The 144179-nt window shown below is 42.2% G+C and overlaps 2 protein-coding genes and 1 long non-coding RNA gene across 5 annotated transcripts; 2 read left to right on the top strand and 1 right to left on the bottom strand.

Moving 5' to 3' along the window:
- The first annotated feature begins 36035 nt into the window (after nt 1-36035).
- SOD1 (superoxide dismutase 1) lies at nt 36036-44711 on the top strand. The gene is given in 5 exon segments (NM_001145185.2): nt 36036-36194; nt 39992-40082; nt 41831-41900; nt 42731-42848; nt 44291-44711. Coding segments are annotated over 5 exon segments (459 nt in total). The 5' UTR covers nt 36036-36122; the 3' UTR covers nt 44399-44711.
- Nucleotides 44712-45658: 947 nt separating this feature from the next.
- Nucleotides 45659-106597, bottom strand: SCAF4 (SR-related CTD associated factor 4). 3 transcript variants are annotated; one of them, XM_015092376.3, is made up of 20 exons: nt 106132-106597; nt 85022-85105; nt 84094-84138; nt 82745-82906; nt 80929-81064; nt 80463-80602; nt 79701-79877; nt 75126-75325; nt 74657-74765; nt 70310-70474; nt 69691-69776; nt 68799-68989; nt 67694-67794; nt 67150-67263; nt 66268-66424; nt 65044-65201; nt 63531-63696; nt 63355-63441; nt 63006-63197; nt 45659-48659 (listed from the first exon to the last, which is right to left on the bottom strand). In XM_015092376.3, exons 1-20 carry the CDS (start codon nt 106159-106161, stop codon nt 47722-47724), a joined length of 3438 nt encoding a protein of 1145 aa, XP_014947862.1. In that variant the 5' UTR covers nt 106162-106597; the 3' UTR covers nt 45659-47721. The 3 variants fall into 3 exon arrangements, with proteins under 3 accessions (XP_014947862.1, XP_012041864.2, XP_060259785.1); XM_012186474.4 differs by having other exon boundaries at nt 63006-63131; XM_060403802.1 differs by lacking the exon at nt 79701-79877.
- A 224-nt stretch (nt 106598-106821) lies between these two features.
- LOC121816167 (uncharacterized) lies at nt 106822-110020 on the top strand. Its single transcript, XR_006055612.2, has 2 exons — nt 106822-106909; nt 107028-110020. It is a non-coding gene; the product is annotated as an uncharacterized LOC121816167 (long non-coding RNA).
- The last annotated feature ends 34159 nt before the right edge of the window (nt 110021-144179 follow it).

Raw genomic sequence — 144179 nt, 5'->3', positions numbered from 1 at the left:
CATGAACTGCAGCACGCCAGGCTTCCCTGTCCTTCACTATCTCCCTGAGTTTGCTCAGACGCATATCCACTGAGTCAGTGATGCCATTCAACCATCTCATCCTTGGCTACCTGCTTCTCCTCTTGCCCTCAATCTTTTCCAGCATCAGGGTCTTCTCTAATGAATCGGCTCTTCGCATCAGCAGGCTAAAGTGTTGGAGATTCAGCTTCAGCATCAGTCTTTCCAATGAACACTCAGCGCTGATTTCCTTTAGGAGGGACTGGTTGGATCTCCTTGCAGTCCAAGGGGCTCTCAAGAGGCTTCTCCAACACCACAGTTCAAAAGCATCAATCCTTTGCCATTTAGCCTTCTTTATGGTCCAACTCTCACATCCATACATGACGACTGGAAAAACCATAGCTTTGACTAGACAGACCTTTGTTGGCAAAGTGAAGTCTCTCCTTTTTAATACGCAGTCTTGGTTTGTCATGCTTTTCTTCCAAGGAGCAAGCGTCTTTTAATTTCATGCCTGGATACATTTCTTGATATTGAAGACTACGTACAATTATAAAAACGTTTTTCAGTCCAAGATTTGAATTTAGGAATTACTAACATCTGTATATGTTAATTCCTAATATATTACTGATAGCATAATACTGATAATAATAAGTTACTAACATCTGTAGTCTTACTAGATGACTGGTTTATTACGAAAGGATGTATAACTCGGGAACAGCCAGATGGAAGAGCTGCAGAGGGCAAGGCACGTAGGAAGGGCTGTAGACTCCATCCTTCCCCCGGGCGCATCACTTTTCTGGCTTCTCCACGTGTTCGCTGATTCAGAAGCTCTTCAAACACCATCCTTCTGGGGTTTTATGGAGGTTTCATTATACAGGTGTGACTGATTAAACCACTGGCCATTGGTGATTGATGTGACCTTTAACCTCTCTCCCCTCCCAAGAGGTCAGGGAGGTAGAACTTGACAGTTAACAACCTCCCAACACGTGGTTGGTTCCCCTGGCATCCAGCCCACATCCTTGGGGGCTTTCCAAACGTCACCTCATTAACTCGGTCAGGGTTGAAATGGGTTTGTTATTAATAGCAAGACACCTTTATCTCTCTTGGTGCTCCCCTGCTGGCTTAGACGGTAAAGTGTCTGCCTGCAATGCAGGAGACCCAGGTTTGATCCCTGGGTCAGGAAGATCCCCTGGAGCAGGAGACAGCAATCCACTCCAGTATTCTTGCCTGGAGAATCCCATGGACGGAGGAGCCTGGTGGGCTACAGTCCACAGCGTCGCAGAGAGTCAGACACGACTGAGCGACTTCACTTTCTTTTTTTCCTTTCTTTTATCACTCTTATCACCTAGGAAATTCCAAGGGTTTTAGGAGGCTTGTCCCAGGGATGAGGACAAAGACCAAACATATATTTCTTATTATAAACCGCAATATTGCAGAAACATTCGAGGGGCAGTTGTGGAGTGAGCCCACAGCAAACAGCAAAGGGAAAGGGCTTGAGGTGGGAGGGAGATGGTGAGGCTCAGGAGCAGCAGAAAGCCCACTGATTGGAAGCAGGAGAGAATGGTGGGAGGGTAAGAGGTGGGTGGGGCAGAGAGCAGACCCGTGGGAAGGTGAGGGTGGGACACGTGGACTCCTGTGGCCTCTCTGCTGAGTGAGGCAGGAAGCCACTAAAGCCACGGGGCAGAGAAGGGGCGCTGTAAATTTAAAACCCGAAAATAAAGTGTCAGGATGTGTAGAATCACAGACTAGTGCTCCAAGTTCAGCCAGTCTAGAAGAGAGCGCCTCTGAACACTGGGAAGTTCAGTGTGCAGGTAGCCGATTGCGTATCAAGTTCACTTTGGAGAGAGGCACAACATATTATGTGTGAGAAGGTACATCCTGGTTAGCAAAGAGAATCAGAGTTCTCCAGAGAAGCGGAACCAAAGCGCCTGCAGGAGACTGGTTTCAGGACCTCCCACGGATATGAAAATCCAAGGATGCTCAAATCAGTTATACAGAATGGGGTAGTAGTTGCATATAAACTCCCCACATCCTCCTATATACTTTAATTCATCTTTAGATCGGGCTTCCCTGGTGGCTTAGATGGTAAAGAACCTGTCAGCAATGCGAGAGACCCAAGTTCGATCCCTGGGGTGGGAAGATCCCCTGGAGAAGGCAATGGCAGCCCACTCCAGTACTCTTGCTTGGAAAACCCCCTGGTAGGCTACAGTTCATGGGGTCACAAAGAGTCAGACGCAACTGAGAGACTTCACTTTTACTTTAGATAAAAACTTAATATAATGTAAACACTGTGTAAATAGTTGCAAGTACAAGGTAAATGTTAGTTGCTGTTGCACAGTAAATGCAAGTTTTGATTTTTGGAACTTTCTGGAATTTTCTTTCCTTTGGAATATTTTTGATCCATGGTTATTTGAATCCACAAATACAGAACCCAAGGATACAGAGGCCAACTGTCATCCTATTTTTATTTGAGACCCTATAATGAGACCTAAAATAATTGCCTTCCCAAACCATGAACTCACTATGATATTCAATCAAAAGAGGAAGTCCTCCTCCCTGCCCTCCAGAATAATGTGTCTGTCACCATTGGAGGTAGCTACGGGTCCAGCTCCATACTCTGAAAATTGATCATTGAAGGAAAATAATGGAACATTTATCTTGCCTTTACTTTAGAAACTATATTTCAGAGTGACCAAATAGGCCTGAATGATGAGACAAGGCCAGTTAATAAATGTAGAAAAATCACAGTATTAAAATTACCATTTTGCAAACTCTAATAAAATAATTGGTTCAGGCAACATTCATCATTAGATGAGAAAAACTTTGGGTGAAAGACCAATGGGGAACAGAGTGTCAAGCGCCATGCCAGAGATTACCTGCTGGTTGAAAGAGGGAAAGAGTTCTTCCATGAGGAATTGGGCTTTCATTACCGGAACTCATCAGATCTTAGCATCATATTAGTAATGGGGCAGCCAGATATTTTGAGCATCCTGGTATGTTGAAACACAAAGCAGAAGACATCATCTTTCAAGTATTCTTACCAAAAATGCTTAATTTTCTATTAAGCCTGAGCAGGATTTTAGGTCTACATTACAGGTTACAAGAGGTAGAACTGTGTCTGTGCTAAGTCTCTTCAGTTGTGTCTGCAACGCTATGGATTGTAGCTTGCCAGGCAGGCTCCTCTGTCCATGGGATTCTCCAGGCAAGAATACTGGAGTGGGCTTCCATATTCTCCTCCAGGGGATCTTCCGGACCCAGGAATGGAACTTGTGTCTTTTATGTCTCTTGCCTTGGCAGGCAGGTTCTCTACCATTAGCACCACCTGGGAAGCCCAAGGACAGGTTAAATGACTCCATGAGGGAGCAACCAACCAAATCCAGAATGTGGGACATTTTGCAGGAAGACTGATTTGGCTGTCTCAATAAAACACTGGCATTTAACAAAGAGAAAGCATGGAATTGTTCTACATGAACTCAAATCAACTGTAATAAAGTGGTTTTTTAAGGACAATTGGGAAAATTCAAATAGAGGCTGTGTGTAAAATGGTATTAGGGAATTAATTTTCGTATGTGTGACAAAAGAATTATGGTTCTGAAGGATGCTGTCCTTTTTATTTAGGTTTGAGATGCTATGATGTTTGTAATTTACTTTAAAATGTTTCAGGGAATTATGTAAAACAAAATGAGAAACAAAAAGAGGGCAAACGATCCTTGCTGAATCTAAGTGATGGGTACATTAAGTAATTCTTTGTACTTTTCTGAATATTTAAAAATCTTCTTATACAAAAGTTAAAAGGGTTCCGTGGGGCTCCTAGGAAGAATAAATTCAGAGGTTTCAGGAATCATTTAACATTTGAGAAGTCACATTCAAACAGAAATTGATGGATATAATAGTTACTAATAGTTACTAATACACTTAACTTTGCAATAAGCCTGTCTCCAAAAGACTGTTTATCCAATCAAAAAAAAAAAAAATCCACTACTAACAACAAAAACTTAACAGCTGCTTGAGAGAAATTCAGGGTCATGATAGCAAACTGGTCAGGCCCTTGGTGCTCAAGAGTGGATCAGACCAGGGACCAGAAGCCTTGAGTTCTGGCCCTGGGGCTGCCACCTGTTATTTCTTCTAACCTGAGCCTGACTGTTCTTGTTCCAAAGCGGAGAATCTGCATCTATTCAACTCCAGGAGCATTTCTTAGCCATGAACAGTGTTCCAGCACTGGGTTAGGTGCTTCTGAGATGAAGAATGATCCTATGAGGCTTCCCATTTGTAGAAAAAACAGAAAAGGCAGTAGGAAAGACAGACAGGAAAGGCAAACTAGGGAATTCCTTGGTGGGCTAGCGGTTCAGTTCAGTTCAGTCTCTCAGTCGTGTCCGACTCTCTGCGACCCCATGGACTGCAGCACGCCAGGCCTCCCTGTCCATCACCAACTCCCAGAGCTGACTCAAACTCATGTCCATTGAGTTGGTGCTGCCATCCAACCATCTCATCCTCTGTCGTTCCCCTTCTTCTCCCGCCTTCAATCTTTCCCACCATCAGGGTCTAGTGGTTAGGATTCAGCATTTTTACTGCCATGGCCCAAGTTCAATCTCTGGCTGGAGAGCTGAGATCCCACAACCTGTGAGGTATGGCCAAAATTTAAAAAAAAAAAAAAAAAGCCAAGCCAGCCAGACACTGATCAGGACTATGAAGGTGGACAGTCAAAGCACACTGAAGATTACTCAGAATTGAAGCAGATACTACAGGCACTTTGTTACAGCAGCCCAAACAAAGGCAGGTGCATAAAGTGAAATACATAGGATTACAAAGGGAAGATTGTTGAACTCTACTACCCAAATGCACTTAAAATTTGTGATATATATTTGTTTTTCTAATTAATGCATTACAAGCTCTAGTGATGAATCTACTAACTGCTATGATTTCAAGGGAGCGATAAGTATAAACAGTATTCGGCATCAGACGCGATGTGACATAAAACACCTGGAATTTCCAGGAATAACAGGGCCATTGGTGCGGCTATGGTCTGTGGTCTCATAATCAAAGAGGTTGCTCAATTTCAGTTGAAAGTTGGTGAAAATAATGACCAACTAACCAGCTAAGTTACCAGCTAAGTTTCAGTTCAGTTCAGTCACTCAGTCATGTCTGACTCTTTGCGACCCCATGGACTGCAGTACACCAGGCCTCCCTGTCCATCACCAACTCCCAGAGCTCACTCAAATTCATGTCCATCGAATTTGAGATGCCATCCAACCATCTCATCCTCTGTCATCCCCTTCTCCTCCTGCCTTCAATCTTTCCCAGCATCAGGGTCTTTTCCACTGAGTCAGCTCTTCATACCAGGTGGCCAAAGTATTGGAGTTTCAGCTTCGGCATCAGTCCTTCCAATGAACACCCAGGACTGATCTCCTTTAAATGTAAATCTAGATTACATTCAGATAAAGGTGAAAATCAGCCAAGAGAAGAGACACACAGGGTGGAGTCAGGAGAGGTCCCTACTTGGCGTCCAGGGAAGCAAATGTAACTGAGCAGGACTCAGTGGGGCTTTCCGGGGACAGACCCCCTCCCTCCGTGTCCTCTGCTTCAGCTCCTCTCTGAAGCACTAAGATAACATTATTTGATACACATTCCTGGAGTTGTTTTTACAGATGTGAAAACCCCCCACCAAACGGAATATGTTAACTCCTTGATGACCATGAGCACTCAGCCCCCAGACCTACTTATACCTCACAGCCGGTGATGTCGGCACCACCACCCGCCGCGGCACGCTGCCCGGTTACCAATCGGCCAATCAGAGAATTGCACGTGAGCTAACTACAGGCCTGTAACTCCCCTCCCTCACACGGCCTTTAAAAATGCTTCCCTGAAAACCAGAATTGACAAGAGACACGTGTACCCCAATGTTCATCGCAACACTGCTTATAATAGCCAGGACATGAATGCAACCTAGATGTCCATCAGCAGACGAATGGATAAGAAAGCTGTGGTACATATACACAATGGGGTATTACTCAGCCATTAAAAAGAATGCATTTGAATCAGTTCTAATGAGGTGGATGAAACTGGAGCCTATTGTACAGAGTGAAGTAAGCCAGAAAGAAAAACACAATACAGTATACTAACGCATATATATGGAATTTAGAAAGATGGCAATGATGACCCTGTATGCGAGACAGCAAAAGAGACACAGATGTAAAGAAGAGACTTTTGGACTCTGTGGGAGGAGGTGAGGGTGGGATGATTTGAGAGATAGCATTGAAACATGTATATTACCATATGTGAAATAGATGACCAGTCCAGGTTCGAGGCATGAGACAGGAAGCTCAGGGCTGGTGCACTGGGATAACCCAGAGGGATGGGATGGGGAGGGAGGTGGGAAGGAGGTTCAGGATGGGGAACACATGAACACCCATGGCTGATTCATGTCAGTGTATGGCAAAACCACTACTGTATTGTAAAGTAATTAGCCTCCAATTAAAATAAATAATTTTTTTAAAATGCCTCCCTGAGTTGGAGTATTTTGCGTATTCGCTGCCCTGGAGTCCCTGTTTGGCAGCTTACAATAAATACTGAACTCCCTCATGGCAAGCGGGGTCGGTAGATTGGCTTTACTGCCTGTGGGTTAATGGACCTACGTTTGCTGTTATCACGCACAAGAGTCTAACAGCGTAGAGACCACCTCTGGGGAGCTGAAGGCAAAGACCAGATCTCTCTCTGGGCAAGGGTAAATTGTTTATTATATAGGGCCCTTTTCTTGTGATACATTCATACCTGCTCATGACCTTGGAGGAAGAGCCAGCCTCTGTGCTCACATAATCGGCATGAAGAGGAATGCCCCTTGGCCAGACTGCAGGATTGGGAAACGGACACGGACAGCCAGTCTGCAACAGAATGTGCAACAGGCTCTGGTTGTTGAGAAATCACCCCCAGCGTTTTTCTCTATTCATCCAGTATGGAAGAGAAATGTCAGTCTGACCCCATGCGGCTCTTGCGTCAGGCCCGGTTGGCCTCATTTCTGATTTGGTTGCATTCAGAACCCATAGTCGGCATCGATTTTCAGTTGGAGCAGCAAATCATTTTTTCTTAAAAAGGAGGCAGGGGTGGAATTCCGAAGATTACAAGCTTCTTGCCTCTATCAGGTTGCCTTTCCCAGTGAGGTAATGTTACCGTGAAGACTGCCTTGCAATCTGTACAAGAGGGGAAGTTCCCATCTTTATTCATTCTGGGACCTTGTTGACACTTGAAAAAGTCTTCCGCCTGCACCACAGACAAAGGTCAACAGATGGCGGGCCGCTGGCCTTACTCGTTATGGATGGGGGTGGGGAGAGAAAAGGAAGAGAACTTCGGGCCTGAGGATGCAGGGGATGGGGAAGGGGTGAGAAGGGGACTAGAAGGAAGGAGAAAACCTTTTCACTTGACCTCACATGCTTTCTCTACACCCTGGGCTATCCCAAAGGAGGAGGGGAGAGGTCTCTTTTCTCCGAGGTCTTCCAGCCCCCCAGGGTCCCTCTCAGGATTTCCATTCTCCTCCAGCTTTCCTCCAGTAGGAAGCCAGGACCACAGACAGATGCTGTATTCCTTTATAACATGGACAAGCAGCAAAAAAATCCCACCCAACCCCAAGGCCTGGACGACCAAAGCCTCCGTGGGGGTCTATTATAAGGATAAGGGTGGATTTTTGCTCATCCCCCCCGCCCCCCACTTTCCTTCCTGTGCCTCATTCCTAGAGGACCCAGAGGCTTCCTCCTGGGGATATTTTAATTATTTATGAGAAACGCTCGGCTGGAAGAAGCACAAGCTGGAATTAAGATTGCCGGGAGAAATATCAATAACCTCAGATATGCAGATGACACCACCCTTATGATAGAAAGTGAAGAACTAAAAAGCCTCTTGATGAAAGTGAAAGAGGAGAGTGAAAAAGTTGGCTTAAAGCTCAACATTCAGAAAATGAAGATCATGGCATCTGGTCCCATCACTTCACGGGAAATAGATGGAGAACAGAACGGAACACAATGGAAACAGTTTCAGACTTTATTTTGGGGGGCTCCAAAATCACTGCAGATGGTGATTGCAGCCATGAAGTTAAAAGACGCTTACTCCTTGGAAGGAAAGTTATGACCAACATAGATAGCATATTAAAAAGCAGAGATGTTACTTTGTCAGCAAAGTTCTGCCTAGTCAAGGCTATGGTTTTCCAGTAGTCATGTATGGATGTGAGAGTTGGACTGTGAAGAAAGCTGAGCGCTGAAGAATTGATGCTTTTGAACTGTGGTGTTGGAGAAGATTCTTGAGAGTTCCTTGGACTGCAAGGAGATCCAACCAGTCCATTCTAAAGGAGATCAGTCCTGGGTGTTCTTTGGAAGGACTGATGTTGAAGCTGAAACTCTAATACTTTGGCCACCTGATGAGAAGAGCTGACTCATTTGAAAAGACCCTGATGCTGGGAGGGATTGGGGGCAGGAGGAGAAGGGGACGACAGAGGATGAGATGGCTGGATGGCATCACCAATTTGATGTACATGAGTTTGGGTGAACTCCAGGTGTCGGTGATGGACAGGGAGGCCTGGCATGCTGCAATTTATGGGGTCACAAAGAGTCAGACACGACTGAGCGACTGAACTGAACTGAACATGTACTTATTAATACTGAGCATCCATTACTGCCAAGCATCAGTGGGAGTGATGACAGAGAGACACAGCTAATAAAAATAAACACTGAGTAAAAGAGTGTTGGAATGACTGGATGAATGTTTTCCAAGTGCACAGGAACCGTGTCTTTAAGAAAGTGACGTTGAAAAAAAAGAAAAAGAAAAAGAAGGTGATGTTGAGGGACTTCCCTGGTGGTCCAGTGGCTAAGACTCTGCGCTCCCAATGCAGGGGGCCAGGGTTTGATCCCTGGTCAGGGAACTAGATCCCACGTGTCACAGCTAAAGATCCTGCATGCCACAGTAAAGCCCCAGTGCAGCCAAATAAATTAATTAAACACACACACACACACACACACACACACACACACACACCCCAGGGGACTTCCCTGGCAGTGGTTAAGACCTCGCCTTCCAATGAAAGGGTTGCAGGTTTGATCCCTGCTCAGGGAAACTAAGATCCCACATGCCTTGGGGCGAAAAAACCAAAACATAAAACAGAAGCAGTATTGTAACAAATTTAATAAAGACTTTAAACACACACACACACCAAAAAAAGGAGAAGGAGCAAGCAAAGCTAAGAAGGAAGAGGGGAACAAAACCTTGATTGGACTACGTAAGCCTTGAACTGAACTGGCTGAGATGTTGCTTCTACACCCTGTGGTGTAAGTGTTCAAAGCAGAAATTAAGTTCAGCCACAGAGAAATTAATAAAGCTACAATCTTCACTGTGCTTCCCAGGTGGCACAGTGGTCAAGAATCCACCTGCCAACGCAAGAGATACAGGAGATGCCAGCTTGATCCCTGGGTGGAAATGGAGTAAGGGAAATGGCAACTCGCTCCAGTATTTTTTTTTCTTTAAGGAGGAATTAAAAGCATGTTATCTGTGTATTCAGAATCACACATAAGTTACCTTTACATTTCAATTTACTATATAGAAATCATTTGGGTTTTATATTTTCAGTTAAATTCTGAGCTTACAGTATTGAGTTTGTTTTTTTTTTAAAGGCTGTTACACTAATTCAGTACTTTTTCTTAGCATACCAAATTGAAATACATTAAGTTCAAACTTCAGATTTATGGCAAACAGTCTTCAAATACAACACAAACATTTTTTAAAGTTACCATATTGTTCACATGTGGTACTTGCAACTGTGAGCTGTTAATACACAGAATAGCTCTCCTTTAAATATCGCAAAACTGACATGCCATGAAGCTCAAAGTTATATAGTCAAGCCAAGGACTCAAAGTTGTACCATCTCTTGAAAAATTCGGCATTTGTGAACCAAAAAGCACAACATGTAAAGAAGGTTAGGAACAATTCCTCCTCCTCATTAGAGTTAAAATACGTTGCATGGTAGCTTGGAATTTTGCATCAGACCCCACTTTATACCTTGGAAAATTCCAAGGGTAATTAGATGACGTCTGACTGGGGTCCTTTCTCCCGCTCCAGTATTCTTGCCTGGAGAATCGCATGGACAGAGGAGCCTGGCGGGGTACAGTCCACGGGGTCGCAAAGAGGCAGGCACGACTGAACATGTATGCAGAATCCTTATCACGGAAGGGGAAGGCTGGGGAAAGAACCAGGCCTTGGGTTGACTGCTCCAGGGTTTCCTCCAAGGCTAACTAACCCTCGTGGTGACCCACATCAGGTTGAGCATGGTGGGCTGGTGACAATGGGGACTCCAGAGTCAGAGGGACAAAGCTTTGAATCCTAGGTGTGTGATTTCAGGCAAATACTTGATGCATTGAAGCCTCGGTTTCCTCATCTGTAAAAGGGGTCTAACGAACCCTCCCACTGAGGTCAGGAGGGCCAGATGTGATGGCCTGTGGGGACTGTTGTCACAGAGTCAGGCACCAAGGACCTCAGAGGATGGGGAAACACACACAGCAAAGTCCTTGGTGGCCCAGGGGACCGACAGCTCAGTGGGATAAACAGGGCTCCCTCGGGTGTTCCCAGGCCTCAGAGAAGAGGAAATGCCTTTACTACCTTAAGGGCTCTTTTCTAGCACACTCTTTCTGGCAAAAGAAAAACATCACGTTCTCGGACTACGGTTACACAACTGCTTATGTAACTGCTTAAGGGAAGCATAGCTCTACTGAAGTCTGAGATTTAACAGGATCATCTGTGATTGATCTAAAATAAACCATTTCCAGACTTCCCTGGAGATCCAGTGGCTAAGACTCTACACTGCAGGGGGCCTGGGTTCGATCCACAGTCAGGGAACTCAGATCCCACATGCTGCATGGTGTAACCAAAATAATAACAATAATAGTTAAAAAATAATAAACCATTTCCCCACACCAACACAGAAAGAGCAAGCCTAACAGTCAGTGCAGGTGCCTCCCCACCACCTATGAAGTTCTGATTAATGGTGGCAGTTAATATAAACTGAAAGTAAATGGCAAGAGTAAGCCCATCTTCTCTGGGAAGGCAGGTAATCAGAATTCTAGTCCTGGTTGGGGAGGCTTGCACAAGTCACTTACCCCTTGCTACTCAAAGTGTGGTCCACACATCAGCAGTCTGGGCACTGGGGAGCTTGTTGGAAACACAGAGTTCCAGCCACACCCCAGATCTACTGTATCAGAGCCTACACCATTAACCAGATCTCCAGGGGATTTGATGCATTTTGAACCTTGAGAAGCATTGACTTAATATTCTGAGACTTTCTCTCCTAAATGAGGGGCCAGAGTGGCATTTTTAATGCCAAGTTGAATGTAAGTACAACTGGCTTTTTAGAAGATAAGAAACATATAATCATAAAGAAACACATTAAGCAAGACAGTGAAAGTGAAAAGCAAAGTCCTTTTTCAGCCCAGAACTCCCCTTCAATCCACAACACCCCTCAGCTCCTGCCTTCCAAAAACCATTCTCTAAACGTCTCCAAGCTCAACCTCATGTTCAGCCTTTCTTTCTTCCTGGCAGCCCATCCATACTCCAGTCAGGCCTCTCTCTCTTTTTTTCATGGAAAGGCATTTAATTTTAAATATAGCAACGTGTCAGAGAAGGCAATGGCACCCCACTGTAGTACTCTTGCCTGGAGAATCCCATGGATGGAGGAGCCTGGTAGGCTGCAGTCCATGGGGTCGCTAAGAGGCAGACACAACTGAGCAACTTCACTTTCACTTTTCATTTTCATGCATTGGAGAAGGAAATGGCAACCCACTCCAGTGTTCTTGCCTGGAGAATCCCAGGGACAGGGGAGCCTGGTGGGCTGCCGTCTATGGGGTGGCACAGAGTCGGACACGACTGAAGCGACTTAGCAGCAGCACAGCAGTGTGTACACGTCAGGCTCAAACTCCCAATCTAACCCTCCCCTCTCTCCCTTTCCCTATAACCATAAATTCGTTCTCTAACTCTGTGAGTCTGTTTCTGTTTTATAAATATGTTCATTTGTATCATTTTTTAAAAATTCTGCATATAAGTGATACAATAATATGATTCATCTTTCTCTGTCTGACTTATTTCATCTAGTATGATCATCTCCAGGTCCATCCATGCTGCTGCAAAGGGCGTGATTTCATTCTTTTTAATGGCTGAATAATATTCCATTGCTTATAGTACCATATCTTCTTTATCCAGTCATCTGTTAATGGATATTTAGGTTGCTTCCATGTCTGAGCTATTGTCAACAGTGCTGCAATGGATATTGGGGTACATATATCCTTTCAAAGTTAGTCAGGCTTCTCTTGAAGCTCTGTTATTTGCCTTGAGTTTGGGGGGCGTGGGAGTAGAAAACACCCTTTCTCCCCAAGCCAACCATGCTCTTCAAAGAAATGCTCACTCTGATCTGGCTGATAGATTCTTCACTTTCTCTCATGTCATTTACAGGAGCACTCCAGGTCAAAAGATTGGTCCAGCATCCTCTTAGCAAAGTATGAGGCTATGTACTTACATCTCTCTTTAGAATGTCAGGGACCTGTCATCTATCATTCACATCCGTGGCTTGGGGCTTCAGCTAATGTTCCCAGATGGAGGTCTGCTACAGTCCTCCAAATCTGAATTTCTGCAGATTGATCGCAGACACCTGATATGTTCACCCATCATTTCATGGCTCTCTTTCTCCATTTCTTCAGTGTGATTGTGACTCAGTCAATGATTTCCTTCCACGTGGGCCATTCTGGCCTCCCTAAAGGGGATCTCCAAGCACCGTGAGCTTCCATGACTCCAGTTAGATACCTCCCATCTTTCTCCAGATTTAAGCGTCAGCACATCTTGCGTGCATCCGTGCTGTGACATCCAACTCTTTTGCGATCCCATGGACTGTAGCCCACCAGGCTCCTCTATCCATGGAATTTTCCAGGCGAGAATACTGGAGTGGCTTGCCGTTTCCTCCTCCAGGGCCTCTTCCTGAGCCAGGGATCGAAACTGAGTCTCCTGTGTCTCCTGCATTGGCAGGCTGGTTCCTTACTGGCTGACCCATCAGGGAAGTCAATCTTAAGGCCAGTTTATCAGCTGCAGATTGATTCCAACAACCCTCTTCCTTGGGTTTAATTAATTTACTAGGGTGGCTAAGCCTAGTGGCTTAGGGTGGGCTTCCCTTGTGGCGCAGCTGCTAAAGAATCTACCTGCAATGTGGGTGACCTGGGTTCGATCTCTGGGTTGGGAAGATCCCCTGGAGAAGGGAAAGGCTACCCACTCCAGTATTCTGGCCTGGAGAATTCTATGGACTGTATAGTCCATGTGGTCACAAAGAGTCAGACAAGACTTGAGCGACTTTCACTTTCAGGGTGGCTCATAGAACTCAGAGAAATACTGAACTCACTAGATCATCAGTGTATTATAAAGGAAAGGCTTCCCAGGAGGCGCTCGTGGTAAAGAACCCGCCTGCCAGTGCAGGAGACATGAGAGACAAGGGCTTGATCCCTGGGTTGGGAAGACCCCCTGCAGGAGGGCACGGCAATCCACTCCAATATTTTTGCCTGGAGAATCCCATGGACAGAGGAGCCTGGCAGGCTACAGCCCACAGGGTGTCCACCCAGAGCCAGACACGCCTGAAGCAACTTAGTACGCATGCCTAAAAGGATATGAGCAGCCAGATGGACGCGACGTGTAAGCAAAGGCATGGGGAAGGGACGTGGAGCTTCCTTTCTAAGCATCCTTCTCTCCCCCACCTTCACGTGTTCACCAGTTTGGAAGCTCTCCAGATTCTATCTCTTGGAGGTTTTCTGGAGGCTTTGTTACTGAGCAGGGTTCTTGGTCTTCCCTAGTCAATAGAAACTGACTAGAGGCCAGACAAGAAATTTCGGCAAGGTGTATTAGGGCTGTTTCTGTGGCAGTGAAAACAGCACAGGCTCCCTTGCTTGCTGGCTCCCAGACCGGGAGCAGCTGGGGTTGGGTTGGGGAGCAGGCTTGTTCCTTATATGGGGTGAGGGTAGGGGTATGTCTACGGGTCATGTGGGTCATAGGGTCTTCAGGGTATCAGCCCATTGTGGCCCCCTTTGCCTGGCAAAGCAAGTAAAGCTACTCTTTTCTACTTTACCCAAAACTCTGTCTCTGAGTTTCTATTTGGCACCAGAGAACATAGGCCAAGCTGCGCCAACGCTACCACGTCACAAACATGCTTTCTTTAGGGAAATGCAGAATTGGGGAACATAAGCAGCCTGCATTTTGTTTTGACACCAATTGATTTACTCATCAAATATTCAAGGGCTTATTTGTGTCTGGGCTTAAAGCTCAACATTCAGAAAACTCAGATCATGGCATCTGGTCCCATCACTTCATGGCAAATAGATGGGGAAACAGTGGAAACAATGGCTGACTTTACTTTTCTGGGCTCCAAAATCACTGCAGATGGTGATTGCAGCCATGAAATTAAAAGACGCTTGCTCCTTGGAAGGAAAGTTATGACCAATCTAGACAGCATATTAAAAAGCAGAGACATTACTTTGCCAACAAAGGTCCATCTGATCAAGGCTATGGTTTTCCAGTGGTCATGTATGGATGTGAGAGTTGGACTATAAAGAAAGCTGAGCACCAAAGAATTGATGCTTTTGAACTGTGGTGTTGGAGAAGACTCTTTAGAGTCCCTTGGACTACGAGGAGATCCAACCAGTCCATCCTAAAGGAGATCAGTTCTGGGTGTTCACTGGGAGGACTGATGTTGAAGCTGAAATTCCAATACTTGGCCACCTCATGCGAAGAGCTGACTCATTGGAAAAGACCCTGATGCTGGGAGGGATTGGGGGCAGGAGGAGAAGGGGACGACAGAGGATGAGATGGTTGGATGGCATCACTGACTCAATGGACATGGGTTTGGGTGGACTTCGGGAGTTGGTGATGGACAAGGAGGCCTGGTGTGCTGCGGTTCATGGGGTCGCAAAGAGTCGGACACGACTGAGCTGAACTGAACTGAACCTGTGTCCGGGCACTAGACTGGCACCAGAGGCTTGCTGATGAGCAAAGGAGGCAAGGTGAAAGTTGAAGAAAGGCATCACTCAGAGATGGCTTCCCATTATTTTCAATTCTGGGAGGAAAAATCTTTCTGAGCACTGAAAGCCTTACCTCAGTCTTGTCAAAAGATAAACTGAGGTATATTAAATGTTTTAAGAGTTTATTTGAGCAAAGAGTAATTTGAGTCGGTCATCGTCCAGTCTAGGAAACAGAAAGCATCTCTGAGGAGCCGTACAAAATGAGAGTCCTAAAGGCAGAAGGGAGCAGAAGCAAGGAGGCAGCGAGACAGGCTAGGACCTGGGGCCCTTTGTGGCAGTGCTTATACCTGGACACACCTCTCCTCTAGCAACAAAATACAAAGAAGCTGTATGGGACTAAAAATAAAAATAACTGCCTGCATGAGCAGTTGGGGCAAATTTTGGAGAAAAGATACAGAGACAAAAAAAACAAAACCCACAACTGCCACTTTTAAAGTTGTTGTTGCTGCTGCTGCTGCTGCTGCTAAGTTGCCTCAGTCGTGTCCGACTCTGTGCAACCCCAGACGGCAGCACACCAGGCTCCTCCGTCCTTGGGATTCTCCAGGCAAGAACACTGCAGTGGGTTGCCATTTCCTTCTCCAATGCATGAAAGTGAAAAGTGAAAGTGAAGTCACTCAGTCGAGTCCGACTCTTAGCGACCCTATGGTCTGCAGCCTACCAGGCTCCTCCATCCATGGGATTCTCCAGGCAAGAGTACTGGAGTGGGGTGCCATGTTCAGTTGCTAAGTCAAATTGATAATTTGGGTCTGACCCTTTGTGACCCCATGGACTTCAGCACACCAGGCTCCTCTCTCCTGGACTATCTATCCTGGAGTCAGCTCAAATCCATGTCTCTCGAGTCAGTGATGCTATCTGTCTCATCCTCTGCCATCCCCCCTCCTGCCTTCAGTCTTTCCCAGGATCAGGGTCATTTCCAATGAGTTGGCTCTTTGCACCATGTGGCCAAAGTATTGAAACTTCAGCTTCAGCATCAGTCCTTCTAGTGAATATTCAGGACTGATTTCCTTTATGATTGACTGGTTTGATCTCCTGGCAGTCCAAGGGACTCTCAAGAGTCTTCTACAACACCACAGTTCAAAAGCATCAGTTCTTCAACACTCAGCCTTCTTTACGGTCCAACTCACATCTGCACATGACTACTGGAAAAAGCATAGCGTTGGCTGGAGCAAAAGCAGGGTATTGCACAGGCCCTCTGCACACAACACTAGTGCTACCCTAACCAGTGTAGGAATCTGACAATTCCTGATTGACTAGTTAAAGATTCCATTTCTGGGAGAGCGGAAACTGTAATTAAATTACAGCTTGGTAACACGGGGCTTAGCACAAGCGATTCCACTGGGGCCCTGTTGTCTTGTTTTTAACAGCCTCGGCCAGGGGTGTAAAATTTATCTTAGTGGTATTTTTAATAGATAAGCATTTAAAGACATATGTAATAAAGTATTTTTGGAAAATACACGAGCATGGTAAATTCAAATGGCCCAAAATGGTGAGCAGGTAAGTCAGCACCTCCCTTCCCCAGAGCTGATAGGGGAAGTTTTGGTTTAGGGCCTGGGTGAGGGGGAGGGGTCTCCTGGTAAGCTCTCCTTTCTTCTCAGGCCTGTTCTAGATCCTTGGACCAGAGGGCTTGGGCGTGCTGGCCAGAGAGAGTGGTGGTGGGGATGAGATGAGTCCCCAGGCCCCAAGAAAGGCCTTGGATTCACATATCTAACCAGCTGTTTAGGTGAGGCTGGAAGTCACTCATTGCCAAACGCTCCTGAGTGCGACACTGATCCAGACATTTGGGGCACAGCATCGCGGAGGCGAAAAGCTAGGAAGGGGTGGGGGCATGAGCACCTGATGTGAGAAACGGGGTGAAAATCTACCCGCTTCCCCACCACTCTTAGCTGCAAATCAAACATTCCTAGAACGTTTTAAAAAAAAAAATGACTTGCTCTTTGAAAAATCCAGCTGGTTAACATTGCTGGAACATTTTATCTCAAAAACAAAAGTAAACAATAAGGACATTCCCCAGTCACTCTCAACCCAACTTATTAAGAACCACTTTTTCAGAACTTGCCTATGGTTCGCCATAGCGTGCTTGTCCTAAATTGAATTGTTAATTTCTCTGCTATTACCCAAACAAACTCGTCTTCCTGCTAAAATACCTAGTTCCCAACAAAACCAGACTGAAGCACTCTCCCACCAGCTGAACCGGGGTGACTTGTCTTCCTGGTAAAATTGGACTGAATTTCTCACTTCAAACCAGTTCAGAGTTCTTATTCCCATGCAAATGAAGAGCTTTACGAGAAAAAAAAATCTATATACCATGTTGGTTCACGCACAACTAATTGCATATGTAGCAGGGCTACTATTAATTTAAATACCTGATCATCTCTGGAATTATTGTGATTCTGAGTCCTGTTATATGGCACTAAAAGTAAACTCAAAACACGCTTGTAAGACCCACAGAGATGTTATGGGGAGGGAGGTGGGAGGGGGGTTCATGTTTGGGAACGCCTGTAAGAATGAAAGATTTTAAAATTAAAAAAATAAATAACCAAAAAAAATATCAAAAAAAAAAAAAAGAAAGAAAAAAGAAAACTGTAAGGGGGGAAAAACCATCCTGATCAAGTGGCATTTGAAGGAAAATTACTGTTTTGAGTAATAGGAAGCCAAACAGACCTGAGAGACCTTAGGTACTTAGTATGTGTTTTGTTTGAATCAAGACATGTCAGAGTCTTACAGCGATTAGTCACTTTAATCAGGCTTAACCTGCAAAATTAGAATAACCAAGTGAGGACAACGATAAGACGTCATTTTAGACTTTAAAACAAATTTCACAGTGTGCTTCCAAGACTGCTGGCCTGGAATGGACCCTGGTGCTTGTCCGGGTTTTGCCATTTCTAGGCTGTGATCACCTCCGAGTATTAATTCTCAGTCTGCAGTTTGGGGATGATACTTGCCTGGCCTCCTAGCATGTGCTTGTGAGTGCAAAGCGGAACAGGAAGTGTGAGGGCAATTCATGGACTTGACTCTCCGTGCCAAGGACATTTTGGCACTGTCCAGTGGGAGGGAGGAGCTCCTGGTAGACAGGAGATGATAAGGCTGTTGGCATGGATACCCTCACAGTGTGAAATGCCAGCCCTCTCTACCAAAGAAAGTACAGACCTATCACAAAACAAGCAGCTGCAAGCTCACGTTCACAACCAAGTCAGTTCCTTGCACTGGAGATGGTCTGGCTTGATGTTGCTAGTGACCACCCGGGCATCTTCATTACTGCCCTGAAGGTTCTGAGGTGTTCTCCTCGGGCTGACTTTCTCTCCTGGCTTTGTGTGCCAGTTAGGATGCTTTCGCAGGCAAGTGAAGTAAACACTTCTCAGAATGGCTTATCTGGTCACAGAGTGCATTATCTTACAGAAGAGATCCAGAGAAGGGGTGGGCTCCAGTTAGTTAACCAATGGGCTAGAAAATGCTAGCTTTCAGCTTGACCATCTTTAGCTTGTTTTTACCCACATTATGTTTGCAGGATGGTTGCCCTAGGACATTCAGGAGGAAAAGCCAAATTCTTTTCATATATCTTTTTTTTTTTTAAATAAAGTCATTTCTTTTTTTAAAAAATATTTATTTATTTGGCTGTGTTGGGTCTTAGTTGTGTTATGTGGGATCTTTCGTTGCAGTGCACGTACTTTCTAGGTGTAGCATACAGACTTGGGAGTGTGTAGGTTCTGTGACTGTGGCAATTGGGTTAGTCGCCCTGCAGCATGACACTGTTAGATCCATGTTCTATCTTAGTTCCCCGACCAGGAATTGAACCTGTGTCCCCTGCATTGCGAGGCAGATTCTTAACCACTGGACCACCAGGGCAGTCCTGGTCACAGCTAAGTTCTTGATGTCTCGTGGATATCTAAGATAAGAAAGGTAACAATGGACTTTCCCTTTCAACTTCAACTTCACATTCACAGCAGTTCACACTGTGAGGGGTCTCTGTGCCAATAGCCTTATCATCTCCTATCAGTGAATCTTTTTTAAAGAAAGCAAACATTCCCCAGAGTCCCTAAATGACTGCCCCCCACCCACCATGTCTCACTGACCAGAGCTGAGCGTCAGACTTATGCCTCTACTTCTCAGTGACATGCAGAATCGGGTGGCCTGGCTGGTTTAGACAGTGTTTCCTCCAGTCACACAGCTGACATCAGACACTGGAGCAAAATCTACACTCTGCCAGTCTGCATGGAGAAAAGAAAGCAGGGCAGGCAGGCAGGCAGGCAGGCAACAGTGCCTGCTAGAACCGAAAAATAACCTTTATAGTTCGGTTCGACACTGTAGAAGTTGAAAGGGAAGGTCCATTGTTCCCTTTCTTATCTTAGATATCCAAGTGACATCACAGACTTTACTGTGACCAAAATGAAACTACTGATCTTTCCTTTTCCTCACAAAAAAACCCTACTCCACCCATAGTCCTCCAGTCTTCCCAACCATCCTAAATAACCACAATCTCATGCATCGAATTGAAACCATGGAATCATCCTCAACTTCTCTCCTCTTGCACATAGTATTCCAACCGTCAAGCAACTCCTACTGGCACTGCCTTCAAAACACATCCACCTTGGGGCCCGGGAAACAAAGAGTGGCAGGCAGTTGAGAGGCCACACTCTGGTACCAGAGACGAGGGAGCATCTGGAGGCAGCATCCTGGCGTGGAACTGGGGGCACTTGTGACGGGAAGCTGCAGAAGCGAAACTGCTCCAGGTGGCTCTGGGGACCACGGAGGGGAACAAGAAGCCAGAGCAGAAGAGGAAGGACCAGGCCTTGTGGGGGGCTGCAACTGACATTCTGGTTTGTGGGCACCTGTGAGCTGCTACTTGGGGCATGCTCAGAAATAGCTAAGGACACTGGCTGATGGAGAAGAGCCCACCAGAGCTGATGGCCCTTGTGCCTGGAAGGAAGTGCAAACGGCCTTTATTTTGTGGCTGAAGGATAGTCAGGCTCTTTGGTGCTATAGGTGCGTGCTTTGTAGCTCAGTCATGTTTGACTCTTTTCGACCCCCAGGGACGGTATTGCCCGCCAAGGCTTTTCTGTCCGTGGGATTCTCCATGGCAAGAATATCAGAGTGCATAGCCATTCCCTTCTCCAGGGGCTCTTCCCGATCCAGGGATCGAACCTGAGTTTTGTGTCTCTTGCACTGCAGGTGTTTTCTTTACCACTGGGTCACCTTGGTGCTATAGGTGGGAAACTCAAATGAATGCAATCGGGATGATGTTTTGAAGATATTAAACCTTTATACTTTTGTTTCCCTCTTGAATCACATTCCCTGGCAGCCTTCCAACTCCAAGTTTGAGCCACCAGCCTCTTTGTCCCAGGAGAGTCCATTTACTCCTAGAACAAGGAAGTCATGGCTTTGCATTCCAAAGATGATTTTCTTGAGCTGTTCGGTTCAGTTTAGTCGCTCAGTCATGTCCGACTCTTTGCGACCCCATGAATCGCAGCACGCCAGGCCTCCCTGTCCATCACCAAGTCCTGGAGTTCACTCAGACTCACGTCCATCGAGTCCGTGATGCCATCCAGCCATCTCATCCTCTGTCGTCCCCTTCTCCTTCTGCCCTCAATCCCTCCCAGCATCAGAGTCTTTTCCAATGAGTCAGCTCTTCGCATGAGGTGGCCAAAGTACTGGAGTTTCAGCTTTAGCATCATTCCTTCCAAAGAAATCCCAGGGCTGATCTCCTTCAGAATGGACTTGTTGGATCTCCTTGCAGTCCAAGGGACTCTCAAGAGTCTTCTCCAGCACCACATTTCAGAAGCATCAATTCTTCGGTGCTCAGCCTTCTTCACAGTCCAACTCTCACATCCATACATGACCACAGGAAAAACCATAGCCTTGACTAGACGGACCTTAGTCGGCAAAGTAATGTCTCTGCTTTTGAATATGCTATCTAGGTTCTTGAGCTGTAGCATGGGGTAAACAGGCATCCTGGTTTGCCTAGGGCAGTCCCAAAGACTCTTGTGATCTTAGCATTAATCTTATTAATATTAATGCACCTAACCATTAAAAGTATCCTCATTTGGACAAATAAATTATAGTCACCCCCACCTTACAGGACAATAGTTTGAAAGATTTTTGTTGAGAAAAAGGATTTTCTAAGTTCCTTTATCATCCATTAACAGCTCACGTATCAGGTCTTCTGAAAAGATTCTAGAATTTCACTTTAAATTGAGGGGAACAAGAAATCAGGGTAGAAGGTAGAACCGTGGTTCTTGCAGGGTGGTTAGAAGACCAGCAGCAACAGCATCACCAGGAAGCCTGTAACAAATGCACCTTCTTGGGCTTCCCTGGTGGCTCAGTGGTAGAGAATCCACCTGCTAATGCAGGAGACACGGGTTCGATCCCTGCTCTGGGAAGATCCCACGTGCCTGGGAGCAACTAAGCCCGTGCGCCACAACTACTGGGCCCTCGATCTAGAGCCCAGGAGCTGCAGCCACTGAGCTCACAGCTGCTGATGCCTGCGCTCCACAACGAGAGCAGCCGCTGCAAGGAGAAGCCTGTGCACCACAGTGAAGAGCAGCCGCCTCACCACAACTAGAGAAACGCCCCTGCAGCAACACAGACCCAGGACAGCCAAAAAGTAATACGTACAATAAACACACGACATTTAAGGGAAAAACGCACATCTTCGCGACTTCCCTGGATGCCCAGTGGTTGAGACCCCGTGCTCCCAATGCAGGAGGCCCGGGTTCAATCCCCGGTAGGGGAATTAGATCCTACATGCCGTGATCTGGTGCAGCCAAATAAATAAATAAGAAATATTAAAAGATAAAAGACGTGCACCTTCTCAGGCCCCATCTCAGAGCTGCTGAATCAGAAGCGCTGGGGATGGGGTTGAGTCATCTGTACTTTCACAAGCCCTTCAAGGGATTTTGATGTAGCTCAAGTCAGAGATCCTCTGAAGCGGAGAAAGTAAAACATGCTGTCCTTCACATGATGGGAAGAGACGGAAAGGAGGGCCGTAGGCGAAGCAAGCGGCGTGAGCCCCTCGGGTCCTCACTCTCTCTCTCCCTGTGAGTGCTGAGGTAGGAACGCCTAGACGAAATGGGAGATCCTGAGAACTTTACGAATGCTGCTGCTGCTGCTAAGTCACTTCAGTCGTGTCCGACTCTGTGCGACCCCATGGACGGCAGCCCATGAATGCTAGCGGCATTCATATCACAGCGGGTGGAGGAGGAAAAAGCTTTAGGAGAGGGTCTATTTGGAGACATTCCAACGCGGCGCCAGGGCGGGCAGTGGGCGCAGAGGGCCTGTGTGGAGGCATCCCAGCACGGCACCAGGGCAGGCAGTGGGCGCAGAGTGTCCGCATAGACACATTCTATCATGGCCAGGGTGGGCAGTGGGCGCAGAGGGTCCATGGGGAGACATTCCAACATGGACAGGGTGGGCAGTGGGGTGCGGAGGGTCCACATGGAGACATTCCACCATGGTGCCAGGGCAGGCAGTGGGCACAGAGGGTCCGTGTGGAGACATTCCAACATGGACAGGGTGGGCAGTGGGGCACAGAGGGTCCACGGGGAGACATTCCAACATGGTGCCAGGGTGGGCAGTGGGCGCAGAGGGTCCGTGTGGAGACATTCCAACATGGACAGGGTGGGCAGTGGGGTGCAGAGGGTCCACGTGGAGACATTCCAACATGGACAGGGCGGGCAGTGGGGTGCAGAGGGTCCGCATGGAGGCATCCCAACAGGGCGCCAGGGCGGGCAGTTGGTGCAGAGGGAGCTGTCAGGAAAGAGAAGTCAGAACAGTAAAATGTAACCTCTGTTTGGTACCTAGAGCCCCTGATGTTCCTGTGGGCCCCACTGCTGGGATATGAAAAGGCTGAGTTGACCGGGGACCAGCAGAAGACTGGGGCAAATGCAAAGAAGTAGGGGTTTGGTGACAAGTTGGCAACAGTCAGAACCACAGATGACAGTGGAGGACCAGTCATGCTATAGCTGTCACCAGTCCAGAACCAGACTGGACCAGCTGCTGTGCGGCAGAAACCAATGAGGACCCTGACGACACCACGTGGACAGAAAGTGCCCGCCTCTACTGCTGCCTGACCTCTGCCAACTAGATGCCCAGCGTGCCTCCTAGGGCACAACAGCAGGGAAGCGGGGCAACTGGATTTACTCAGGTGAGAGAGCACTGCCACTGTCTGAGCAAGGCGGCCTGGAGAAGACTGGAGGGGCTTGGGATAATCAACAGCCTCCCGGGGAGAGTGTCTGGCATTCATGATAAAATAATTGAGCAGTTTTCTTACAGACTTTGATGAGATTAAGAGCCCTCATGGGCTGTTAGATTTACTTGAACGGTCTTGTTATGAATCACCCAAATTGCTGACCAGACCAGCAGGCTTGTGCTGAACAGACAAGCCTTTCTTGAACCCAATGTTAACAGCATTATCTAGTCACCTTTACTGCGATTGAAAGTTTCTATAAAACAGAAATATCTGAACTGGTTTTATTGGCTGCCTTGTTCTCCTGCAGCAAGTTTAAAATAAAATTTGGTGTGTGCTCATAATGAATTCATACTTGAGAAACTTGTTTTCACATCAAAAAGAGATTGATTTAACCTAAAGCAGTAGGTTTCAAAGTGTGGGCCCTGGGCCTACAGCATTAGTATTACCTGAGAACTCATTAGAATTTAAAATTCCCAGCTACATCTCAGGGTTAATGAATCAGAAACATAGCGGGGAGGAAACAGACCTCTGGGTAGGGCCAAGTGAAATGGTTAGCAAATCCTTTCCCCAAAAAGCAACTATAAAGCTAGATAAAATTGACATGAACAACATTAAGGGCTCTAGAAGGTGAACAAAGAGGTACAATAGTCTGAGGCGTGTTTATGTTTGAAAACTGCTGAACTTTGGGTAAGGCTAGTGGACACCTGAGGCATGCCTGCGAGGACTGCTTCCATTTCCTCCAGCCCACTGGGTGTGGAGGCCCTGCCAGTGCTGGCCAGGCCATGAGGACTGGCACCGTGCTGTTACTGAAGGGGACTTGGTTGATTTGGTGTAGTGGGTAATGCCCACGTCCAGAGGCACTGTTAATAGAAGGGATGACAGCCTTTCCTTTCAAGAAATACTACAGAAACCCCTTCAGATTGAAAGTTAGTGATATCAGATCACAATTTGAACACACAGGAAGAAATGAAAAGTCCTGAAAATGGCAAATGTGTGGGTAAATATAAAAGACTCTATATATTTTCCTCATTTCTTCTCCTGATGTCTTTAAAAGACATAAAATTGTATAAAGCAATAATTGTCACACTATATTGCTGGGTTTATACCACATACAAATGTATGTTATATATAACTGCAATAACACAAAGGTGAGGGGAGAGAACGGAGCTACCCTGGAGCAAGGTTTCTGTATTTTACCAGAATTCGGTTTGGTTCAGTCGCTCAGTCGTGTCTGACTCTCTGTGACCCCATGAATCGCAGCACGCCAGGCCTCCCTGTCCATCACCAGCTCCCGGAGTTCACTCAGACTCACGTCCATCAAGTCAGTGATGCCATCCAGCCATCTCATCCTCTGTCATCCCCTTCTCCTCCTGTCCCCAATCCCTCCCAGCATCAGAGTCTTTTCCAATGAGTCAGCTCTTCGCATGAGGTGGCCAAAGTACTGGAGTTTCAGCTTTAGCATCATTCCTTCCAAAGAAATCCCAGGACTGATCTCCTTCAGAATGGACTTGTTGGATCTCCTTGCAGTCCAAGGGACTCTCAAGAGTCTTCCCCAACACCACAGTTCAAAAGCATCAATTCTTTGGTGCTCAGCTTTCTTCACAGTCCAACTCTCACATCCATACATGACCACTGGAAAAACCATAGCCTTGACTAGATGGACCTTTGTTGGCAAAGTAATGTCTCTGCTTTTGAATATGCCATCTAGGTTGGTCATAACTTTCCTTCCAAGGAGCAAGCGTCTTTTAATTTCATGGCTGCAATCACCATCTACAGTGATTCTGGAACAGTAATAATCAGAACTGGATTTTGCTAAGTTAAGATGTTGCAGTCTACAGAGTAAATTTTAAAATGGTAAAAAAAAATTAACAGAGGAATTTAAATGCTATACTAAAATTTTTTTGACACAAAAGAAAGCAGTAAAAGAAGGACAGAGAAACAAAGAAAATAGGAGACATAGAGGAAACAAATGGCAAATGTAAACCCAAACAGATATTCATTACATTAAATGTGAATGGTCTACAATCCAATCGAAGAGCAGGGATATACAAAAAGACAAGAAAAAAGCAAGAGTCTGCAAGAGAACACCTTAGATTCTGAGACATAAACACACTGACACTAAAAAGACCGAGAAAGATATGCCATGAAAACAGTACCGTGAGAGAGCTGAAGTAGCTCTGTGGATAGCAGCTAAAATAGATGGTAAGGCAAAAAAATTCCCATAGACAAAGAGAGATGCTCTAAAATGATAGCAGAGTCACTCGAACAGGAAAGCATAACAGTTATAAATGTATATGCATTTACTACCAGAGCCTCAGAAACATGAAACAAAAGGGACAGAATTAAAAGGAAATGTAGACACAAATAATAAATGTGGTGGGGGTATGAAGAAAAGGGAGCCCTCCTGCACTGTTGGTGGGAATGCGAAATGCTGCAGCCACTACAGAGAAAAGCATGGAGGCTCCTTAAGAAACTAAAAACAGAGTTACTATATGATCCACTCCTGGCCTACATCCAGAGAAAACTTCAATTTGAGAAAGATAAATGCACCTCAATGTTCATGGCAGTGCTATTTGTAATACCTAAGACATGGAAGCAACCTAAATGCTCATTGACAGATGAACGGTAAAGAAGATGTGGTGTGTGTGTGTGTGTGTGTGTGTGTGTGTGTGTGTGTGTGTATCAGTTCAGTTCAGTTTAGTCGCTCAGTCGTGTCCAACTCTCTGTGACACCATGAATTGCAGCACGCCAGGCCTCCCTGTCCATCACCAACTCCCAGAGTTCACCCAAACCCATGTCCATTGAGTCAGTGATGCCACCCCATCATCTCATCCTCTGTCATCCCATTTTCCTCCCACCTTCAATTTTCCCCAGTATCAGGGTCTTTTCAAATGAATCAGCTCTTCGCATGAGGTAGCCAAAGTATTGGGGTTTCAACTTCAACATCAGTCCTTCCAATGAACACCCAGGACTGATCTCCTTTAGGATGGACTGGCTGGATCTCCTTGCAGTCCAAGGGACTCACAAGAGTCTTCTCCAACACCACAGTTCAAAAGCATCAATTCTTTGGCGCTCAGCTTTCTTTACAGTCTAACTCTCACATCCATACATGACCACTGGAAAAACCATAGCCTTGACTAGACGGACCTTATACACACAATGAAATATTACTCAGCCATAAAAAACTGAAATAATGCCATTTGCAGCAACATGGGTGGACCTAGAGATGATCATACTAAGTGAAGTAAGTCAGACAAAGACAAATATCATATGATACAGCTTATATATGGAATCTAAAAAATGACACAAATGAACCTATTTATAAAACAGACACAGATTCACAGGAAAAAAACTGACAGCTACCAAAGAGGAAAGGGCAAAGGGCAAGGGTTCACGGGCAGGGATAAAATAGGACTTTGGGATTAGCAGATATGAAGTGCTATGTATAAAATAGATAAAACAACAAGGTCCTACTGTACAGCACAAGGAACTGCATTTAATATCTTGTAATAAACTATAAAAGAAATGAATCTGAATCACTTTGCCATATATCAGAAACTAACAGAACACTGTAAATCAACTGTACTTCAATGAGTTATAAAAGGAAATGTAGACAAGACAGCAATAGCCGTTGGAGATTTCAATATCCCACTCTCAGTTACTCATAGAAAAGCCAGACAGAAAATTAGCAAAGGTACAGAGAACTTAAGAAACACTATCAACCAATGCAAGTTAGGGATATATGTAGACTGTTTCGCCAAACAACTGCAGAATACACATTCATTTCAATAGCAGATAGAATATTCCCCAGAATAGATTGTATCAGATCATAAAACAAATCTCGATATATTTAAAAGGAATGAAATCACACAAAGTATATTCTTTCAATTTACTGTGGAATTCAACTAGGATGCAATAACAGAAGGAAATTTGGGGAACCCTAATATTTGGAAGGCAAGCACTATAAAGTAATGCATGCGTGAAAAAAGAAGTCATGAGAGCAACTAGAGAATATATCAAACTAAATGAAAACAAAAATGCAACATACAAGGCTTAGAGGGAAATTTATAGTTTTACATATCCACACTAGAAAAGAACAAAGATCTCAAATAATACACAATGAACAATGCTTTCACCTTAAGAAACTAGACAAAAGAAAAGCAAAATAAACCCAAGGTAAGCAGAAGGACAGACATAATAAAGATTAGATTGGAAATCACTGAGACAGAAAACAGACAGTGGAAAAAATCAATGAAACCAAAAGGCAGTACTTTGGGGGAATTCCCTGGCAGTTCAGTGGTTAGGACCCCACCTGGGGTTTGATCCCGATGGAGGGGGGAGACTGGTAGGCTGCAGTCCATGGGTCGCTAAGAGTTGGACACGACTGAGCAACTTCACTTTCACTTTTCACTTTCACGCATTGGAGAAGGCAAGGCGACCCACTCCAGTGTTCTTGCCTGGAGAATCCCAGGGACGGGGAAGCCTGGTGGGCTGCTGTCTTTGGGGTCGCACAGAGTTGCACACGACTGAAGGGATTTAGCAGCAGTGGCAGCAGCAGGGGGAACTAAGATCCCCTAAGCCCTGTGACACAGCCAAGAAACAAAACAAAGACAGAAGCTGCTTCTTTCAAAATGAGTTAACAAAACTGACAACTGCTTAGTTAGGCTGAAAAAGAAAATTAGAGTGACAAATAAATAGACAGAATCAGTAATGAAAGAGGGGACACTATTACTGCTGTTAAGTCACTTCAGTCGTGTCGGACTCTATGTGACCCCATAGACGGCAGCCCACCAGGCTCCCCTGTCCCTGGGATTCTCCAGGCAAGAACACTGGAGTGGGGTGCCATTGCCTTCTCCAATGCATGAAAGTGAAAAGTGAAAGTGAAGCCACTCAGTCGTGTCCGACCCTCAGCGACCCCATGGACTGCAGCCTTCCAGGCTCCTCTGTCCATAGGATTTTCCAGGGAAGAGTACTAAAGTGGGGTGCCATTGCCTTCTCCAGGACACTATTACTAACCCTATAGAAATTTAAAATTTATAAGAAAATATCATGAACAACTCTGTATTAACAAACTACACAACTTAGATGAAGTGGACAAATTCCTTAGAAGACAGAAATGACCAAAACAGAATCAAGAAGAAATAGGAAATCTGATGTGAATTCTAATAAGAACCTGAATTAGAAATTAACAATCTTCCCACAAAGAAAAGCCTAAATCTAGATGATTTATCAATTCATTCAATGACACCAGTATTATCCTGATAGCAAATAAAGACAGCACAAGAAAATAACATTATAGATATTAACAAATCAAATTCAGCAACATATACAAAGGATTATACACTCCGTTCAAATGGAATTTATTACTGGAATACACAGTCAATTAAACATCTGAAATTCAACGTAATACACTAGGTATATAGAACAAAGGACAAAGACCACATGATCGTGTTAACAGATGCAGAAACACCATCTGACAAAAGCTAACACCCTTCATGTCAACTAACTAGAAACAGATGGGAACTTCCTCAACCTGGATAAAGGGCATCTATGAAAAACCTACAGCTAAGATCACACCTAAGAGGAAGAGACTGAATTCTTCCCCCCGGCTACTGAGAACAACCCAAAGATCTCCATCCCTTACCACTTCTACAACATTGTCCTGGAGGTTCCAAACAGTGTTGCTGCTGCTGCTGCTAAGTCACTTCAGTCCTGTCCGACTCTGTGCGACCCCATAGACAGCAGCCCACCAGGCTCCCCCGTCCCTGGGATTCTCCAGGCAAGAACACAGGAGTGGGTTGCCATTTCCTTCTCCAATGCATGAAAGTGAAAAGCGAAAGTGAAGTCGCTCAGTCGGGTCCGACTCTTAGCGACCCCATGGACTGCAGCCTACCAGGCTCCTCCATCCATGGGATTTCCCAGGCAAGAGTACTGGAGTGGGGTGCCATTGCCTTCTCCCCCAAACAGTGTTATAAGGCCAAAAATGGGAAAAGACTCATAGAGACAATTCATCAAAGAAGATAAACAGCTAATAAGCACATGAAAAGATGCTCAACATTATTAGCTGTTAGGGAAATGCAGGTTAAAACCACAATAAGATACTACATACTCACTGGAATGGCCATAATTAAAAAAAAAAAAAACAAACAGCAAGAGTTGGCAAGGATGTGGAGAAAGTGAAATCTTTGCGTTGTTGACGTAGCCCATTGAAATATTGCCTAGCACGTTTTTTGAGCCAAAGTTAAAAAGCAAATCAAAGAGAAACGAAATTGTAAGTCCACACAGATGTGTATACTTAGCAGCATGTGTATTCTTAGCAGCACTATTTATAACGTTCAAAACTCAGAAATAATCTTGTATTGGTTTGCTAGGGCTTCTGTAACAAAGTACCTTAAATAACAGAAATTGATTGGCTCACAGTTCTGGAGACCTGAAGTCTGAGATGGAGGGGTCAGCAGGATTGGTTCCTTCTGGGCTTTGAGAGAGAATTTGTCTCATGCCCCTCCCCTAGCTTCTGGCAACGTTGGGTTTCCCTTGGCTTTGTAGAAGCATCATCCTACCTCGGCCTTCATCTTCACGTGGTGTTCTCTCTGCCTGTGTCCAAATTTCCTTTTTATAAGGTCACTAATCGTACTGGATAAGGGGTCCACCCTATTCCAGCATGATCTTATAGTAACCAATTTCAAAAATCCAATTTCCAAACTAGGTGACATTTCATGGGGGTTAGCGACTTAGCAGCAGCAGCAGGACTTCAACATACGTATTTTGGAGGTTCACAATTCAACAACATGTAACAAATCCAAATGTCCACCAATGTGTGACTGGAAAACAATTTATGGTGTTTCCATGCCACGGAATACTCTTTAGACATAAAAAGGAACAAACTACCAACAGATGCTACAACCAAGATTAAGCTCTGAACATTATGCTGATAAGCCAGATGCAAAAGACTACATACTATTTCCATTTATAAGAAATGTTCAGAAAAAGTAAATTTACAGGGTAAAAAGCAGATTAGTAGTTGCCTAGGGCTTGGAGTGGGAGAAGGGCTTAAGCGAAAACCAGCATGAGGAAACTTGCTGGGCTGAAGGAAATGTTCTAAAACTGCATTTTGGAAAGGGTTGCTAACTACAAAAATTTACTAAAAATACTGCTGAAGTGTATACTTACAATGGGTGGATTTTTTTATAGTACATGAATTATATAGTAATAAGGCTACTTTTTTTTTTAAGTTAAAAAAAAAAAAAACCAACAAACCTCTGCAGGTAGACCAGCAATCTGAATTTTAACAAGCCTTCTAGCCAGCTCTAAAGTATACTAACATCTGAGGGACTTTCTGGCAGTATAGTTGTTAAGACACCATGCTTCCAGTGCAGGGGCACAAGTTCATCTCTGGTTGTGGAACTAAGATCCCACATGCCATGTGGCACAGCCAAAACAAAAACAAAAACAAAACAGGATATTAACATTTGAGAATCACTGCTCTAAGGAATTTAACCAGATGAACTTGAGAAAATGGCAGTGGTTCCTGTGTGTGTACATGTGTGTGTGCTCGCTTCTGTCCGACTCTTTGTGACCCCGTGGACTGTAGCTGAACAGGCTCCTCCGTCCATGGGATTCTCCAGGCAAGAGTACTGGCGTGGGGTGCCATTGCCTTCTCCGAGCAGACAGACTGAAAACCACAATCACAGAAAACTAACCAATCTGATCACATGGACCACAGCCTTGTCTAACTCAATGAAACTCTGAGCCATGCCGTGTAGGGCCACCCTGAGGTTCATATCTGTGTTCAAAAGGATGCATCCACCTCAGCACTTCCAGCTTCCTCAGGCACCCAGATGTACCCTTGTCCTGAATGAAGGTCTTAATCTGGTATCAGTAAGTGGCAGCTCTATCCTGCACTCTGGCACCTGAGCCCCACATCTGGGAGCTACCCTTTGCCCTGCCTCTCCCTCCCCCTGCAGGTTTGGTCAGGCTCTGAGGCTGAAGGTTCCTTTTTCATTCTCTCTCCCCTATTTTCTAGCAGTGGCCTCCGACCAGGACCTTATATCGCTACTCCCAAATAGCCTTTCTGCCCTGTTTCACTTCACTGTCTTCTGATCTACCCACTTGAGTATCCCAGGACCCATCTTACTTATGCACATAACCAAGTCCCTTCCTGATAAAACTCCCCCAGTGGCTCTTTCAGTTGGAACTTACTTTGAACTGCATGTAACAGAAGCCTGGTTATGCTTGTTTAACCAAATATAAGTTTATTTTCCTCGTAGGATAGAACGTGCCAAGGTAAGCAGCCCATTTCCAATGACCGCCATCGACAGTTTCTTATGTAACTTACAGCAATGTCAGGTGCATCTACCGTTTAAATAAACACAATTTGAAGATGTGAAGGTAATCGGGCCCAAGCACACTGTTTTCAAAAATCTCCCAGGTAGTTAGTTCTAAGGTGCAGCAAGGGTCAACAAGCACTGTACCTAACCTAGGGGCCTCTGGCTTACCATTGGGCATTCCTCGTAGCTCAGCTGGTAAAGAATCCACCCGCAATGCAGGAGGTCCCGGTTCAATTCCTGGGTTGGGAAGATCCCCTGGAGAATGGATAGGCTACCCACTCCAGTATTCATGGGCTTCCCTGGTGGCTCAGACAGTAAAAGATTTTGCCTGCAATGCAGGAGACTTGGGTTCGATCCCTGGGTTAGGAGGGCATGGCAACCCACTCCAGTATTCTTGGCTGGAGAATCCCCATGGACAGAGGAGGCTGGCAGGCTGCAGTCCATGGGGTCACAAAGAGTCAGATACAAATGAGCAACTAAGCACATATATAAAGACATATTTTTCATCAGCAAAAACTTTGGTGATAATCCCTTTGTGATGTGTGATGTGAAGCAGATGAAAAGAAAACTACTTATTTACTGAGCACCATGAAGGTGCAAAGGAGGAACTGCCTTAGGATTTCAGGAGAAAAAGAATGATTTGGGGAAAAAGGGAGATGAAATAAAGGAGTGCTGTGCTGTGCTTAGTGGCTCGGTTGTGTCTGACTCTTTGTGACCCTGTGGACTGCAGCCCGCCAGGCTCCTTTGTCCACGGGGATTCTCCAGGCAAGAATACTGGAGTGGGTTGCCATGCCCTCCTCCAGGGGATCTTCCCAATCCAGGGACTGAACCCAGGTCTCCCGAATTGCAGGCAGATTCTTTACTGTTGGAGCCAGGAGGGAAGCCCAAACTAAGTGAGAAAAGGGAGGAATGAATCCTAAAAAAGGAAAAGAGGAAAGGGGTGGAAATGCAAGACTGAACAGCTGGTCTACCTTCTCACTTCTTAACCAAACACTGATTTTCATGCTCAGGAATGCCAGAAGGACACACAGTAAACTGCTGAGTCATCTGGACATGAGGCAATCTGGTCCGAGGCACCCAGTCCTCACCATTCCCTACAAAATTCAAGTCTCTCTGCGTCAGCATGCCTCATCCTGACTGTCAGATGCCAGCCACATTCCCGGGCTCAAGACAACCCAACCTCCTTTTGGATTCCCTTGACTTCTTGGAGATAATGACTCTCAATGGGATTTGAACTTTTCAAAACCACCTGAGTTCTCTGATCACACACATGACCTTTGGGACTAGATTAGCGGGCAGGAGCACCCCAAAGCCATAGAATCATGGAATCTCCAGGTCGAAATGAATAGGCCTGCCCTAACACAGGACAGGGGCAAGGGCATAAAGGGAGGCCTTTGTACCACATGGATCTCCTTCCTACAAAATAAGTTAGGAACGTGTGTCAGACCTTCATCCTTCAGGGACCTGGGAGCTGGGTGACACTGCTTTGTGGCTGCCTTATAGTCTAAATTGCTAGCAGCTCCTCGGTTCAATGGCTAGTCTTTGTTTCTCCATCTTCATGTTTCCTGATCATTAACTCTTTGAAGTCAGTCCAACGTACTGGGTGGGTTTCCCTGGTGGCTCAGTGGTAAAGAATTCATCTGCTAATGCAGGAGATGGGTTCCATCCCTGGGTCGGGAAGATTCCCCAGGAGGAGGGCATGGCAACCCACTCCAGTATTCTTGCCTGGAGAATCCCATGCACAGAGGAACCTGGTGGGCTACAGTCCATGGGGTTGCAGAGTTGGACACGACTGAGTAACTAACACACACACACAACCTTGTTCTAGAAGGAGGGGTAAGACTCTTGTGGGAGCATCTTCTCAGTTCCACACCTCTCCCCAGGGGAAATATGGCCTAAGGAGGAACAGAACAGGGCCCTCTGAAGTGTGGGACTCCGTGCGTGAGGGTAGTTCTAGGAATGAACCTCAGGGGCCCTCGAATCCTGCATGACACAGCCCTAGCACTACCCCAGGCTTTGCCTGCCTATCTCGAAAGAGGAGGAACCCGGATCCCAGCACCATTGCACGTGGGGTAGCTTGTTGGCATGTGAACTGAAATCTGATTCCAACTTCCTGGAAGCCAAAGAAACTTTGGCCTTGGGCAAAGGCCTTTTGGCTGTGATCTGCACATTTATGCAACTTACAGGCTAACTAGAAAATGCTAGTTGAGTACAACAAGCAAAATTACAAATATGTATACTTTCAAGAGGATGATAAAAAAAAAAAGTGAACTGTGTATCTGTGACAGATGACGATTTGAGCCCAAAGGTAGAATTAAATAAGTCACGTGCAGCCAACACGTGGCTGAAGTAGTTTCTGCCTTGTTTCACTCTGACCTTGAACTAGGTCTCACTCAGCATTTCATCATCCCCACAACTGTGTGTGTATGTTAAGTCACTTCAGTGTGTCTGACTCTTTGCTGCCCCATGGACTGTAGCAAGCTTGTACCCCACCAAGCTCCTCGGTCCATGGGATTCTCCAGGCAAGAATACTAGAGTGGGTTGCCATGTCCTTCTCCAGGGGAATCTTCACCACCAAGGGGTCTGACCCGGGTCTCTTACATCTCCTGCACTGGCAGGCTTTACCACTAGCGCCACAGCTAAATCCTGCCTACATTAGAAGAAAAGGCAGATTGTGTTGGGAGTTCACTGGGAGACCGGAGGATTTCAACAGAAATCCCTAGCAGCCAGAGCTCTCCTCTCTTAGGTGTGTCCCTCATCGGCCCCTGTCTGGGTCTCCTTGACTCCCTGTTTCTTTTCAGTATACTTTTCCCATCTCCTCTTTTGAGTCAAGTAGGTCCAGCTCTTGCCCTCAACTTGCCAAGTTCACTGGGCATGAAAAACACCTGCAGGTCAGAATTTCTCAAATTGCCAACATCAGAGCTCCCTGGGAACAAGGGAGGAAGGTAAATTCCAGGTTTCCACCACAGACCCACTGGGTCAGAAACACAGTAATCTGTGGTTTAACGAGCCTTCTAGATGAGTCAAAAGCGTGCTTCCAGATTAAATTAAACTCAGCTCTGAAAACAGTTCACTCATCTTTGTTACTCAGGCAGCCCGCTGAGGAGGGAAGAGGAAGATTCTTCTCTTGATGCCCCCTGGCAATCCCATGGTTATCAAACTATTTTGCCAAGAAAAGCATGTTTGTGGGGGTGGGGCCAGATGGTGGTGGTGGGGATTCTCCTTCTGAGCCAAACTGTTGCAGACAAATGCACAGTAAAAAGTGAAAGTGTTAGTCACTCAGTCCTGTCCTACTCTTTGCAGACCCCACTGGACTGCAGTTGGCCAGGCTCCTCTCTCCATGGAATTCTCCAGACACGAATATTGGAGTGGGTAGCCCTTCCCTTCTCCAAGGGATCCTTCTCACCCAGGGAGTGAACCCAGGTCTCCTGCATTGCAGACAGATTTTTTACCATCTGAGCCAGGAGAGAAGCAAATGCATAGTCATTGTAAAAAAAAAATATATTTTTTTGAGAGAACATTAGTGAAGTTAAATTTGCATTTCCCAAAGGTATCCACCCACAGTCTCCCGTACATCTTTCTAGAGATTTCTGAGCACACAAGTAAACGTTTATACTTTTAAATAAAAACCCTCAGAAGTGGATTGTGCTGTTAGCTAGTTTCATGAAACGTCTTCCTTGAAGGTTAAGAAATGTATGGAGGTATCATTCACCCATTCTCCCCCTCTCCTTGACTGTTGGGGGCAGCAGACAAAACACAGAGGGATATAGAAATCAATCAGTTGGCTTTTTTTTTTTTTTTTTTTTTTGCATTTTCGGGTTTGTGGCCTTGCCACACAGGAAATATTCGAAAAGACGTAATTCTGACAACCAAATACGTAAGTCTTATGTGTTTAGGACGAAGAAAACTGCAGAGAAGAAAAGGTGAGACCCGGGACTGAGATCCACCGTCTTTACAGACCCTCGGAAAGCCACAACGCAATTAAAAAAAATGGAAATTATCACAAACACCCAGCATGAGAGTCTCAACTTGTGAAACACAAAGGCGACAACGTCAGGACCAAAGTCAGTTATCACTCACTAACATTTGCGGACAAAGGGACTTCATATCTTCAAGGCGTGCCACGTCCCTGTCCCACTTTCGTGTACTGCAATCCGCAGATCACACCCGTTCGAGGAGAAAGGCTGGGGGGAGTTTTTTTTTTTTTTTTTCCCCACGCATCCAGGTTTTACTGCGTGTTTTCACACAGCAACAGGCTAGAGGGGGCCAACAGCTCTTGAGTGACGGGCTCCTCACGCCGCCCCTTGGCTCCGCCCCCCGGTCCGTCAGGGACCCCGAGGCCTCCCCGTTGCAGGGGAGCGCGCTGAGAGCGCGGTCGGCGATTGGTTGAGGGCCAGGGTGGGCGGGGCGCGGCGGTCCAGCCCTATAAAAGTGCGGCGGCGCGCTCGCCTCGGTTTTGCGTCGGCGTGTGTTCTGCGGCGTTTCCTTGTCTGCTTGGTGGGGGTGTCTCTAGCGGTCCGGGCCAGAGAGCCTTTCCCCCGAGTCATGGCGACGAAGGCCGTCTGCGTGCTGAAGGGTGACGGCCCGGTGCAAGGCACCATCCGCTTCGAGGCAAAGGCAAGGGCTGGCGGGGTTGAGGGGGGAGACCAGCGGCGAGGCCGTGCGCGCCAACCTGTGCCCTGGAGCGGCAGGGCGGCCCTGCCGGGCCTTGTGCCGCCCTCGCCACGCCTCCCTCCCCCGGCGCGCGGTTCGGCGGGTCCGCGGTCCACTCCCCCTCCCGGGCCGCCCCCCGCGCCCCTGCTGCCGCAAAGTGCTGAGTCACCGGGCGAGCCCGGCGGCGGTGCGAGGCGAGGCCTGGGCGGGGGTGCAGGAAGGGAACACCCGGTCGGCCCCTTTGTGTGTGGGGGGGCGGGGAGGCCGACAACCGCGGGCCCGAGAGGGCGGAGAGAAAGCGAGGGAGGAGGAGAACCGGCTGCCGCGGCGCCCCTTCGACGTCCGCAGGCCCCGACGGAGACCTGCCTTGCTTTGAGGAGGCCGTGAGGCTATGCCCCCCCGCCTCCGCACCCCCCGCCCTTCTCGGCGGGGTCAGTGTCAGGGTCCTGGCATCCTGCGGATTCTTGAGTTGCGCGCCGATTCTTGAGTTGCGCAGTCCAGAGGCCTGACCCGTCCTTGAGATCTCGGGAGTGGCGGGGTGCGGCCGGGCCTTCAGGATTCTCGTGGCATCCGTTATCCCTTTGGGGCTTCCCTTGAAGGTTCGAGTGCTCCAGCTCAGGGCTCTGCAAACCACGCGCACAGTCCGTGCCGGGGTTGGTGTTTGTACAGCCCTCGAGCTGAGTGGTTTTATCTGTTCAGGTCTTTGTAGTTTTGTTTTGTTTTAATGTTTGTGTTTAAAGGAAAACACGAGTATGCAACAGTGACCCTTTACAGAAAAGTTTGCTGACACACCCTGCCCTAGGTCATGGTCAGGCTCTGTGAGGACAGAGAAAACGGCCCTGGTCAGAGCTCCAAAAAAACCAGAGCTCTAACAGACTCCGTTGTTTGAGGGGTTTTCTAGAGAGCGATAGTAATCCTGGGTGCACGGCAGACTCAGATTCACTGCGTGGGTGCAAAGTCGCTTTAGTCGTGTCCGACTCTTTGCGACCCCATGGACTGTACTCCGTTAGGATCCTCTGTCCATGGGACTCTCCAGGCAAAAGGAACTGGAATGGGTTGACGTTTCCTCTTCCAGGGGATCTTCCCAGTCCAGGGATCAATCCAGCTCTCCTGAATTGCAGGCAGATTCTTTACCCGCTGAGCCCTCAGGGAAGCCCCAGAGTCACTGGCTGAGCTTTTTAAAATAGACATTCCAGGGCTCAACTCAGGATCGATTACGTCAGAACCTGGTGCGGTGCAGTCTGAGATTTGCAGTTTTTAAAGCCTCCAAAGTGGTTCTTAACAGTGCATGGAGGATTGAGAATTCGAGGAGGCCTAGAGTATTTCCTTTGCACCGAATTGTCATTTCTGTGCTTGGAGCATTCCTGTAAACAAATTTTCAGTCAGGTGACTTTGAAATTTCTTTACCGGTAGGCCTGTTACTGAGAGGGTATTGGACAAACCTCTGCACAAATCATGTAAAATAAAGTGTACAGAAACACTCAGTGATCATACTGAAGCACAGATGTTGTGAGGAGTGTGAAACATCTTTTCACAGATGTTGTGAAAAGACTGTCCCAGATCTTAGGTTGCCAGTGGGTGGAAGATTGTGTTGGCTTGTTAATATTGAGGGAATATTTAAGGTACCAGTGAGATTTACAGTGGTTTATGGAAACATGAAAGGATATGCAAAGTGTTATATGTGAGATTTATACAAGGAAAACAAATATTTGAGCTTAATTTTTTTCCTTTTGGTGGTTTCCAAATTTTCCGAAAAGGCTTTTTGACATTAGACTAAGTTTTGCTCTTTTCTTTTGCCAGACTCTGTTTTGTCTCTCCTCTTGCCTCCATTGCTCTGCTGCTGCTGAGTCGCTTCAGTCGTGTTCGACTCTGTGCGACCCCATAGACGGCAGCCCACCAGGCTCCCCTGTCCCTGGGAGTCTCCAGGCAAGAACACTGGAGTGGGTTGCCATTTCCTTCTCCAGTGCATGAGAGTGAAACGTGAATGTGAAGTCGCTCAGTCGTGTCCGACTCCTAGCGACCCCATGGACTGCAGCCTACCAGGCTCCTCCATCCATGGGATTTTCCAGGCAAGAGGACTGGAGTGGGGTGCCATTGCCTTCTCCTGCCTCTTCGCTAGAGAACCTCAGAAGCCTCTGAGGAGTTCTTTCCCTCCGGCCACTGAGAGCCAGCTCCTGGTGTTACTTAGATTCAGCAGCCAGACTGTGAAACCTGCCGCAGCCCGGGCCCCCTTAGTTTCTGCAGCTTCCCTGAGCAGCTTGTATGGCACCCTCTTCTGGGTTCTGAACCTCCGTTTTGGTGGTGCTCTCTGAACCTGGTAAAAGACCCTTGGGTATGCGGATGTATTAAACTGTCAATAAACCATCAACTGTATTTTTTGGCTTTTTGAGTGTTTAAAATTTTTGGATTAGTTTCCAGTTTTCAAAAATCGGAAATTTTCACCTCTTAAGTCCTAAGTCCTAGCTCATCTTGAAAATCATCTATCTGGAGAAGGCCCCTACTGAGCCTTCGTTAGCCTAGGGTGACACTGCAGCCTGTTTCCCTTCCTCCTGCTTCCCTGACCTGTTTCACCCATTTGAGATAATAGCCCGGGTCCCGCAGGGTGTACCAGGCCGCTTACCCTTGAACTTCTGTTCTGTGTATTACTGGTTGAGTGGGAGCGTGGAAGAGCCTGTGTGTTTGCCTCTCTGTGCTCTTGATAACATGGCATGTTTGGGGGATAACAGTCACATTTGGTTCTTTCCAGAATTTTCCATTAAATTTTGGGTTTTTCTTTATCTAGAGAAATCATAATGTATCTGTCTTCAAAAAGAAATACAAAGGCAGCAGTCGCCACACTACTTTCCAGGAGCGGTGATACCTAGCCAGTGGAAAATCAGATCTTCAAGGCCTGACACCTCTTGTAATTGTCGGCCCTGGCTTTTTAAAAAAACAGAAACACTATCTCATATTCCTGTATGGTGTGGTTGCTGTGTTATGTTTTATTTTAGTTGCTAAGATCTCTCTCTAGCTGTGGAAGGAACTTCTTTGATTTGTCCATGTAGCGTGCAGTACCATTGCCCATTGCCTTTGCCGGGATTGCAGTGCGGTTTTCTTTTTTTTCTTCACCTGTTTGGGTGTTTTATTGTCCCTTCTTTTTGATCTCAGGAGTGGAAAGGTTATCTAGGTTCCAGTGCCTGAAAAGCCTCCAGAAAGCAGTACTTCTGGTTAGATTAGGATCAGCTTCCCAGTGGCAGTGAGGAGGATATTTTTTTGGGTACAAACCAAAAATATCCGTGTGGGAAACTGATAAATGTTCCTCTCCTGGGGAGTGGAGAAGAGGGACCATGGGATAGCACGTTGAGTATTTCCAGCGAACCTTTTTTTTTTTTCTCTTTTTAAGACAAATCTGTGTGTTTAATAATACAGCAGAGTGTCTGCATGAAGAAAGGACTATGCTGAAAAGTGTATGACGTGCAAACAGTTGGGTTCACAAGTTTGATAAGTGCACATATACTTAGCCACGCACAAGCACAACCTATTTGAAGTATTTACATAATAAGCAAGAACTTCCTTGCATTACACATGAATGGTTAAGCAGCTACCTGGGGGTTCATTGCTAGAATGTGGTGGGCCTTTCTAGCCAAAAACCTTGGACACAGGTTTTTTGACTCCTGAGTTGATGTTCTTTTCACTTTTCCGGTGAGTGGTAAAGGTAATTCAGTCGTTTTCTTTGCTCAGAAGCATTCGCCCTCTCAAACTTCTCTTTTCTTTGGCTGAAGGGAGATAAAGTCGTCGTAACTGGATCCATTACAGGGCTGACTGAAGGTGATCATGGATTCCACGTCCATCAGTTTGGAGACAATACACAAGGTGGGTGTGGTCCTGGTGATGATCGGTTCTCAGTCACCTCGCCTAGTGGGATAAACCTAGTGGGGTGTGGGTGTGTGTTTAGGTGCTCGGTCATGTCTGACTCTGCACTGTAGCCCTCCAGGCTCCTCTGTCCATGGGATTTTTCAGGCAAGAGTACTAGAGCGGTTGCCATTTCCTCCAGGGGATTTTCCCTACCCAGGGATCGAACCCGTGTCTTCTGTGCCTCCTGCACTGCAGGTGGATTGTCTGCCTGCTGAGCCATCCAGGAAGCCACCTCCACACATTAAAAGTTGGCAACAATTTCTTAGAAAGTCGATAGCACTACTCACGTCAGCCTCAGGGATAAAAGTGACTGACTCAATGGAATGGAAGGGGAATTGATGTTTTTATTTTATGTTATTATGGGTTGATTATGTAAGAGTCTCAGATGTTTTTAACAATAGAAAACAGTACTGCTGCTTTCTGACCTTCGTGGCCTTTGGTCCTGGTGAGCTGGGGGTTGAGGGTGGTTGTGACAGGCAGGGCGTACATTTATCATTACCCTGGAAGAACAGCTCCACAGCTCCAACACAAGAGCCTTAGTTGGGACGGGGTGGCAGGGGTGGGGGCCAGTGAGAGACAGACTGATGATAGCCTGTGAACTGTTGGTCCTGTGGATTGAGTTTGATTTTCTCAATTTGGGATCAGAAGCAAGTTAACAAAATTTATGGGTTAAGTTGCTATATTTGAGTAAACTTAGTGTTTCGACCTTCTGTGATGAGAACTTAATTCATTTTGCTGGAACCTGTTTTTAATGACCCATAATTTGGTTCCTTTAAATAGTGATTTAAGGGTCAGATGTGATCCACTTCAACAATATAAAAATTGCTGGGACTAAGAGGTGGTCCAGTGGGTAGGTCTCCCCCTAGTTCCCAACGCAGGGGACCTGGGTTGGATGCCTGGTCAGGGAGAGGAGTCCCCACGTGCAGGCCGCCATCCAGCGGCCACATGCTGCCGCCTAAGGACCCTGCGTGCCTCAACTAGAGATCAGGTGTGCAGCAGCTGAGACCTGGCGCAGCCAAAGGAAAAACATTCCCGCCTCTGTGGTGGGAGGTGACTGCTCTTTGGCTTCGATTTACTCTGCCACACCTTGTAACCTGCGTGTCGTCTCCCTGAGTGGGGAGGGTGGGGGCTGTTCACAGCCTTTATCCATCCCCGACCCCACCTGACAGCCAGCGAGTGAAGGCCCGTGTAAGAGAGCCGCCTCCACAGTTGTGTTCTATGGGAATGCTCTTCTCCAGTGCTCAGGAGTGCCGTTTTTACAGAGTACAGCCTGAAGGCCCAGAGTCGCGCAGGGCAGCAGCCCTTGGATTAGGATGCTGCTTTATATTCCACAAGCACCAAGACCCAGACAGTAGCTGTCTGGCAGTGTGTTGCTGGGGAGACACGTGTTTTGTCGTGGAGGTATCCTGTCGTCTTAGGAAGTAGGATCATAATCATGGGATTTTAATAGAAGGACCATTGAAGTGCAAGTCGGGGCAGAAGCAGCCAAGCCGAGAATGGTGTTACCTTGACCAGTGTCGCAGTGGTTAGAATTTGTCCCTACTCCCTGCCCTTCGCTGCTGTTGTTACTAGCCCAGAAGTCACTTTGGGGGTCACTACTTTTCTCCAGTTGAGGCTTTTAGCAATGACCAGTTTCTCTTTTAGAATTTATTTTGGAATTTTGATTCATAATTTAGCTGCCTTTTTTTTTTTTTTTTTGTAAATAGGCTGTACCAGTGCAGGCCCTCACTTTAATCCTCTGTCCAAAAAACACGGTGGGCCAAAGGATGAAGAGAGGTAAGTGACTTTAATTCTTTTTTGAAATATTAGCGCTGGCTTTGGGCAGGGGTGGTCAGTATGGTTTACTACTTGCAGATTGTATGCTAAGATAATTGCACTTCTGTTCTTGAATTTGTTGCTCCACGTAACCCCTTGCCCCTGAGTTCTGGAATGGCATTACTCCCTGGGCTAAGGAATTGACAAATGGGGACACTGCAAACGATTTGGGTTTTGTAGCGTTTATTGAATAAAGAACTAATACAAGAGTCAAAGGGAACTAATACAGGAAATGTCATGAATAACAGTACTGTCAACTACTAGCAAAATTAAAACATGATTGTGGAACACTGGAAACTTTGTAGATAAAAATTTGATGTTGAAAATTCAGTGAGACTCCCCTTGTATGTGTTCGTTTTCTGAAAGCCTTTCAGGAAAATATTAAATCTCAAGGACAAGGATTAATTTACGTTTATATTAAAGGGCAAGGGGCATAACTCTCTTAGCCATGCCAGGTAATAATAGGCATAACTCAGTAACTTAGAGTTTATCCTCTAAGTTTATTTTACCTCTGAAGTTAGGGGTGCACCCCAAGTCTTTCCAGAGCGTTGCTTTATAGACTTGAAGCCTTGCTTGAAGAGCTGTCTGTCTGAAACATCTTGTTACTTGTTTTTAAATTTGTATGTTTTCAAAGTTTTGTCAGTATGGAAAAGTAGATTCTATTTGATACAGACTGTATCACTCTCTCAAGCTACCCTTATATATCTGACACATCCATTTTGAATTTAGCTTATGAACTAAAGTTAGATAGATAGAAATCAGTCCTGATCCCTCTGCTTTTTAAATGTTAGGCATGTTGGAGACCTGGGCAATGTGAAGGCTGACAAAAATGGTGTTGCCATTGTGGATATCGTAGATCCCTTGATCTCACTCTCAGGAGAATATTCCATCATTGGCCGCACGATGGTGGTAAGTTTTCATATGATAAGGATATGCGTGAAATTTCTTCTAACACATGATCATGTATGTTTTCATGACTTCACGATTGTTAATCCTGGCTTCTAAGCTTCCATATAAATTGTACTTTTTGTTCAGATTAGGAAAAGCAGTTATTTTGTTGGACAGTTACAGTGAAGGTGATTTAATGATCAAGGTCAGTTAAGACCAGTTTTGCTAAGATGCGGTAATAAAGCAGATTACCTTTGATCATGTTAATTAGATCTGTGTTATGGAAACAGAAGCTGTCTTTATTTGGTTTTCAAATGGCCAGGGTTTCTGTCACTACTGGGTTTCCCCCTCACAGTTAACCACAGCATTTGAAATCTAAAATCTGGGGTGGACCTCGGTACCAATATTCATTCATGTCTGCAGGTTGTTTTCACTTGTTCAACGTGTGGGAGGCCGTTGTCCCATACTGCATCTGGTTCCTACGGAATGCCTCCTGAAGGCTCCCTTTTGCCTGCCCCCAGAGGACAGTTAACTTTCAGTAGACACTTCCTATCAGTTCACCTTTTTATCCTTAGAATTTCCTTTGTAGTTATGAAGCAGAAAAGTCACTTACCAGTGTTTGATGTGCTATGCTTAGTCGCTCAGCCGTGTCCGACTCTGTGCTACCATTGGACTTGTAGCCTGCCAGGCTATGTCCATGGGATTCTCTGGGCAAGAATACTGGAGTGGATTGCCATGCCCTCCTCCAGGGGATCCTCCCAACCCAGGGATTGCACCGAAGTGTCCTGCATTGCAGGCAGATTCTTTACCATCTGAGCCACCAAGTGGTGGCTTAATGTTTTATGAGCAAAATTTAAAAGGCTACTGCTTGAATATTAAAGATATTTTTAGGGCCTCCCTCATGGCTTAGTTGGTAAAGAATCTGCCTGCAATGCAGGAGACCTGGGTTTGATTCCAGAATCTAGAAGATCCTTTGGAGAAGGGCATGGCAACCCACTCCAGTATTCTCATCTGAATATTCAAGATATTTTTAGGATTCTTACTTATGGGTCTGTAGCTAATTAGGCACAGTTTTTATAAGTTCATATATATTTTTTGGTTCACCTTTCCCCCCAAACCAGTTTGTACTGTGAAAGAATGTCTACCCTGATATTACTAAAATTTCTCATGGTAGATTTATTTAGCATGTGGATGCTTTGTAACCTAATTCTATGGGTTTCTCGTGTTTTTTTGAGATAGTACTGCTAACCTCGTGTTTTATTATGTCTGCATCATCAAGAAAAAGCTCAGAATAGTAGCTTCTACTTTTTACTACTAGATTAAATATTTGTGTGCTTTCCTACTAGTAGGATTATTTTAACATGGTATTTTCTAGTATTCAGTGGTTCTTAAGTCTTTTGGGTATTGTTGAGATGGTAATTGCTTGATAGCCTGAGTTAATTTGTTCTTAAAATTTTTTAAAGGTCCATGAAAAACCAGATGACTTGGGCAGAGGTGGAAATGAAGAAAGTACAAAGACTGGAAACGCTGGAGGTCGTTTGGCCTGTGGTGTAATTGGAATTGCCCCGTAAACATTCCCTGGGACATGGTCTGAGTCCTAGTAACTCGTGTTATCTTGCTAGTTGTAGAAATTTAACTTGATAAGCATTTAACACTGTAAACTTAAAAAGTGTAATTTGTGTGACTTTTTAAAAATTGCTTTAAGTACCTGTAATGAGAACTGACTTATGATCACTTGAAAGATTTGTATTATTTTATAAAACTCATACGCAATTAAAATGTCTGTTTCATTGATCTCTATATTTTGCCAGACTTAATCACATGTATATTATTTGTCTGAATTTCGATTCTCTCAAGCCTGCAATAAACATTCTCTGTGGCACTGTATTTTGAGCCTGTTGAAGTATTTAAATTGAAATTCTAAATTAACTTGATATTCATACATAGAGCGTGAATGGAAGAGATTTAGTGATACGTTGATGGGTATTAACTATCTTAGAACTTTTTTTGAAAGTGTTTTTAAATGCGATCATTAAAATGTTAAAATTTTAGCAACTGGTATATTTAGCTAAGACTAAGCTGAATTTTAATCTCAAATAGGCCATTCTTTGTTAGCTTTAGGGAAGTTAAGGTGGTAACTTTATTTTAAAAAGTAGCTGTTAACAATTTGAGAGAGCCCTTTTGATAACTTAGTGAAATTGTAAATGGCAAGTTACAGCCTTAGCGAAGAGTAAGATTAATTTACCTACCTGTCAAAATGGCACATACTCCATTTTTATAGACCCATGACCATGAAATTAAAAGACGCTTACTCCTTGGAAGAAAAGTTATGACCAACCTAGATAGCATATTCAAAAGCAGAGACATTACTTTGCCGACTAAGGTCCGTCTAATCAAGGCTATGGTTTTTCCAGTAGTCGTGTATGAATGTGAGAGTTGGACTGTGAAGAAGGCTGAGCACCTAAGAATTGATGCTTTTTAAGTGTGGTGTTGGAGAAGACTCTTTAGAGTCCCTTGGACTGCAGGGAGATCCAACCAGTCCATTCTAAAGGAGATCAGCCCTGGGATTTCTTTGGAAGGAATGATGCTGAAGCTGAAACTCCAGTACTTTGGCCACCTCATGCGAAGAGTTGACTCATTGGAAAAGACTCTGATGCTGGGAGGGATTGGGGGCAGGAGGAGAAGGGGATGACACAGGGTGAGATGGCTGGATGGCATCACCAACTCAATGGACATGAGTTTGAGTGAACTCTGGGAGATGGTGATGGACGGGGAGGCCTGGCCTGCTGCGATTGATTCATGGGGTCGCAAAGAGTCGGACGCGACTGAACTGAACTGACCACTTAGTTTTATTTTTAGTAACAGTAGAGTTTGGCACAACCTGCTTTCACATATGCCCTTTAAAGAAATACATTATACCCACTGTAAGGTGGAAGCAAAGAAATGACTTGGTTGTGGGTTCTGCCTGTTTAAATACAAGAATTTCTACACCCAGTTAGTAATTCAAGTCTGTTTCTCTAAACACGTATGCCTATAGAAGAATGCTTTAAAACGAAGTGTTGATCTTAACGCAGGTTTGACTGTGGGTTATAGTTTATTAATTGAAACTTGTAGGATAGTTGACAGAGAAGCCAGAAATAAGCAACTGTTTGGTTGGACTTTAGCAAGTGAAGATCACTTGGAGAGGAAAAGCTAATTTAGAAAAATAAATGTAGTGTATTCAAAGTTTTAAGTTGGTGATAACAGTATGCTCACAAATTAACAGTTAAGATGACCATCAGGTAGGAACTTAAAAACCAACACTAACATTTCATAAGGTACAGTTTGTTACATAAATGGACTTGCTTGTGTACTTTAAAGCCTCAAATGTATTACTACCACTTAATACTTCTGGGGTTTTGTCATGAGCAAATAGGGTGACCTTAATACTTTCGATTGGAAATACTGGACTGTTTCCTTGAAACCCGAACACTAATCAGATGTGTATTTCCAGAAGCAGTTTCAGCTAGGACTTTTAAACTCAGTGGGCCAACATACACCAGGGTAAGCTTGTAACTCAAGTCTACATATGTGAAACAGGATTTTCTCTTGTTTTCCAAAGGTTGCCCTACGTACATTTTCCCCCACCACCCATTAAGGATCTTGCTGCAGAAAACTCAAAACCAAATCAGCTTTGCCTCGGGATGAGAGTAAAGAATCTGTTCAGCACACAAACTAGGAGTTTAGATACATAATTTAAGGAGAAAAGAGCTTCAAGGCCACAAATACTTGGGTTAACGGCTGGTCTTTTCCTTGGCACTAGCTCAGCTTTATGTAACCGCTTCTCTAGTACTTGAGGTACAGGTTTGATTTCCCCTTGAATGTCTTCATGTAATAGTTCTGGGATAACTCACAACTGTTTTTCCTAGTTAACCCACTTATTTTAAAGAAGAGCAAGTACTTTGCAGGGGTGAAAAGCTCAGTTTACTTCTGCTCAGCAGGGGAAAAGAGGGGCAACAGGCAAGGCTTATAGAAACAGTGGGGGCTGCATATAAGTTCTTAAACAGATGAGACAAAAAGCTTTTAAAGCTGCAGACACTAACCTTGATTTTCTTTAACCTTTTTGAAAAATTTAATGGGATGAAAAGAAAAACCAGCCTTCTAAAGAAGTAATACCCAGGCAATAATTTATAGTACAATTGGTAATGTTGGGGTCCAATGTTCCCTTAGCAAAGAATTTATCAATTATTTAGGGCAACATTTACCACAAAGCCACTGGGTGGGGGGCGGGGAGGGGAACACCTTGATTAAATCCCAAAACTCACAAGCTTTTCAGTTAACATTAAAACCACTAACCTTTGCCTTCTGAATGAAATGCTAAGAATCAAAAATATTACAGATGAAGTGTTTGAAAATAACTACATAAAGATGTCTGTTTCCATCAAATTAACAAGTCTAATTTAGACTAATACAGCATTAACCACTCAAACTTTGATGAACAGTCCTTTTCCACCTTAATGCAGTGTAGGAAGAATAGCACACATTAAAGTTTGTTACGAAAATAGAGTTTATTAAAAACATCCCTATTGTTTTTTGAGGAGCTTTCACCGTTACCTTGTCTTAAATTAAAAAAAAAAAAAATAGAGAGCACTTCTAATTACGATTTGTAAACTTTTTAAAGTCAAAACTTTTAAAAAGTTACAGCAAAAAGGGTAATATTTATTCATATTTTCAGTATTTTTTTGTTGTTATTTTGTGGCTATTTTTAAATAGAAGGGAAGCAATCAAATTGCTTACAGCTCCCACCAACTACTGCGGGGCTGTGACATAGCGGGAGCACGTATAATACAGCATCTGTACACCCCAAGCCCTACCCTCCTGTGTCGCCGTCATATCCGACAGATCCCAGTCTCTCTTAACGAGGAGCCTCTGCTGCTGAGCCGGGGTCCTTCTCGGGGTTGACGGATGAGGTAGCCTCAGCAGGTAACTCTTCAGAAGGCTTTGCGACTGCAGGCCCAGGCTCCCCCTTAGGAAGTTCTGAAACAGTGTCTGCGCTTCCCGCTTGGCTAATGGGAGGTTCCGCGGTCTTGTTACTGCCTGCCCTGTCTGTCACCTCGGGCTTCTCCTTGCCTCGGTTTTCTTCCTTCTCTCTACGAGACTCTCTATCTCTAGAATCTCTCTCTCTGTCTCGATGCCCGCTAGAGCGTCTATTCCTGTCTTCCAAGTCTCTGTGCCTGTCCCGGTCGGGGCTCCTCCTTCCCCACTCTCTCCTCTCACGGTTACTATTCTCTCGATCATCATTACGGTTCCCGTACCGTTCCCGGTCATTCTCCACCCTATTTCCAAAGGATCTTCTTCCAAATCTTTCTTGGTCTCTACCTGAATTGAACTGCTGCTGCCTGCTGTCATTTCTGAACGGCTGCGGCTGCTGCTGAGCGGGTGGTGGCTGCTGGGCTGGCGGCGGCTGCTGCGGTGGCGGCTGTGCAGGTGGCTGCTGCTGTTGCTGCTGTGGTGGCGGCTGCCTTCCGTCTCGGTCCTCAGGACCCCCTGGGCCTGGCCCCGGGCCCCCGAGCCCTGGCATCCCGCCAGGCCTGACGAAGGGGCCATGGGGTGGGAATGGGCCTTTCATTCCATGTGGTGGAGGCATTCCGAAGCCCCCCGGGCCTGGTGGTGGACCTCGGTGCATCATGTGTGGAGGCATGGGCCGAGGTGGCATCAAGGGAAACCGCTGTAAGTGAGGTGGAGGCATTCCTGGCGGGCGCTGGAGTGGGATCATGCCAGGTCGGGCACCAAGGAGACCGGTGGATGGGGCCTGGAGCCCAATGACGGGACCTGGTGCAACTCCTTGGGTACCTGATGAGGCAATAAAAATGAGACTGTAAATAAAGCAACACAGAGATGGCATATTCTGTTTTCAGCCGTTTCCTGTGGTGCTTGAAGCAAAATGAAATTCACAATCTTCCAACGTCATACTGTTCGCCAGTCTACCCAGGAGAAGCTCAATGTGAAGTCCTAGCAACAATCCACGGCAAGCAGTCCTAAAGACACATTACACAAGTTATGTGCACACACCTACCTAATACAGTCAGAGGTCCAAATATGTCACATAAGGAGACTAATATACCACACTCTGGAAAAAGTATATCAAAATGTCCTTCTGCACAGCCTTGATTAGCAGTTGTTTTACCACTCAAAATACTTGAGAGACACAATGCACTATGTCCTAATGAGATAAAGAAATAAACTAGCTGAGCCAACTGAAACTTATTTCAGGTGGACTCTTAGAAATTTTTTACTCTAAGTCTTACTTTGACTTTCTGTTAGGAAAAAAACTGAGTCAATGACCCAGAAAATCCAGTGAAGAGGGAGGTTTCTTTGAGTCTATGACATTAAAATGCTTTACGTAGTTAATGTATAGTCACATGCTCAGCCGCTTTGTGACCCCATGGACTACAGCCTGCCAGGCTCCTCTTAGAATTTTTCAGGCAATACTGGTGGTGGTTTAGTTGGTAAGTCGTATCCAATTCTTGCGACTCTGTGAACTGTATAGCCCGCCAGACTCCTCTGTCCATGGGATTTTCCAGTCAAGAATACTGGAGTGTGTTACCATATCCTTCTCCAGGGGATCTTCCCAACCCATGGATCGAAAACACTAACGCTTGTAAAATAAAGATCAATGCAAGAATGTAGAGTTTGTTTTCACAAGTCTCTTTTTAAAGCACAGCATAACATGTAAACTGCTATGCCAAAATGACTGCTGAGCTATGCCGAGTGCTCAGCCATTCACCTTCTATTCATTTTCCCAAAGACGGCAAGACTGATAAAAGTTAGTGCCGCTGAAAGTGGCAGTAACTACTGGTCTTATTTCCTACTTACAGGAGGCATTTTGCTTATGCTTTAGTGGAACAGTCAAATTCAACCCATCATGTATGATACAGAAAAGGAGGAAGGATTTGTTTCACAACTTAATTAAGTAACAGGTATCATCACCTCTCTCATTTCTCTGCAAATATTAACATTACAACAAGCTACTCTAAAAAGGAAAATGTTCAGGTATGATCAGGTGCCGCCTACTCACACACTGCAGAGATGTCTTTGCCAAGTTGTAGGTTGTGACTCAAGTGGCAATGGTGAGAGAAACGCCTGGGCAACGCTGACAGGAAAATAACCTGAAAGCACACCCAGCACTTTCTCATCTTTCCCCCACCCCAACATCTTGTTCTTTTATGTTTACAGTTTCAATCCCTTCCTCCCACTCACTTTAGCAAACATTTAAGGAAGTCCTACTAAATCCTCACAATAGACTTTCTGTATACATAATTATTACTAACATGGAAGACAAGAATTTCTACTTCAGTTTTTGCTCCTCCGAACATATGGTCGAATACTACTCTGCTAGACTTAGGAACTAAAAAGAGTGGACTGAAAATGTACGTGTATCAGTTATAACTCTTAACATGAAGTTGTAACTCTTATCGCTTTACTTAGAGTATCTTCTTTTAAATGCTTAAAGAGAAACATTTGGTGAAAAAAAACCTCACACAGGAGTGACTCTGGACACGTGCCTCAGAAATAGGAATAATACCTGCTTTTTGCTGATATTAAATGGGATAAAACACATAAGCATGAGCTCAGAGCTTGGCACATAGCTAAGTGCTGAAGTTATTATTCTATATATCTATTTTGACAGATGGTAAATATCCTAACACCAAGTATTTCACTTTGCAAAAACACCATGTTTTGTATTTCTGATCATTAAGATCTTATTAGCCTCTCTTGGTCCCCCAATATCCACCACAGTTTAGAGTCAAGCAGTTTGGTAATTGAAAGAAATTAAGCTTCCATGTTATCAGGCCTAAGAAAATGTTAATTACCATAACGAAAAGCCACAAATGAACTGGATGAATGAGGCAAAGACGTCATCCCTTCATAGACTCTTCACACTTATACTCGACCTCAGAGTGATAGGAAATTCACAGCAAACTTTCTTGATGCCATTTAGTGTACATTTACTGAGACTGTACCATATAGTGAGACAATCGGCATCTGAGGTATTTCCTTGCTCCCACTTTTTAAAGAAATCATACAGTACCAACACTTGTGGACTTAAAACAAGCAACATAAAATATACGTGCCCGTGTACAGCCTCTTTCAATAGTTTATCATATACAGAAGCACCGAAATAAAATTTTCCTTTCCCACCAGCTTTTACTCAAGGATAAAAATGATAAATGTTTACTCTGTTAGAAGACTTGGTGTGGCACATTCTAGTAGCAAACTATAAGCTCAAGGGGCCAAGAGCAAGTTTTAAATTATACTTGAGAGACGGGGAAGGGGTTAAAAGTATCTTATTATAACAAAAGAATTAAGTTCAGATGAATCTTTAAGAGGAAACATCTTTCCAGGACAATGGATATACTGATGGGTTCCTCAACTACCAATCTGACAGCTGCCAAAGGCCAACCTCAATCTTTGTACAGAGATCAAATGGGCAATGATTCTTTGTAAAATATAAACCTATGTCTAGGAACGCATTTCTAAGTTCTTTGTAACATGCATCTGAGGGTACATATTGACTTAACAGGGTTAGCTTTCACAGCACATGCATACATATATCTTTTAATACTTATTTTGTCTAACTGGATCTTTATTGTGGCATGTGGGATCTAGCACCCTGAGCAGGGGCTGAACTCCAAGCCCCTGCACTGGGAGAGTGAAGTCTTAGCCACTGGACCTCCAGGGAAGTCCCATATAATGAAACATCCTACAGACACTTAAAAAAAAATTATTTTAAACTTTTGGCCACAACATGAGGCTTTTGGGATCTTAGTTCCCCAACAAGGTATTGAACCAGAGTCCATGGCAGTGAATGCAGAGTCCTAACAACTGGACCACCAGGGAAATTGCCCAAAGCATATTTTTATAAAGAAAAAAAAAAAAAGCCTAATTTATCTATCCAACCTATGTGGATATTTGTATTTGGGATTTACTTAAAATATTATACATTCAAATACTTTTCCTCTTTCATAAATAAGCTGATTTCCCTTTAACTCTTCATGGGCCAACAAAGTACAAACTCCCCTGACAGTATTTCCATAGTACCAAATGTTGGCCTTCAAAATACACAAGTGGTAGAATTACAGATTTCTTTTGCTCATCTGTTGTTTGCAGTGAACAAAAAAGTACTGCTTTTAATTAAAGTTACATTTGATTAAAAAAACATATCAGGTGGTATAAGCCCCTGATAGGGATAACAGCTGAATTTCATTTTTATTAAGAAAGCTGATGTTATACACATACCAGTGGAATATGCAGTGAGTTACCCAGGTCTAAAGGACATTCAAAGCAATTATTCATTTTATTTCAAAGTTTGATGTGCAATATACCACGGACAAATTTTCGGGAGTTACAAACTTAAAAAAAAAAAATTTCACCCATATATGTGTTGAACATCGAAGCTTTTTTTACATTGTTAACACATTTACTGTGCTGGGGATATTGTTCTTTAGTCGCTAAGTTGTGTCCCAACCTGTGTCGACCCTGTGGACTGTTGCCTGCCAGGCACCTCAGGCAAGAAAACTGGAGTGGGTTGCCATTTCGTTCTCCAGGGGAACTTCCCGACCCAGGGATCAAACCTGCATTGGCAGGTGGATTCTTTACCACTTGGCCACCAGGGAAGCATGTGCTGGGGATATAAGGACTAAAAATAATAATCTTTTCCTTCAAACAGAATATAGCCTAGTAGAGACAAATGTTAATTGCTATAGGAGATGGCACACACTAGTATGGTGACAAGAGTAAACCTGATAAAAGTCGGTGTGTGTGAAAATGAGCAGAAGTCTCATGAGATGTCTGAATTAGGTGTCAACAGACGGGAAAAATATCCAGGCCAACACTACGAAGGAAGGATATTAACCATCAAGAGGATGGCGCTTTTGAAAAGGCCTATTAGCAAGCTCAAGTATGCTGTTACTGCAGCAGAATGTCTTTTGAATGAAAATCGAGGAGAGAAGGTGAGGTTTATTATTGAAGCAGCTAGAATCTGTACAAATATAAATCGCTATCAATTAAAAATTAGAAAAACAAAAAAAGATGAGATGTGTGAGGCCGAACAAGGTAGGCTGGGGCAATCCAGGTCTTCGATGCGTAATAAGGAACTTGGACTGATCTAGAATGGTGGGAAAACCACAAAGGGATTTTTAGCAGGGATGGTCCTATGTTCATTTTTGAAAGATCCATCTTTCAGGAAAGCAAGAAGGGGGAGGAGGGAGGATATTAGAGAGTAGTGAGGCTCTTATTTCAAGGATCCAGGAAACAGAGGTGAGAGACGACTAGGTGATAGAGGAGGAGGAACATTTAAGCTTTTCAACAGCAGCACAGGCAGAATCGAAGAGCTGGGGGCAAACAGCTCTCTGCTTTGAACGAGAGGATGGAGGCATCTGTGCAATGCAGAAATTTAATAACAGAAGCAATTTCTGGAGACAGATGACAAACTTCACACGGTAACACTGAGGGTTGGAGAGGCCTGGGCTACGCCTGATGGAAATGTGCTCAAGAGATTGATTAAATATATAGAGCTCAGAAGATTAGCAGTCAGGGTGCTAACTTATCCAGAATATGGATGAAACAAAAAAGGGAGGAATTCAGACCTGGGGAAACAGCACAGTACATAGAAAACTCCAAATTTTCTAATACAGCAAGATTTTAAGGCAGACAAATTATTTAAATTCAAGTAGCAGAAACTCGTGCGTGTGTGCTAAGTCACTTCAGTCATGTCAGACTCTTTGCGACCCCATGAACTGTAGCCCGCCAGGCTCCCCTGTCCATGGAATTCTCCAGGCAATAATACTGGAGTGGGTTGCCATACCCTCCTCCAGGGGGTCCTCCTGACCCAGAGATCGAACTCGGGTCTCCTGCATTGCAGGTGGATTCTTTACCGTCCAAGCTACTGGGGAAGAAACTCATTGGAGTTTAAATAGCCAAGGCTATTTCCTATGAGTCAAAAAGCCCTCAATTGTTCCACAACTAAAAAACAAGTATCAAGATTAGAGAGATGCCACTGCTTTCTATAGCAAAGATGTTGGTAATCATGGGAAATAAGAAACAAGTATGTTAAAAGGCTAAAGGGGTGGTGTGGGAGGGGAAGGTTGATATGGTTGGAGACCAGTGTGGACCTTGAAATCTCAGAAGAATAAGGCTTGACTTATTTACTGTGGCAGAGCCCAGCTGAATGTGTTACTTGTATTCTTTCACAGATGATGTAAATTTAAGTTGGATTTTTTCTTTTTTAAAAAAAGCAAGGATTTGCTATGTGAAGAAGGAAATGGGGGAGAGCAAGGGGAGGAAGGGCAGAGGGAACATCTGAAAAGGCCAATCAGCAGAAAGGATGGTGGTTCTGCCTCTTCTCCACCAATCATCTCGTCTTTCATCTACCACAGCCAATGCCTCTGGGAAGTCCTGGACTTTTCATCAGTAGCAACTTCGTTACTTCCGAATTCTCATTTTCAAGTACCCCAAACCACCATCAATCCCACTAGGATCATGTTCCCCATGCCACTCACATCTTTCCTTTCCTCCTTACCTGTCTTGGGAGTCCATGGTTCTCCCTCACCACGCTGCTTGGAAATTGGTTTTAAATGGAACTCTTCTACCTAATCTGCCCCTGAATATGGCTGGGCACCACCCCCAACATGCTGACTGGCCTCATTTTATTTGTAACTACAACCACAAATGCTCCCTTAATCCTGGCCAGCAATTCTAATTTCTGGAGTCAATTCACATTCTTATGCTTCTAGGTATGTTTCAAATGTTCCTGTTTTTCCTTAATTGTCTGCTCTTGCCTGGTTGGTTTTATATAGCTTCTGGGAGGTAAAATTCATATAGCCTACAATTCACCCATGTAAAGGGTGTAGTTCAATGTTTTTTTAAACATATTCAGAGTTGGGCAACCATCAAAATAAATTTTAGAACAATTTTTATCATCTCAAAAAGAAACCCTGTATTCATTAACTACCATTCCCCATTTCCCCCAACCTCCAGGCAACCAACATTCCATCTGTCTCTATGGACTTGGCTATTCTGGACATTTCATGTAAGTGGAATCATACAATACGCGACCCTTTGTGACTGGATTCTTTCACTTAGCTTATCTTTTCAAGGCCCATCCATGTTATAGCATGTATGAGTACTTCATTTCTTTTCATTACCAAGTAATGTTAAATGGATATGTTTTATTTATCCTAGTTGGTATAGCATTAAAAAAAAAGGCATTTAGAAAGACTTTTTCATCCACCCACCTACCACCAAACCTACCCTTTACCTGCACCTGTATCCGTATTGCTCCTTCCGTCTGTGAACATGTTTGGAACATGTGTTCCAAAGGCTAAATGAAGCCCCACACTCAAACCCCAAATCTAGGCCCCCCTCTCATCTATATAAGAATATCAACCTAGCAAAATCTCTCTTTGTTGCATCAAAAATTTCCCCTCCCGGGTTTTCCAGTAATAACATGCTGGAGTTCTGTCCACCTTTTAGAAATTAAAAAAACAACAACAAACCCTCCCTTACTGTGGATCTCCCTTCAGCTCTCACCGCCATTTTAATGTTCCCCCATATGGCACATCTCCTCAGAGTAAGATGTCCAGAATCACTGCACCATTGCCTCATCGCTCATTCTCTCCTATACATATCCTTATACAGGCTTTTGAACCCATCACTCCAATAAAACCACATTTTCCAAAGTCACCCAGAAGTTTTCATTTTGCTAAAACCAGTTGGCAAGTCTCAGCACTCCTCTTTGACCCAACAATGGCCTCTGATGGTTGCTGTCTCCCCTCCTCCGTAGGAACTTTCTTTACTCAGCTTCCAGAGTACCTCCCTCTACTGTTTCCTAGCTCCCTGGCTGTGCCTTTGCTGGATGGAACAGTACAGGACAGTGGCTAAAAGCACGGGGGTTGGAACAAGGGTACCTTCAATTCCAGGCACTGCCACAAAGAGCTGTGACCTCGGGCAGGTTACTTCATCTCTTTATGCCTCTTACGCCCTAGCTACGAAATGGGGATAACTGTTGACTTCAAAGGATTGTAAGGCTTAAATGGTTGATATATACAAACTCTTAGTTCTCTGTACCGTATTTTCAACTGCTAAATGCTGCAGTATTCCTGGGCTCATCCCTCGCACTATATCCCCTCCCTAGGTAATTTCACGACTGGTGGCTGTAAATGTCATTTATATTTGCTGACAACACCAGAACTTATCTTTACCAGTTGTTTAGCTGACATCTGCATCTATATCTCAAAACATCCAACAAATTTAACTTGACATCCTCACCCTAAACCCACTCCTCTTTGAGATTTTCCCATTTCAGGAATGGCGATTACACTACCAAATGCTCAGGTTAAAAAAAACAAACAAAGAACAAAACGTAGTCATTCTTGGCTCTTCTCCCACGTATGTAAGTAAGAGAGTCACTTTGAAGGCTCTATCTTCATCCAAAATAGTCCCCTCATTCCACTCTTACCAACTCTTGCAGTTTGCTTTCTCCAGAATGGCCATATACAATCCTTTGAAAAATGAAAACCAGTTCACAACAGTGTTCACACCTACACTTGCTGTTGCACTCTCGACTGACCCTTGATAACTGGCTCTGAACTCATCATGGCTGCTCTTATGTTCACCTTGTTCCAGCCCTACAGCCTTCTGCAGTTTGTTCTCAGTCCAAGCTCCCCTTCTGTCTTGCCTAAATGAGATGCTCTTCCTCTGCATCTACACGACTCTTTCCTCTTATTATTTCTCTCTGTATTACCTCCTCAGAAGCCTTCTCCAGCCATTTTATTCAGAACAGCACACTTTACACGACATTCCTCCAGTCCCGTTCTCTGCTTTACTCTCTTCACAAGAATATCTCCATGTGAAATTATTAGTTTACTTATTATCTAAGTCCCTGCTAGAATGTAAGCTCCAGGAAGATAGGCCTTCTTTTGTCATTCAGGTATCTCTAGTACCCTGAACGGTGCCTGGTCCACAGTAGGTACTGGGAGTAAACATGTTGAACATATGAATGTATGGTGGTGGCATAAACTGACAACTAAACTCATAGGCAAGATACCTCTCAGGGGGCAAAAACAGTCTCTCCCCAGGGCGGTCTCTTTCCTTACCTATGAAGACCTGAAATTTATTTTGAGGAAAGCTGCAATGTTCTTTCACAACCTCCTTTTCCGCTCCCAGTCGCAGTTTCACCTTTTATGATTCCAAAAGAATGCCACTGTGGCACTGTGCATGAACCTAATTCGAAATCTGTTCACACAAGGAAAAAGATATACCAGCCACTCTCATCTCTCCCATCAACGCCCTGAGAGCCTCTAGGCATACAGATATGTTTGTTGAACCATTGAAAGCTGTCTTTTTTTCTTTTAAACTACAGACCTTCAGGAAATTGAAATAATAGTACAACCCAAACATGTTGTACCTTTGCCTAGATTCACCAATTAATAATAATTAGGGCGTAATTATTCTGAAGAGACTCTCAGGTGATTCTTCTAGCAGGTACTGTGTTGGGAGCTGGGGAGAATGAAAAAAATGAGCTAGTTTACAAAGAATGAGAGAGAAAGCACGTTAGATTGCATTATACATTACTACACCAAAAAAAAAAGGAATGGTAGCAAAGACTTAAAAGAAATTTGAGTTTCAATAATATATAGTGTAAGTACACTAAGATGTATATCTATTTTTAGCATGGCATAGGACATGAAAACCCTAATTTTAAATGAAAAAAAAAAACCAAAAAACCAGAAACCATTATCTCTTAAAAATGACTTCTTGTTTTTTTTCACAAAATAATCTACAATAAGGTTTGGTCAATTTTCCTATAGATCTTTTATAGTTTTTTTTTTTAGAATTTCAGTTTGTATACAAAAGCATAACAGGTGTGACTTAGAGTTAACAGTTGTATTACTGGACTCAAGAAGTCTGGGATATACTGGTAATCCATCACTGAATGAGATCATCCGTAATTTTCAGTGTTATCTGGAAAAAATCTTACCTGCAATTCTTCACAGCATTATCCTTGTCTACCAAAAATCAATCTAGAGCCCAGAGTTTCTGTCCCTCCTACCTACCTTACGCCCCAAAAGCTGTCAGGTTTAAATTAAAAAGAGACTCTCTAGGCTGGAGTTCTGCAGCCTAGAAGGTGCAGACAGAGATGGAGACAATGTGATGAGCACCTTTCACGTTTTTGTGCGAGACTTTCCCAAGCTTTTGTTTGAAGTGCTTCACCTTCTGAGAAAATACAGTATACTCATGTATAAATTCATACCCAAAGTAAGTATTTGTTGTGGATTGATCACTATTAATCATTCAATGAACAATGTTTTTATACAAAGTTGAAAGAAGCACTGTGATGAGTATTTTGGAAGCATTTCTAAGTATAAAACACTAGTGGAATAATAAAATACAATATTTAGAGTACCAATTCAAATATTTTAAAGCTTTCAAAGAACACTTTTATAGGACAAAGGGACATTTGGTAGACCCCTCTAGGTTATAATTGAATATAACCAATATCATAACCAAATCTACAATAAGAAAAAAATTAAAATGCAAAAAGTGTTTTAAAAATTAGACATTACCATTAAAAAAAATATTGAGAATTTTCTTCAGGATTCCTTTAAATGTTATTCATACTAGTAGATTGGTGCTCTAATGTTCTAATATAAAATATTAAAAATTACAGAAAAATTAAAATTCTGGGGAGAAAACTCTAAATCTAAGTGAAATCACAACTCAAAATATTAATTTTAAAGTACCGTTGACCCTTGAAAAACACAGATTTGAACTGTACGGACCCACTTACACAGACTGCTTTCCCAGTAAATACGTACTACAGGGTATGTGGTTGGTTGAATCTACAGATGTGGGACCTCGGTTACTGAGGGCCAACTATAAAATTAAAAGTGGATTTTCAACTGCACAGGAGTTGAAGCCCCTAATCCCAGCACTGTTCAAGAATCAGGTGAAATTACAGAAGTTGACAATAAAATTGTTCATCTTCAAGAGAGTATTAAGGTCACAGCTACAGCATAAAAGCAAATATACCTGATTAATTTACAAACCAATTTGGTCTACATAATTCTTGATGTGTTCAAATTATGGAAAATCAAACGCCAGGCAAGGAAGTGTGAAAAATCAAGCACGAAATACATCATACTACTGTCCAGCAATTCAGCTTGTAGGCCACTGATCTGTGACTGTGCTTTAAATCTTTGGTAACAAATATTATCAATAAGATGGAATCTTACACATACCCAATTCTTACTTAGAAAGTTTACCATCAGTTTACATAGCACTGTGACAAAACTGGGGAGAATCTCTGTATAATAATAATTAATGAATGTATGTACCTGACAAGAGAAGAGACTTCAATTTTGCACAATAGGAATGAATCTGACTTAGCTTAATTTATTCCTTGAAAAGATATTTTGGATATGCTGGTAACACAATAGATATGTAACACAAACAAACATTTTTTTGTGTATTTTTTTTATTGTTTGGAACACGAAAGTAACCCAAATTTCACATTACAATGAAATTTTAAATAAGAATATGTTGTACATTGTATTAGAGATACATGTTATACATAAGTTTGGAAAAGTAATAAATACATACACTTATACAGTAAAGAGAATGTACTGAATTGCTATTATCTTTAATATTCCTTCTCTTCTAAATGGTCAACAACTGTAAACTATTAACTTTAATGAAATGACCACTGCTCTAGCAAGCTATTTGGAAGTATGAGGTATTAAGCACAGATTCCTTTAAAATCAAGTGATAAGTTATTATTGTGCATCAAATAGTTTTTATGTTTTCAGATTATCGGTTACTAAAACAATAAAAAATCTCTAGAAGATGGAAGTGGTTCTCCACAAATCTGGTGGTGTGGGCTACCTCAGCCCAATTCCAGAAACAGAGAGTCATCACTTCTAAACCAACACCTACACTTAAGTCTGATCATTCAGAAAACTCTTTAAACCAAACCATCCTTAAAGCACCCCACTGCCTCCTTCATAACCAAGGGCAACAACAGAACTTTGGAAGATCTGTTGAACATTTTACTGGCCCCTCTAGTTTAAAAACATCATTGCCACCTTTCAGAAATTAAGATCCAAGAACTCAGTTAACTCTCAAGGACATATTTACCTTTCATTGTAAGAAAACAATTTGAGTATCATGAATAGGATAAATACAGATACCATATCATGCTATTAAAATGAAATGCCACTACTATATAACCAATACACATTTTATCACTAAGCCATGATGGAACTTCTATATATGTGAACTTATCACCTCGTTTAATATACTGTAAAAATATCTGAGGCAACCATGCCAAGATACATACTTTCCTAAAAAAACTACTTCTACTGCTGACAATTAGAACAATTTAAAATAAATTATAGCTACAGTAATATAATTTTAGAATTTCCAAGTATAAATACTCCTCTTTATTCTAAATATTGTCTATGATATTTCTTACCTGTAATAAGCACCCACCATTCACTGAGTGCCTACTTTGTGACAGGCCCCACGTCAGGTGTTTATATATGTTTATGTTAGTCCAACTAAATCATCCCAACACCCTGGTTTAACATTTTTATTTCTTTTCTCACAGATGAAGAAGCTGAAGTTTAGTCTCACCTCCTAGGCTTAAACTTTTCTGTATAGTGTAATGTTGCTTTTTATTATCATAAGAGAAAACATTAGAGCACCAAGAGAAAACATGAAAGCATCTTAGTTCTAGTCTTCTGTTTCGTGGCTGACATCAACAATGTCCAACCTACTTACTGATCCTTCAGTACTACAATACTGCATGTGATTACTATATTCCCTTATCAAAATGATGGAATTGTGATCAGTCTTTTGGATAAATCCTCCTTTATTTGCATATACATTAAAAAGTCTCATTTCTATAAAAGGTCAAAATTCATGGGATACTCTTTTCAAGATTTTTAATTGAAGGGAAACAGAAGTATATTTTTTTCATGATTCAAATAAAGCTACTGCATTTTACTTAAAAGTGCTTATTTGAAACAAAACTGTTCTTATTTTTATGCTATATCAGTTATTTTAACCTTTCCAGATGCGGAACAACCTTTATTTCCTAAATTTTTTGTTTTCAAAGTTAAGGACAAAGATCATCGTCAGAGGTGAAGTATAAACAGCCCTACACTGAAAAGCATCCATCCATCCACTTAATAAATGTTCCTCTCTTATGGAACTTCCAGTCTGGTGGGTGGGAGGAGATGGCCATCTAAGCAGGTATGTTGCATAACAAAAAATGCTAAGAAATTTGATTATTTTTCTAGCACTGACTAGCTTTGATTTGTTTTGTTTCACATGAGTTTAAATTACACATTTCAGTAGTGATAAGAAATTAAGGGCAGAGTTTCCAAAGCCTAAATGTTAAATAAAAGGCAGGATGTTTATTCTTGTTTGTTTTTGGCTGTGCCATGTGGCTTGTGGGATCTTGGTTCCCAGCCCAGGGACTGAACCTAAGCCACGGCAGTGAAAGCCTGGAATCCTAACCATTAGGCCACCAGGGGAACTCCCTGGGTTATTTATTCTTGAAGGCTGTTCAAAACCAGTGGTTATCAAAGTCTTAGAGATGATGAAATCTTTTCACTGATTTAGTGAATTTACTAAACCCAGAAAAAAAGCACAAATGCAAGCAAACAGTCTCAGGCGACCTAATATCTATGGACACCAGAGTAGGAAATTTCATTTCAATGAGAATTCGTAATCAGGGGCATGGGTATGGGGTGAAGGAAAGAGGGTGATCAGAAAATTCTACCCAACTTAGAGCCACTGTGATTCTTATATAATCATCTTATTACAAATATGGGGGAGGGGGGGTTGTAACAAAACTGAGATCCAAAGATACTGAGGTTTCCTGGCCCCCAGTCTACTACTGTTCCTTCTACTATGACTTCCATCAGGGCACAGACCTCTTAAGTAACTTCCCCATCAAACAAATCATTTTGCATTATATAATGACCACTGGACACTACTTGTGACAAATTTTAACCATAAATCCTCTTTTACTATTACCCAGTCTGTGTAATAAAAGAAATAAAAATCAAGTTTATTGTTAGCCTAACCTCAGTCTTGGAGAGGGCAGAAGACAGCATGCCATTTAAAAACAAATTAATTTTTATTATAAATGTAGTACACGCAACAAAGTAAAATTTCCAACAGTCCTGAAAACTGCAGGTGAAAAGTAAATGTCCTACATCACAAACCAATGTCCCACAGCCCTATATCCCAGGAGTATAGGGCTCTTTCCTTAAAAAAATCTAAGATTAGGAAAACAAACATTTGTGCACACACACCTTTAAAAAATACAATGGGTTCACAGATTGAAACATTACAATAGTAAGGATAAATTAACTACCCGTTATCAGAATCAAGTGTTAATTAAAGTTAGCAATACCACTTCAAATATAATAATTTGTTATAGGATGATCACTGTAACAAGTATATGGCATATTCATTTAAATTCAAGAAAGCAAGGGTAAGGCCTCTTAAAGATGTGAACAATCTAAACCACACTTCCTTGGATCTCTGAAGTTGAGTTGTGGGTAAAGAATACAACAGGTTAAGTTTTGTAAGAGAAACTGAGGGGTCAGTGGAAAAGCATTGCCTCAGGCTGTGCAACTGTCACTCAGGTAACAAAGCCATTTTATTGCAATGTATCAAAGAGAGTCTCTTTGCCAGCCTACAGAGAATGCTATCAAAGTCCAGGAATTTTAAATATATAAAAATTAATCCAGACAGGAAAAAAAAACCTATGTTACTTTAAAAAAAAGTCTGTATCTTACTTATTATGCCAGGATGCCTGGGGTTTTGTTAATCATGGACTATGTACCAATTCCCGTTCATAGAGATTCGTCTGATCACTTTTCTATACCAAATTAAGATGTGCAAATCCAAACTTTTATTCAAGACAGAGAAACAAACATGATTTCATTTTTGAGGCTGTCTCTTAAGGGTAGGCTTGGTGAAGACCATGTACACATATTTAAAAGAAAGATCTTCCTCCAAGGAAAACAGCCTCAGAGAATAATTTACCAAAATGAACACTGTTTCTAAAAAGACTAACTTGGGCAGGGGAAAGAAAACTAATGATAAAAAAAATGAACTTACCAAGAAGTGAAACAGGCTGGGTTACAGGAGGGGTAGGCAGATTCGTGGGTGCAGCAGGTGGCACAGCAGAGCCATACATTTTCACACTGTCACCAGACTCGGCATTTCCTCTAGCCCCAGACACCACTGTTGGAATGGGATTTCCAATAGATAAGTCTTTTGTAGTGTCTTCATTTATACCAGCGATAGTAGCTAAGGAATATAATTACATCAACATGTGAAGCTGAATAATTAATTATCACCCCGGTTAACATTCTTTTGCCATACTACAGAACCTATTACTGGTCCATTCTCCCTCCTACTCCCAACTCCAAGAGGACAAGTGAACACAAAGGAAAAACATGCTTACAGTTTGGGATGCTTATTGGTGGAGTGTGAGGAGGAGGAATGGATACTGGTGGAGTTATAGGAGGTGGGGGTCCAGGAGGAAGAAAACCTAGAATAAGAAAAACAATGCCAACTTAAGTTGTGTCACTTTATTTCAGGCTCTTAAAAGAGAGTATATTCTCAAATAACTTAGTGTACCTGGTGGCAAATGCATTGGGTTGAATCCTGGGCGCAAAAATGGTGGCGGAGGTGGAGGAGGAGGAACACCAGGCCCAAAGCCTGGAGGTGGAATTCCCAAAGGAGGCGTGAAAGCAGGTGGCTGGAGAGCACCAACTACAGGAGGTCCTGGCTGATGCGGTGGGACCTAGAAAGAAAGAAAGGGAAATGAAACCACGTATCTAGCCACCCTCTCACTCATACAGTGGGTAGAGACAAAGAAAATACCTTGCTAAAAAAACCCAGTATCTCTAAATTATGCTTATTATATGAATACACTTATTAGATAACAGTGGTAATCTGTACCCACTCCAAAACAATGGAAACTACATACTTTTCCCCCTTTCTAAAAATTCTGGGCTGCTTGCTCCATGTGGCTTGCAGGATCTTAGTTTCCCCACCAGGGATTGAAGCTGCAACTTTGCAGTGGGAGCATGGAGTTCTAACCATTGAGCTACCAAGGAATTTCCAGAAATCACAGTCTGCCCTCTACTTATCAAAGCAAATATCACGCTGTGATTCACCATCACCTATATTGGTGTTCTGCCAGAATATTAATGTTAAAAAATGTCTCACAGTCAGGTCACTTAAGTTTGAGGAATACAACTCTAAGAAAAGCTACCAGGTAATTTGCACTTTAACTGTGATTAAGATCACAGTTCCTGGGGTCAAACTGCCTGCTCCCCCTTTTAAGTCATTTTGTGACCCTGAGAAAGCGACTTACATTACACTCCACAGACCTCAGTTTACTCATCTATAAGATGAAAAAGTGCCAACCTCACATAATTAATGGAGATTAGAGAATAAATAAATGTTGAGTGCTAATGCCTGACATGTAATACCTACCAAACACTTTAGTTACTGCTTTAAAAAAAAAGTATCAACCTTAACAGATTAGTCAAGTTTCTTTAAGAGAGTGCTGACATACACTGAAACCTACACTGGAAGGTCATATCCAAAAGGTCACGTAAAGAATGCCAATTTGGGGAATCCATTTATAAAATATCACAGCTATCAAAGCATGTACTTTTCTCCTAACACTGAGAAAAATCAAGAAGCTAGGCAACTGCCCTGAGAGAGCTTAGATTTATCTTATTCAGTTTTAATGTGAGAAACTGAGGAAAGAAGGTACTGAAAGAAAAGAAAAATCTAGTGAATCACATAAGAAAGTATGGATCAAGTACTTCTAATTCTTACCAACACAGTAGTTACTTAGCTCTTAACATGTAGCAGGAAAATCACATTTCAAGTCAAGAAGTTTATGAGGTAATAAGATACTGAATAATCTGGGCAGATGTAAGGCAAAATGAAATTTATTCTGGTTTTTGAAAGCATTTATAAATATTAGGTCTGACATACCAATATATAAGAAATTAATATGCACATCTATGTACTCACATCTTTGACTATGAATCTAGACACACATCAACAGTAAGACTTAGAAAGGTATCTTTCAGACATTTGAAAGCTTCAACAACAGCCCCAGCGCTCTTACCTGTGGAGGCGGCACTGTTATCGGTGCGGGAACAGGAATAGGAGGCACAGGCACAGGCAGGGGCTTAGGTATGGGAGACACTGGTTCTGTGTGTGAGGTTTCGGCTCCTCCATTTTGAGCAACTTCGTTTTCATGCTTCTTGGGAATTCCCTTCCAATCTATGAAGAGTTAAAGAAATATAATCAGAAAGCTCTCTGATTTTAATATCATCAACATTAAAAAAAATCTTTTCTGGGTTTAAAATTATAAACTGAAAAGGTACGCCTTTGTTACATACGTACATACATATATACAAAGATGTAATAGTTCTATTTTTTATTATTCCCGTTTTATGAGAGAGGAAAACAAAGTCACACACACTTGGCAGAGGCAGAGATGGGATTCAACCCAGATACATTGGGCTCTTAAGTCTCTGTTCTTAACCACAATGGTGGAGGAGGAGGTCTTTGGATCAAAAACCCTGGGAGGGAGGAGCAGAGTTCTTTTTATCCTGGACCAGAGATGCCCAGAACACCTGGAGCACAGACCTTCAACACCAGTCTGCCTGAACAGAAATGCCTAGCTCGATCCGTAAGTGAAGGCACTGTGCACGCGCAGGGAGGTGGTGTGTGGGGCAAGTCCAGCCCCGCACTTCTGACTGAAGCTCTGTAATGTCTGAAATATTTACTCTATTTTGCCATGCCATCCTGTGCTCCTCTTTGTCCTGCTATCTATCATTCTGGTCATGTCCCCACAGGCTGGCATTTTCCCCAATGAAAATTCCACTATCAGCCTGGCATTTTTAATATCCAGGCTTCAAATAACTGCATCTCATCTTACATGTTTAATTTTGATGGCTTCTCTGGACATTTAAACATTTCAAAGAAATTATTATAAGGCAGTGGACCTTACTAACAATGTTCAGTTTAAGATTCATCTGATCTGTAAAGTTTTTTACACTGAAAAAGTCTACTTAAGATCCACTTAGTATTATAATGAATAATGAATCCCACAATCAGTAATTATTTGTGTCTGCATCTCTCCCACTAAATACAAGTTGCATAAGGGCAAAGGCTACATTTGTCTTATTCACCATTGTTCCCTTAGTTTATAATGGAGAGACTAGCACCCACCTAGTGGGTATTTGAAAAATCTCAAAAAACAGTTCCTAAGGCAAAGAATAAACATTTGTCATAGTACTACCAAGGAAATAAATATATTAAAAAAAACTAAATACTACTTTACCTGGATTAAGTGTATCACTGTCCAACATTCCTCCTTCACAGAAACTCTCCAGTTCTTCAGGCTTGACTTTGTCCCATGGAATATAAGTAACACCAAGTTCTACATCCCAATACTGCTTATAATCTGCCTTTATTCCTTTGTTTAGGGCCCAGGCAATCTAGTTCAACATTTGTTAAAATATAAAACGGAAGGGAGAAGAATGTCATAAACTGAGAGATAACTGTTTCCCATGATTCCAATCATTCAGACTTGGTCAACAAGAGAACAATCTGGCCTGGCTACCCATGGGGCTCACTCAAAGTATCTTTGGTGCTAGGAAATCTGGTTACCCTTTCATCCCACTCTTGTTTGTCCTAGAAGGAAATCTGACTGTCAATGATCTTCTTTTTCACTCTTCCAAACACCCCTACCCAGATAGCATAAAACTAAGAGAAAAGGGAAAAATTTATCTGGGACTGGCTGATTGAGCATAAGAAAGTAGGGAGCACTTTTAAAAGTCTTGGGCACATCAGAAATACTCAACATTAGACAAAATCCTTTTGCAGTGAAATCCAAGGGTAGAACAGGGTATCGGGACTTTAAGGAAACACTGACTCTGGCCCCTCAGAGGAAGAACACCCATGCACCTATATCTTTCCCTCTATCTTCAGTGATTATTTTTCATAGTTCTGAGATGGCAAACTTAAAAAAAAAAAAAAAAAAAAAGACAAAATTCTACCACATACCTAGCGTTTAAAATTTTATGTTAACTCTTAGGAGATAACCTCTTTTAAAAAAGATGCACATGTAATAATACCCCAGTGTCCAAAACTACAGTTTTTAAAAGTCTCATAATATATGTTACATTAAAAAAAAAATGAACCATCAGTGATAAAACAGTACCTTTATGGATTTCTGGTTCACTTTGTAGTTTCCTCGGCTCAGTTTTTGCAGGGCACGATAAGCATCTTGCCTATGAACCATAACAATATAGGCACAACCCCTGGGAGGAATCATCTGCTCCAAAAGATTTTAATATTATAAAACATGACAACAAAACCAAACAGTAACAAGACATAATATGAAGCAGTCAGCTCTACCCACCCCACCTCCAACCCCCTGCACCCTCTAGAGCCTGTTCCATAACTGGAGTTTAAAAAAATTTGAAAACTGGTGGTTCCGGTTTAGTCTCAACTGCCAATCATCAACAATCTACAGCCCCAAGCTATGTTATATAAAGTCATTTTTTCGAAAAAGCTTTTAAATTAAATTTGGTTATCAAAAAAATGTAGTTAAATGCTAAACAAAAACTTAGAGAACACCTCAACTCCAGCCACATCTTCCACAAACCTAGACCAATTTTAACTTAGGTCTCAAGCCCTTAATTTCGCAAAATAACATTAACTACTTCTATCTACTGTCATTAAGAAATTTAATAAATACTCACATTAATTGATTCAATTGGACCAAACTCTTCTAAAAGACTGGCAACATCCTGCTGAGTAGTCCTTTTGTCCAGCTGTCCCACCCAGAGTGTAGTACTACAAACTTAAAATAAAATTATAATCATAAAAATATACACATTCCATACTGAGCAGCTCTGTACTTCACATGAAAAAAATCATTACAGAAAACATGCATGAGTTACATTATGATATCCACAAGTATAAAGCACCATATGTGCTATGGCTCAATTGCTCAGTCCCATACAACTCTTTTTGATCCCATGGACTGTAGCCCGCCAGGCAGGAATACTGGAGTGGGTTGCCATTTCCTCCTCCAGGGGATCTTCGTGACCCAGGTCTCTTGTGTCTCCTGAAACTACAGTCAGATTCTTTACCACTGAGCCACCTGGAAAGCCCAAAACCCCATATAAGTTTAAAAAATTACAGTAGTACTTCCAGAAATGGAACCAGGATAGTGAAAGGTAAACAGATGAGGTAGGAAAAAATTCATCTTTTGAAGACACATCTGAAGATTTTATCTATGTAAAGAGTCAGAGTAGCTGTCCCTTTTAAACTCTCGAGGGTAATGATTTTTGTTTCATGCTGTGTCCTAGATAAGAAGCCCTGCAGAGTCAGAAGTTTTATATATGCCCAAATCATATTATCAATTAAAATTTCATTAACAGCTATTGAGTTATATCAAGAATATCTACTATACATTATTAAACATATTCTAAACACATCATGAAATTCAGGAAATAATGCAAGCTAACACATCCTATAAATTGTGTATCTTTATAAAGTAAGAGGGTATTGGTTGTTCTGGAGGGGCCCCCCCACCTTGCCTCAGTGTGTAGAACTAGTTAACAAGTATATTTCATACACTTGACTCAAGACACAGTATTACTCATCACTGTTAGTTTGGCTCACTTCTCATTGCTGCTTCACAGTCAGCTATAGGTACAAAAGCAAATCTAAAGGTATACGCCAGAGTACAAACAGACAAGACCCAATAAAGCAGTATTTTGCTAACCGGTTACAAAGCATTTAAAACTCATGACATTGGAAAAAAAAATGCAGGAAATGTGAATATAAATGTTCACTTACCACTGGCGGTTTCTGCTTTGATCTGAGGAAGGCCTTTTTGTCGACGCTCTCTTTCCTTCTCTCGATCTCGTCTTTCTTGGGATCGAGACCGAGGAGAATGTCGGCGTCTATCTCTGGACCGAGATCGAGAACGTCGATGCCGAGACCTTCGAGATCTAGAACCAGATCGAGATCGTCTCCTTTTCGGTGACCTAATATTTTCAGGACAAGGGAGAATGGATTAATATACGGAAATAAACAAAACTTCAGCATATGTTAATTGGAAGAAGAAAAAAATACAACTAGGTAATTTAATGTAAGATATGTAAGAATTTGTAAGATGTGTAAGAATTTGACAGTAGGGAATTCATTTTTAGGATTTTTAATATGCTGAAAGTTAGAAAGCACATATATAGTATAAACGAGATAAGTTTGCTAACTTATAAAAAAGTATCTCTCATCTTCGATACCTCTAGTACTATTTTAAATGACATCTTTGTAACTAAAAAGCTAACGTCATCACAAAGATATACTGTGATTGCTATTCTCTATCTTCTCAGAAAAGTCTTTTTTTCTGTAGCAATTAAAAGTATGTGATCTGATTATAGTATTCCTTAATTTCTTTCCACTTTTTTTTGGTTTGATAAGTTGGTAAAGGAACTTTGACTACATAAATCTTACAATTCCATGCATATCTGTAAACAGGCATTAGAGAAACTCAGAGGGAAAAAATACTGGTTAAGATGACTTAGTTTTTTAAAATTAATAAGTCTCCTGCCCCCATTCCACTCATACATACAAACATACCAAGTGTTATTTTATTAGTCCCATACATCTGGAAACAATCCAACTTGATTTAAATACTAAGTCTCTCAAAACATGAACATCTGGATTAACATTTTCTATAAGCTACCTGGATGCTGATCTAGATCTTGACTTTCTGTGATCAGATATGTGCCGCTTAGCCTCTTGAACACAAGGTTGTTCTACTTCCATTTCCTTTAAAAAGAAAAACAAAATATAAAACCCATCATTAAAGGAGAAAATGGAAATTATAAACAGAAAAAAAGAGGCCAAAAACTTACAAAATGCTAAACTACAAATCTCTTACCTGGAAAGTTCTCTTTTGATTACTTGAGACCTAATTACTAGCTTAACGATGACTGGGCATGAGTGGAAAAAGTTTTTTCATATGGCTCACAAACTTAGAAGAAATACTCATCTACTTCTGGAAATTGTTTGGTGAAGGTTAACATACTGTGTTAACAAACCATCACCTAAAGCCAGTGAATTAGGCACTGTTTAAGCATTCCATACTCTATCTCAATCCTCATGCACCCTATGAAAATTTATAGATTATGTCCGCTTCCCAAAAGAATACGTTAGGTCACAGAGAAGGTGAGTATGTGCCCACAGTTAACAGTTTTTCTTCATATTCAAAACTGAAGATAGAAAGCCAACAAACAGGCAGGAATCTGCTTGTAAATCAAGGGAACCAAAAAATAATCAGCAACCGGAGAGTGAAGCTTTACCTGATGTGCCTTCTGTGTAAGTGGCTCATTTTGTGCCTGAAAGGAAGTTTGGAAGGGCTGCTGCACAGGTGGAGTTGGAGGAATCACGGGCTGAGCCATGGGAGGAAACGGAGGTGTAGGAAGAAGGCCAAAGCCTGGCATCTGTCCATTAGGAGGAAGTGGAACCTTGTTTGTTTAAAACAAAAAAAATTGTGTGAGTAGATTTTAAGTAGCTGCTACCAAAAATAATTTTTTAAAATTTTTGTTAACTTTATATAAAACTAAAACATCTTCAATAAATTTTGATCAAGAAAAAACTATGACATTCAACCATGACCGACAATCTCTACATATACAATTTTTATCCAAAAAAACCTGCTTATATCCAAGAACAGAGCTTAAAAATCCTACAACTCATTTTAAAATTAACACACGTCAGGTTTTATAATTTAAAAACATACCTTCATTTATATGAGGAAGCAACGTGACAGACTAAACTTAAAATTCAGAGGTTCTTGACTGCAAATTTCCTCTCTTCAACTTTGAAGGCAACTAAGCTTTAGGGGAGGAAAAGTATTTAGAAGCACTGACTTCTAAGTTTGTTTTAAAAGTTTTACTCCAAGGGGAGTTTCAGCCAACATGCCTATGGCTGAATTTATTTAGGGTTTGAAATATCATAATAATGAGAGTATTATGTCACAATCTAACAATTTTATACATGTAACATTCTAATGCCAATACAATAGAAAGTATAATTGTAATATCACTATAATATAAAAAAGCAGTCTTTCTAAATTATTAATAAACTATCAATAATTGTTAAACATTTGGAATTAAGTCCATAGGTTTCATCTGTATTTTAAACAGGATGATAAAATATTTTTTAAATTTCACCTATCAACAAGTCATACAGTTTTCTCAAGAGAACACACTGGTCATAGCAAACACCCTCTTCCAACAAAACAAGAGAAGACTCTACATGGACATCACCAGATGGTCAACACCAAAATCACACTGATTATATTCTTTGTAGCCAAAGATGGAGAAGCTCTATACAGTCAGCAAAAACAAGACTGGGAGCTGACTGTAGCTCAGATCATGAATTCCTCTATTATCAAATTCAGACTTAAATTGAACAAAGAAGGGAAAACCACTAGACCATTCAGGTATGACCTAAATCAATCCCTAACGATTATACAGTGGAACTGAGAAATAGATTTAAGGGAGTCCCTGATGAACTATGGACGGAGGTTCTTAACATTGTACAGGAGACAAGGAGCAAGACCATCCCCAAGAAAAAAAAATGCAAAAAAGCAAAATGGCTGTCTGAGGAGGCCTTTATAGCTGTGAAAAGAAGAGAAGCAAAAAGCAAAGGAGAAAAGGAAAGATAACCCATTTGAATGCAGAGTTCCAAAGAATAGCAAGAAGAGATAAGAGAGCCTTCCTCAGTGATCAGTGCAAAGAAATAGAGGAAAAGAACAGAGATCTCTTCAAGAAAATTAAGAGGTACCAAGGGAATATTTCATGCAAAGATGCGCTCAATAAGGGACAGAAATGGTATGGACCTAACAGAAGCAGAAAATATTAAGAAGAGGTGGCAAGAATACACAGAAGAACTGTACAAAAAAGATCTTCATGACCCAGATAATCACGATAGTGTGATCACTCACCTAGAGCCAGACATCCTGGAACATGAAGTCAAGTGGGCCTTAGGAAGCATCACTACGAACAAAGCTAGTGGAGGTGATGGAATTCCAGTTGAGCTATTTCACATCCTAAAAGATGATGCTGTTAAAGTGCTCAATATGCCAGCAAATTTGGAAAACTCAGCAGTGGCCACAGGACTGGAAAAGGTCAGTTTTCATTCCAATCCCAAAGAAAGGCAATGCCAAAGAACGCACAAACTACTGCACAATTGCACTCATCTCACACGCTAGTAACGGTCAAAATTCTCCAAGCTAAGCTAAAATACATGAACCGTGAACTTCCAGATGTTCAAGCTGAATTTAGAAAACGAAGAGGAACCAGAGATCAAATTGCTAACATCTGCTGGATCATCAAAAAAACAAGAGAGTTCCAGAAAAACATCTATTTCTGCTTTATTGACTATGCCAAAGCCTTTGACTGTGTGGATCACAATAAACTGTGGAAAATTCTGAAAGAGATGGGAATACCAGACCACCTAACCTGCCTCTTGAGAAATCTGTATGCAGGTCAGGAAGCAGCAGTTAGAACTGGACATGGAACAACAAAACTGGTTCTAAACAGGAAAAGGAGTACGTCAAGGCTGTATAGTGTCACCCTGCTTATTTAACTTATATGCAGAGTACATCATGAGAAATGCTAGGCTGGAGGAACCACAAGCTGGAATCAAGACTGCCAGGAGAAATATCAATAACCTCAGATATGCAGATGACACCACCCTTATGGCAGAAAGTGAAGAACTAAAGAGCCTCTTGATGAAAAGTGAAAGAGGAGAGTGAATAAGTTGGCTTAAAGTTCAAGATTCAGAAAACAGATCATGGCATCTGGTCCCATCACTTCATAGCAAATAGATGGGGAAACAGTGGCTGACTATTTTTTTGGGCCCCAGAATCACTGCAGATGGTGACTGCAGCCATGAAATTAAAAGACGCTTACTCCTTGGAAGGAAAGTTATGACCAATCTAGACAGCATATTAAAAAGCAGAGACATTTCTTTGCCAACAAAGGTCCATCTAGTCAAGGCTATGGTTTTTCCAGCAGTCACGTATGGATGTGAGAGTTGGACTATAAAGAAAGCTTAGTGTCAAAGAACTGATGCTTTTCAACTGTGGTGTTGGAGAAGACTCTTGAGAGTCCCTTGAACTGCAAGGAGATCCAACCAGTCCATTCTAAAGGAGATCAGTCCTGGGTCATTGGAAGGAGTGATGTTGAAGCTGAAACTCCAATACTTTGGCCACCTGATGCAAAGAACTGACTCATCTGAAAAGACCCTGATGCTGGGAAAGATTGAGGGCAGGAAGAAGAGACGACAGAGGATGAGATGGTTGGATGGCATCACCAACTCCACAAACATGAGTCTGGGTAAACTTTGGGAGTTGCTGATAGACAGGGAGGCCTGGTGTGCTGCAGTCCATGGGGTCACAGAGAGTTAAACACAACTGAGCGACTGAACTGATCAACAAGTCACTGAATCACAATGTCGTTTCATATGACCAAATAAAAGCATATCTCAAAATATGATAGATTCGATTCCAGACCACTGTAATAAGCTGAATACTGCAATAAAGTGAGTCACATGAATATTTTGGTTTTCACAGCATTTAAAACTTATGCTCATACTTACTGCAGTTCAGTAAGTGTGCAATATATCCAAATAAAATAATGTACATGGTTTAACTAAAAAGTACTATCTTGCTAAAAAAAAAAAGCCAATAATCATTTGAGAACCCATGGTTGCCATAAATCTTCAATTCGTTAAAAAAAAAAAAAGTGCAGGATCTGTGAGAAATGAAAAAAACACGGTATGCCTTTATATATTAATGGATTGAACATGATACAGATAAGAAAATGAATATATTCTAAAAGGTTTCTTAGAACACTTTCTAAATTAAGTCTAAAAGGAGCATTTCTCAAAGGTTGGCTGTACAACAGAATCACATAATTAAAATAAAAAAAGATCCTCTAAGATTGACTACAGCACCAGAAGTCTAGGATATGTATTTTGTAGTATGTTTCTCCAATTGAGATGTACAGACAAGTTTAGAAAACTCCGAATTAGAGGATTTATTAAAATAAATCCAATGAACAAATTTAGTCTAACTTCCTGAAATTCTCCAGTATGATGTCCTCCTTATCTTATACTACAGATTTCAAACAATATTCCTGAATGCTGAAGAGCTGAAAGCCCTCCAAAGCAACAAGCCACACAACATTAATAAAGAAAAACGGGAGATTTCCCTGGCAGTCCAGTGGTTAAGACTCTGTGCTCCCAATGCAGGCAGCACAGGTTGAACCCACGGCTGGGTAACTAAGATCCTGCATAACACAGTATACCGCAAAAATTAATTAATAGAAGGGAAAAGGGGAGCGGGGGAAGGCTTCTCAGAAGGGGAAATGCTGTAAATAGGTCAGTTCCTTAAAACAGAACCAACAATCTCTCTCTCAACTATTTAAATAAAAATACCTATTAAATTATTAGCATGAATATTTAGCATCCTTTTTTTAATTAAAGCAAAAAGGCAACTCAAACCAGTTATGTGCTTGACAGCCTTTAGTACAGCTTAAGGACTATTTAGCCACCCACACAGGTAAATACTACTACTCTGGCAAGTGCAACCCAGATGTGCTAATGAACACATCTTTAGTAATCAGAAATGCCTCCACCTGATGGTGCACTGGATCCTGCGGCACTGCCATCATTCGAGGCGGAAACTGGTCCATGTTCTGATGTTGGGCATATGTTGGTTGCGGCATGCCATCGCCAGGAAACCCACTAAAAGAGATAAGCAGTCTTCTTTTTACCCATTCAAAAACACATCATTCTTGGCCACATTTACGCTACAGAAACTTACAGAATGCTGTTCAGGAGTTGTTAACAATCAACATTTTACTGAATCATTTATTTATTTGCCTATATTAACTTAAAAACTCAGCATTATTCCCAAAATAAAAGTCATTTTTTATTGTAAATCTGACAGGATCCCCTCCCCATTCAGAAGAAATCCCCAAATACCACAATTTAAAAAAGAATTTTAGAAGATGCTATATGAAAATTGACTGTTATTAAGTGTTACTTGCATTATGCCTTGTAATGACTACCAAAGTTCTGAGGAATCAAAAGAAAGAGACATACAAGGGTGCCTGTGGAGGAGAGGCAGTGGGCGCAGCCACAGAAGGTGTGGTGGCAGCGGCGGCAGCGGCGGCGGCAGGCGTAGTGGGCACAACAGCGGCAGGAGCAGGTGTTGTGGTGGCCGAGGCGGCAACAGCATCTTCTTTCTTGGATTCTTCCACAGCTTCTGGCTCATCATCATAATCAAATCTATCAAGTAGCTTCTGCAAGAGGTATGCCAATATTCCATTTTAAAATTCAGGTTGTGATTCACTGCACAAAAAAACTTTATAAAAACAGACATTCACCATCATGTATAATCCTGCTATGCTATGATGTACAATTTCATCTTCCCACATGCCTCTTAGGGACTCTGGTGCATAGACAATTTTTACACAAATGCCATTCTGAAAAGACCCTTTTAAAAATAGTTTTTCTTCCAATTCTAAATACAGTGTTTCCTTTTTTCTATTTTCTATATTCTAACTAATTTAGCAGTAGAAAGATTTCACAAAAACATTTTCCTAGACTAAAAACTTTGCACACATTAAAACGGGTATATATTTTTGGTTGGCTTTGTAAAATGTACACAAAGAAAAACCATCTTATCCAATCTTATAACTATCTTATAAATTCTGCTCACTCAAGAATATGAAAAAAAGAGAGAACAGCACAGACAAGGCTGCAAAATCTACCTGTGCCCTTGCTTCTTTCTTAAAACTTCACAGCTCACCTTTTACCAGAAACGTCCATTAAAACAAAAACAGAAAGCAAAAACCAACCAGTGTACTCCACAGGATCACATGTCTAGAAGAGTCATTTGAAATATAATTACATTTATTCAGAATAAGGAATCAAAGTATTGGGCTAGCCCAAAAGCTTGTTTGGGTTTTTCCTTACAATGTTACACAACCACTACTGTGTTTTGGTAGATTATACATAATACTTCATCATAAGAAGCATGCAATGTAGATACAGTTTCTTCTTCTTACAGATAAGGAGACTAAGGTCAGGTAATTAAGAAACATAACCTAGACTGTACAGTTATATATAGTAGAGTCTAGACGTGGATAATAGTCTTTTTTTAACCTCAGTCCCTGGCATTCAATAAGGCAGTCTTTTCCTCTCAGGGTATGACCTTCCCGTTCATGGATTTCCAATCTCAAACTCCTAAATTTGTATTGTTCTGTGATAGTTCTGCCTGGAAATTCTGGACGACAGATTTCTAAATTGCTTCTTTCTTCATAAATCTGGGCCACATGATTAAAAGTTCTGATTATAATCGAGAGACCCATCATGGCTCAGGCACCTTGTTGCTTTTTGCACATGAGGTTAATTTAACCCTCAAGGCAGATAAAAAAAAAAAAAGGTACTACCATTGCTCTTTTACAGAGGTATACAGTGAATATTTAAGTAACTCAATATCAATAGAGTCAATGACAGGAGCCAAAATTAAAACTCGGGTCTAGGGCTTCTCTGATGGCTCAGGGGGTGAAGACTCTGCTTGCCAGTGAAAGAGACACAGGTTTGATCCCTGGTCTGGGAAGATTCCGTATGCCATGGAGCAGCTAAGCCTATGTGCTACAACTAACGAGGCTGTGCTCAAGAGCCCAAGAGCTGCAGCTATTGCAGCCTGCATGTCTAGGGCCTGTGCTCCACAACAAGAAAAGCCAACACGAGGAGACTAGAGAGTAGCCCCTGCTTGCTGCAACCAGAAAAAGCCTGCACAGCAACGAACTCTCGGCATAGCCAAAAATAAATAAAATAAAATAAAATAAAAAAACAAAAAAACTTAGGTTTAAACTATCTACAAAAACAAACGAACTCTCTGCAGTTTATCACATATAGACATGTTCCTTAAAAGTTTTACAATTCATACCTATTGCTTTGGGAAAACATCTGAAGCAATTAAAAAATTTAACTGAGCCCTACTATCTAAAAAGATATTTCTGCTGCTTTTAAGGAAACTGAACATCTATGAAGTGGCTGAAACAGACAAGCTGTTCCCAGTCAGCTGTTTGACTAGCTTAAAATAGACCTTTTCAGTCAAAAGCAAAGCACAATTCCTTTTGCTAAATTTAACGTAACTAACAAACACTGATCAATCCACTTAAGATAAAACACTAGACGAATTAGTTGCAATTCAAATGAACAACAAAATATGAATGCCATTGCTAGCACTGCTATTACTCAATATTTTATTTCTCTGGAAGTCCTAGCCATCAGACAGTAAAAAAAAAAGAAACAGGTCTAGATGTTGAAGGGGAAAAGTCAAATTTAGCAGCCTACAAAATCTGAGAGAACCAACTAGAAAAAACAAGATAATTTACAAGATAACATAAAAACTCAGTAGTTTCCCTCGACAGCATCAATTGGGCTTCCAGGGTGGCTCAGCAGTGAAGAATCCGCCTGGAATGCAGGGGCCATAGCAGGTACCGGTTCAATCCCTGGGTTGGGAAGATCCCTCGGAGGAGGAAATGGCAAGCCACTCCAGTATTCTTGCCTGGAGAATCCCATGGACAGAGGAGCCTAGTGGGCTACAGTCCATAGGACTGCAAAGAGTTGGACATGGAAGTGTTATGAAACACTAAACATGAAAAATGAGTAAATTATCTAAGAATAAATGAAACAAATAGCCTGGGGTCCAATCCCTGGTTGGGGAACTAAGATCCTTTAAGCTGCATGGAGCAGCAAAGAAAAAGAAAAGTGACTAACGTTTAAATTAGTGGACTGTGAATAAAGAAACACCTTCCATAATATCGGTGTGCCTCAACCAATCAGTCAAAGGCCTTATAGCAGGGATTCCCAAAGATGGCATTCTCACGACAACAACAGGAAAACCTTTGCCTTGCACAATTTAGACTCAAGACTGCAGCATTAACTCTCACCTGGATTTCCAGCCTGACACTCTAACTTATACCTAACAACTACATGAACCAATCCCTTAAAAAAAATCCCCCCCTTCTCCCTTTGTGTGTCTGTGCCTGTAACTGGTTCTGTTTCTCTGGAACATACCAATTCACATGCCCAAGAATAGGCAAGGAATGTCTGAAAAAGAATAAAGGCAGAAAACACATCCAGAAATGAACTGTAAGTTGCAAGTGTTTAAACTGCTATGATGCCAAAACAAATACAGATACTAGTGGGACAAAATGGTATCTAGAGACAGACACAGAAAAAAGTGTATGACAAAAATTGTGAGGGAGAATTGGCTATTTCCAAAAATATAAAGGTTTAACTATCTTGAACTATATGCTAATATAAGTTCTTGATACACTGAGACAAACATAAAAAAACACAAATAAAAAACTACTAGGAGAAATAGAGAATTTTTAATACAAGTGGGGAGAATTTTCCCAATCACAACACAGAACAGAAGACTAAAAAACAAAACCACAGCACTTAACACTTTATATTCACATACGCAGAGGAGACAGGTCTGAAGAACCATACACAAATCAGTGGAACTGATTTCCCTTTTCACTCCAGAACTTTCTGTATTATCTGCATTTCTTTTTTTTTTTTTATCTGCATTTCTTTCCCCTAAAAGCACGTACTTCTTTTGTACTCAAAAATTTTAATACAACCTTCTTTTAATCAGTAGTCACTCATAAATCATACAGATAGAATAACAAGCAGTAATTTCCATATGGATTCTTAATTAACTACTAGCAACAGTTACTGTATCTTAGGATGCTAGAAAGAAACATATTTTAGAGATGATTAAATTAAAAGATAGGTCTTTCTAGGATTATCAAACTTCTGTGTTTTTTGTACTGCAACTTGTAAAATGAAATTAAATTTTATATAGTCATATATAGACAAGACACAAACAGGTAAGACGGGGGTTGTTTAGGCAAACATTTCAACAGGAAGCTCTGAGCTGTGCATTTTCAACACATCTATACCCTTAGTGGGAGTGCCTTAAAAATAACTAAGGCCCAAAAGAGAAGTCTGAAGACACTAAACCAACCCAAATTCTCATATTATAGATAAGGTAACTAATGTTTTCAACAACAGAAAACAGAAAGCAACTTAAATGTCTTTCAACAGGGGGAATGGTTAAACTGATGTGCCCATGTAATGGAATAATAATAACCCTAATGAGCACTCAGTACATATTTACATCTATTAACCTTAACAACCACCCAGAGACGTGAGGATTAAGATGAAAAATAAGCCAGTTAAAAACAATGTGTATATATATTTGTTTATATAGATTCAAAATACCTATTTATATATATATACACACACACGTACACACACACACAGATACACATAATGACCAAAAAAGAAAAGACTATATCCACAGGAAATCAATTCTGAAAAGATATATAGCAGAATGTTACAGTACTTATCCCTGAGTAAGGAGGTTAATGGTGAATGTTCTGTTTCCTTTATACTGTTCATTTTTCTCTTATATTGAAAATTCTGCAATGAGTATATATCACATTTATAACCAAGAATAAGAATCAATGTTTTGATGTCGAGGGGGAAAATCCCTCAAATAACTAAATGAACAATCCAGGTAAGTTAGAAAAGGGTTAACTTCTACAGAGTGATATAAACAATGGGATGGGTTATGTGAGAGAAGCATACCTTGTCAAATGCAGTTTTTTGTTCAGGTGGGGGGAAAGCAGCTTTTTGTTCAGATGGTTGTGTAGGAGCTGTCTTTAACTGAGCTGTGATAGCCTGAACCTGAGCCATCACGGCATTGTCAATGGCGGGAGACTGTGGTTTTGGAGGCTGTTGAAAAGTCTGAAGGATCTGCTGAAGCTTAAAGAATGGGAAAACTGATAAACCACACAACAAAGGATAATCATAGTATCAAAAGTTAATTCACTAAAAAAAAAAATCTTAATGGTGAATCAAAATAGCACAGGCATGGAGGAACTTGGAAAAAGGAACCAACCTTTTAGTAATGGTTAAGTTTATCGTGAATGAATGTATCAGGGATACAATGTGTGTCACTTAAGGTTAAAAGCTAATGGTAGACAATGATGGTCAGAGAGAAGAGAAAATAGACTGAATTGTGAACACTATATATATGTTTTCTAAAAAAGTGTAAAACAATCATCTGCATCAATCCATATAACTTTGTGACTAGCACTGTAAGCAACTCCAACACCCTTAGAGCTCTGCAGTTCTCTCCAAAGGGGCACACTATTCCTCAGTGTGCTGGTCCCTTGCTTACCTCTCCCACATTTCCCCCAGTATCCTTGTGAATTTACCTTCCTCACAAAGGCTTTTTCCAGTAGATATATTCCCTCCTCACAATGTGCTCAGTAACCAGGAATGTAAAATAAGAACTGACAATAGTACCTAACTGCAAACTATTTAATCTTTGGGTAGACAGTTTACCTGTTGACCTTGAGTTGTCTGAAACAGTTGGGCCACAGCAGCAAAAGCATCAGAGCTGGGCAACTGTGGTACAGTTGGTACAGAGTTTGTAGTGGCTTGTGGGGGTTCAGAAGAAACTTTAACTGGAGGTGGAGGTGAACCTAAAAAAGAAAAGATCATTAAGGCCTCAAAAACTTTTAATTCATAAATATTTCCTTTAAGCTCCATTAAGCTTCTTTACTAAAACAATACTCCATTCAGTTTAACATACAGTAAAAAATATAGATTATGGTATTATAGCCATACTGCAATAAGCACTGAATACTTTTTATTAGAAATAATAATGATGGGAAGAAAACTTTATCTTTCAAGATGTTAACTCAAGTTCCTTCTTACAGAAAAATTCCATCACTATAAACAGATTCCAAACATATCATGTACAAAAAATGATACAATTCTCTAAGTGCACAGACACACCTGACCTTACCTTCATTATTAGTAACATTTTCTGTTACTGGAGCAGCATTACTGGTTCCTGCTGCCATGTCCAAAAGAGGCTGAATAATTTCAATTTTGAATACTCCATTTTTTTGCCAAAGGTTTAATACACGAACTATTTTACTCTGTTATGTGAAAAAACACAAATATACCATAAGTATTAGCATAAATAATTATACCTCTTATGAAAAGAGAACAAAACACCACAGGCTAACATTTCCATGCTACATCTGTTTCATAAATAGAAAACAATCTATCATCAGAATTACAGCCTCATTAAACTACTCTAATGGGCCTTCCTTCAGTAGTGTAATCCAGGGTAAGAAACAGGGAGAGGAAAAAAACAAACAACCTAGAGAATCAGAAGAAATGCATTAGAATTACTTGAAATTTTTATATTTATGATCACAAAGAAACCAAAAAATTCAGTTATCTAAGAAGAGTAAAATCCAGGATGATTTTAATAGTTAAAATATTTAACACAATTAACTGGCCTCTAACTGTTAGGTAAGTTGTTTTGTGGGCTACCAAATTTGAAGGAGATCCAGAGAAAATGTGTTATTCATGGTTACAACTCTTATCTCCTACTCTAGGAATGAACTTTTCTCTTGTACATCTTTCCCAAAAGAGCATTCCTCCAAGAATATAGAGAATCCAAAACACGCAAATTTATATGTCATTTATTATACAGGCTCCAGTCTTCATTATTCTGAGCTTACCAGTGTATTTCTCCTATCTATTAAGAGTCTAGTTTGTCTATGTTTTTCTATCTTTTTACAGTACAGAGTAAAACCAGCTATAAATGTGAGGAATTAAATACAGTAGTCTGATTGCTAATGAATATCATTTATACTTCAACATCTCTATATGATGGGGAAAGTCAATGATTGGTCCCTTCCTTGTGGAATAAACAACAATTTGACATAAGCACTGTCCTCCTCTACTGCAGAATTTCTTTACCATTCAATCACAAGAAATCTTTCTAATAATGTTTTCTTTAAAGAAAGATGATGTTCCTTTTTTTCCAGTGGTCATGTACGGATGTGAGAGTTGGACTGTGAGGAAGGCTGAGCACCAAAGAATTGATGCGTTTGAACTGTGGTGCTGGAGAAGACTCTTGAGAGTCCCTTGGACTGCAAGGAGATCCAACTAGTCCATTCTGAAGGAGATCAGTCCTGGGTGTTCTTTGGAAGGACGATGCTAAAGCTGAAACTCCAGTACTTTGGCCACCTCATGCGAAGAGTTGACTCATTGGAAAAGACTCTGATGCTGGGAGGGACTGGGGGCAGGAGGAGAAGGGGACGACAGAGGATGAGATGGCTGGATGGCATCACGGACTCGATGGACGTGAGTCTGAGTGAACTCCGGGAGTTGGTGATGGACAGGGAGGCCTGGCGTGCTGCGATTCATGGGGTCGCAAAGAGTCATACACGACTGAGCAACTGAACTGAATTGAACTGATGCTTCTTTTTTAATTCCAATAGTACAACATTTCTGAAGCACTTCACAAGAAAATAGATATGACTACTACAGAAAAAAAACTGCGTTTTGTTTCAAGTTCACAGAGATCACTGTGTGATCAACCTTTCTAATAATACTGCTGCTGCTAAGTCGCTTCAGTGGTGTCCAGCTCTGTGCAATCCCATAGATGGAAGCCAACCAGGCTCCCCCATCCCTGGGATTCTCCAGGTAAGAGCACTGGAATGGGCTGCCATTTCCTAATAATACAGTAGGCTTTAAATACCTAATATATATTTAAGAATAGGGTAAGAATACAAGTTTAATTTAAAAATTATAAACTATACCTTATCTTCAGATGGACAAAGATACAGATATTGGAATGTGGCAGTTATGTTTTTAGAGAATCTTGGCCCAAAAACATCTTTATCAGTTCCAAACTGATGACGGGACTGTCGCACAATTGAGTCGATTACATATAATCCTGGAACCTTGTATTCTGGTTTACACTACAAAGATTAAAGACGTAAAGTCAATACAAGAAAAGTAAATCACAATCTGACACCCATTAATCTCACTGTTATGAAACTATATATCCAAGGTTATTTCTATAGAAATAACTAAAGTTATTAATCAAGTAATTAAATAACTACTTAAATGTTAAATTCTCTCATTGGCTAGCCCACAGGTCTGTAGAGAACTACCATTCTCTTGATGTTTCAGACTCCCAATATTTTACTTTTTTCTGATCCCTCTGTCCTCCCCCCATTCCAGCTTCCTAGAATCAGCATTACTTTACCAATGCCTAAGCCACCTCCATACAGATCTATTTATTATGGAAAAATCTACTCTCATTCATTCTGCTCACAAAAATAACTTTTAACTTTAAAAATCATCAAAAAGCCAATTTAAACCAAAATATTAATTTCAATCCTAATAAAGTACAGTATCAGAGAAACAAAACCCAAAAGGCAAAGTCATTCTTGGCCTTACAAACCGACAAGATAAAATGAATAGACAGATATCTGCAAACATTTCTGGTGGTACAACCTTTATGAAAAATAATTTAGCAATAAACACAAACCTTGTTTGATCCAACAACTCTATTTCTAGAAATTTATACTAAGGAAAACAGACTCCATATTTCCAATGCAAGGGGCACAGCCTGATCCCTGGTTGGGGAACTAAGATTCCACAAGCCATATGGCATGGCCAAAACAGTTTTTTTTAAAAAAAAAAGGTACAACTCTAGGTTGGGGGAGAAGACAATGATGTCTAAGTCTCCTTTCTCAGTCCTTTACTGACATAGACATGTGCTGATGTTACATATATTATCAAACAACTTACAACTGTAGAAGTGAAAAGTGATTTAATTATGATGGGAGAAAGGGAAGTTGAAAACACCGGAGTAATTTCATTTGAAGTACTCCAAGATAAGTTAAAAGTCAACAGAGTCGTCAGGGCAATGGGGAGAGAAGGCTCAAGCAGACAAAAAACTATTTCAAATCCTGACTCATAGTAAGTACTCAATCAACAGTACTGCTATACATTTTTGTTTTGTTATGAAACAAAAAAACAAGACTTCCAGTGACAACTTTTCTGTAGAGTGACTTTAGAAGTAATTATTCAAATTACAACTCACAAAGTACAATACTGATCATACCTAAAATGAGATAATAATAAAATGGATAGTTACCTTTTTTATGAACTTTTCTACTATTTGAACCACATGCTTATAAAGCTGAAAAGAACAAAAAGAATATCATTATCCAGCTAACACACTTTTCTGTTCAATACATTTCCTATAATTAGAAAATACGTAAAACCTCAGAATTTGTACAATCTGAATAATTCTCAAGGTAATACTGAAAGAACCCTGGTGAATAATCCATAGCAACAACTCAAAAAATTCTTAACAAATCAGAAAGAAACTATTAACTAAAACAGAAACTACAAAAACCCACCAAAAGATTCTTTCCTTCCATTTTTAATCAATAAATCTTCATAAAACAGTTCATCAAGTGACTTTATGGGAGAGAGAAGAACAATGGAACTGGAACTAAATAATGCAGTTTTTAAAGAGACTCACTTCTTCAAAGTGTGATCTTGGGTAAGACATTCAATTTCATGAAGTCTGAAGTTTTTAAATAAAAATAAAGCTAATACTCCACTGATCTATTATGGTAAGAATTAAATGGAATAAAACAAACAATAACAACAAAAACCCTCCGTCATTCTTTTCCTTACCTCAATGAGTTCAACTTTTTTTTAGCACCACACATAAACAAGGTAATTATGTGAGGTGATGGATGTGTCAATTAGTATAAGCTAATCATTTCACAATGTACATGTGCATCAAACCGTGCTCTATTACATACTACTAAATCTGTCAACTATACCTCAATAAAATTAAAAAATATAAAGAGGAAATACAACATTAACAGATTCTGAAATATGCTACAATGTACACACATCACACAGTCGTAATTACTTTCAGCAAAACTTGGTTAGCGCTCTTTGACTTAGGCCTGAACTACTTCACAACATGAAACCTCGAATTTAACAATAATATTTTCAACATTTTAAAAACACTTTCCAAATTAATATATTTCTTTTACTCTTACCTTTATAGCTTTAATAGCAGCTTTCGTGATGAGAATCATTTTGGCTCGAGAGATGGGAGGTTTCATATCCATAAGTGAAAAGAGCTTATTAAAAAAAAAAAGGAAAAAAGTTTTAATTAAAAGTAAAATTAGAGGTTTACCCTTCATTTTGACAAATATATTTGTAACTAAAAGAATAATAAAATTTCTGAAACCAGGTTTAATAATTTGTCTGGTAAAGAAAAACTAAAAGCTTTCTTATATGCTAGCGTCATCACTTTGAAAACAGAATGGGAAAAGATTATGCTAAAATCAGCAAAAAAGGGGGAAAAGGTAAAAAAATTGACAAAAATCTGTAACAGTAGGGTTATAAAACCCTACTGAAGAACTCAAAACTGATTTGAATGGAAACAAACACACCATGTTCCTACACTGAAAATGGCAATATTGTGATTCAATATTTAATATTTCACATCCAAACCTCACTGAGATTTTGGAGGACTTCAAATAATTCTGATGTTCACTTGGAGATACACATGTATTACATCAGGTAAGAAATTTAACATGTCATTATAAAACTTGAATTCACAATTTCTTGATTAGTCAGGAATAAAAATGACACCGTATTTAACAAATTTCACTACAGTAAATCCAACAATCAGGGAGTCCCAGGAGATGAAACCACACAGGCACACACCTTTCCCCTGAAGTTTAAGCCCAACCAAGATATAATGAGAGCCCATAAAGACTCATAATGATAAAATTCTGACATTAAGAAGCTTATATCTAGTTTCTTAAAATCTTGTTTTTGTTTTAACCATAGGCATACATACTCTTCTAAAAATACATTCTGAAATAAGTTTCAGGGTCTTCTAAGCATTATCAATCTTATATGAATCATATTTCCATTTCTCTCCAATTTCAAATATGGAACCCCTAAGACAGAGACCATCTTTACCAGACACCTACTAAGAAGGTACCTTAAAGAACAAAAGTCTCCTTTTCCAGAATAAATAGCCCTACCTGTCAACAAAATACTCTGGCAACAGAATTTTTGCAGTTTTTCAAAACTACAGACACAATGGGACTATAGATAGTGGTAACAGTAATTTTTAAAAAAAGTATGCAATACAAGATATGATCAATTTAAGAACCAAAAATGTACTCTGTTTAAGCAGAGAAAAGCAGAATTTTTTGATAAATAATACTAAGATGAATTTGAGTAAACTCCGGGAGATTGTGAAGGACAGGGGAGCCTGGCATGCTGCAGCTCATGGGGTCACAAAGAGTGGGACATGACTTAGGACTGAACAAGAACAACAATACTAAAATACAGAGAATGGGAAAAACAAAGATACTAACACAGAGACTGATTTTTTTTTTTAAAGGCATTATCTAATTCGGGTCATGATTCTTTATTTCCAGCACAATAAAAATTTTCCGTGAATATAAATGCTCACTAACTGAAAAACAACTAGAGACAGTAATCTTTAAAACTATATAAAACAATGAGAAGCTAAGAAACGATTTAAAGTATTTTAACTCCAATATAAACTGAAAAATATATGCAGCTCACAGTTTATACAAGGGCATATTCTGCCCATTTCTAAGTTATAAAAGCTATTGAGACAGTTATTTATTACTACAGTTCTATTTCCTTTTCTGGATCTTAAAGCAGAGAAACAGGATACAAAAAGTTGATACACGATCTTAAGAATGAGTAACAGCGAGAACTACTTTTCTGGCCATTAAAAACTTGCTGCTGCTGCTGCTAAGTCGCTTCAGTCGTGTCCGACTCTGTGCCACCCCATGGACGGCAGCCCAACAGGCTCCCCCATCCCTGGGATTCTCCAGGCAAAAACACTGGAGTGGGTTGCCATTTCCTTCTCCAATGCATGAAAGGGAAAAGTGAAAGTGAATTCGCTCAGTCGTGTCTGACTCTTATCGACCCCATGGACTGCAGCCTACCAGGCTCCTCCGTCCATGGGATTTTCCAGGCAAGAGTACTGGAGTGGGGTGCCATTGCCTTCTCCGGCCATTAAATGCTTAGAGAATCATATTTCTCTGAAGCCTAAGCCAGCACGAATATTCATTTAATGTCCCACATTCTTGATTATTTCTACAGTAAGGAACTCCCCATTAAAAAAAAAAAACAACCCAGCCAACTGAGGAGACAAGACGGATTAGTGTTATATTCTGATGAAATGCTCTACAGTTTACATTTAAATCATTTTTCTTAAAAAATTAAAATACAGACTATACCATATAGCAGTATAACTATCACTCAGGCAATAAACCAGCAAGAGAGCATTTAAGTGCTACCATTTAAGAGACAGACAGAGGAAGAGTATTTATTCCACTAAAGAAGGTGCAACTCAAGAAAAAGAGGAAGGGAGCAACACTAAGTGACTAAGTATAAGGTGGTGCACCATCTTATTTAATCACATTAACAATTAACATAGATTGTCACAGCTGTTTTCAGCTGATACCAAAAAGGATTACATCTGCTTTCAAATGATTCCCAGGGAATGTGTCTGGACTAGAATTTGTTGGTTGTAAAGCTCACAATCCTTAAGATTATCAGTTCAGTTCAGTTGCTCAGTCGTGTCCAACTCTATGACCCCATGACTGCAGCACGCCAGGCTTCCCTGTCTATCACCAACTTCTGGAGCTTACTCAAACTCATGTCCATTGAGTCAGTGATGCCATCCAACCATCTCAGTCTCTGTCGTCCCCTTCTTCTGCCTTCAATCTTTCCCAGAATCAGGGTCTTTTCCAGTGAGTCAGCTCTTTGCATCAAGTGGCCAAAGTATTGGAGTTTCAGCTTCACCATCAGTGCTTCCTATGATTACTCAGGCCTATTATCCTTCAGAATGGACTGGTTGGATCTCCTTGCAACCCAAGGGACTCTCAAGAGTCTTCTCCAATACCACAGTTCGAAAGCATCAATTCTGCGGCGCTCAGCTTTCTTTATAGCCCAACTCTCACATCCATATGTGACTACTGGAAAAACCATATAGTCAACTCCTTATACAACGCTGTTGTTGTAAATACATGCAAAGACCATTAACTATGATGGAGAATGCAGGCAAAATATCAAGTAGGCATCTTTGCTCATCTCTCTCTCTATATATATATTGCATTGGTTCAGGGATAATGAAGAGACATACTGAATTTAACTTGGGATGCCTACTGAAAATCCAGGCAGATATTTCAGCAGACTGGAATATGGATCTTGAAAAAGCAGAGGTCCTGCTAGAAATTGAGAGGTTACAGAATCAAAACCATGAAGACGAGTAAGAAGGGAACAAAGATACAACTAACTACAATATACCAAATATTTCAATGTAGCACAGACAAGGAGTCGACACAAAAGAACACCAGGACAAATGCCAGAAACTAAACCTTTAATGCTACAGTTTTTTTTTGTATGGCTTGACTAGCATTACATCATGTGAAATGCCAGGCTGGATGAAGCACAAACTGGAATCAAGATTGCTGGGAGAAATATCAATAACCTCAGATACACAGATGATACTACCCTTATGGCAGAAAGCAAAGAGGACCCGAAGAGCCTCTTGATGAAAGTGAAAGTCGCTCAGTAGTAGCCGACTCTTTGCGACTCCATGGACTGTAGCCCGCCAGGCTCCTCTGTCCATGGAATTCTCCAGGCCAGAATACTGGAGTGGGTAACCTTTCCCTCCTCCAGGGGATCTTCCCAACCCAGGGATCAAACCCAGGTCTCCCACACTGTAGGCAGATTCTTCACCAGCTGAGCCACATGGGAAGCCCAAAAGTGAAAGAGGAAGAGTGAAAAAGCTGGCTTAAAACATCGAAAAACCTAAGATTATGGCATCCAGGCCCATCAATTCATGACAAACAGATGGAGAAATAATGGAAACAGTGAGAGACTTTCTTTTCTTGGACTCCAAAATCACTGCAGATGGTGACTGCAACCATGAAATTAAAGGACGCTTGCTCCTTAGAAGAAAAGTTATGACCAATCTAGACAGCATATTCAAAAGCAGAGACATTACTTTGCCATCAAAGGTCTGTCTAGTCAAGGCTATGGTTTTTCCAGTAGTCACGTATGGATGTGAGTTGGACTATAAAGAAAGCTGAGTGCCGAAGAATTGATGCTTTTGAACTGTGGTGTTGGAGAAGACTCTTGAGAGCCCTCTGGACTGCAAGGAGATTCAACCAGTCCATCCTAAAGGAAATCAGTCCTAAGTGTTCACTGGAAGGACTGATGCTGAAGCTGAAACTCCAATACTTTGGCCACTTGATGCAAAGAACTGGTTCACTGGAAAAGACCCTGATGCTGGGAAAGACTGAAGGCAGAAGAAGGGGATGACAGAGGATGAGACGGTTGAATGGCATCACCGACTCAATGGACATGAGTTTGAGTAAGCTCCGGGAGTTGGTGATGGACAGGGAAGTCTGGCGTGCTGCAGTCCATGGGGTTGCAAAGAGTCAGACACAACTGAGCGACTGAACTGAATAACTAGTATCTGCAACTGGGCAAATGCTCAATGAACATCTCTAGGTGCAGCATTCTCTTTGCTACTACACATCTGCATTCAGAATTAATGTGATGTGTCAAAAACCAAACAAACAAAAAAAAGTATCAATGCAGCCACAGAAAATGATGCAATTCTCTTATACAGGATAATAGCAGCAGTAGGCCCCAAAAGGTACAAAACCTCCTTAGAAAGCCTTAGTAAGAAAAACATACTTGCCAGCAACAGACACAAGTTTGTTTTTTTGTTGTCATCAGTTGAATGACTATTAGAAAACCTAAACATGAACACTGTTCTGCTGGGTGCCTGATATACAAAGTATTCTAAAAATTATGAAAAAAAAAATCACTCACAATGATCCCTAATATCAATTAAGAACAATTTTAAATTTGGCCCATGACACCTGTAGAATTCATAAGCTTTGAGGGATAGTCAAAATAACATGATACTCTATTTATTGACAGCATAAACTTTGACAAGTTTAGTTAAACTTTTCTGAATTTCAATGATGTATGAAAAAGAGGATTAGTAATATTCAATTCACTGTTGGGATTCCCTGGTGGCTCAGAGGTTAAAGCATCTGCCTGCAATGCAGGAGACCTGGGTTCGATCCCTGGATCGGGAAGATCCCCTGGAGAAGGAAATAGCAACACACTCCAGTATTCTTGCCTGGAGAATCCCATGGACGGAGAAGCCTGGTGGGCTGCAGTCCACGGGGTTGCAAAGAGTCGGACACGACTGAGCGACTTCACTTTCATAAAACTGTTAGGATTAAATGAGATAATGTATATTATCTTGGCCTAGATCTGACACATAAATGGCTCGGTAAAAAGAAGTACATAATGCCCTGGGAATCTTAACATAGATCTCAAGTTTAAGTTTTTGTCATGAAACTGAAGGTGTTAGTGGTTCAGTTGTGTCCAACTCTTTTGTGATCCATGAACTGCAGCCTGCCAGGCTTCTCTGTCCATGGAATTCTTCAGCCAAGAATACTGGAGTGGATATCCATTCCTTTCAGGGGATCTTTCCCACCCAGGGATTGAACCTAGGTCTCCTGCATTTGCAGGTGGATTCTTTACCATGTAAGCCACCAGGGAAGCCCAATTTTTTATTATGGCTTAGCATAAAAACTTTATTGTGTTACATCTACTATTCAAGTGCTGCATTTGGAGAAATTTTCTCCATACTGAAAACAAAGCAGTATCAAAGACTTTTACAGCTGTATAGCACCTTACTACCTAATTTAGTATTCATACTAAACTCAGACCTGCTTTCACAATATGTCTGGCAGGTCCCATGTTAGTTCACAGGCTTACTAACTCATAACTAATCAGCTTCAACGGTTACAGCTGTCATCTTTGTACTGACCCCAAATCTCCCTTCTGATAACCTTCCCTCCCTTTTCCTGCTCTAGTTCTGTCTCTGGAGCACAGAACAATAGTGATCTTTCTCATTTGAAAAAGTAAACATAACTAAGCATGTTTTCTTATCTGCTTCAATTATTAGCCAAATGATATGATTTCTAGATCTGACTATACTGGCTAATTCCTTTTAAAAGTATGAAAAAACAAAATAAAGAGGGCCTGGATATATTCCTGCAGAATCTAGTGGGTTGTCTTTTGTATCAGTATCCTCTTCCTGCAGGAACACATTACCACAAACTCAGTAGCTTAAAACAACACTTTTGGAAGTCACAACCTCATTAGTCTGAAACCAAGGCATTGGTAGGGCTGCCTTCCTTCTGGGCACTCTAGGTCAAAATCTATTTCTTTCCTTTTCTAGCCAAAGGGTGCTTAAATTTCTTTGGCTCTTCCATCTTCAAAGCTGGCAGCACAGCATCTTCTGTCCTTCCTTAGCCTCTGCTTTCACTGTACATCACTTTCCCTGACTTTTCATGTCTCTCTCATTTAAGGACCCTTGGGGTTACACTGGGTTCATCCAGATAACACGGGACAATTAACTCAAACCTTTAATCACATCTGCAAAGTCTCTTTTGCCAAGTAAGGTAACACATTCACAGGTTCTAGGATTCAGAACATGGTCACTCTGGGGGAGGGGAGATCATTTATTATTATTATTTTTTAAAATACTGCCTAGCTTGGCCTTCCCTGGTGGTCCAGTGGATAGGAGTCTCCCTACCAATGGAGGGGTCATGGGCTCAATCCCTGGTCTTGAAAGATCCCATAAGCCTGTGCTCCACAACAGGAGAAGCCATTGCAATGAGAGGCCCACGTTCCGCAATAAACAGTAGCCCTCCCTCTCCACAACTAGGGAAAGCCAATGAAGCAATCAAGATCCAGCGAAGTTTAAATATATAGTGCTCAATTCATTATTAACTCATATTTATAAGCAACCGAAACCCTCAGACTGTTTCACTGCAACCTGTATCAGAACTAGAACTTCATGTTGATTTTATGTTGGTTTCTGACAGTCCTTCAATCTACCTAGGTAGTCTAGAAATCACTTTCTGTTTTCAACGTAGCAGCTATTCCAACTAGTTTGTAACTTTCATGAATCTGCTATATAGATGGCTTTTTCCAACACCATGGTTTTTTAAAAATTAGAAAGATCTATACTTGCAACTTGTAGGAAGACTTTATCTAATGATTCGTGGACCCTGACAGTTAGCTAAAATTCACTTAACAATATTCTCAACTTATCAATATTTTTTCTTATTCAAGATGAAATCATGACAAATATCTGAAATATATGGAGTCCTCACTAGACAAACACACTTTATGAAAGAAAAATGTTTGATTTGGTCTGTGAGAATCTGTTCTAGCTCCAAGTGACTAGAAATCTTTAGGCAGAATCTCTTTCAATGGGATACTTACCCCATCTTATCCTCTTAAACTTACTATAATGAATTATACTTAAGATACCTAGTATTCCTTCCTTTGCTATTATGATCTCCATGATGACAAATTCTGCCTTAAGCTCCTGTTATTAATAATTACTAAATTTAAATAAAAAATTTGGATGTTTTCAAAAATACATACACATACAGTAACAGGCTGGTACTCAAATTTCCCTTCTGACAGATCAAGTTATCAAAGTGTTCAAGTCTACAATCTCCCTCCGTCTTTTGTTCATTTGTCTCATCAAATCTGATACACTGGCTTCAACCAAATCAAGAGTTAAAGCCAACTTAAATGTTTACTGGTAAAATATACTTTATAAAAGCACACATTAAATTTAACAAAAGAAAACGTAGGGGGGAAATCTTAAAGTCATCTCCACAAAGATGCTTTGTCCCTCTAATTATAGCCTGAAGACAGCTCTATAAAATACTGCTAGAACAATCAGATAAAGAGATACTTTACAGTCTCTTCTAACCTGGCATTTCATCTTATGCCTTTACCAAAGCTTTGTCTGAGCTAATTCTTTAATACTGGGCACTTAATGTGACCGTGTGTATGTATGTGAGACAAAGAGACAGAGAGTTGGGGGTGTGGGTGGGCAGGGAAGGAAAGAAGAGCTGCAAGCCAAGCATGTTAGACAAGTACCATTATACCACTCTACCCTAAAGCAGAATATTGTGCATGAGTTAATAACAAACACTAAGAAAAACAATAAAACTGGAAACTGTACAAAGTATAATAAATAGAGCCAGAAACTAATTAACAAACATGGAAAAAAATATTCAGTCTTACCAATAGTCAAAAAGGTACAAATTAAGACAATGAGATAACAGTTCACTTATGTATCTAATGGGCATGAGTGTAGATTAGCAAAAAGCAAAGAAAGCACTCTGCAGATGAGAACTAATGGGCAAGTTTCAATTTCAGAGAGAAATCTAAAGCTATATATATCAAGAACTCAAAAAGTCCGTATCTTTTAAACCAACAATTCCACTTTTAGAAATTTATCTAAATTAGATGTTCCCCAAATTCCCAAGATGGCTTTTAAAATCAGAAAGCAATTCATGTTATCACTGGTAACCACATCCAAACACAAGTGGAAGGGGAAAAAAGACTGACATACTCTAAAATGTTAAAGATATTTGGTGGGATATTTTCTTACTTAAATTTACCTAAGTTGCATTAGTTCAAAAATAAATAAATTAGAATTCATGGGTTAAAAATGGAAAACTTTACATTTGTGTCTGAGACACAGAAATGCATTTCTCCAACTTGATTGTAAATATATGAGATCATCATTACCAGGTACAACTTGTCTGCGGAGTAAATCATATCTCTGAAGTTAACACATATGTTTAAATTAATGCCTTGTAAATCTTTAATATAACTTTTCAAAACTGCTAAAACAAAATTTTTAAAATAAACATAAAATCTGCCATTTAAAATCTTTATAACTGAAGTCTTTGTGCATAAAACCCCAAACTGAAAAATCACTTAAGTATATTTTTTGACATCTGTACATTAAAGAAAGCATCCCTTTAATTACTGATATATGATTTTTGTTGTTTTGTTTTAGTCACTAACTTGTGTCTGACTCTTATGACCCCATGTACTGTAGCCCTCCAGGCTCTTCTGCCCATGGGATTTCCAAGGCAAGAATACTGGAGTGGGTTGCCATTTCCTTCTCCAGAGGATCTTCCCAACCCAGGGATTTACTCCCATGTAAGTTATATTTACTTTCCAGAGAGTCAAATCCTTTGAAACCCAAATATTTAATCAATTTTCCACCTGGTTAAAGGAATGTATGGAGATAAGACAGGTCTGGCACTAATACACAGTATGTCTAATAACAGGGCAAATTTACATGGCTCTTAAGATGGAAAAAAAGAAACTACACAGTTCCTCTGCTCCTATGGAGGAGGGTCTTTACTTAAACACTACAAATCAGTTCTACTTATTTCTCCATAAGGTTATAAACCAGGTATTTTTACGAACAGCAAAGCTGCATATACTATTCTCAAGTTTAAAGAGTCTTAAAATTTTTCATACTTACCCCTTTCTACACTTCTATACCTTACTATACTTACCCACAAACTCACCAATTTTTCTCCTGGTTCCAGAACCAAGGGAAATGCTTTACAAAATACACACATATAAATGCAAACATATACTGTTAAATTATATATGAAACCACTTTCAAGTTAACTACTTATGTTTCTATGTCCATTATGAAAATAGAATATAGTAATATAGCAAACAGTAGTTTAAACTTCCTCCCTATTTAATTATATCACCAATCCCTAATTCTGTTACCATGTGCCAGAACTAATTTTCTAAGTAGTTAATTTCTGATGACTCACTCCACAAAGTATGCCCTAATTTATTCTTCATGTAAGACTAACTCCCTTACAATTTCCAAGGGTCTATCCTTCAATTAAACCTTTTACTTTAGAACCAAGGCTGCTGCACCCTCTGCCGTCAGGCCTTTTAACCCCCTCAGTTCCACTTACTAGATGATTTTTTATTCCTTTCCTCCATTTTGATTCACTGAACTGCAATCAATCCTTAACTCCTTTGTCTTCACTTGCTCATGAAATAGGCCAGGATTTGATCTTTGCAACTGCCAAATATTGTACCCATGCCATTACTCCCCATTTTACTAGCATAGCTGCCAGGTTTCAAAATTGCTTTTATTGTGCCTCACTAAGTAAACTCTGTGTTTACCCAAAGCTGGCTATCAAACATTTTAATGAATTAAACAGCTCCTTCCAGACTAACTGAACAAATAAAAACTGGTTCCAGGATATAAAATCATTTGATTAGAAGAAAAACACTACCGTATACATTGTATGTTTTATCCATATCTACTTTTCTCCCCCCAGAGTTGTAATGACTAGATCTACAAACAAGCATGGGATTAAACTGAAAAGGTTAACATTTATAAAATCCCCAATTAAAAATTTTAATTGTGAATATAAATTAGCAAATGAAATATAACATCTAAAAAGCATATCTTAAGTTCACAACACTGACTGCATTTACTGCATTACTGGAGATGACTTAAAAACTTCCAAACTCCATCCTTCTTAAACTCTGGCAAATCCTTCCACAAATATACATTACAGTGCCCTTGCTACTTTGAGTCAAATATACAAAAGTTGTTTGGGAAACTCTCTCCCTTCATGAACAAGACAACAGTCAAAGATGAGCTGCTCAAAAAACTTCAGAGCAGTACTGTGGGGCTGTGGATTGGACTCAAGCAGCCTCTTAACAGTTCTCGGTGAAATAACACCATCTCTTCCAGTTTCCTTACCTCTAAAATAGAAAGGTATATATAAGAAATATATAGAATATATAAAATAGAAAGAAAGGTATATAAGAACCCATATGCTAGTATCTAGTTGGGAATAAGCAAATGCAAGACTCATTTACTGTCCTTCCCTTGAACTGTCTCTGCTGGATTACTTCTTAAAATAGCACGTAAAAACTAAAGATATCCTTTCAACAAACTTATGATTCAGGATCAACAAAACAACTTGCAGAGCCAGTCAGCAGCTAATAGATATTGTTTTCGATCTGATAATCAAATCAAGCAATAAAATAATGAAAATGGTGTTAAAACATAACTTTTCTGTGTTATTTTTAAAAGAGCTCTGAGATACAATTCATATACCATAAAACTCACCTCTTTAAAGTGTACATCTCAGTAGTTTTTGCTATATTCAGAGTTACAACCATCAACACTATGTAATTTTAGAATTATTTTCATTATACCTCAAAGAAATTCCATACCCACTAGCAGTCATCCCCATTCCTTCTCCATCCCCTCATGAATAACCTACTTTCTCTCTATACAGATTTGCCCATTTTGGACTACTTCATATATTAAAACAAAACCCCCAACTTTATAAAATATGGTCTTACATTAGTCAACAATGTTTAAGGTCTTCATAAAGATTTGAACATATCTCCAACTGAACCCCAAACTCGGCTGTCCTTGATAAAGTGATTTATCAGCAACTTGTAAGTACAGTGGACCAGGTAATATGGTCACATGGTTATTTAAAGAATACTTTATGCTTTCTGAAAACTTAAAAGGGTATTACCATAAATTTCCCTATTACAGGCTTCCTATAGGGTATTCTAATTCTACATCAGCTAAGGCTAAACTCTGACAAAAGAAGGATTAAAGTGGAGTATTCACAATAAAGGGCATAAAGATATACAGGGGATACTGCACAAGATTTACAGACTATAGCATTAGATAATTACGGCTCTCCAGAGTAGTAACACACCTAGAGTTGAACAATGGGAGAAGTCCACCCAGGAGCAGGCAAAAAGTGGGTGAATTGTCTGACTTACAAAATAATCAAACTGTTTGAAAACTGTTCTATCATCAGCAAATACTAGCAATTCTAAATGATATCAGGGATAAAATATTCCTTTCCCTAAAATATTTGGTTGACCGAGATTCTTGTTTTTCAGGATAGCCTGTAGTCTCCTCAGGCTCATTTTGTATCTCCAATTCTGCAGTTCCTAAGTGTATATATTCAAATGTTTAAACAGTACATTTAACGCATGATAGCTGTTTGCAGTTCTTCATTCCTGATATATCTTTTTGTGTGTGGTATAAATATTTATAAACAGCAGAGTGAGTCTTAAAGAAAACACAAAGCTTGATGATCCGTGAATAAAAATATGGAGAATGCCATTACATATAATTTTAAAGAGGTTCATCAATTACAAAAGAGACCTACATAGTAACTGTGGGTGAAAATATTTTAGTGAAATTGTTTTGACTGATAGTACATTTGGAAGTCACTAGTTGTTGTTTAGCAGAGAAGTCATATCTGACTCTTTGCGACCCCATGGGCTAAAGCCTGCTAGGCTCCTCTGTCCGTGGGATTTCCCAGGCAAGATACTGGAATGGGTTACCATTTCCTTCTTCAGGGGATCATCCTGACCCAGGGATCGAACACATGTCTCCTGCACTGGCAGATGGATTCATTACCACTGAGTCGCCAGGCAAAGTCACTAGAATCGATGTCAAAAAAGACATGGGTAGTATTTTGATTTCCAGAATTTATTGTGAAGTGAGCTTTTCTTAAATTTCTGCCAAAGGTAACTTTATGTTTAAGATTTCCCAACTATTGTGTATCTGCTGCTACACATACAACCTTTAGTAAATAGAATTAATGAAAAGTGTTCTTCAACCACTTACAGGTGGAGATAACACTGGTAAATCTGACTATAATTGTCTACTGAACTCAAATACTGTGAAGATCAACACTGACAATCATTTGACAAATATGCAGAAGACTTAAAAGAACCTGAATATTATTACTCATTACTGTGATAGCAGTATGTAGGTAAGATTTTCTACACATAACAGAAAGAAGTATTAATGAAATTTTAATACATTAATCAATTATTTCTTTGTTGTAATATTTACTTGTAAGTGACATGAAGTTCAAATTTCTTGGCTAATTTCATAAATATATTTGAAAATAATTTTGTTGTAAAAGAGGAATGAAGCTCAAAAAAAAAAAGAAAGAAGACAGATGTTCTCAGGATGTCAAATATGTTAGGTATGCTACTGTCTACAATCTCCTCCACATGACCCACTGGATTTATACCAAAAATCATGAATTATCCAAACACCAGTTATAACTTTTAAGGGGTACCTGTATAGCCCTCCACTTTTCAAGAGCCCTGGTATTTCCCCCATCCCATCTGAACCTTGGCTTCTAATTCTTAAATCCCCTTCAGAGTTTCACTGGATTTCTTGCTGAATTCACTACTAACTTATACAATGCTTTCTCAATATTATCAAAGTTTCTATAAATACCTCTGGCCTCAGTAAAGCACCAGTAAAGAGTCCTAATACAATAAAATGTTAATTGATAAACCATGCAAATATTGAAAAGGATGAAGGTGACTGAAGCATAATAAATTTTAATACCTTTTCAGCAATCAATCTTCTAGTTCGCAAAAAAAAATCACAAACAGTACATTGTTAATTACACTTAATATTAACATAGAAATATTGACATGTCTCTTTTAGACTAAACTCACAACGGAACTTGGTAAAACTTAACCAAATTTAACTATTACCAACTCTATTGAAACTTCAATTGTTAATAGCTGCTTATCCTATACACTACCTAATAACATAGTACAGCTTATTTTTAGCTTATTGTTAAAAAGTTGTATGGTGTTGCTCTGAAAAGATTCTGCATATTATCTCAACAAATGTTATCACAAACTTCTAAAGGTTGATCATTTACCTAACAATGTTTTCCCTATGTTATCAAAGTATATTTGAAATGAGTTTTAAACACATGCAGATTATCTACAGAAAAATTACCTGTCATACAACTAAAAAAAAAAAAAAATCAAAAAACGGGCAAAAGACTTAAATAGATGTTTTTTCCGAAGAAGATAAACAGATGGCTAACTGGCATATGGAAAGATGCTTAACATCGCCAATGATCAGAGAAATGCAAATAAAAACTATTACAATGAGGTATCACCTCACATCATTCAGAATGGCCATCATCAGAGTCTACAAATAATAAGTACTGAAAAAGGTTTTGAGAAAAGGGAACCCTCTTATATACTGTTGGTGGGAATGTAAATTGGTGCAGCCACTATGGAAAACAGTATATGGAGGTTCCTTAAAATACAAAAATAGAACTACCACATGATTCAGCAATTCTATTCCTGGGTATGTATCTAGGAAGAAAAACCACCCCTCTAATTTGAAAAGATATATGCACCCCAATGTTCCACAACAGCACTAAGTGCCCACCAACAGACGACTGGCTTAAAAACATGTGGTAAATATACACAATGGATCTTTGTTGTTGTTCAGTCACCCAGTTGTGTCTGACTCTTTCTGTAATGGAACATTACATGGACATAAAAACTGAAATATTGTCATTGGCAGCAATGTGGATGAATCTAGAGTGCTTAGTGAAATAATAGAAAAGTATGGATATCACATATATGTAATCTAAAAAATAATACAAAGGAATTTATATACAAAACAGAAACAGACTCATAGAAAACAAACTTATGGTTAACAGAAAAGGAGCTAGAGAGGGGAAGGGACAATTGATACTGCAAGATACAAGGTATCTCTGTAATAACATAATAATATGGCACCCCACTCCAGTACTCTTGCCTGGAAAATTCTATGAACGAAGGAGCCTGGTAGGCTGCAGTCCATGGGGTCGCTAAGAGTCGGATTCGACTGAGCGATTTCCCTCTCACTTTTCACTTTCATGCATTGGAGAAGGAAATGGCAACCCAATCCAGTGTTCTTGCCTGGAGAATCCCAGAGTCGGGGGAGCTTGGTGGGCTGCCGTCTATGGGGTCGCACAGAGTCTGACATGACTGAAGTGACTTAGCAGCAGTAGCAATGGAATAGAATTTGAAAAAAAAAAAGAAAAGCCTGGAATCACTATGCTGTACACCTGAAACTAACACAACATTGTTAATCCACTATACACCTGCAATGCAGGAGACCCCAGTTAGACTCCTGGGTCAAGAAGTTCCACTGGAAGGGATAGGCTAACCACCCCAGTATTCTTCGGCTTTCCTGGTAGCTCAGATGGTAAAGAATCCGCCCATAATGCAGGAGACGTGCGTTCGATCCCTGGGTTGGGAAAATCCCCTGGAGGAGGGCTTGGCAACACACTCCAGTATTCTTGCCTGGAGAACCCCCATGGACAGAGGAGCCTGGTGGGCTACAGTCCTTGGGGTCGAAAAGAGCTGGACGCGACTGAGCACATAAAAAACAAAAACAAAACACTCCCACAAAAACCAACGGCCATCTTGTCTGCGAATTCTGTTCCACAAGATTTACAAGCCAACTTTTCCATTATTCCAATTATTCTCTGAATCAGTTCCTTATCATATGTCCACGTATTTTTTTCTTCTGAAACAAAATTCTAAACAAAATGATAGACTAGGGAGTGGGATGTTTTCAACAAGAACATCAGTGATAAATTCTGCTACAGAAAGCTCTGAAGAGCCAGCTTTATTCCATAATAAAGCCAGACTTCTACTATTGTCAGAGATAAGCAAATCTCTGCAAGTCAAGAGGAACAAAATTACAACTAACTTTTAATATTCCAACTCCTGTTATAAATAGCATAACACAGTCAGATCAGTCATGAGAAACCTCAAAATTTACTTCTGTTGCCCTGGTCCGATACGTCTCTTCCATACAGTTAAGAACCTTGTTTCAAATCTTTGTCCACTTCTTTAGACAGACCTCTCAGAGAACAAGGGAATGATCAAAAACAACCAGATTAACATTACAGGTTAAAAAAAAAAAAAGTTAACAAGGTACTGTCATCATATGATCTAAAGTCTAGAAGATAATCATAGCAGTAATCAAGAGGTAAAATACAGAACAGTTTATACAGAACAATTTCCCCTGGGACTAGGAAGGGTGACAAGCTCCCTAATGAGATGTGAACTCAATTCTTCTTCAGAGTAACATGGTTCAAGACTGACAACCTAAGTTGTTAAGGGCAGTAGTGTCAACTCATACGTTAAAAGTACTCATAAAGTTTAATTTGTCTGATTTTAAAGATAAACAAAAGGGACTTCCTTAGTGGTCCAGTGGCGAAGATTCTGTGCTCTCACTGCAGGGGGCCCAGTTTCAATCCCTTGTCAGGGAACCAGATCTCACATAATGCAACTAAGAATTCACAAGCTGAAACTAAAAGATCCCATTTGTCAGTAAAACCAGGAGCAGCCCCCCAAAATAAATAAAAATATAGAAGTACTCCTGTTTTCTTCCTGCACTTTAAAGTATCATTATATGCATACCATCTCTATGTTGTAGTTCTTAAAAAGTAACTCTAGAAAGGAGGGGGCTGGTCAGGGGTATCTGACTTCCTTTCAGTGGTCTGTGAGGTAAAAACTGTTTTCATATTAATGCTAAGACATTCCTTATCCTTAATCTCACAAGTATACAGTGAAGTTTTCCAAAGGCTACTTGACTTGTGTAACAGCTGGAAAGTGAATGAAGTATATACAAGAATTCAAGTTTTATTAAACCTAAGTTTAAATGAAATCTGCAAACAGAAAAAACCATGTCATTCTTCTCACTAGGTTTTGTCTTGGAAATATTATTTTTCATTAGAAATGCTATTTATGATAACATGTAACAAGTTTATTATTTTTAATAAATCTGTTTATTGGTCTGAATTTCTCATACAGTAAATATCAAGATATAACCCATAGATACAGAAAGTCTCTGTGGTCCTTAACTTCTAGAGCTTGAAGGAGTCAAAATCCAAAGTTTGAGACCAGCTGTCCGAGAGAAACTCTTACACAGAGACATGTCTGAGAAAGTTCATTGATTGCAGTGTCTGTCAGTAACAAATGAGAAACAAACGTTCATCAACTGGGGAACCAGATAAAATTCGGTTTATTCAAATAACAGAATATTACACAATGATCAGAACGAACTATACAGTTCTTAATATACAGCATTAGTAATTTTTACACACAAAACATGAGGGAATATGTATCAAAACATATTTTATACACACACACACACACACACACACAGAGTTTAGGGACCACAGAGACTGATACTAAATTCATTACCTGATTGCTTCTGACTGGGGGATCAGTGGGGGGGTAGAGGGGTGGGAAAGGGAGGAACGGAAGACATAATATTTTATTTTTAAATTAAAAACATCTAATAACAACTGTCAATTTTTGTTATATCCTCTGCACTTTTTTGTATTTTAATTAAAGATCTTACAATCACAGATGCTGCAAAAAAAAAAGTGAGGATGAGGGAAGAGTTATTCTTTTTGATTTAGAGAAGACTGATTAAAGGCTAAAAATGCAATCAATGGATTTAAAAATTCCAATCTATAACCTTTATCCATGTAACAAACCTTCACAATAAGGAGTATATCAATATAGAACACAATTAAGTGATCACTGATTTTTAAACTCATCTTTCCATTCTTTACAACACTTAATAGTGTCTTGCCATGAAAGTTCTCTTAAAAGGTCTTTAACCTTATCTTTATCTTCCTCTTTTTCTGTATCACAGATACATACTATTACCTATGCTTCCAATCCGCCCCCTTCCTTTTATCCACAATTTTGTTCTAAGATAACCAATCCCTCTAGCCACTTGAACTATGCTTTTTTGCACACCCCCTCCCTCAATATGCTCTAGCATCTACGCCCATCTAATAAAGACCAGGGCTTGAACACCACTTACTTAGGTTAAGACCTTATATATACACTATATATACATAAACATATCAAAAGGCTAGCACCAGTGTCTACTACATTGTCAATTGCTCTTTCTTCCCTTTATCGTTGAAGAGACTTTTCCCCAGAACACCTTACAACCAAACTTCTAAAACAATAAATCCCAAAACACCCAGCCACTTTATATTTGCTACCTCTTATCTGTATCTCTCCTATCACCATTCAATCTTAAACTACAGATCCCATATGCTCAAAAAATTTTGTGGTCTTTGTATTACTTAACCTATGATCATTCCCTTGGTATTATATAAAATATTATTTTCAGGCAGTAATTAAGATGGGACCATCTGTATTTAAACCTCAGCTCTGCCATGAACTAGCAGTATGCCCCTGGGTGAATTACTATTTGATTTCTTTGAAATAGAAAATCAGCTTTCTCATCTATAAATGGATGTCTACGCAAGGTTGAAGGAGTATTAACTTCAATATGTAGATACAAAGCACCTCATATGCTATAGATGCTTATTATTAATTCATTTTGTCTCCCCCTCTCAATTTTCTCTAGGGCAATCTGAGGTGACTCTTTGATGTCTTCCTCCATCTCTTTGTTGCCTCCAAGTTTGAGTCCAATATGATCAACTGCTGGCCAAAAGTTTCCACATGACTGTTTCAAACATAAACTGTTCAAAATCAAACATATTTCCCCCTCCACTAAATATACTTTTGAAGACTGCTTGATGTGTCACCCCTCTCCCAGAGCTTAGATGTCCAGGGCAAAAGGTGCTTATAAATCTACCAGATGTCAAATCCACAGATTCTTCAGGTCCACATCCTTCTCCTCCTCTCTATTCCCTTTATAGATATGCCAAGTTCAGATTCTAGTTTCTTCTCCCACCTCAGTCCCCAACCTGCCATGTTTCCCCAAACCTCTGCCTTCTACAATACACACTATAAATCAAGCAGTATTTTGACTGTATTACTCCCCTACCTAAAACCTTCCATTTATCCACAGACTGGGAAAAAAAGAAAAAGGAATTCAAACACATTAGACAGACTTGAAACTTGTCAGTCCCCAAACTACCTTAACCACGCTTTCAGTAGCCTCAGGAGTCAAACTACTGTCCCTTATTTCACACCAATGTTGCCTTTGAATTACTTTTCCTACACCTCCGGAAATTCTTAGACTGACACTCTCTTCTCCCAAGTCTAATGCCCCATGGCCATCCCACAGTACTTTAAAAGGACCCCAAAGGAAATTGTTCCAGCATACATTAAAGTTACTTGTCTAAGTTTTGTGTCCTCTATTAGTTTAGGCTCCTAGCAGGCAGAGATCCTTAGTAGCAGTGCCATCCTAATTAGGACCCAGCTTTACAGCTAGGCAGGCCCTCAAATATTTGTAAAATGAAGATTTGGGAGATTTAAGGTTACAAGGAACTAATCACTAACATTTTATGAATGGGGAGAATTAACTGAGAAGCACTACATCAAGCAGGGACACGGAGATGGATTTTGAAGTCAGACTAATTTCTCCAGAACAAAGTTTTTGGGGAAGAAAGTTTGGCAGAAAAGAGCTGGAATTGGTAACATACACCTAACATAATGCAGTTCATAAAGACTAGGAATAGAAATAAAAATTATTTAAAGAGGAAAACGATCGATCATAGGAAAATTCTTACTTTGTACATTTTAAAAGATTAAAATGCCATTTTCCTTTTTCAAGAAGACACTATCATTCCTAATCTTGGTTTTCAAAGCAAAAACTACTGATCACATTTTCCCAGAATTAATGTGATACTTTATTTAATAATGTGCTTAATGTCCATAATGCCTCAATCATAATTAAATAATTCTGGTCTTAAGAATATGTTAAAACCCCTCCTCTTTGTTCATTGAAAACATCCAGAAAGTTTTCATCTTGAGAAAGAAATGTACCTATCTTTTAAAACATTGTGTCATTTGTATAAGCTCTCATTCATTCAACAAGTTTTTTCCAAGCATGTGCTATGAGGAAGCAAAGGACAGAAACTCTCCACCCTCATGAAGCCAACATTCCAGTATATTTTGCCTTCAGGAAACAAAGTCAACTTCCAATCCTGAAATCTTTGGAGCATTATCACAAACTCCCTAGCCATCAAAAAAAAAAAAAAAAAAATCAGGAAATACTATTTCATCATTTTGAAAATAGGCAATACAGAACTTTAAAAGACACTGTCCAACTTTCTGTATCCATCAGTTAAAGACAAATCATTTCTAGGATAACTGACAAGGCAATGAACGGTCCTAACTGCAGTGTTACTGGAGGCGCTACAAAGTGAAAGTTACTGCACCCTAATTGTTACAAGTGAAACTACAAAATCACGTTGTGCAGGGTGCACCAAGTTATCAACGTGGTCCCAAGGCATCTAGCACTGCTACATCTGTTCTTTTCAGTGTGGGTTGATCTGCGGTATTTGGAAAAGGAAGATAATCCAACTCAACATAGCCAATTGTTTCCATTTTGTAGGTACGTTTGATATCAATGGTCAAGACCCCTTCCCCTGAAACGGATTCTGAAAAACAGAATCTGTGGACTCGACGCTTCAAAAACAGCACCTGGAAGGTTTTGGGATAAAACCAGAGAGCTTTAGGGCGGCAGGCAGCTTTGTTCCCGGTTTTGGGAGGTTTTTCACATGTAAATGTTCCCAAAGAAGGGAGCCAAGGATTAACCAACCGCGAGGAGGGTGCGAGGGTGGGAAGACTGGAGGCCAAAGCCGGCTTTCTAGCGGTCTAAGGCGGAGCAAATGCTGTCCTCTCCCATTCAACTTTTTAGGTGTCACGTTGGGGCCACGGAGCCCTTAACAGGGCTGAGTTCACGACTCGGGAGGGTATAGAGCCCCGTCTATTAACTCATTTCCCAAGTGCAGGAATCCCGAAGGGAGGGGGGATGAACACCCTCACCAACTCCTCCCCGACCCGAGATCAGAGTCCAGCAGCCGGCGCGCCGCGAGGCCCGAGCAACAGGAGAAGCCCAGGCCACCGCTCTGCTGGCCCCGCGACCGGCAGATGCTCCCGGCTCCCCCACCCCCCCAACCCAGGCCCGCCCACGTTTCTTTCTTAGCCCCTTGCGGGCTCCCGGCACCGCGAAGCCAATAACGGGAGCAGAGGGCGAGAGCGCCCAGACCTGAAAAGGGTGTGTGGGGGGGAGGTGGGGGGCGAAGTTAAAGGCACCGGCGGCCTTCGCTGAGCTGGACGAGGCCGGAAGGGGGCGAGAGGGGGCAGCCTGAGGTCGCCGCCCGGGGGTGGGCGGTGGGGGAGGGGTGTGGGGGTCGGCGCCCGGGCCGCTGCGACCTCCCCGGGCCACACAGGCCCGCTCCGCGCAGGCCCGCCGCCCCGGAACCGGGGCAGGAAGCGTCCCCACCCCGACCTAAGCTTTAAACCTCAGGCGGCGGGAGAAACGACGGTCCGGCTCCCCCTGGAAGGGCCCCGGCACCCCCTTGTCCCGATCACCCCTCACCTCTTGGTTGAAGGCGTTGACGGCGTCCATGTTCGCGCTGCGGCGGCGGCGGCTGCTCCGGGCCCGCCGGTCACATAAGACCTCGCGCCGCGGCGGAGAGGAGCTGGGGAACCGGCCGGGCCTTGAGGGGCCGGCGGACGCAACGAGCGGCGGAGCCGGAGGCCGGGCAGGAAGAGGCTGCGGCCGAGGCGGCGGGACAGGCGGCTGAGGCTGAGGAGGCTGAGGGGTGGCGGGCCCCTCTCAGTCCCGTTCGGAGGATGAGGAAAAAGAGGCGGCGGCGGCGGCGCTGGGCTCCAACATGTCCGTTCGGTGGCGGCGGCTGCGCTCTGCGTCTCGCTGACACGGCCCCCCGCGCCCTCACGCACTGGCCCACACTGGCCCGACCGGCAAGCGGGCGGGCCTCTCCTCTGCCTCTCGCCAGCGGGATGGCGGCAGCGACCCGAGTCCACGCCGCGCGGGGCACACTGGGACGGCTCCGGCCTCCCAGCGCTTCCTGTGCCCGGCTCCCGCCCCGCCCCGCCCCGCCCACGCCGGCCACGCCCCCGCGCCCGCCCCGCCCCGCGCGCGTGCGCGCGCCGCCCGCCCAGCCGCTGGCGCGTGACGCCGGAACGCCGAGCCCTTTCCCGCCTGCTGCCGCCTCAGGCCGGGGAGACCGCCAGGCACTTACACCGGGTCCCCGCGAGGGGCGCTGGAGAGTGCGGGGAAATCTCAGGGCCGGGAAGCTGGCACGGAGAAGGCCCGCGGATACGCGCGCCCCTACCGGACGCGGCGCTGCCCGGTACGTTTTTGTGTGCCATCCTGCCCAGGCAGGCCCCGCACCCGTCGGGGGACTCGGAGCCGCTTACCCTCTGCCGCCTGGAACAAAGGGCTCACGATTTTTTTTTTTTCAACCTCAGCCCGCTAGGCGTGCATTTGCGGGCTCCCCGCGCAGCCTCTGCTGATGCCGTCCCCTGTCTGCCCTGATGGTGCGGGTTAAATCTGCTCAAGCTGAAGCCCCGAGGAGGACATGCAGGCCCTGGACGTCCACGCAGGCCTAAAGGGAGCCCTGTACTGCTGGCCGCGGGAGGAGTGGATTCGCTTACAACCGCGTTGTTTCCTTGTCGGTGGCCACACTGTTCTGATTCACTTCCCTCGCAACCTTACTGTCAGCCGGGCGCTGTGCTGGGTTCTGGGAATACGGAAATTAAAGGATAATTTCTCTTTCCGCAGACAGCTCGTTTTAGTGGGAGAGGACAGGCAAATGAACAGGTAATAACGATGGCATGGTAAGTGTTAGGGCAGGGACCCTGGGGAACAAAGATACTCGTCTGACTGGAAGTCCAGGAAGGCTTCTTAGAGGAAGTGGCATCTTCCTGTATCTGGAAGAAGCGGCCAGAGTGGTTGAAGAAGGCACTCTGGCCGGACTGAGCTTACTGAGCACGGTGGCATTAACTCAAGGAGAACCAGCTGGAGTTTAGAGAGTGCCAAGGACTGTGACCAGGCCCTGAGCAGTCTGTGCCCTTCCAAGGAGTCTGGGTTTTGTCCCCAAGGGCGCCATTTAAAGGTTTTTAAAAGGAGGATGGTGTCCAGTGAGCTCTTTCAAGACTACTGTGTAGAGTAGGAGAGTGAGGTCAGGAAAGACTAGCCCCAGGGGATGCTGAGGGCTTAAGGCAATGGAGTGGAGAGACAAGGTCAAATACCTTAAGAAGGGGGAATGGATGGGCTGGGGCAGAACAGTTGACATGAAGGAGGATGCTGTAGGTTCTGGCTCAATGAAGTGCATGGGTTTAATTTTTAATTTATCATATATATATGTATATATGTTAATTTATTTATTGGCATTCAGGGTCTTCATTCCAGCATGCAGGCTTAGTTGTGCTGCGGCATGTGGGACCATAGTTCCCAACCAGGGATCGAACCAGTGTCCCCTGCATTGGAAGGTGGATTCTTTTTGCTTTCTAGTCTTTATTGTTTATCTTTCATGTGTGTATGCCTGCATGCTAAGTCGATTCAGTCCTGTCCCACTCTTTATGGCCCTATGAACCACAGCACTCCAGGCTCCTCTGTCTTTGGGATTCTCCAGGCAGGAATACTGGAGTGGGTTTCCATGCCCTCCTCCAGGGGATCTTCCCATCCCAGGTATTGTGTGATACAATTAGAAGGAGCGTGTGAGCTAAGTCACTTCAGTTGTGTCCAACTCTTTGTGATGCTATGGACTGTAGCCCACCAGGGTCCTCTGGTCCATGGGATTCTCCAGGCAAGAATACTGGAGTGTGTTGCCATTTCTTATTCCAAGGGATCTTCCTGACCCAAGGATTGAACCCGCGTCACTTATGTCTCCTGCATTGGCAGGTGGGTTCTTTACCTCTAGCACGACCTGGGAAGCCCTATCTGACATGCTAGTCTGTGTTATTTCATTTAATCTGCTTAATGGGTTTCTGTATGATGTGACTATAGGTAATTCCCCTGTTTTAGAGTTGAGGCAGTGAGGCCCAGTTAACTACCAGGCCCAAGGCCAGATGATTTCCTTCCAGGGCCTGTGGAGTTTGACCTGCCACTTGGGGCAAATAAGTGAAGATGTCTAAGAGGCAGCTGGGTAAATAGTGGAGTCAGGAGAGATGCTGAGATGAGGTGGAGATCAGGAAGTCATTAGTGCACATAGAGATAGGAGGAACTGAAACTGACAGCTCACTGAAACAGACAAGGGGAAAGGAGGCTGGGAACTGAGCTGTGTGAGAGGAGAAAAGCTGGAGTGAGGAAAGGCGGAGGAAGAATACTGCAGGAGAGGTCAGCCTCCTCTGATGCTGGAGTTGGAAGTCAGCAAGGTAAAGATTGGAAAGTACCTGAGAGCAACGGGGACCTCAGCAGGAATGTGGGTGAGAGTGGCGAGCCGAAGCCAAACCGAGGTGCACTCAGCAGGAGGCAGCAGGAGGTATTTGACAGTCTTGACTATGAAAGCAAGTTTGTAAGGGTCTCAGGAAAGAGCTGTAGAATGAGGACTGTGCTTGTTTCTTGTAGGCTGTGAGAAGTGCACTCTAAATTTTGTTGAAGGAACAAGCAGGATATTCTTTCAGGGCCCATCTGGCCTCTACTTCATTTCACTCCCTTTTTTATCTCTCAGTTGAACTACCATTATGTTTTTTTAAACCCATTTGGTTTCTGTAGAAGTAGTTATCCATAGGGCTATTGTGTTAGAAAATACAGTTCTTAGAAGATCTTCCTCTTGGCTTTTCTGGATATTCCATTGTCTACCAAAGCCTATCCAAGACTCCCACACCATGTTTCCAGCCTACAGCCAGGGGCCCAACCCAAGGTTGGTCATTCGCTGGACACACCTTTGCACTTACGTAAAGTCCCTCCCTGCGTCTGGTATAGGCAGGCCGATTTAGCACCTGGTTGATGTTCAGACATTGTGTATGTGTGTGTTACTCACTCAGTCGTGTCTGACTCTTCGCAACCCCATGAACTGTAGCCCGCCAGGCTCCTCTGTCCATGGAATTCTCCAGGCTCCAGGCAAGAATACTGGTGTGGGTTGCCATTCCCTTCAGGGGAATCTTCCCAACCCAGGGATTGAACCCAGGTCTCCTGCACTGCCAGGTGGATTCTTTACTGTGTGAGCCACCAGGGAAGCCCATTGAGATGATACTTCCTTTCAATTATTAATGACTTCTCAGATACCTATTTTGTGTCAGGCACTGTGCTGAACAGCTTCCCTCTTCTCCCAGCCAGACTCAACATCTCCCACCATATGCTTCCATGACCCGAGCACCTCTTACCTTATATTGCTATTATCTGAAAACGGGGGGAAAAAAGGTCTGTTGTGCCCTCGGCCTTCCTCTCCCTCTTTCTGTGAACAGCAACAGAATTTTAAAAGGAATCTACAAAGTCTAATGGAGTTCCTTCTCCTTCAGTTCATAAGTGCAGTCTTCTTTCCTCCTCTGATTCAGGGAAGTAGATTTGGCCAGGGAAGTTTGAAGTCTTGAGCTGGGGGGAAGGTGGTGACTTCAGCTTCACATATTTTGCATTTGGGACTCAGTGCTATTTAAAAAAAATATTTCTTTATTTGACTGTGCTGGGTCTTAAGATGCAGCATATTGGGATCTAGTTCCCTGACCAGGGATCAAACCCGGGCGTCCTATACTGGGAGCCTGGAGTATTAGCCAATAGACCACCAGAGAAGTCTGCATGAGAACTGAGAGAATGATGGCCCAGAGGAAAACATTTTCTGTGTACCGTTCTATTGAGATTTGAATGTATAAGGAACAAGATTTGACATCTGATATCCTTATGTTTTACAGCAACTTCCCACTAGCTATCCCAGGTGGCGCAGTGGTAAAGAATCCGCCTGCCAATGCAGGAGACGCAAGAGACACGAGTCCGATCCCTGGATTGGGAAGATCCCCTGGTGGAGGGAATAGCCACCCACTCCAGTATTCTTGCTTGGAGAATCCCAGAGACAGAGGAGCCTGGCGGGCTATAGTCCATGGGGCTGAAAAGAGTCGGACACATCTGAGCACCCAGCACCATCCTTAAATTTGAGGGCTTTTTAAGTGGTGCAGACAGCAAGAGATGTGATTCGATCCCCAGGTCAGGAATATTTCTTAGAGAAGGAAATGGCAAACCCACTCCAGTATTCTTGCCTGGAGAATTCCATGGACAAAGGAGCCTGGCAGGGTACAGTCCAGGGGGTTGCGAAGAATCAGATGAGACTGAGCACACATCCTTCTGTTTGAAGTAGATAATTTAGAGGCAGGGGGTGCTATTCTGAATAGGGTTGTTTGGTTTATATGTTGATAGTATTTGGGAGGTCTTTTAGACAAGCTGTTTAGGGAATATGTGTTATCAGCTAGGCTTTGGGTGCCTTGGCAACATTTACTACAAATTTTCGGTTCAGAAGATGGCAGCACCTCTGTTTGCTTCGGGATATCTGACAACCATTTGCAGAACTACTGCTGGACTTCCATCTCTGTCTCTCCAGGCATACAAATCAAACCCTCCCGTAGGAAGTGAAAGTGTTAGTTGCTCAGTCGTGTCCAACTCTGCAACACCATGGACTGTAGCCTGCCAGGCTTCTCAGTCCATGGAATTCTCCTGGCAGGAATACTGGAGTGGGTTGCCATGCCCTTCTCCAGGGCATCTTCCCAACCCAGGGATCAGACCTGGGTCTCCTGCATGGCAGGCAGATTCTTTACCATCTCAGTCACCAGGTAAGCCTGGCAACCATTTGCAGAGCTACTGCCAGACTTCCATCTCTGACTCTCCAGACACACAAATCAAATCCTCCAAAAGGAAATTTTGGGCAAATAAACAAAAATTCACAAGGACCGTCCTTTGTGAGCAGACCTTGAAGCAGTCGGAATGCAGCCTGTTAGAAAGATGGCTGGCGAATTGTAATTCTGTAATTGCAGAAGTCAGCAAGACATTTTATCCACCTGCAGACTTCCCTTCGCTCAAAGAACATTGACTTAGATTCATGTGTTCATAATGTGGGTGTGGAAATAGTTCTTAAAAGCCATTCCAAACAAACTTGTTTTTAAAAAGAGTAGACGAAATCAATTCAGAGGAAAGAAAAGATGACATTCAGAAAGCAATATTCCGGTTAATTCTGTGCCCTTCACATGTCAACACATTCTCTTGAATGCTGGCTACAGTCTGTAGGAGTGGAAGCTAGAAAGCAGCTCACTCCTGAAGAGCCCAGAAAAACATTCATAGGTAAAGAGTTCAAGAGGAAACAGCATTGTTTCTAATGCTTTAGGCTGTATGCTTTCCGGAGCAAGTATAAACTAATGATACTGCACAAGACTCTTCCTTTCTTCTTGGTCTGCATGCTTTCTCTGGCCAGCGTCCTCCCCTTCCTGAGATTTCACCTGACATCTCAGAGATTTCTGTCCCTCCCCACTTACAGATCTGAAATCTCCCCTGGTTGACAACTATATTTCCAGCTAGCCACCTGAAAACTCCATGTGGACATCCTCCTTCATCCCCACCTGGTTCCTTTTTGTGTCAGCCTCTGTCTCCGAGCTCTTTATGTGGTTGGCGCCAAAATAGTGCAATGAGCTATGAGGAAAGGAAAGAGGAAGAAGGAAGAGCTCATGCACAGCAATGAACACCCAGCACAACCAAAAATTAAAAAAATAATAATTTTTAGAGAAGAAGAAGAAGGTGCAGAGACTTCCCTGGTGGTCCAGTGGTTAAGATATCACCCTCCAATGCAGGGAATGTGGGTTCAGTCCCTGGTTGGGAGCTAAGATCCCACATGCCTTGCAGCCAAAAAAACAAAACATGAAACACAAGCAATATTGTAACAGATTCATTAAGGACCTTAAAAATGGTCCACATTAAAAAAAAACTTAAAAAAGAAGGGTGAGGAAGAGCCTAAAGTATGGCTGTTGAATGAACAACCAAGATTGACTGCCCTCTAAAGACATTCGGTGTGTGAGTGTGCGCTGTATGACTGTATACACATGCAGGAAATATGGAAGGATATATATACAGTTGTTGGCACATGCTACATCACAGTTGGGAAAGGGGCCCTAATGTGGATGAAGCAGGAGAGGAAGAAAGCGCACACACACACACACACACACACACACACACACGTTCTAAAAATACATAGAATATTTATATAAATGAATATTTGTATTTATATGTATTTACATAAATCAATTGGAAGATTAAAAAAGCGGCCCCGACCTCATCCAAAACAAATCATCAACATGGCTGAGCACCTGCATTCAACCAAAAGATAAGTAAATGAAGGGCGAGTGAATGAATAATATCTGGAAGCAGCCCCAATAGATGTTCCAGCTAAACAAACACAAGTCTTCAAACAACCAAAATAGATGTCTTATTGTCCACATATAAAGATCATACCTGCCACCGACTGGACAGTCACTCAGCCCTCACTCTTACGATTATCCAACAATTATAATACCTTACCTTGAGTCTTTTAAGTCCAAGCACATTAAAAGCACTGAAATAGGGAAGGAGGCTGCTGGAGAATGGTAAACACAGCAACACCAAGCGGCTGCCGGCAGGGCTCATAGTGAGGAAGGAGACAGAAAAATCTGCAGAAAGCAGGCACAAGAACTCATCAAGACAAAACTGTCAGAGCCGTTCATTTTAAAAGAAACTGGTTCTAGGCACTTCCATAACCACCACCCCCAACCCCTGCTGGCATCCTTTTCACAGTAAGTCACAACAAGGTTGCTGTGATGTCAGACCCCAGTTAACAAGGAAATTGAAGGTGTATGCCACATTCTTTTAGAAAGCAAGACAGCATATGTTAGAATAGCTATGTCTTTCTTGAGAAAGGAACTCTGCCCAGCTCATTGTGACTTTCAAGGCACAACCTTCAGCTGCCTACTGGACATGCCAGCTGGAGTCTGCAGCCACTTCCAGCTCAGTGCATCTGAAACATTTCCCACCTCATTTTCAATTAAGGTGCCTGTTTTATATCAATTACCAAAGTGATTGTGAAACAAGTCCATGTATGAACATTTTCAAGGGAAATGTCTGAGAAAGTGTTTCTTAAACTCTTAAACACCCTCCCCCACTTTGAGGTGATAAAAGTGGTCAGGGTACAAAGAGAGAGGGTTTGGTGTAAGGATTGGAAATAAGAAAGTGGCTGTCGGGCCTTCCCTGGGTCCAGTGGCCCAAGTCCGGCCAGATCTAGTCTGCCGCAACTAAGCCCTGGCATGGCCAGATTAAATAAATAGATAAATAAATAATTTTTTTTAAGTGACTGTCTTTCTCAGGCTTCCACCCCATCTGTTTGGGAAGTGAAATGAAGAATGGAGGAATGCTACCTCTAACCCAGGGATCGGCAAGCTTTTGCCTGCAGGCCAAACCTGGTTGTCCTTGTTGTTCAGTTGCTAAGTCATATTCGACTCTTTGCAATCCTATGGACTGCAGCATGCCAGGCTTCCCTGTCCTCTCCTGGAGTCTGTCCATCAAGTCAGTGATGCTTGATGCGATGTCTAACCATCTCATCCTCTGTTTCCCCCTTCTCTTCCTGCCCTCAATCTTTCCCAGCATCAGGGTCTTTTCCAGTGAGTCGGCTCTTTGCATCAGGTGGCCAAAGTATTGGAGCTTCAGCATCACCTTTTCATATATAAAGTTTCACTGGGACACAGTCACGCTGATTGGGTTATGTATTGTCTATATACTGTGTTTCAAGCTACAATGCAGAATTGAGTAGTTGTGACACAGAGCTGGAGGCTACAAAGTCTGAAATATACTACCCAGCTCTCTTCAGGAAAAGTTTGCTGACCTCTGTTCTAATCTCATGCCTCATGAGGAAGACTTCAGGGGTCCATGGGAGAATATTGAAATGATCTATGGACATTGGAGACAGGTATAAACCATGTCTCAGGCAACAAAGGTAACCCGTGGGCTGGGATCTGACTCCTAAGAAATCTAGAGGGTGAGCCCTTTTCTGGTGGAAGAAACAATCCTGTGACTCCTGGATCCAGGATGGGAAGGGGAAATGACTCAGTGTTTCCTGAGGACCAGTCAGGACTGAATGGGAGGCAGAAAGCAATGATAAGGTTCATTTGGGGTCTTACTGGATAGGCCACCTGGAGACCTAGGCAGAGTTGACCAGGTGTTGCTTGCCCAGAGACTAAAGAAGATCATATAAGAGACCACACAGAATAGGTACATCCTTCATGGTCAACGGAAGAAGGGGAGAAAAGGGTCCAGAAGAAAACCTTTAAAGAGTCCACAAATGAACCCAAGAGAGAGAGCCAGCACTAACCATCTGTCAGCCCTGAGACTCAGTGTGAAGGCGCAGCTGAATGAGAGCTGGTCTAGACCCCTTGCTTCCTCCTTGCCCACCCCTGCTTTGCCCCAGTGGCACCACAGCAACAACTGGCAATCTGGGGAGGACGTGAGCAGGGGAAGAGGGGGAGCAGAAGCTTCCAGCCAAAAAGTCAAGGGAGGGTAAAGGCTTAACACTGTCAAGTTGAGTTTTCTGACATTCTAACTAATAAAACTGTGACTTAATATGACTCATGTATTACCTAGAAATGAGTAGAAAAGCTATGGGACTTCCTAGAATTTCATCTAGGCTCTTTCGATGAGAAGATAAATTCCACTGAGAAGAGCTTGAAGGATTGAGGGGAAACCCACAACTAAGGTTTTATTTGTGGCACGATCCATGCTTGTTCAACATACTGGATGTGATAACTAATACTTATAGAGCACTCACGTGTACTAGATACCATGCCAGGCACTTCTCATGCGTGAGCATATTTAATCCTCTCAACAAGTCCCTACTGGTAAGCCAGCTTTATGGGTGGGGAACTGAGACAAAAGGAACATAAGCTGTGGTCCACAGTCTCACAGCTAGTGAGTGACAGAGATGAGATTCAAACTCTGGCAGCCTGGAGCCAGGCAAGCTTTCGCTCACTCACTACGTCGTGTTGCCTTGTAGCGTATTAACCCTAGAGCCGGCTCTCTAAAGGTTTGTTATTTGCTCAGAGTTCTTAGCTTTTCTTAGATCCATACGGTTGTCTATTTTGGTTCTTCTATCAGGGCCTGCCACAAACTTGTTGTTGTTCGGTCCCTAAGTTGTGTCTGACTGTTTGCAACCCCATGAACCGCAGCATGCCAGGCTTCCTTGTCCTTCATTGTCTCCTGGAGTTTGCTCAAACTCATGTCCATTCAGTTGGTGATGCCATCCATCTCATCCTAGACTCTATTGCATCCCAATTGGCCAGAGACATGTCAGGCCTCATTGGATCAGCTCGATCACAAGTGCTAAATGGCAGAGTAGCTGGTACTAACTATAGCCTGGACCAGCTGAGAGCTGAGTCACCCATGGAGTCAGATGGCAATGTATTGTACAAATCTCAAGTCCACAAACACGGCTCCTGATTCCTAGTGATAGGGCTTGCAAGGTATAACAACTTACTCTTCATTTTGGAGACAGAGCCCTATATGTCTTCCATTATTAGACCCTTTCCCCCACCTCTTCCTAAAATCCACTGCCCTAAATCCAGTCTAGTTTTTTGAGACTTATGTCTCACCCTTTGATGTAAATTGTCTAATCCAATCATCCTGGGTATCTGCTACTTCAGCTTCCTAGATTCTGTCAACTTGATGTCCTTTGGACAATTGAGGTTGCTTCAGACCCAACTGTGATACAAAACCAGAGAAGTAACTTAATGAGGTAAGATAATAAAAGTGAACTGTTGTCCTTGCCAGGTAAAACAAACAAGCAAACACTTGCTTCTGGTTTTCTTTGTGTGCTGGAATAGAGAAAACACACTTTTGCAAATCCATCGATGCATACAAAGTGCCAGGGTCTGTATGTTTGCTTCTGTCAAATGAAGCCTGCTGAGATGTAGATGTAATTAAATAAAGATTACAATAATCTATTGTCACTCTCTAAGACCCACCTGGTTTTCTTCACTGACCAATCTAGAAAGTTAAATTGGAATGTGGTAGCAGTCATCATCTTTGGTCTTTCAGACCTTTTAATCTCTGAAATTCTTCTAGGGATGTGATGTCACTTATGATTTTATCTATGGAGAGTTTGCACTTGACCATTCCTATCATAATAGCCCTTACTTCATGGACTAGAGAGCCAGTGTGGAGAATTGCTCTTTGCTGTATGTATCAGTTCCAGTTATAACTTCATAAGCTGAGGAAATGAACACAGATTTGGGGGCTCATTGAGCCTAATGAAGACAAACAAATCAATTTATTACCTTATTGCCCATAATCTTCTCTCTGACTGGTAGACAACAGTGGCATTCGGTTTCCATAGGAATTAGCATTAGTAATGGACCAGTTTGTAATAATCCTCTGAAGATCTAGGTACTTCCCCTTCTTTAGTACACATTTACCCTGACTAACAATGATACCTGTTTTAGAGGAAGATCAGGATGAGGATTTTCAATACATATTTATGATCTTTTTGTAGATCTGGGCTTCCCAGGTGGTACAGTGGTAAAGAATCTGCCTGTCAATGCAGGAGACTAAGGTTCAATCCCTGGGTTGGGAAGATCCCCTGGAGAAGGAAATGGCAATCCACTCCAGTATTCTTGCCTGGGAAATCCCGTGGACAAAGGAGCCTGGAGGGGCTACAGTCCATGGGTGGCAAAAGAATCGGACATGACTTAGCGACTAAAACAACAACAATGAAATTGTAGTTATTCATCAGTAGTTCCTTCATTCAAGAGGCTCTGGGTCTATAAACTACTTCAGGTCTAGGTCTATTGAAGTGTCTCAGACTAGTCCTCTGATTTGTCAGACATGAGTGGGCTCCTTATGATTTTGGACCTTAGAAATTCCATGGTCAGTTAGCCATGATGAAAGAGCCTTGCTAGCCAGACCATTCAGATTCTATTCTGGCCCTGCTTCCTTGGGTCACTTGCTCCTGATACGCTCTCTGGAGATGGCTGAAGGAAGGGAAAGGGTCTGATTGGCTAAATCTAGGTCATTTGCCCACCTCCTAGCTACAAAAGCATCTGAGGAGTGACAAAATCTGTTTTTCACTTTTAATGATGGGAATTAGAATCTGCTTTCCACTAGGATTTATAATCTGGAGAAATAAATCCAGATTCTTATCCCCAGCATAAGAAGGAGATTCAGAGCTGCTCAGCCAAAAACAGCGACAAATGCTTTTCCTGATCCATCTCATCCCTCTGTTGTCTAACAACTATGAAGTTAAGATTAATCTCAACTCCAAAGGTAACCTGTGCTTTATTCAAGACAAATTTAACAGTGCAATCCCCCTTGCTACTGATCTGTTCAGAAATAGAGGAGAAGGGGGCAACAGAGGGTGAGATGGTAGGACGGCATCACCGAATCATGGACATGAGTCTGAGCCAACTCTGGGAGGTGGTGAAGGACAGGGAAGCCTGGAGTGCTGCAGTCCCTGCAGTCACAAAGAGTTGGACATGACTGAGCAACTGAACAACAGCAAAACCAGTTAGGTGCTTCCCCTGACCTCAGAGATTGGCCGAGGAAGAGGCATCTGACAGATTTTAGTCTAAAGAGATGCAAGATGACATGTTCTAGGTGATGCTAGGGGAAAGTTTCTCATGATCCAGAAAGTGACAGAAAGACAGACAGTAGCATCTTCTGAATTCGGTCTGTGTGCAACCATCCTGATACCAGCATGAGAATGAAGCCGCCAAAGGCTGAGGAGCAGAACCAAGAGAATCCCAGGAAAACTGAACAGAATGCTGGATTAAACCACCCTGAATCTACTTCTGGACTTGGAATTATGAAAACCAATATATTTCCTTATTATGGAAGCCAGTTTGTGTTGGGTTTTCTGTTATTTGTGACTGAAAATATCCTAATTGATTCAATATACAATCTGTGTTTATAGCTCTTAATGGCATCCTCCAGAATGAACTATTAAACATTTAAGAAAATGCTTACACAAGTAAAACAATAAACCCAACTTAGGCAGCCCACTCCAGTGCTCTTGCCTGGAAAATCCCATGGACAGAGGAGCCTGGTGGGCTGCAGTCCATGGGGTCGCTAAGAGTCGGGCACGACTGAGCGACTTCACTTTCACTTGTCACTTTCATGCATTGGAGAAGGAAATGGCAACCCACTCCAGTATTCTTGCCTGGAGAATCCCAAGGACAGAGGAGCCTAGTGGGCTGCTGTCTATGGGGTCGCATAGAGTCGGACACGACTGAAGCGACTTAGCAGCAGCAGCAGCAGCAGGCGTCACTGTGCCATTTTCCTCACTTTGAACTACTTTATGCTTATGAAGCCTTGGAAAGAATCCAAGGAACTGGTTTTTAATATTAACTTATGCGGGTGAATTTAATTTTCTAAATTTTAGATTTCTAGTCTGCAAAACAATTGTTGTTAATATCAGATTTATGCATATAGGGGGAAAATCATTATAGAGCCTAGGACAGCGAAGAGACGAGTTTTATGCTTGTCTGAATTCTGCAAGGTTGAGAATAGCCCCACTGGTCATTCATGAATTTTAGTTCTAGTATAAATACCAGATGTCCTATTTTGGTTGTTGATTTTCAGATCTGAAAAAATTAATTGTATCTCCTAGTGCTTCATAACTGGATATATATATATATATATATATATACACACACACACATATTTGTTAGATAACTGAGTAGTGATACTAACATTCTGTGGAAGCAAAAAGAAGTAATGAACCCCTTTCCAATGTATTTGAGAGATGCAGGAACTTTGTGTAGTCAAAAGGGAGGGCAGCATTATGGCCACAGCTTTCCAAGGTACTTAGAGAGGAGTGCACACCAGCTAGTTATGTCGTCAAGCTAGTTAGCTATGGAAGGAGAATTTTAATTCAGTCTTCTGATAATAATATTCCTTTGAGAGTCTTTTAAATTTGACTTTCTTGTCTTCCCATGATTACTAGCTTTTTGCTGGTGGGCAAGTGATAGCCTCCTATGTCTTAGTAATAATGGTAATAATAGGGGTGTTTGGGGAATTAAATGAGCTAATATTTATAAAACATTTGGGCTAGAGCCTGAAACTTAGTAAGCACAGTATAATCAGTTGTTGAATAATAAATAGACATATTTTTTTCTTGCTTTCTTATTACCTTCATCATCACCATTGTTATTTTTGAGTATTTCTCCTCAAATACTATTATTTTATTTTTAATTTTTTTACAGATACTTTAATCTGTAGTCTTGATATTAACCACATGAAAAAATGTTTTATGTGAAAGTGTGTTATTTGTTACTTCTTGAACAATGTCTTAGATTGGGATAGGCATCAGTTCAGTTCAGTTCAGTTCAGTCGCTCAGTCGTGTCTGACTCTTTGCGACCCCATGAATCGCAGCACACCAGGCCTCCCTGTCCATCACCAACTCCCAGAGTTCTACTGTGGACCAAATCTGGCCCACTGCTTGTTTTTACAAATAAAGTTTTATTGAAACATAGCCTCATCCATTCATTTGCACATCACCTATGGCTGCTTCATACTATAATGGCAGAGTTTTGAAGTTATAACAGAGAATTTACAGCCCACAAAGCCTAAAATATTTATTATCTGACCCTTTACAAAAAATGTTTGTTGACTGCTATTTTAGATGCGTCTTCTTTAGAGACATACTTGGAGTTTTAAGATCTTTAAGAGAGAGTAAATCTCACACTTTTTATATTCAAAAAAGATAACTGTTTCCTTCTTGTCTCTTTTGGTTTACAAATATAAATGATCCCTATAAAACTGTTCACCTACCTTTCCTCTGTCACAAATAAAAGGCAATTATTAATATTATTTTTATTATTACATCAAGTGCAGATTGTCTTTGCCTACCTTATGCTGCCAAGAAGTTGTGGATTTTGCTTTTCTGTATTTGAGGAGATTCATGTCCTTCTTCAAACATGTCTTATGATCTGAGGTTCCCCTTTCAATCAAAGGAGTGATTCATCTCCCCCTGAGATCAGATTAAAGCAGAGTGGGAGCCTAGGTCTTGGGCTGTCCCCTGCCCCTCCCCCTCATCTAACATACACTTCCTGAAGCAGAGCAGTTCTCATTCATGATTGCCTGTCATCCTCTTAATCTCAGATACTCGTCTTCTACATCTGTTCCTACAAGAGATTTAGGGAGAAGAATTTGAATGAATCAGATCAAATTCATTATGATTTCTCCCTTGGGAAAATAGTTTCAGGCCCATGACATATGTCTCCTGCATAAACAGATCCAGTTTTCGTGGCCGGATGTCCTGATGTTTTTTGCAGCTTAAAGCGATCTATTAGACTGTGACTGTGTGAGAGTTATCTCATATCTGATTCTTTGAGTGGAATTGCTTTTCACAGATCAGTTTTGGCAATTTGTCTTTAAAGCGTCTGAAAATTTCCCTGTGTTCTTCTATAATACCTGCCACTCTAAGAATCTGTCTCCCCTAGATGTAACTCCTGTCATTGTATAATTCAAGGACATCACTTCCTAAATCTTTAATGTATGTTACTATTCAGATTGACAGATTTTGTACTTATATCTATGACATTTTCATTGATTTCTTTGCAAAGTGACATTATTTCCATCCCAGTCTGGGTAAAACTTAATACCTTATCTTCCCTCCATCCATTTATCAAAATCATTCATAAGTCTTTCTTTCCCCTCCCTCTATGCAAAGTATAAATTCAAAAAGTTTTCTTTGTATCCTACATATCTTTGGATATTTTTCTTCACTTATTACTTTGGTAAAGAAATATTATTGCCTAAAAGACAGTAGCTGTCTCAATCTCTGTCTGAACTCTCATTTATTGAGATAGATTATGGGCGTTTTATACAAAACTCCCAAGAAAGTGTCCATATACATTGCTAATGACAAGGGACCATTATTTTATTATTTCCTTATCAACATTCTTGATAATGTCCTTATTGGAGACACTATAACTTGTTTCTATGTTACCACTAAAGTTTAATAAATATGAAAATTTAAAACATTAAAGTCTATTTATTAAAATATTTATTTATTATAAATATCTATTAAATTATAATACATATTTAATATATTTGAAAGCAATGATCTTCAATTTTCATGACAAATTGATAAATCTGAAATACTAATTGATTTCCTAATCCAAAGGCAGTGGAGACACAGATCTGAATAGACATAGATCTGAACAGTGTCTTTGCAAACAGGGTTTACAATTTCAGGTGAGAGTCTGACAAGTTAACAAAAAGTATTTTAATGTGGAAAGTGCTAAGGGAGCTACTATTGTGGTGGGTTGTGTGAGTTTTACTGGAGCCCATGCAATGTCTTCAGGAAGGACTTCCTGGAAGAGGTGAACTAAGTTTTTAAAGAAAGCATAGTATGTCGCTTGGTTGGGAATGTCCTTCCAGGATGAACAGGTTGTGCAAAGTAAAGTAATTCTGTTTGGATAATTTCCAGCAGGTCCATGTGAACATAGAGTTGAGATTATCTAACTATGCTTATAAATATATGTGCTCAGGGAAAAACTAGACTAAACCTAAGTGCTAACAGGCTCTCTCCGGGAAATGCAACAAGGTCTAGAAACAGCTTGAAGTGACGTGAAAGTCCTTCAGGTGTGTCTGACTCTTTGCAACCCCATGGACTATACAGTCCATGGAGTTCTCCAGGCCAGGATACTACAGTGCGTAGCTGTTCCCTTCTCCAGGGGATCTTCTCAACCCAGGGATTGAACCCAGGTCTCCAGCATTGCAGGCGGATTCTTAACCAGCTGAGGCACTAGGGAAGCCCAGGTTAGGGGTATGTGAAAGACATCAAGTAACTTTGACATAAGAGAGTATAGCTGTAAATAAAAGAAGTTTTAAGTTGGGAACTATATTCAATATCTTGTAATAACCTATAATGGAAAAGAATCTGAAAAGTATATATACATACATTTATACATATATATGTGTATGTATAACTGAATCACTTTGCTATACACTAGAAACTAGCAAGATTGTAAATCAATTGTACTTCAATTTAAAAAAATTAAAAAAGAAACTTAGAGCAATGAATTATAATTACATAGATAATTATTTTTCCCCCCCCAATCCCCTACACCCACTCTTTCCTTCTTTCCTCCTTTTTTTTGGGGGGGGGGGGTAATTATTTAAAATAACATTTATAGGGTCCTAACGGGGAATACTTTTTTTTTTCTGATTTTCTTGCATGGCTTTTATTGAGTAAGACTCCGTGCGCAGGTTGTAGTCTGAAAGGAGCAAACTGAGGGGTATATGGTTTCTCCGGGCTAGCTCTAATTTTAGGAGGCAACAAAACAGACACTTAATAAAATAAGATGTTTCTAAGCAGATTGTATGTTAGAACATTCTCCCTTCTGGCCTCAGCAATATCAGAAAAATGGAATGAGCAAATTGATACTTTGATGATATCATTTTTATATCTAGCACATGTGCATGGCAGGTTGGTTTCTGGTCTTACTTCCAAAACCAGGGCATTGGCTTCAAGACACTACTGTAGTGATTTTGAGCAAAGACTGGAGTCAGGCTGGGTTCAAATCCTGGCACTACCCTAGCTATCTGTCAGCTAGTGTGAGTAGGTGAGTAGCACAGATGACTCAGCATTGTCATCTGTAAAATGGGAGTGGTATTAATAATGCCAACTTCAAGAGAGTTCTGAGGATTAAATGATAGACACAGACAGGTACTTGGAAGCACTGGCCAGCATCACCTGTCAAACAGCATCTAGGGTTATACACCAGGGACCAAGAAGGCTTGTCGTCAGTACCCGCTCTCTTCCTTCCAACTCAGTCGCCAGGCAGTGTCCCCCCAATCTTCACCCCAATTTGCTCCCAGCTTGTTCTGAGGACAGAGGCCTGGCCAGTGTCAGTCACCGATAGCAGTGAGATCCGTTATATTTTAACTGAGTCTCCCCGGCATCGAGGAGGAACTTGATACAGAATCAGAAAATTTGGGATCTGTTGCTTCACCACTGCTTGTACTGTGCTGTGCTGGGTCCGATTCTTTCCGACCCCACAGAATGCAGCCTGCCAGATTTCTCTGTCCACGGGCATTTTCCAGGCAAGAACACTGGTGTGGGTTGCCATGCCCTCCTCCAGGGGATCTTCCCAACCCAGGGATCGAACCCAGATCTTCCTCATTGCAGGCGGATTCTTTACCAGCTGAGCAACCCCTGTATTTTTGCATGCTCAGTCACTTCAGTTGTGTCTGACTCTGTGTGACCCCGTGATCTTCCTAACCCAAGAATTGAACCCGAGTCTCATGTCTCCTGCATTGGCAAGTGGGTTCTTTACCACTAGCGCCACCTGGCCCATGTCTTTAGGGAAATCTCAAAATGCCATGACTCTCGGGATCCCTGTCCTGGGTTGATCCTTAAAGCTGGGATGACAATCCTTGTCCTCATCTCACCTGGACTGTGTCAGGGTCACAGGAGACAGTGCCTATGGAACTCTTTTATAAACTGTACAATGCAAACAGATACTGAGAATTGTTTCCATTGACTCAAAGGAAAGACTTGTCAGTGAATGGTATTCATGTTTCCTGGTCTTGATGTATTATCTAGTACTTGCAGCACAAGAGGAAACTTGTCTTATCTCTGACTTTTTATGGGTGGGATTTGTGATATTTGACCCACAAAATAGTACTTACTTAGGTTACTAACACACTTTGTCAGGATTAAGACATTTCTCCTCCTGGTTTGCTGTCAAGAATGAGTGCTGAATTTTAACAAAGGCCTCTGAAACATTTGTTAATACAATCATGTGGTTTCTCTACTTTAAACTCTTTGATAGATTCTTTTTACAAAATATTTAGTTTTATTTATTTATTTGGCTGTACCAAGTCTTAGTTGCTACTTGGGGGATCTTCAATATTCATTGCAGCGTAAGGAATCTTTAGCTGTGGCATGTGGACTTGAACTTCCTGACCAAGGATGGATCCTGAAAGAAAGTGAAATCGCTCGGTTGTATCTGACTCTGTGCGACCCCATGGGCTGTAGCCTGCCAGGCTCCTCTGTCCATGGAATTTTCTAGGCAAGAATATTGGAGTGGGTTGCCATTTCCTTCTCCAGGGAATCTTCTTCCCGATTCAGGGATCGAACCCAGGTCTCCTGCATTGCAGGCAAACTCTTTACCATCTGAGCCACCAGAGAAAGTCTTATGGATCCTGGGCCTCCTGCATTAGGAGCACAGAGTCTTAGCCACTCGACCACCAGGGCAAGCCTTAGATTCTTAATATTGAAACAGCTTTTCATTCCTAGAATGATCCTTTTTTTAAAAAATTATTATTATTCCTTCAATACACTGTTGGATGTGGAACTTTTTATCTTTTAAAAAAGTTATATATGTTATATGTGTGTGTGTATATATCATATGTATTCCATATATACATGCGGAGAGAGAACTAGAGGTATCAGTGTCATACTGAACTTATAAAATGATGACAGAGCTTCTCATCTTTCCTTAGGCCCTGGAAACAGTTTTTATAGAATTTTCTCTAAAGGTCTGGTAGTATCTACCTGAAAAGCCCTCTGAATAGATGCCTATTTTAGGTAGATCTCTGAATAGCTCTTCACTTTTATGGTTGACATTCTATTCACATTTCCTACCTTTCTTTGGATGAACTTTTATGATGTTATTTCCATAGGAATTTAATCATTTTATCTACAGATTTTTCGGAATGCTTGCCATAAGGGTAACATTTTTACAATTTTTGACTTAATATTTTGTCTTTTTTCTGTCTTTTAACAAGCATGTCAACAGTTTGTCTTTCCATTAATTCTTCCAAAGAACAAGTTAATTCTATTGTCTTTTTTATTATTATTATTATTGTCTACTTTTATCTTCCCTGGTTTTTTTCTTCAATTTTCTTCAGATTTATTTTCTGTCTCTCTTCTCCTCACCTCTCCTCCCAGCTTCTTGAGTTGAAAGCTTGATTGATTCATTCATTTTCAACCTTTCTGGTTTTCTATCATATGCATTTAAGGTTACATATTTTCCCTCAGAATGCTGCCTTATCAAAGCCATGGGCTTTGATATGTATGTAGTGCTCTTGTGGTTCTAAATTTCCAGTTTTTTTTTCCAGGACTTAGTTAGCAGAGTATTGTAAAATATCCAATAGGATGAATTTGAAATTATTTCCTTATAGTTCATGAATAAGGACTGTCAGAGTTTTCCTTCTGGGGTTTTGTTATGAGTTTTTTTGTGACCTGATGTACCTGGAGAATGTCTCATGAGATTTTGAAAAACTGTGTAATCTCTGTTGGGCAAAAAACTATTCCTCTCCAGATATCTATTAAAGGATCATTGTTAATTGTATTAGTTAGAACTTCTCAAGCCTTATTTGTTTTTGTAATAATTAGCCAGCCAATTTCTGAAGATGTGTTTTAAGCCACCCATTATAAGCACTTGTCAGTGTCTCCTCACAGCACTATTAGGGCTTACTTTATCTATTTTGAAGCTAAGATTTTTAGGCTCAGAAAGGTTTATGAGATATTTGGTAGGTGGTGTTTTTCTAACTATGATACTTTCCTTTTAATGCTTTTCAGTCTGAATCTCCTTCTGTGAAAAATGATTATGAATGTGTACCTGGCATGCCTTTTCTGTATTTTTTACCCATAGCTTACTATTTGACTTTCCTGGGTCATTTTCATTAGGTGTTATAATAACTGATATATTTGCCTTTTTTCTGGTAGTGACAGAGGTGACCAGTTGACCACATGCTCCCCACTCCCCACTGTGGAAGGTGACTGCCCAGTAAAGGGCTACATCCTGGTAGAGTCATGTGATTAGTTCTCAGCAGTGGCATGTGAGTGGCAGTGATGGGACTCACTGAGGACTTAAATTATTTTCTTAACTTTCTGACTTATTGGAAAAGAGCCCTGATGCTGAGAAAGATTGAAGGCAAGAGGAAAAGGGGGTGTCAGAGGATGAGGTGGTTGGGTGGCATCATTGACTCAATGGACATGAGTCTGAACAATCTTCAGGAGATGGTGAAGGCCAGGGAAGCCTGGCAACCTGTAGTCCATGGGGTTGCAAAGAGTTGGACATGACTGAGCAACTGAAACAAATTTGTATCTTTAATCATGTGTTATCCAAAGAGTGACTAGAGAAGCTGTAGATGGAGACTAATGGAAAGAAGCTGTAAATAATAGCAAAGCTCTGCATTGTGTCAGGCTCTGAGCTGGTGCTTTTTATACAGTTATTCATTTAATTCTCACAATAGCTACCATGTGGGTATTATTCTCCCTGTTTTGCAGATGAGTGCATAGGGTTGCAGGGTCAGACATGACTGAAGCAACTTGGTAGGCATGTACGCAACTGAGACTTCTATCGCTTATGAAAAGAAATCAGTGGCCTGATGTTCAAGGCACAGCTGCTTGGTTTTAGGAAGTCATTTAATTTCTCTGGGCCTCAGACTCCTCAGCTGTAGGATGGGGATAACAGCAATACTGATTTTCACCTCCTAGCAGGATTATTGCAAAAACTAAATGAGGAGATGTTTAGGATGACCGTATTTTGCAAACTACTAAGCTCTAAAAATATTGTTTATTTTGTGGTGTACGGGAGAAACTTGAGCTTCCCTGGTGGCTCAGCAGTAAAGAACCTGCCTGCCAATGCAGGAGACGCAATCCCTGGGTCAGGAAGATCCCCTAGAGAAAGAAATGGCAATCCACTCCAGTATTTCTGCCTAGGACATCCCAAGGACAGAGTAGATTAGAGGGCTAAAGTCCATGGGTCGCTAAGAGTCGGACATGACTTAGTGACTAAACAACAACAACAACAACACTGGAGAAACTTAACGTCAGATTTTGAAATTTCTTAATTTGGGTAGAAGCTCTTTCACACGCAACTTCTCAGTTATTTAGAGCAGAAATAATGCTCCCAGTCCCCTGAGAGACCATTTTCTTCTCTTTTAAGTTTTCAACTTTCTCTGTGGTGCTGTTTGCAGGTAGGCAAGCCTTAACCAAGTTTCTGTTCCTCAAATCAGTTTCTTAATTTGCATTGGGGGAAGTGTTGCATAAGCTCATTTTACTGTTGCCCAGCCTTTCATAAATCTTTCATAGTGTTGTTGAAAGAGGCCTTGGTTGGTTGTCACGAGCCCAGCCTGGAGCTGAGCCTTGACACTCAGCAGCCTTGTGATGATGGTCAGAAGCTACTGCAAGCTCCCCATCTGTAAGGCAATGGGTGGGGCTCTTTCCCTAAGGGTACCTTGCTGTACAGCTTAAGAGTGACTGCAAAGGGTCTTAAGCAAAACTGCACATCGTCTGTAAAAGTTTGCATCTCAGCAACATGGTCTGCAGTGGAATCTATATTTAGTTGCAGTGGGATCATCCCCCCCTCCTTTTTTTTGGTAGCTTTAGAACTTCCTACCCTCAACTATTTTTTATTACATCTGTGCCCCCCTTTTGCTCTACTGATGCAGGTGAGATGCAAATATGCTTCTTGCAATTTTTGCTGGGGCTCCTGGCCGGAAATTGACAAATATATATATAGAAATGTTGTAGAAGTACATATTGGAGCTGGCAGGCTATGGGGGCAAGACGTGTGAATCACCTCACAAGAAAAATGGGGCAAATAGCTGGACAAGGAGGAAAGAAGATTTGAATTTTGAAGGAGGGCTGAGAAATGGGTTAGTTTCAGAGATCTCTGGCTCTGGGACTCAAAGACAGCACTGCTGACTTGAGTGTGGCCAAGTTAGGACTATATTTTAAAAGAAAAGTTAGATTATGACACTCCCCTGCGTAAAACTCTTCAATGGATTACTGTCTCACTTAAACATAAAAGAATCCGTCATTATACTGGCTGACAAAGGCTCCCTGGTCTAAGCTTTGCTGTTTCTTCATCTTGTTTTCTGCCAGTCTTTCCCGTGCTCCCTGTGGGCCAACAACGCTGGTTTCTCAGGATTCCTTAGCAGGGTGCCGCCCCAGGGCCTTTGCTCGCGCTGTTTCCTCTGCCTGGAACACCCTCTCCCTTTATCCAAGTGGCCATGTCACCTTCTTAGAGACATTTCCTGACCACCCAAACTGAAAGAGCCAGTCTCACTCCCAGCTTTCTTTGTCCCCCTGCTCAAATTTATTTTGCTTTGTGGCGCTTACCACCACTTGACCTTGTACTATAAATAGGGCTGTTTGACGTCTGTCTCCTCCACTGGCCTGTGAGCATCTCAAGGAGCAGGAGCTTTGTGAGTTTCTCCGTGGTGCCCTCGGGATGTAGTTCAGTGCCTGACACACATTTGTAGAGTGAATGAATGAATGAGCAGATGAATGAATGAAGAGATGGATGGGGGCAAGGATGCTAGGCTTATCAGAAGGTCTGTCTAGTCAAAGCTATGATTTTTCCAGTAGTCATGTATGGATGTGAGAGTTGGACTATAAAGAAAGCTGAGCACCGAAGAACTGATACTTTTGAACTGTGGTGTTGGAGAAGACTCTAGAGAGTCCCTTGGACTGCAAGAAGATCCAACCAGCCCATCCTAAAGGAGATCAGTTACGAATATTCAGTGGAAGGACTGATGCTATAGCTCAAACTCCAATACTCTGGCCACCTGATGCAAAGAACTGACTCATTGGAAAAGACCCTGACACTGGGAAAGATTGAAGGCAGGAGGAGAAGGGGACGACAGAGGATGAGATGGTTGGATGGCATCACCAACCCAATGGACATGAATATGAGCAAGCTCCGGGAGTTGATGCTGGACAGGGAGGCCTGGTGTGTTGCAGTTCAGGGGTTGCAAAGAGTCGGGCACGACTGAGCTACTGAACTGAACTGACTGAAGCTTTGGATCCACTTCTGGTTCCTCAGATTGCCCCCTGTCATCTTTGGCCTCTTATTTCCATGTGTTTCTTTTTTTAAAAATTGGAATATAATTGCTGTACAGTGTTGTGTTCATTTCTGCTATACAATAAAGGGAATCAGCTATATGTATACATGTATCCCCTCCCTCTTGTGCCTCCCTCCCACATACCCCCACCCCCCTCATTTCACCCATCTAGGTCATCACAAGCTGAGCTTCCTGTGCTTTACAGCAGATTCTCACTAGCTAGCTATTTTATGCATGGGGAAGGCAATGGCACCCCACTCCAGTACTCTTGCCTGGAAAATCCCATGGACGGAGGAGCCTGGAAGGCTGCAGGCCATGGGGTCGCTGAGGGTTGGACACGACTGAGCAGCTTCACTTTCACTTTTCGCTTCCATGCATTGGAGAAGGACATGGCAACCCACTCCAGTGTTCTTGCCTGGAGAATCCCAGGGATGGGGAAGCCTGGTGGGCTGCCGTCTCTGGGGTAGCACAGAGTCAGACATGACTGAAGCAACTTAGCAGCAGCAGCAGTATATATATTAAGATGTCAATCCTAACCTCTCAGTTCATCCCACCCTTCCCTCACCTCCCCCCTACTCCCGAGTCTACAAGTCCATTGCGTTTCTCTTCTTGCCTTAGAAACAGGTTCATCTTTACCATTTTTCTTGATTCTTCATATATGCATTAACATATGAGATTTGTTTTTTTCTTTCTGATTTACTTTACTCTGTATGACAGTGTCTAGGTCCATCCACATCTCTCTAAATGACCTTAATTTGTTCCTTTTCCTTGTATTTCTGGGTTCTACTTTTTCCTCTGTTTTTTTTTTTTTTTTGGCTTACCCATAGTCTCAGTGAGAAATTTCCTTACCCCATCCTGGTTCCATGGCTCCTCCCTGGTCAGTGGTGGCCGTGAGGAGGAAGTAGAGCAATTCAGCTGCAGGCAGAGGTTCAGGGTCCAGCAGAGAAGATGCTGTAGCTAAGGCTAAGTCACCAGAGGCCTCAGTATATCAGAGGTGAGGCATTAACCGATTGGCTCTTTAGTCCAGCTGCCCCGGGTCTGAGTCAGAGCTGTAAGAACAGTGGGACAGGCACCCAGTGTCATTGGAAAGGACATTGTCCAGAGCCCAGAGGCCTCTGGTCGTATCCTGACCCTCATTTAATTTCTACAAAGCTTATAAAGGTATAACTCTTATAGATCATCTATGATATATTGTTGTCTTCAAAATAAGACAGTTTGAGGTGAAATCAAGTGAGGTCACTCAGTTGTGTCTGACTTTCTGTGACCCCATGGACTGTAGCCTACCAGATTCCTCCGTCCATGGGATTTTCCAGGCAAGAGCACTGGAGTGGGTTGCCATTTCCTTCTCCAGAGGATCTTTCCAACTCAGGGATCGAACCCAGATCTCCCGCATTGTCGGCAGACACCTTACGCTCTGAGCCACCAGGGAAGCCCCCAAGTGGTAAACAGTCCAAGTAACCAAAATCATATCAACTTAACTCAGTTCTGTCTCATCTATTTCTTGAACTCCAGGAAACCCATAATCACCGTAGCTCTCAAAATCCTCCTTTCCTCTCCTGTTCACTGCAGATATACAACACAGGTGCAGTTTTCAAGAACACCCCACCTACAATGCTCCCCTGGTCCCTCCCCTGCACGCCTCCTGCATTCCTTCTCCTTTCCCCAATCCTCTAGCTCAAAAGTCTTGTCTTGGAGGAAAAAGGAAGGAAAAAGATGGAACTTTCCCTTAGGGACCATAGGCATGAAGTCCAGTTTCCTCACCTGGGAATAACAGCAAAACCCACCTCCCAGAAGTGTGGAAGGATCGACTGAGCAAACGCGCAGGGAGCAGGGATCTCCATCAAAACGGAGGAAACAGTTTTCTGTGTATTTTCCTTCCTCTCTGCTGCGGTTGCCCCCAGGATAGAAGCAGAAAGGGATACCGCTGACACCAATGAAAGAATGATCTGGATGCTTAAGATCTTGAGGGATGTTAGGGCAAGGTGTGGGGGGAAGCAGAGTCCCTAGACCAGATCATGGGTGGTGGGGAGCAGGAAGGACCCACCTCTTTAGCCTCCCACAGTCCCAACAACGTCGGACAAACACTTGAGACTCTAGCTCTTTTTAATGAGAAGAGATGGGCGGAATGGGAAGAGACCACCCTCTCCTGACCAAGGTTGAGCTCAACTGAGGGAATCTCCCTCCGCGCCGGGTTAGTGGACCCAGCCACACATGTGACGCAAGGGCTACAGTTTGCCCTGGGTCTGATAATCAAGGTTTGTCGCCTTTCTTTTCTATTGGTAAAATGTCAGCTTTTATTATCGCGCGCTCCCAGGAAGGGGCGTGGCACTGGCCTTAGGGACACATCTGTCCTGCGACGTCGCTCCCCTGGCGGGATCACAGGTGTCCCTGCTCCAAGGCTGGCTGGCGTCTGTGGCCTCGAGGAGGGAGATGGTAGAAGCCAGGCTTCTCAGCCTGTGCAGAAACAGTGGAAGCTGCGTCGAGCATCCCACCTGGGTGTGAGGCAGGGAGGCCGCGGGCTAGGGAGGGCAGGTTCCTCTCCCGTCACAGGGCAGCGGGGAGGGCGGGAAGGGGCTCCTTGTGGTTTGTTTGCCAAACGAAAGTGGTTGACTGCTTATTCCTGTCTCTCCTTCGCCTGCCCTTCTTCTCTCACCATCAGGATGAACAATGGTTAATCATAACTTATTTGCCTGGTTTTATATATACATATATATATATATATGTATATGTGTGTATATATATATATATGGTGTATATATATATATGGTGTATATATATATATGGTGTATATATATATATATATATATATATATAGTGCCTCCCATGGACAGAGGAGCCTGGTTTTATATAAATATATACGTATATATGGTGCTTTCTAGGGCTTCCGGGTGGCTCAGATGGTAAAGCGTCTGCCTACAATGCGGGAGACCTGGGTTTGATCCCTGGGTTCTTCACTGGAGAAGGAAATGGCAACCTGCTCCAGTACTCTTGCCTGGAAAATCTCATGGATGGAGGAGCCTGGTAGGTTACAGTCCACGGGGTCACAGAGCGTCAGACGCGGCTGAGTGACTTCACATTGACTATGGTGCTTTCCATGGACAGAGGAGCCTGGAGGCCTACAGTCCATAGGGTTGCAAAGAGCTGGACACACAACTGAAGAGACTAAGGATGCATGCACGCAGGCATGGGGCTTCCCTGATGGCGCTAGTGGTAAAGAACCCACCTGCCAATGCAGGAGTTGTCAGAACTGTGAGTTCGACTCCTGGGTCCGGAAGATCCCTTAGAGGAGGGCATGACAGCTCACTCTGGTATTCTTTCCTGGAGAAGCCCATGGACAGAAGAGCTTGGTGGGCTATAGTCCACAGGGTCACAAAGAGTCAGACATGACTGAAGCAACTTAGCACACATGCACACACACACACACACACACACACACACACACATATATATATATATAAGAAACAAAATTTTGCAGGTTGAATAGAAGTCCCATTGATCCTTCCCTCTCCTCCTCCTAAGATAATCTGTGGTATAAATTTGCCAAGTATCCTCCCGCCCATCAAAAATATGTATTGTATACTTTTATATATGTTCTCCATGAACAAAATATAACATTATTTTATGTGTTGATAAAACATAATATACCATATTGGATGTTCATTTAGAAATGTGCTTTCACTCAATACTAAATTTTTTAATATAATTTTACTTATATATGATAGCTCAGTTGGTTAACAATCTACCTGCAATGCAGAAGACCCCAGCTGGATTCCTGGGTCGGGAAGATCTCCTGGAGAAGGGATAGGTTACCCACTCCAGTATTCTTGGGCTTCCCTTGTGGCTCAGCTCGTAAGGGATCTGCCTGCGTTGTGGGAGACCTGGGTTCGATGCTTGGGTTGGGAAGATCCCCTGGAGAAGGGAAAGGCTACCCTCTCCGTGTTCTGGCCTGGAGAATGCCATGCACTGCATAGTCCATGGGCCTGCAAAGCGTCTGACACGACCGAATGGCTTTCCGTTCGGCTGTGCTGGGTCTCTGCTGCTGCGTGGGCTTCTCTCGAGTTGTGGTGTGCAGACTTCTCACTGTGGCGGCTTCTCCCATTCCGGAGCTCCGGCTCTAGGGCACACTAGCTTCAGTAGTGTGGCACACAGGCTCAGTGGTTGTGGCTCCCAGGCTCTGGGGCACAGAATCAGTAGTTGTGGTGCTCAGGTTCAGTTGCTCTGCGGCATGTGGGAGCTTCCTGGATCAGGGATCAAACCCGTCGTGTCTCCTGCATTGGCAAGTGGATTCTTTACCACTGAACCACTAGGGAAGCCCCAATACTACACTTTTGAGAGCCAGTCACACAGAGAGAGAGACAGAAAGAGAGAAAGATCAATCTAGCTAATGGCTTTCTATTGCTTTCTAGAATTCTGTCCTATGGACATACCAAATATTATTTTCCTGTGTCTGTACTGATGTTTAGACTGTTCCTGGTGGTTTTGGACATACAAACACCACTGCAGTGAGCCTCCTGGTCCAGCTTTCCTTGAGCATGCAGTCACAATCCTGGTCCTCATTTTTGCTCTGCAGTGATTCACAAATGAAAGATTCACTGCTGCTCTGAAAGCAGCCCAACTTGCTGTGTCAGAACACCTACCTGCCTCAGTTTTCTGCATCTGGACCCCTCATGATTTACAAGAATGGCTTTGCAACACATTTTATTTTCTGATGAAAAGAGCGTTACTGTTACAATTCTTTCAGTCACCTAGGGCAGAGGGTCAGGACTTTTTTTCAACACAGGAGGCGGAAGGCAGCCAGAGGGATACATTTGGGTCTTGTGGGTCCTGGGTTAAGCAAGATTAGAAGACTGATGAAGATGAGACCTTGGCTTTCCTGTTGGGGGGCCTGACCTGCCCAGGAAGATGTGACCTCTCAAGAAACCTGCCTACCTCTCACGGGACTATCCCGTTTATTTGTGCAGGAAGCCAAGGAAACTAACGGTTTGGGGAAAGTCCTGTTGAGACAAACCTAATGTGTTTACAAGTCCGTGGGAGTCCCAATATTTGGAGCAATCGTATTCAGTCTCACTTCTAACCTAATGAATGTCAATGTCACTGCATCACCTGTTTCTGCTACTAAACTCACTGACATCTGGATTGATAGGTGCCAAGGGCTCTTTGCCACTCACTAGTTCTTATGCCTCGTGACAATTCTCCAGGCCAGATAATGATGAGGAGATGAGATTTGAAGATGCAAAATCTCTAGCCTGGGGCCAGATGCTTTTTTAAAAAATTATTTACTTATTATTTTTGGCTGCACCGAGTCTTTGTTGCTTTGCATAGGCTTTCTGTTGTTGCGGTGAGGGGGGCTTTACTGTGATGTGCAGGCTTCTCACGGTCGTGGCTTCTCTTGTTGCAAAGCACAGGTGCTGGGTGCTCGGGCTCAGTAGTTGTGGCTCATGGGCTTCGTTGCCCCGTGGCATGTGGACTCTTCCCGGACCAGGGATCGAACCTGTGTCCCCTGCATTGGCAGGGGAACTCCCATCCACTGTACCACCAGGGAAGTCTTGGGGCCAGATGATTTTCCACCAGAGCCAGGGAAATGTATTAGAATTTCCAGTTTTTGATTATTTGCTTTTTCTACAAGCCATGCAGACAGTTAGGCACATTTAAGGGTCATGAACTTTTCAGTGGATACCAATTCATACACACACACACACACACACACACACACACACACACACACACACACACACACGCACTACAGGCATTCTGCCCCCTGAAAAGCCGGCTTCTTGCTAGGTCCATGATGCATCTTTGACACCCTCTGCTTTCATATTCACTGTACCAAGGGCTTCTCCCGCTGCCCCCTCTTGTCACTGCCAGACAAATTTCCTAAACCCAGTTTTGTGTGGTCAGACCTATGCCCAAAGTCTGCAGGATAAGTGACATGAAGAAAAGGAATTTGTATATTCAACTGGCAGGGGGCCGGGGCAGGGAGTCCATTTCATTATTTCAGAAAGCAATTTGGGATCATCTAGAAAATTTGGAGGCATATTGCCATCCAGATGCTCTCACAGGTCCAACAGGAAACAGGCATAAGAATGCTCTTGTCAACATTTTTGTTAGGGAAAAAAATAAGTATTAACCCAAATGTTCATTAAGAAGAGAATGGATGGAAAAGTGCAGGCTATGTTCATTCAATGGACCACGGCAGGAAAGAGCAGCAAAGATACATGAACTTGAGCTGATGTATCATTATGGAAGATATATGAACTTGAGCTGATGTATCATTATGGGCGGATCTTCGAAACATGAAGTTGAATGAAAAAAGAATGTCACAGAAAAATAAGTACAGCCTGGTTACATTGATATAACGTTCACTAATCAGTAAAGTAAGCAATATATAGAGAGGAACATGCCAGTGTAGTTAAACTTCCAAATCAGATTGGCGGCTCCCTTCGATGGGGAGGGAACGAGAGAGACTGGGGAGAGGTTGGTGAGGGTTTCCACTACATGGGTGATGTTCAATTTCCTAAGTTGTTTGAATCTTAAAGTCTTGCATCTGCTGTACACACACACACCCGACATATACATAACATGTATTCTTTATTTTGTATGAAACATTTATTAATAGTGATAGAAAAATATACAAATAAACTACCTCTATGAGACTGTCACTTCCATAGCATCTACTTTTCTTTGTCCAGTTTAAAGGCCATTCACAGTCTGAGCCCTCCAGCCTTATCACATTAGCGTACAATACCATCACTTTAGGCTAGGGAGAATCCCAAGTGCTTTCCATTGTTTTACTGTGTTTAATCCTGACAAGAACTCTACAAGACAAATGCTGTGATCAACCATAGTTTCTGTGTGAGGAAGCTGAGGCCCAGAGAGACGAAGTAACGTGCTCAAGTTCAGGTGGCTAGGAGATGCCAGAGGTAGTACTAGAACCTTTACAGTCTGATGTCAGAGTTTAAATGTCGCTGATTCCACACCCCCCACCTCCAGCCCCTCACCCCCACCCGCAGCTTTCCCCTCTTGTTGCTTGTGCCCATCTTCTCACTATTTCATATGTGGCCCCTTTCCCACCCATGCCTTCACGTGTTGGGTGCTTTGATCTTTTCCGAGAATATGAAATGGACCCGGGACCGTGAAATCCTTGCTTCAAAAAAAAAAAAAAAGAGAGAGAGAGTGCCATGGTCAAATAAATGGAGCAAACTTTGAAGAGGAAAGCCCACTCTCAGGGAATTACAGTGGTTATCAGTTATTAGACCATCTAAGGGGTCCTGGCTGATTAACTTTGCTCAGCCTAGTAATTTTCAAACTTTTAAAACCCCAGAACCTTTTTTCTCCCAGTAACAATATTTGCTATTCCACTGGACCAGTGCTCCAAGGAACCGACTTTGGGAAATACAGATGAACACTAACCTAATCATCCCTCTGCTTTTCCAGCTTTTATTTTGTCCTTTCTTCTCTGAACCCTACAATCCTGGTTTGTATTAGGAACCTTAGCTCTGATTTATATACAGATACATACCAAGTCAGTTTAAGAATTTCTCTTGTAGGCTAGCCTTTTATTCCTCAGTGGAGTATTAAATTCTTGTGGGCAGGGACTACATTTTGGGCTTCTTTTTGTTATGGTTTAGTCAATAAGTCGTGTCCAGCTCTTTGCGACCCCATAGACTGAAGTCCATCAGGCTCCTCTGTCCGTGGAATTTCCCAGGCAAGAATGCTGAAGTGGGTTGCCATTTCCTTCCCCAGGGGATCTTCCTGACCCAGAGGTTGAACCTGCGTCTCTTGCATTGCCGGCAGAGTCTTTGCTGCTGAGCCAGTGCGGTTATTGTGGGTTATCTTTCTGCTTGTCTAGGCCACCAGCTGTGACTACAGTGCTAGGCACTTGGTAACTTCTCAAAATACAGAGAAAGAAGGTAGTGACTAGAGTGATCTTGGGAGACTATCACATGTTTATAACAGGAATTGGGTGCTGAAGCTTTGTGTTCAGAGGTCTCTGGATATGTCCCATCTTCTGAGAGATGCTCCGGAGAACACAGCACATACCTGTTCATCAAACTGAGGTTTGGCAGTGGAGGTGGCGTGGCAGTGTTTCTCAGGGATGGGACTACTGGATTACACGTGGGTCAACTCGGTATTGTGTAGGCCTTCCTTGAATATTTCAGGATGTTTAACATCTCCTATTCGTAAATGTCAGTAACCACCCTAGGTCATTTCATGAATTAAAAATGTTCTCATGCATTTTCAAATGTTCCCCGACAGGGTGGTAATGCTCTCAGTTGATATTTCAATAGGCTCAGTGTAGGGTTAGGCTAGGTCTTGAGGTCCTAGGACTAGGGACAGCTGGGAGCCTGGGAAAACAAGCCAGTTAGCCCTAGGAGTGAGAAGATGGAGTGTATAGAGGTAGACCTGAGAAGGACATGATATTTGTTGTCATTGATAAAAATGGAAATTATTTTCTAAGTCTTTTTTGGTAAATAGTTTATACAGTGTTCTTCCATTCTCCCAACCATCTTTCCTCTTTTTTCCTTCCCTCACCTCAGTTTTCTTCTGCCTCCTTTTCCCCATTATCACTACCCTGGCTAAGGAGCTTGTGATTTCTTTGATGGCTTTTTTTTTTTTTTTTTCCCTCTTGGCCCACAGCACAGCATGCAGGGATCTCAGTTCCTGGACCAAGAATGGAACTCGTGTCCCCAGCAGTGAAAGCTCAGAGTCTTAACCACTGGACCACCACGGAAGCTCCTGATAGCTTCAGGAGCTGCCTAAAGGGCTGTTTTTAATCCTGCCTTTTCCTGCCTCTGAATGCCTTACATGCATCTTTCAAAACCTCTGTTAAAGCTCAAACCTGATCATGAATGTCACTGTCCAGTTAATGAGCGTTCTGGGGTCCCTACCGTCAACTCCTGGAAATAGTGAAGGACAGGGAAGCCTGGCATGCTGCAGTCCATGGGGTTGCAAAGAGTAGGACATGCCTGAGCGATTGAATAACAACCACCATCAACTCAGGGAAGGTCAAACCCAGTGATGCTGAAGTCAGCCCAGCTGGGGTTCTTGTGCAGTTTTATGTCCCAGTCCAGCGTCTAAGATTCTCTTGGTTTCAGGGTATTTCTTCTGTCTAGCACACTATTCACCACTTGTTTCTGCGACTTCCAACCTCACCAAAGAGAATTCATACCCTTCCCTTTATACTGGGCTGGCCAAAGTGTTCATTCAGGTTTTCCGTACCATCTTACGGCAAAACCCGAATGCACGTTTTGGCCAACCCAACACATCTACAGTCTTTAGATACCACTCTATCCATGTATTGATAAAATATACAGGTAAATATGGGCAGGTTTCTCATTTTGTTTGAAATATGCAATTACTGCTTTCATGTGGCAGTCCTGTGCCGCAGACATTCCAGAGGTTTTGGTGCTCTTCATTCCTCTTTTAGCCGTGAAATTGCTGCTTTTATTCTAGAACCGTACCTGGGCTTGGGTAACTGGCAGTGGGAAAAAATTTGTCTCAAACATAAAGCTCTTTGTTTCTCTCACTCAACGTTGCTTTCTTGAAAAATAAAATATGGGGTTTCATACCACAGGGCTATTATTAGCTATGACAAATTAAATTGTTTTAAACATTGTTAGTGGTCATCAGTGGGGTTTTTGTCCCAAGAGCATATTACAAAAATAAGAGAGAACTCTGATTCGATAATGGACTTCCAGTCCGTTCAGCTGAAAAAAATCATATTTTAGTGGATATGCCCAGTCTGAACAGCAGAGGGCTCTCATGTCCATCATAAAAAACTAACTGCTTTTTTAAAGAGGATACCCATAGGTGTCTCTTGGACAGCAAGGAGATCAAACCAGTCAATACTAAATATTCATTGAAACAATTGATGCTGAAGCTGAAGCTCCAATACTTTGACCACCTGATGCAAAGAGCCCATTCATTGGAAAAGATCCTGTTGCTGGGAAAGACTGAGGGCCAAAGGAGACAGGAGTGACAGAGGATGAGATGGTTGGATGGCATTATCGACTCAAGGGACATGAGTCTGAGCAAACTCCAGGAGACAGTGAAGGACAGGGAAGCCTGCAGGCGAGCTGCATGCAGTTCATGCGGTCACACCGAGTCGGACAGGATTTAGCCACTGAACGAAACAACACACAGGTGTTCATACCCTATGACGTCACCTGTGTGCCTCTGCAGGTATAAGTTCCGACAGGTATAATTCCTGTCTTTACAACCCTCATTACCCAGGCCTTCTATTTCCCAGTGTGATGAATAGGAGCAAAGTGTGACAGGGACAGTCTATGGGGAAGTGTTTAGGAAACTCAAGGGAGATATACAGGCCAGGTATTGTTATTAATCAGTAAGGTTGCAGAGATAATAATCTTGCCATGGAGCGGCTATGGGGTTAATGGCTAATGCACAAGGGGCTCTGAGAGCTGGACGATGCTGTGCAGATGGGGTGCTCCACTGCTTCTCTGGGCCCGACCCCTCGCCAGAATTCCGGGCCTGAATCTCCAAAGTCCTGCTTGGAATTCCTCCCCGATGTCAAACAGGCATTTTAAGATTAATGGGGCTAAAATAAACTCTTGATTCTTCTCCACTTCCAAAAGAAAAATAACCAATTACTCCATCCCTGGTCTTCCCATTTCCATGCACGACACCATTATCATTTGGCCTGAGCTGATCAGGCCAAAAATCAAATCCTTGAATCTGTTCTGTCTCCTCTTCCTCTAATCCCTGAAAAGGTCCTGCCCACTTTCCTGGGGAACATCCCCACCATGCCCTCCTTCTTTCACCCTCTCTGCTTCCGACCTAGTGAAGCCGCCATGATTGCTGACCTGGACTTCTGCCAGAAACCTTCCTTGTGGTTCCTCTGCTCCCTAGCTCATCCTTTTCAACCAGTTCCTCAAACACAACCAGTATTCTTTAAAAACAGTCGCACTGTAAAAGTGAAAGTGATGTCACTCAGTCGTGTCCAACTCTTTGTGACTCCATGGGCTGTAGCCTGCCAGGCCCCTCTGTCCATTGGATTCTCCAAGCAAGAATACTGGAGTGGATTGCCAGTCCATTCTCCAGGGGATCTTCCTGACCCAGGGCTTGAACCCAAGTCTCCCACATTGCAGGCAGACTCTTTACTGTCTGAACCACCAGGGAAGCAACATCACATCATTCCACTCCCTTAATCCACCATCACCCACCTAAACTTTCCCACAGCACTTAAAACAAAAGCCAATATCCTTTCCCTGGCTTAGAAGTTCCCACCTGATGCCTCTCCTACCTTTGCAGACTCATCTTCTTACATATTTCTTCTCATACTCCAGGCCACACCTTCTTCCTGTAGATACTACACAAGTAGGCTCCCCATCTTCATCATCTCCTGATGCACCCGATTCTCAACTTAAATGGCGTCTGCTCAAGGAAGCCCTTCGGCTCTCCCAGTCTAAAGCCGTGAGCCAGGCACTCTTTTTCACCCTACCTGAACTCTCTATGAATGACTTACCACCAGCTGGTATTACCTACAAACCACACTGTGCCCCTAAGAAAGCATCTACCCACCCATTTCAAATCCCACCCATTGATATAATTCCATTAACCATATCAGAGCAATAGTCACATGTGATTGTGCAATGGAAATGTCATCCACAAACCCTTAGTATTGCTGGTCCACTCAGAGATGCAATGATTTCAGAACAGGGTGAGGAATCCATGCAAAATAGGACTGTGAATGTTTTATCCAGGGAAACTGAAAGAGGCTGATGGTGACAACACCGACGTACAACCAGACTTCTTACTTTAGAAATATCCCTGGTATATTTCATGTGTTCATTGTTGTTGTTTAGCCACTAAGTTGTGTCTGATTCTTTTGTGACTCCATGGACTATAGCCCACCAGGCTCCTCTGTCCATGGGATTTTCCAGTCAAGCCTACTGGAGTGGATTGCCATTTCCTTCTCCAGGAGATCTTCCTGACCCAGGGATCGAATCCAAGTACCCTGGCAGGCAAATCCTTTACCACTGAGCCACCTGGGAAGCGCTTCATGTGTTCATTCCTTTCATTAATTGTCAGAAAGCATTCATTGCACATGAGTACAAATGCTCAGCCACTCTGTCACGTCCGACTCTTTGCAACACCTGTAGCCTTCAGAATTCCTACTTTAGAAATATCTCTGGTATATTTCATGTACTCATTGATGTTTAGCCACTAAGATGTGTCTGACTCTTTTGTGACCCCATGGACTATAGCGTGCCAGACTCCTCTGTCTATGGCATTTCCCAGGCAAGAATACTGGAGTGGGTTGCCACTTCTTACTCCACGGGATCTTCCTGACCCAGAAATTGAACCCGAGTCTCTTGCATTGGCAGGAGGATTTTTAACTACTGCGCCACCTGGGACGCCTCCACTGAACACCTACACTATGCCAAATTCTGAGGAAATCATGACAAATCAACTCCCCCAAGGACAACTTTATAGTATTCTCCACCGTCCCATCTCCACCTCCTCTCCCTTTTATTAAGAACATAGTAGGTGAATACATAAACTCACACAAACATTTCTAAGCCTGTTCCTAAATATGTGTATTTGTTATTTGGGAGCCTGCTGCAATTACTAGGCAGTTGAAACGTTCATGGTAATAATTTCTGGTGACAACTTTAACCAATATATAGTCTTTGTAGTGGTAAAAATCCTCCTACTGATGCAGGAGATGTGGGTTTGATCCCTCGGTTGGGAAGATCCCCTGGAGAAGGAAGTGGTGACCCACTCCTGTATCCTTGCCTGGAGAATCCCCTGGACAGAGAAGCGTGGCGGGCTGCTGCCCATGGGGTCACAAAGAGTAGGACACGACTGAGTGACTAAGCACGCTTGCACATTAGGAGCCTCTCTCTGCTTGTTAGCTGTGTTGCTTCACCAAGTGACATAACCTCTCTGTGTTTCAGTTTCCTCACGTGTTAGTAGGTAATGCAAAGTATCTGCCCCATAAGATAGTTGTAATGATGAAACTAATGAACGTTATGTAATGCATTTGCAATAGAACCAGGCATAGAGAAATACTATATACAGATTAGAGCCTCCAGAAGGTGGCTCAGAGGGTAAAGAACCTGCCTGCAATGCAGGAGACCTGGGTTCGATCCCTGGGTCGGGAAGATCCCCTGGAGAAGGGAAGGTCTACCCGCTCCCGTTTTCTTGCCTGGGAAATTACATAGACAGAGGAGCCTGGTGGGCTATAGTCCAAAGAATTGGACACACTTCAGGGGCAAGTCCTGGTGGCTCAGTCAGTAAAGAATCTGCCTATAATTCAGGAGACTGGGTTTGATCCATGGGTCAGGAAAACCCCTGGGATAGGAAATGGCAACCCACTCCAGTATCTTTGCCTGGGAAATCCCATGGATAAGAGGATCCTGGCAGCCTGCAGTCTATGGGGCTACAAGAGTTGGACAGGCCTGAGCAACCAAATTCTCAGCTCATATAAAGACTAGGTATTAATGCCATCACCCATCACTGTCACCACCAGCATCGTCACCAGCATTGGCAGCGGGAGCAGCCGTGGAATTTTCCCTCTGTCCTGCGAAGATCCTCAAGCAGAATTTGATTAGTTTTTCCCTACCCTCCCCTTTTCCCTCAGTCAGTTCAATCTCAGATGAGTTTGCTGCCTAGTAACATCACCAGAGGGCAGACTATGGAAGGAAACTGTGATCAAAGTTACTACAGGGAAGAATTTTACTAGATTTTTTAAATTTTGGAGTTGCCTGAGTATAAATGCCTCTAGACAGCTCCCCAAACCATGCTTTATAGACTGCTAAAGCAGTTCTATTTTTTTTTTTCTTCTTTCTTTGTCACAGTGAGTTTCTCTCATTGAGTTAAATACATATGGTTTGGAATACAGTAAGTCCCCTACATACAAATGAGTCACATTTTGAGAGTGCTTTTGTAAAGCCAATTTTTTCGCAAGTCCAACAAAGTTAGCCTAGTAGGTCCTAACTCAACTAACACAATCGTGCATATAGTACTGTACTATGATAGGTTTATAATACTTTTCACCCAAATAATACATGAAAAACAAGCAAAATATAAAGAAACCTTAAAAAATCTATGTATTTGTTCATTTGTCTGCACTGGGCCTTTAGTTGTAGCATGTGAACTCAGTTGCTGCCTGTGGGAGCTAGTTCCCTGATCAGGGTTTGAAACCAGGGACCTGCATTGGGAGCGCAGAGCCTTAGCCACTGGACCACTAGGGAAGTCCAAGAAAACATTTTTAATCTTACAGGACAGTACTTTGAAATGTACAGTAGTATTGGGCTTCCCTGATGGCTCAGTGGTAAAGAATCTGCCTGCCAATGCAGGGGACTGATTCGATCCCTGGGTTGGGAAGATCCCCTGGAAAAGGAAATGGCAATCCACTCCAGGATTCTTGCCTGGAGAATCCCATGGACAGAGGGGCCCGGTGCGCTACAGTCCATGAAGAGAGTCTGACACGACTTAGGGGCTAAGCTAACAATACTACAACAACTGGCACAGTACACAGGGGCCCGATCTCACCTTTGAAAGCTTGCAGCTACAAGGTTTCTTTACTGTATTTGAACCCAGTGTTTCCCTCTTTGCTCTAGATTTTGAAATGTTTTGCAAAATATGGGGAAACAGAGTTTGATATGTCAATTGCACTTTTTTTCCTGCCAAAAAGCTACTTTGATTTAGGCTTTAGTTGCGGGCAGAAGAAGTCCAGAGCAAGAGGGTTTACATTTCTCAGCCTGCACACATGTGACGTGGGGCCACCCTTGTCCCAGTCTCTTGCCCTTGGAAGGCACAGCTGATAGACTGAGGTGCTCTTCCTTGCTGAGTT

Source organism: Ovis aries, chromosome 1, assembly GCF_016772045.2.
Source record: "Ovis aries strain OAR_USU_Benz2616 breed Rambouillet chromosome 1, ARS-UI_Ramb_v3.0, whole genome shotgun sequence".
NCBI classification, from domain to species: domain Eukaryota; kingdom Metazoa; phylum Chordata; class Mammalia; order Artiodactyla; family Bovidae; genus Ovis; species Ovis aries.
The sequence above is the reverse complement of the archived record's forward strand: the minus strand, read 5'-3'. Positions and strand labels throughout refer to the sequence as shown.

Excerpts from the sequence above, each read along its gene's own strand:
- SCAF4 (XM_015092376.3), bottom strand. The coding sequence starts at position 106,161 with ATGGACGCCGTCAACGCCTTCAACCAAGAG. Across the intron at positions 79,878-80,462 it reads AGACAACTCAAGGTCAACAG|CTTCAGCAGATCCTTCAGAC; the intron begins GTAAACTGTCTA and ends CCATTCTTTAAG. Across the intron at positions 67,264-67,693 it reads GTCCAATTGAATCAATTAAT|ATGATTCCTCCCAGGGGTTG; the intron begins GTGAGTATTTAT and ends CTTTTGGAGCAG.